The sequence below is a fragment of the Hippocampus guttulatus genome, chromosome 11 (assembly GCF_054856545.1).
Source record: "Hippocampus guttulatus isolate MCC_2025c chromosome 11, RoL_Hgut_1.0, whole genome shotgun sequence".
Taxonomy (NCBI): domain Eukaryota; kingdom Metazoa; phylum Chordata; class Actinopteri; order Syngnathiformes; family Syngnathidae; genus Hippocampus; species Hippocampus guttulatus.
Genome location: NC_141271.1, coordinates 10405674 through 10549852, shown reverse-complemented (window position 1 = coordinate 10549852; position 144179 = coordinate 10405674). Strand labels below are relative to the sequence as shown.

The 144179-nt window shown below is 40.6% G+C and overlaps 5 protein-coding genes across 6 annotated transcripts; 1 reads left to right on the top strand and 4 right to left on the bottom strand.

Moving 5' to 3' along the window:
• Window positions 1–83714: 83714 nt before the first annotated feature.
• On the bottom strand, window positions 83715–91411 carry gmppaa (GDP-mannose pyrophosphorylase Aa). 2 transcript variants are annotated; one of them, XM_086122983.1, is made up of 13 exons: window positions 91290–91411; window positions 90636–90733; window positions 90447–90550; window positions 89163–89355; window positions 88953–89012; window positions 88732–88862; window positions 88558–88572; window positions 86620–86754; window positions 86367–86464; window positions 86241–86287; window positions 86041–86133; window positions 84827–84995; window positions 83715–84710 (listed from the first exon to the last, which is right to left on the bottom strand). In XM_086122983.1, the coding sequence occupies exons 1-13, from the start codon at window positions 91327–91329 to the stop codon at window positions 84610–84612; spliced, it is 1284 nt and encodes a 427-aa protein (XP_085979109.1). In that variant the 5' UTR covers window positions 91330–91411; the 3' UTR covers window positions 83715–84609. The 2 variants fall into 2 exon arrangements, with proteins under 2 accessions (XP_085979109.1, XP_085979110.1); XM_086122984.1 differs by lacking the exon at window positions 88558–88572.
• A 556-nt stretch (window positions 91412–91967) lies between these two features.
• Window positions 91968–98431, bottom strand: pnkd (PNKD metallo-beta-lactamase domain containing). The gene is made up of 9 exons (XM_086122985.1): window positions 98277–98431; window positions 97709–97824; window positions 97267–97379; window positions 96737–96795; window positions 96087–96179; window positions 95580–95743; window positions 94755–94841; window positions 94401–94516; window positions 91968–93752 (listed from the first exon to the last, which is right to left on the bottom strand). Exons 1-9 carry the CDS (start codon window positions 98429–98431, stop codon window positions 93579–93581), a joined length of 1077 nt encoding a protein of 358 aa, XP_085979111.1. The 3' UTR covers window positions 91968–93578.
• A 2277-nt stretch (window positions 98432–100708) lies between these two features.
• On the top strand, window positions 100709–104002 carry LOC147198029 (protein lifeguard 3). Its single transcript, XM_086122986.1, has 11 exons — window positions 100709–100969; window positions 101050–101117; window positions 101190–101254; window positions 101345–101398; window positions 101852–101902; window positions 101982–102021; window positions 102135–102172; window positions 102268–102355; window positions 102690–102785; window positions 102912–102965; window positions 103575–104002. Exons 1-11 carry the CDS (start codon window positions 100720–100722, stop codon window positions 103722–103724), a joined length of 954 nt encoding a protein of 317 aa, XP_085979112.1. The 5' UTR covers window positions 100709–100719; the 3' UTR covers window positions 103725–104002.
• dars1 (aspartyl-tRNA synthetase 1) lies at window positions 103999–126644 on the bottom strand. Its single transcript, XM_086122981.1, has 18 exons — window positions 126522–126644; window positions 123005–123116; window positions 120981–121010; window positions 120622–120679; window positions 119268–119360; window positions 117217–117319; window positions 114540–114642; window positions 113364–113444; window positions 111732–111791; window positions 108700–108811; window positions 107606–107740; window positions 106447–106594; window positions 105882–106028; window positions 105724–105766; window positions 105531–105611; window positions 105320–105431; window positions 104781–104852; window positions 103999–104537 (listed from the first exon to the last, which is right to left on the bottom strand). Exons 1-18 carry the CDS (start codon window positions 126542–126544, stop codon window positions 104446–104448), a joined length of 1605 nt encoding a protein of 534 aa, XP_085979107.1. The 5' UTR covers window positions 126545–126644; the 3' UTR covers window positions 103999–104445.
• A 4139-nt stretch (window positions 126645–130783) lies between these two features.
• On the bottom strand, window positions 130784–132767 carry LOC147198027 (C-X-C chemokine receptor type 4-like). The gene is made up of 2 exons (XM_086124399.1): window positions 132660–132767; window positions 130784–132352 (listed from the first exon to the last, which is right to left on the bottom strand). Exon 2 carries the CDS (start codon window positions 132344–132346, stop codon window positions 131225–131227), a length of 1122 nt encoding a protein of 373 aa, XP_085980525.1. The 5' UTR covers window positions 132347–132352; window positions 132660–132767; the 3' UTR covers window positions 130784–131224.
• Window positions 132768–144179: the final 11412 nt, after the last annotated feature.

Here is a 144179-nt window from a genome sequence, read left to right as displayed (position 1 = left end):
TGTATCTTTGTATGATAAGTGTGTTAACGCCTACATCTTTGAATGATGTCTGTTACTGAATTTCCAAATCGCACATTCCTTTGAAAAGTACATCTTTGCATAGGAGCTGTGTGGTCTTTCATCTTCAAATGAGAGCTGTGTTAAATCATGTGAAAGGAATTGTCTTTTGATGAGACTTGCGGGATGCCAGCTTTTTCAAACAAGGTGTCTCTTTGCGAGTTGCGTTAACCTCCTTGAAAAGGTCTGTGAGATGTGTGAAAACAATGGAAATGTGTTCACACATTTGGAGAAGAAGACTTCTGCTTGGCTATGAATGTGACGATAAGGATCAAGTCAAGTCAAGTCAAGTCAACAGTATTTATAGAGCACTTTCAAACAGCCATCGCTGCATACAAAGTGCTGTACATGGAGCAATTTAACATGCACAGACAAATCGGTAATAAAGGCGGTAGAAACCACCAAACAGTAAAACCAAGAACAAATCTAAGTCATGCTGAGTCGAATGCCAAAGAATACAAGTGAGTTTTGAGGAGGGTTTTGAAGATGGGCAGCGAGGAGGCTTGCCGAATGTTCAGTGGGAGGTCATTCCAGAGAGAGGGACCAGCAACAGAAAAGGCTCGATCCCCTCTGAGCCTCAGTTTAGTTCTTGGTACTTCTAATAAGGTCTGGTCCACAGACCTGAGGCGCCGGGCAGGTGTGTAGGGGTGGATGAGCTCAGAGAGGTAAGGTGGCGCGAGATTATTCAGAGATTTGAAAACAAATAAAAGGATCTTGAAAATAACTCTAAAATGAATGGGGAGCCAGTGAAGGGATGCCAGAGTAGGAGTTATGTGCTCCCTCTTACGAGTACCAGTCAGGAGGCGAGCAGCGGCATTCTGGACCAGCTGAAGGCGCTTAATGGAGGACTGGCTGACTCCAAAGTAAAGGGCATTGCAGTAATCGAGCCGGGATGTGACAAAGGCATGAATTACTGTCTCAAAGTGTTCATGTGAGAGGAGAGGTTTTATTTTGGCCAGCTGTCTAAGGTGAAAGAAGCTGGATTTAACAACGGCACCAATTTGCCGATCGAGTTTGAAATCACTGTCCAGTTTAAGGCCCAAGTTTGAGACTGTTGACTTAAGATAAGGAGACAGGGGGCCCAAGTCTACAGGGATGGAATGTACAAGGGCCACTGGGACCAAACAATATCACCTCTGTCTTCTTTTCATTGAATCTCAAGAAATTTTGTGCCATCCAGGTTTTGATTTCTTCCAGACAGGATAGGAGTGGCCTTAATGAGAAGGTGTCTTTCTTGCTCAGTGGGACATAGATCCGGCAGTCATCTGCATAGCAGTGGAAGGGAATACCATGTTTCCTTAAGATGGAACCCAATGGGAGCAGATACAGCGAGAACAGCAGAGGCCTCAGAATTGAGCCCTGTGGAACACCACATGACAGGGGGAGCAACTCAGAGCAGCCAAGGCTGACACAGAAGGTTCTGTCAGCTAAATAGGACCTAAACCACTCAAGAGCAAGTCAATCCGACTTTCAATAATTGAGCCAAAGTGACGGAGAATAACTCCCATTTAGTCAAATGTTGCCTCCAGCACATATTTTTTTTGAGGAATGTTTCATCATTATCTATAATTTATACACTAATAATATAGAGATAGTGGTCTCCAAGTGCCCACTTAACTTCAAATGCTTAGACTACATTGAGACTCTAGCGTGTGATCCTCTTCCAATTTAAAATAAATCTTCATCCCCTACCAAGTTCACATTTCTGTGGAGGAAGGAAACGGGAGCATTTAACCCTTTGAATTGGAGAGCCGGTCAGGGGCTATTTTAGTCCCTGGGGTAAGCAAGATTTGACGCCACGATTGAAGTTGTCAGTGAGAATTCCCACAGAGGTGCAGCCCACCCTTTTTCAGATCTGTGAAATTACCAACATCAGGTCTAACCTGCCTCTGCACAGATTTACAGCATGCACTGCCCTCTGAATTATTATTATTATTTTCAGGTTTCAAGAAATATGTTTTAGTAATTGTTGATTTTTTTTTTCAAAATTAGTTGAGACCCGGAAGAATTGGTTAAGTGAAATGGGTTAGGTGTTTTGGCAATTGTGAAAAACTGCAGTCTTACTCTGCCTCTGTCTCACTGATTGTCTCAAGTCATAGTAAAACTTCAACAACCAGGACTCCCCAAATTGGCTGATGTTCATGTCCTCACATCCTGAGCCACAAATGTGGTCAGTTTTGAGTTGCTGCATTTCTGTTGAGATACCTGTGCTTTAATACAGTTTCACTTTTGCTATCCGTGTTTAGAATAATGCTCCACGAGTGCATCACAGTGCAAAATGTGTTTTAGTGGGTGATAATCTGATGGCTAGTTGTGTCTAACTTGGTGAAAAGTAGTTAAGGTGATTGGCTGATTGAGTGAAGACTGGATGCATGGATGAATGGACAATTTGGTTGGTTGGCAACTGCACTTCTGCTTTCCAAGTCCAACTTTCCCAAAGTTATTGAGAACAAAAAGGTATCTGCAATCCAGTTCAGGATAATCCAACCCCTAAAAAGGCTTCTGTTCAGAAGTGTGTGCGTGAGATGGATTACTCTTAACTCTAAAAAGTACATAAAGTACATAACCATTGGGGGAGAACCAACATGGGGTAAACATTAGGGAAAAAAAATCCAAGTTAAACTGAGGATAGCAATAATGCTACATTACGCACTGGGCCTACTTACACATCATCCATGTATAAATCAGTGCAGGAATAAAACTCTGATTAGAAAGCAGCATGTTTTACAGCATATCTTTTAAATATTGCATGCTGAAAAGTAGCCGGTCTCGAATGTCCTTTGGGAATCTCAGCACAATACAAAGTTGTTTACCCTGATCTAGATTTGCTTAAAAGAGTCAACATATTGCTGTGCTCTTACTTAAAGCTCCCTCAGGGCATTATTACAAATACGAACATGGCGGACCTTTGAAAGAGCATTAACTTTATTAAGCTAAGGCATCAAAGAGTTGGCCTCGGCCTCGGGTTGTTTCTACTTTAGATTTCTGCTTTTGATATGAAGGCATGTCTACTCAGAGAAGAAATGAATAAGCACGGCACTGATTGCATGGGGAGGGGTCATAACACGCTTTTGATATCAATGGGGCTAATAAGCGTAATTTAGACTGGTTACAGCACAAAGTCATCTATCTTATTGAACCACGCTTGAGTAGGAATGTAGTGACTAGTGAATGACAGACAGGCAGAGGGAGAGACAGGCAGGCAGAAGTGCAAACTGCATTGGAACAGAACGTCTGAGCTGCATGGCTTCAAAATGACGTTGTGTGCTCTGCCACTCTTGACATTTCCCTGCAGCTTTAGCGTGAACATTGCAGGCATAAATAATGCAACATCATATTTTTCCAATCTGTTAACTGTTAATCCAGATGAACGTGATCGCTGTACTGAGAAGCATAACTAATTCAAATAAGAGCTTCGATGCTGATAAGTCGCTTTTTTTTTATTTTTATGACGAGTAAAGTAGCTGCAGGGGCTTTGGTTCCAGGTTACATCCAAGAACATGATCATAACCTAGTGATTTATATTCATGATTTGAAATAAATAACCGTATTTTCCGGACTTTAAGTCGCTCCTGAGAATAAGTCGCACCAGCCATAAAATGCATAACAAAAAACAAAAAAACATACTGTTGGGGGAAGAGTGGCCTCCTCTTCCCCGCGTGCTCGTTGAATTTCGGACGAGGAGATTGTTGGTATACCAAATAAAGGCTGGAGGCGATGAACAGTTCCTTCGAAGTGTTTACTTTATTTTTCTGCAGTTTACGAATCGATTCGGGCTCCTGAGGGGTCCAGATTTGAATCAGGAAGCGTAAAAGAAACACATTCATGAGATTATATAGAGACAATATGATAATGAGAGGCGGGGAGGTACCCCTCTCATGCAAATCCCACAAACAAAGAAAGTACCATGTCATCTGACCCGGTGTGGCTGGAAGAAGTTGGGAATGGTGAGGTGAGTCCAGACCACCACTACCCACCATTTGGTGTGATGGCAGGAACACAGATACTTGAGATAACAGTTCCTCTTTTGATGTTAAACATGTCCTGTGGAGGGGGGCCCTAAAAGTGGTGGGGGTCGAGGGGCACTAAAGGTGATTGTAAAAACAGTGAGCAGGAAATACCTTCAACGGCATTCTACATTGTTTCTTTCCAGTGTCTGAACAAACACAACTAACAGAGAGGAATAACACCGTAACCATCAAACCTAACTAAGAAGAGAGGAAAAATACAAGAGTATTCCATTTCTAGGAGATGATTGTTACAAGGACGCCAAGCTACGCTGTGGGCATGGGAAGGTTATACAGCATGACTAAATATGAGCAGAATACAGACTTCAATACATAAATCACACTGGAGTATAAGTCACATTTTGGGGGGAAATGTACGTGATAAAATCCAACCCCAAGAACAGACATGTCATCTTGAAAGGCAATTTAAAAAAAAAATAGAAAACAACACTCTAAATAAGTGTACAAAATGCTAACGTTACATGACACATAAATGACAAACTGAGAATGTGCCTGGTATGTTCAAGTAACATTAAAAGTTATTAAGATAATTATAGCATATAGAACATGCTAACAAGTTCACCACCCAATCAATGTCACACCAAATCACTAAATCCAATGGAATCTTCATCCTCTGTGTCACTTTAAAGCAACTCCACCAACTCCGGAGGTAGAAGATGCAGCGCTTCCTCTTCTACGTCGCTTACATCAGACTCATCGTGGTTTTATCAACACAGGTCTAGAGCGACCTCTTGCGGTTTTATGTGAAGACAACATGTGAAATGATATAATAATGTGTGAATAATTTCACCCATAAATCGCTCCAGAGTATAAGTCGCACCCCCGGCCAAACTACAAAAAAGCTGCGACTTATAGTCCGGAAAATACAGTAATAATTCCCCGGTTGAATACGTTTTCATTGAGCATGATATGGGCACTAATTGACATACTAGGCCACTGGAATGCCATACCGACTTTACATGCTTATTAGCACCGCCTCATCATGATGTTTTTTTTTTTCTCAACATCCCCATCAGTTACCAAATATAGTTCCTTGCTTGTTTCGAGTGCCATGGCTTCGACATGAACACATCAGACAAGAGCAGGAAGAGAATAAAACTCTGCTGTTTGGCCGGTGAACATGTTTGACATATGTATAGATCATCTTTTGTTCTCCAAATACATATGGTTGGGAGTAGTTTATCCTGTAAAGGTCTTCATCTTTTTTTTTTTTTTTTTTTTTTTGACGGACTGCAGCGCTAATAAGCTACACACTATATAGAATTGTGTGCAACCTTTTATGGTGGTTTGTGGCTTCACCCCCATTTAGCCGTCTCTGTGCCCATTTATTACTCAGGTACCTCCTGCTGTGTTGGATAATTACAATCAATTAGCCAGAGAATTGAGAGTGGATTCTAATGACGATTTCCCCCGTTGCTCTGTGTCTTCCTGCTGTAACACTGTTCTCCAACTGTGTTCATGCTGTGAGTCCATCAAATGCACACAAGCTTGACCTTCGCGGAGAGTCGTGATGGGTCTGTCTCACCTGGACTGGCCTAGATCGTAGTATTGGAAAAAAGTCAGCCCGGAACAGCAGTGGGCAGCAGAAGGGATGTCACGACAGCCCATCTGCCTCTCCAGACCGCTTTCATTGCAGTCCTCAGCGGGACAGAAATTTAGGGAGGAGAGAAGTGCCACAAGCTCTGAAGGTGGTGCTTTCCATGTACCTGGAATCCAAGGGACTGTGAGGTCACATTCAAGACTGTGACCCAATATGAAAAGAAACTGTGCAAAGAGAAGCAGAGTCCTTGGATATGCTTTTGTGTGTGTATGTGTGTGTGTGTGTGTGTGTGTGTATGTATACATACTGATCTCAAGACCTGCGTGAAATATTCTGGCTTTATGAAGGTAATAATGTTCAGTATTTATTGACATTGTCAGAGGTATTTATTTAGCAATGTTTCACATTGTGGCTTTAGTTGTTAGTTTGCAGCGAGTGATAGGCAGAATAGTGGAATAGTGTTTCGCATATCCGCCTCCAAGTTCTGAGAAGCTCAGCTCAGGTCCTCCTGTGTGGCGTTAGCATCTTCTCTGTATGCTCATGCGTTTTCTCTGTGTACTCTGGTAATGCGAGCTGGGTTCGGCTCCAGCTCACCCATGAGAATAATCAGTAGGTCATTTGAAATGGGGTACAACTGCACTGCATCAAAAGAAAATTGCTTTATCGTCTTATTTGGTTATCTCAATTAGTTACATGAGAGAGTCAAACGTATTTGTTGTTATTCAAATGTGCAGTTTGGTGATTCGGAGTAGCCCAAAAAAGGAGTGCCATAGTGCGCTCGAGGCGCTCCAACTGGGGAAACGGTGCGCCCAGAGCATCAGACAGGACAGGGAGAAACAGTTCAAACATGAGCTGCTGATTAGATGATAACATGGGCTCCACTCGGAAATTCACGGCAGGGGAACACAAACTTAGAGAGTGATGTTCAGACGAATTTCCAAATTCCCCTCAAAAAAAGCTATTTTAGTGAACCTGCTACGATCGCAACTTGGCGCTGGCTGTCTGCTGGGAAAAAAATAATGGGAAGATTGTCGAACAGCTTGGAGAAATTCATCACATAATTTCTGTCGGACCAATAATAGGTCTGAGACACACTGCTTCCTCTTTGAAGAAGAGTACTGTTTTTAAAATTTTACATTTAAATTCAACATTGTGTTCCAACTAGCTGATGTCTGTGGTCTTGTCAATTATTGGTAAAACGGCAGACTTGAGGGCCCTTAGATGAGAACAAAGGCACAGACAGCCAGTAAATGACTTGAGTCTTTAAATCTGCATTTATGTGGAAAACTGTGTAGGAAGTACAATCACCAACTAATTCCATTTAATTTCTATTTCAGATGTAAAACAAGAGGTTAACATCATATCACTTAACCATCTTCACGGTTCAGTGGTGCCAAGTGACAAGGCTAATGAAAGCCAGTCTGCCTCTCTAATACTACCTGGCTGGTCATTTTTATTTTTTTTTTCTTAGACAAGGCACTCTTAAAAATCCAATTTCCTGTGCGCTTGGTTTCTATTCTATGTCGAGTCACTTGTCATGTCTTTTGTCAAAGAGATTATTATTCCGTTTTCTTGCTTCTCTCTGAATCTATCTTTTACAACAGGTACAATCCTGCTTGAGCTGTCCTTATGTGTCAGTGGAAAGTGTTAAGCGGTAGAAAAGCATTTTGGAGTTTTGAAATGAGTTCCAGCTCTGGGGTTTAGACCATTTTCAATCCAATCAAATATTTTGGGAATCAAGCAAATAACAAAGGTCTACTTCCCCCGAAAAATACATCTCACTCTTTCATTGTTTTCATGTTCTTCTTTGTGTTGAATGCACACTCTATTTCAGCCATGTGTGATGAAAAACAAACAAAAAAAAAAACGATGAGCAGGGTTCCTTCTCAAATGTATCTCACCTATCTCTTTTAATTTGTTTTTGTCTAAGAAAACAAACAAACAAATCTTGAGGCGACATTACTCTGCGAGGCCCCCGCAAAGTGAGGAAAAGGTGCAGTTTTAGTTCGTGTGTGCAAGAAGGTTAATAGATTTGCTCTTCCGCAATTTTCAACACACTTTAGATCGGTTAACAAATTGGAAAAAAAAAAAAAAAGAATACAGTTGTACCGTGTACTTATCATTTTTTATAGTTTCAGTGAAAATAGGAAAATGACCATATTTGGAGCATGTCCATCTTCTGAATATACACAACCGTGATTTCCCCATTGTAGAACCAAATGAGCACCAAACCATGCGAGTAACACAACAGACAGATGTTGCATTTCCTCCTGCCAGCGTTAGCATACAACCAAGTTGCAACATTTGTTTGAGTGTTAAAGAAACTAGCGTGATTCAGGACCAAATGGGTGATGGAAAATGGATTGATGATGATGTAAAATTATTTGTGGAGTCTTATTTTGAATATAGTAATATCCGTGTATGACCACCTGTGAATAACCTATCATGTGCCTTTCTATGATCTATTACTACAGTATATTGAAGGGAAATGAGAAGTTGTTGAATGCATCAGTACAACAACACCGGTGATTTATTCACACTGCGTTGCCCCTCTTAACTTTGCTTAGCAAAATTCTAAATCTCAAGTGCTCCCTCATGATCTTTGGAGATTGACACATGACCAAAAAGACCCAAATTCGTGTGTGTGTGTATCACTTTCAACATCGTCAATAGCTACCATGTTGACTTTTTGGTACTCACTGTGCTACAACCAACACAACTTCACAATGTGAAAAATATATTTTCACTCGTGTTCACGTCAGAACATAGACAGATTCTCCAAGATGACCTTTTCCGACCTAGTTTTTGTGGGAAGCTACAGTTTTAAAGTCAAACTCTTCATGCAAGATAAGCACTCGCGCGTTTTAATCCCCTCTCTGCTGACTGGGACATCTTGTTAAATAACTGCTGTTCACCTCCTTTCTTTGTAAAGGGGATTTCCTTATATGAGCGCATATCCCCAAGACCTCAGATCCACCCGTATTGTATAGGTCCATTGTGTCAGAGCTTGAAGCTTAAACTCAAAACAGCCTTCAAAGTCCAAGGCAGCATATTCGTAATTGCAGCATGGACCAATCTGTATCCTTATTTGGAAGCCCCCCCCCCCCCCATGCCGTATGTCCTTTTTCCATGTCATGTTTACTACGACACCCATTTTGGTTTATTCTCAAAGCTAATTAACCTGTACCTCTTTGAATTTAAATTGAATCAGTGTTTCCAAGACAACAAGTAATGAAAGTACCATGCTGCGGATTCGTCATTTTAAGCAATTTATTTTTTTACAAATTAAAAAAAAAAAAATCTATGAAAAAATGTAGAAAGCACACTCTGACATAGGCGAGACGGGGTGGATGCTACGTGGGTGGATTCCTGTAATGAACCTCATTATCCTTACCTTGCTTTTCTCACCTGTTTTCAAAGGAAGTTAGAATGAGCCCTGTTAAAATGCATGGGCCAAAGTTTGGACTGCAATACACATGAGGCAGTACGTCTAAACCAGTGGTTCTTAGCCAGGGTTCGGTGAATCGGTCTCAGGGGTTCGACGGAGCCTCCGCCATGAAGGTTAAGACACACCCAACTCAAGATGTCAATTAGTTATGACACACCCGCTTGGCCATCGCTGGTTGCAGATGATCACATTACATTGCTTGTCCATTCATTCATTCATTCATCTTCCGTACCGCTTGATCCTCACTAGGGTCGCGGGGGGTGCTGGAGCCTATCCCAGCTGTCACCTGGGCAGTAGGCAGGGGACACCCTGAATCGGTTGCCAGCCAATCGCAGGGCACACAGAGACGAACAACCATCCGCGCTCACACTCACACCTAGGGACAATTTAGAGTGTTCAAACAGCCTGCCACGCATGTTTTTGGAATGTGGGAGGAAACCGGAGCACCCGGGGAAAACCCACGCAGGCCCGGGGAGAACATGCAAACTCCACACAGGGAGGCCGGAGCTGGAATTGAACCCGGTACCTCTGCACTGTGAAGCCGACGTGCTAACCACTGGACTACCGGGCCGCCCATTGCTTGTCCAATCAGTGCTAAATTTCACTCAGTCGTCACCGTGTGACTGTCGTGATCGTACGTCATAAAATAAAATTTAAAAAACTGTACTTATGCCATGTCATTTTATATATATATTTTCTGTTTTTAATAAATGTTTTTTTTTTAATGTCTTGAATTTGTAAAAAAAGAAATCACATTTTTATTTTTCACTCATGAAGGGTTCGGTGAACGTGCATATGGACTCGGTACCTCCAACAAGGTTAAGAACCACTCGTCTAAAAAAAGCTTCTTTTTTTTCCCAATGTTTTGTCAAGATCACACGCGTTTCTGCGTATGACCGCTTAGGTGCTGCTGACTTTTAGGTGACACTTTGGTGTTGTCCCTCGGGCAAGAAATCTCCAGTGATATTCAGTATCAATGTGTTCCACTAACGTTGAAGATGCTGACAGCTAGCACGCATTACTTCATAAAATGTGTTTTAGAAGCCCTTTTCCGCTCAAAATAATCCCACGAAATATTCCCTTCCCTGCACAGTCTAATGATAGTTTGTATCTCGTACCAGAGCTTTGAATCATGCCTTTTATTTAAAGGATTTTTTTTTTTAATGGTGATGCAGATGTGTCGTTCTCCTGACTGCCATGCCAGTGGTGTGGTTCAGTTCACTCACTGATGGTGTGAATGTGAAAGGTCGGTTGTCTCCACGTGCGATTTAATCGGCTGGCGACGGGTGTAAGAATGTTATACTGTACTGAGAAACCTTTATTTGGGGGAACGTGCGAATTCTCGGAATTTTGATATTTGCCAATTAAGAATGATTAAGACATTTTGAATTTACTGGAGTTAAAATCCTGCAGATTTGTACTTTTTTTAACATCTCATTCACATGGGGGTGGGGAGGACATTTTGTCGTGTGGAAAATGAAACCTCACCTCGAGAGGATTTTTGGAATCTTTGTTATGCGGAATGATTTGAATTGGTAAAACTGTGAAAGTAGTTGAATGCTGAAGAACTATTCAGCATTCATACAATTCATGGAAAAAAAACCAAAAAACCTATTCAACATTGTTATTCTGTTTTTCAATGAAGAATTAAATAATCCTCCATTACAGCATTTATTTGTCATGACCTCCCATATGGATTACCCCCCAAACATTGCACAGAATCTTCCTACATTGTCCATGTGGACTATGAGAATGAATTATAAGTGTGTGGATATTTAATACCATTCTGAAAATAAATGAGATGCTTTCAGTAGTGCCCACAGCACATCTTTTTCTTTTTTTCCCTGGGAATGTAATGAGAATGTGTGATGAATAGCAATTAACATTTAAAAGAGGCGCGCACCTCAATGGTAATGGCTATGATGCCTCGCCTCTGTATGACTTGGCACATTGCAAATATTTAACAAGGTCCTCAATGGATGAATGCAAAGTGGCTGATAGAATTTCATATTGGGAGGGAAGCGGGAGCTGCATCTGAATTTGCTCGTCGGTTATGTCTTAATAATGGAGGCAGCTATGCAAGCTGACAAGCAAAGACAGAAATGTTTAGGCATCGTGTGTACAAACAAAACAGAACATTTCTTCACCTCCCCCCCACCCAAAAAAAAACCCCCCACATAGGTATTCAGAAGGAAAAAAAAACGACATCCAAAAGATAAATGAGTACACCTGGTATTTTGTCTTGTGTGCATTTTCAAAAGACATTAGCGATGAAGGCCTAACGTTCGGTTACTTTTCTCTGAGATATTTTTTTTCAGGCTTCGTCAAAGCAGGAGGCCCTACTTTGTAAATCTGGACCACTCGCATCTGTCTACTTTGACAGAAGCATTTCCAGGCGAGCTCGTTCCCACGTCAGCCGCGGCTCTTTGATGTCAACAGGGAGGATTACTTCAGCAAAACGCAAAGTTCTTGGAAGAGGGCGAAAAAAAGAGTTGCGGCCCGCTGTCCTTCATTGCTTCTTTGTCAAGGACATTTGCTCTTCCCGACTACCCAATCAATCAGGGCCCTGCCGGGTGAGGGAGCCTCCTTGTCCCTGTCACAACACGAGATTGGACTGGCTGCATTGCTAACACACTGTCAAGATCCACCTGACAAAAAGGACTCAAAAAAAAAGGAGCTATGCCCGCGAAAAAAGTACTTTCTTGACAGCGGCTTACCCAGCCAGACACATCCTGTAAATTCAGAATGAATTCAGAGATGGGCTTCTAACTACATTATACATGTTGGAGGATAAATGTGGAAAACGTGCAAAGTCAGAGCACGATGTAGTACTGAATTGTTCAGGTAGCCTTAAACTGTTTTTACTCTTCCAGTTTTCCTGATTTTGGGGGCCCGACTGAAACAGCGCCGAGTGATGAGAAGAACTTTTATGCCTTCGTTCACATTAGCGACACAATTGTAACAAAGTTAGCTCACTAGCTACACCTACACCCGGAAAATACTTCTTCCCATCAGATAGTCCACCGATGTGTGCGCTTTAGAGCGCCTCATTATTGGCTGTGAGTTCACTCATGTCACGGGAGAAAGATGGTCAACCGATCGAGAAAACAAGCTTGATGTGACAGTCAGCATGTGGGCAGGGGCTTCACACTAGCATGGCGACTTTAGAGTGCCTCATTGTCAGGGTAATATATTCCAGGCACCAGAGGCTTTAAGCAAATATATTTTCACATCTTAAACACGAATAGACTCCGGATGAAGTAGCATTCATTTTTTCCAGGTCGCAGTTGTGGCATTTGAATGGCAAAAGCGATAAAGTTAGACAGCTCACCTCGATAGACCTGCGCTGGCTATAAAAACAGAGCCCCATGTCTTTCGCATTTGATTTGATTGGCGCTATAACAATACGTGGACAGCAACTCCACTCAACTTCATTTATAGAGCACTTTAAAAAAATACAACCACAGCTGAAATGAAAGAGCTATACATAAAGGAAATACAAATGTTACAAAGACAAGATGTTCCCTCAACTGAAAAATACAAAAACATCATTTTTCAACTGCAGAACAAGTTGGTGACAAAGAGACAATCTCCCAGTGCCTCAAGTTGAGCGATTGAGCGAAATCTTTTTAAGTTTTGCATTTTTTTTCACAACAAAGAAATAAGACTTTGTCCCTTGCTTTGCCCCAAATCCCTCCTGGCCCCCCAACTTAAAGATACATGTAAAAAAAAAAAAATGCAAACTGTTTTGGAGCAAGTAACTTGCTTGCTTGTATCGTTTGCTCACTACAATTGTTGCCCATGAATGTCAATAATTTCTATTTTAAAGTTATTCTGAATAAAATGACTTTTTCAGCCCCCAAAAAGATGTTTATTTGAGATTTTTTCCCCCCCACCGGGGGCCAGCTAACATGAATGATTTTGTCAGTGCTATAACATCACATGTTGAAAGAAAAATGTTCTCTCTAATTTTTTTGCAATTTTAAAATGCTAAAATTAGGTAATATAGCATTGAAGGGGTCCGAGCTGCTCCATCAACACAACTCAAGAGGGTGATGCAGGTTTGCCTGAGCAATGAATGGCACTGACACTATTGCCCTAATTACAAGCCATCTCAGCGAATCTGAAGCTTATCAAAGTTGTTTCGATGAAATGATTCCAAATTGTGCCTTTCTATTGGGATTTGGTCAGCTGTTATGCTCATTTTGCAAAGGTTTTCAGGGGGTGTTGGGGGTGGGGGACCTTTTTCTGAAGCTACCGAGGGTAATGGATGCCTATTACAAATTACATTTTCAATTAGGCACATATTATTTTAAATCATTCCAAATGCACGGCATAAAAATAGTGACAGTGGATGTGAATGTCTGCATCTTACAGATTTGAATGACCTCTGGCTGTAATGTGATGGAGGACAGCCCTTTGGGAAACGATGTGTTTTCCCAAAAAGTGTATGCGCCGCGTGGAACAAGAAGGAACAGTAACAAAGTGAGAGTGGGTGCTTTTAGTGCTATTTCTGTCCTTGGTGAATCCAGGTGAGTGATGTGAAGCTGGTGCTTGTCTGCTCGACTTAGCCTCAGGCCCCATTTTCTACTTTTCGAGTTGTTTTTTTTCTTTTTGAATTGTGAAATAGGTCCTTCTGTCAGAAGCAAAAGATGATTATCCATTAGAAATTATAAAGAATCATTTTTGTCCAAAATCACCAGCGTTTGGAAAATGTCCTTAAAAAAATACGAAATGTGCTCTGGTGTATGGTAAGTGCTGCGAGACAGAGATAATCTGAAGTTTCGTGTCGTGGGTACTCATTTTTCCCCTAATGCCGATTGCATTTGCTCAATTCCGGTGCTTGCAATTTCTTTGCTGACAAAAGGTGTGTGAGTCATAAGCTCACGTTCAAGGAAAGATTTCACAAAAGAGCACCATGTTTTTAAAAGCAAAGCTGAAATGAGAGAAAAATTTCTATTTTTGTCCAGTAGGACATGTTATCCAAGAACATGACCGGTTTCCGGATAACCTTTAGGACTCTTGCAAATAACTGAAAATCCTCTTTCAGTCGGGGAGAGATGTAGGAAGGTGCATGTCCCCGTGGATGCCGACATCTTCGCGACGATGACCAAGACAGAAAAGATCAGGCATAAAAATGAGCCGCCTACAGGAACAATATTCCCTCCCGGGTTGTAATAAAATGGCTTGGATCATCGCCGTGATCTATTTGCCTTTGACAATGTGTAAAGACGCTTCCCGCGCAATCCCGTCTCCATCTGTCAGCGTGCGGGTGGACATTTGTTTTACGTTTGTTCACCGGTCTGTGTGGGTGATTGTTGAGTTTGCAGAGGTGTCATTGAATAAAACAGACAAACATTTCAGCGGGGAGCCGCCCTGACTGTAAAGCAGCCTGTGAAACCACTTGTATCGATTTTCTTGTCGCAGGCATACAAACAGGATAGCGGGGTGAAGTACCATCTTTATCTCGACTTTTCATCACTTGTGTGACTGATAGGAGCTAATAGGTTTGTCCTCGGCACGCATGGCCCCCGATGGGCAATACGCCGCCTTGTGCCCGCACCCTGACAACCCGGCTTTCTACCCAGTTACAGTATTTGACAAATGAATTGATGCTTATCTTGCTCAACAATACGTTGGCTTCAATGAAAGCAATTCACGGGGACATTGTGGTATTTATAAATGTCAACTATCGTAGAAGCTATGGCCGACCACAGCGGGTACTTTGTAATTAAAGGTCAGCATTTGTGCTCAAATTGTGGTTTTCTTTCAACTTATTCCATTTTCTTTGGAGGTCACCTAGGAGACCAACCAAAACAATTGAGTATACCCAGGCTAAAACTTCCTTATCACAGCAAGACTGTGCGCATAGGTGTGCAAGAAAGGCTAATTTTAGGGTTTGCAATTCTGCTGAAGATCTCACACTGTTCACCAAGAAGACAAATTCTAGGCTTGGGCTCTTGCTTAAAAGCACCAACAGAGTAGATGAAGAGAAAGCATCCTTCACGACCGATGAGACTCGTGTTCACACTCCGCTAACATGGCCTACGAGAGAGAGAGAGAGGTTGCCTCAAGTAGTCAACAGAGACGAGCGTGGTAACTTGGCAGTGATACGCTGTTCAGAAAATGATCACTTGGGAGGAGCAGCGGTATCACATCCGCTCTCTTTGGGCATGTGCCTTGTTGTACAGCCACAAAGCACGTGGGGCAGTACGGTGAGCCGAGCGGTCTGCAAAATTGTCACACAGGCGAGATGGTTCGATGCTGGGCTTTGGGATACCTGTGTGGAGTTTGCATGGTCTTTCTCCAGATGTCCTAAAAATGACGAAATTGCATTTTTTTTTTTTTTTTTGCCTGTCCCCGCTTCATAAAGTTACCATGAAATGTAACAGACTGTGATACTCCTTATCTGACTTGTACGTTCATTTTACGTAAAAAAGAAAAAAAATATTGAGTCTGAATTCTTTACTCTCGGGGTTTTAACTCAGTCCTTGTTACCCTAATGTAAAGGTGTCAAAGTCAAGGCTTGGGGGCTAGATGTGGTTCACCCCATCATTTGATGTGGCCGCAAAAGCAAATCATCAGAGGCGGGCATTCCGTCAGTCACTGTTCTAAAAGGTCATTTGTTTATTTTACGATACAATTTATTTTAAGATACAGTTTTATGTTGAATCACTGCAATTTGCTTCGTGTAAACTGCTATTTGCACAAATGCTAATTGGCTATATATTTCATGCATTAGCTGCTGAGAATTGAATCCTCCAACTTTCATTCTTGAGGTGTTTCAGTATCATAAAACAACATATAAAGTCCATTTTGAGAATTACACAAAGTTTATGATCACACTTTGAGTTTAAAAATTACTGTCATGATCTTTTTTGTCAACTTTTATTCTGATTACATTTAGTTTTGTTTTCATGCTCTGTCATGTTTCCCCCATCTTTTTTTTCCCCTGCCATGTCGACGGTGTCTTGTCCAAATGTACGTCATTGTCTGGTGAGATTTTCTTTAGTTGTCTGTTTTCTTCCGGTCTTTGCTGGGTCATTGTTGATGTTGCTGTCATGTGTTGTTTTTAGTTACGTGAAGCAAGTCATGTTGTCTTTCCTGTAGTTTGGGGTTTATTCCCTGGCATTTTTTATTTCTTTGAACCTTGCTTTTTCTTTCTGACTTTCTTCATTGATTATTTTAGAATTCCATGTGCCTCGCTTGTTTTATTGTGAATACTTCTTTTTTTTTTGGAGTTTTTGTTGTTTATATTCTGCTGCTTCTCTGCATTTGGGTCCACTTTCTATCATCATCATGACCATGGAAGTTAGAACAAGCAAACGACACAGACTTGGTGGAAGTCCCATAAACGCCCATTTCTTTTCAAAACCACTTCTCCTCACTTGGGTCGTGGGTGAGCTGCAGACTATCCCAGTTGACTTGGGGAAGAGGCAGCCTACAACCTACACTGAGCGACAGCCAGTCGCATTCTTTATAAATAATCCAGCACAATGTAATGACATCATTTAACATTTGCATTCAGTTTGAGTTTCCATCCCAACATCCCAAATGTCTGAATGCTAACATCAATTGACTGATGCAACGTCATGACAGGGGGCGAAGTGCAGGATTGTTATGTCTAAACGCAACCTCAGTGTACCATTTGTTTCATGGTCTTAAATAAAAATAAAAATAAAAAAATTAATGTGACCACATACTGCAAAGCATGTCTCGTCTCTTTACTTGCATTTATCGATTGCTACTAACTTCTGAGTTTCTATCTCATGATATCGTGCGCCACTGTTCAACTGACCAACGCAAAGTCATGCGAGTCCCACGTGGTTAATTTGCAGGTTTGTGATGCCCACAGAATAAACACAGCCTCGGTTTGGTGTTGGCTACATGATTTTAAATGTTGGCAAAACAATTGGGAACACTTGTTACAAAGATGAAAAAAACAAACAAACAAACAAACAAAAGGAGAAAGAAGCTTTATCATCTATTACAAAGCAAGGCGATGTTCGAGACACCTTTAAAACATCACATCTGGTGTTCCGCTGCTTTCCACGGTGTGGCTTGCCTTAGGGCAGGGCAACTGTCCTTGTTTGTATGCTTTGTTTTGAAAAAAGGCATCTAGGGAGGTGTCGGGGGAGGGCAACAAACTAAAACAGCCCCTGCAAAGAGAGCCTTGAAATTATGGAACTTGCATGACAATGATGGGTTTGTTATTATTTTGAGCCAAAAGACTGTGATTAATCATAATATTCATGAGGTTCCAGACAGAGAGAGAGAGCGAAGGAGTGACCTTGACTCTCAATGTGCATATGCAAGCCCTGGAGTCAAGGAATATCAAAGGGGACACAGTCCTGGAGATGTGGGACCAAGACATCACCCACATCCGTGACAGACCTCTGGGCCAAAGCAACACTTGCAAAGCCTCTAACGTAATCGCGGGGAAATATATGAAGACTTTTAAGTTCAGTGAGTGCAGAGAATTAAAAGTGAATCCACAAATATTAAATGCTTGCAACAGCCCTATTGTTTTTTTTGTCCCTGGTCTGTAAAGTCAATTTACTGTTTTTAAGTTTTCCATCATAAGATCTTCCAATTATATAGGTCGGATGTGTTCAAATCAAATCTTTTTTTTTTTTGGTAGTTCAGTACAATCATACCAATATTTTAAGATGAGCATGCATAAAAGTACTGCAGGGAATGAGTCCGGTTTCCTTTTTATTTGTGCAAGTCTTGCTTGAAATCAATGTGAGCAATCAATATTTCAGAGAACTGCTAATTTATGTAATCAGGAAGTGTGTCTACCTACCGTGTTTGGTTACAAAGAAGCAGATAAAATCCCGTCAAGTTTTGGGGGTTTTGTGTTCATTATATTCAAGGGTTTGAAAGTGTTATCTGCAATGATTTATTGCATGTTACAATGAATGATAAATTACCACCTTGTACATTTGCACAATCGATGAGTGAAGGGCTACAATTCCAAATCTTAATACAGTAGTTAAAAGAAGGTGTGTTTTGATCCAGATGCTGAATTGGTGAAATTATTGGAACGCAACTTCACATACATGTTGCTCACATTCATTTTATTTCGTTACCATCGTGTCAATGTGATAACAATGTTTTGACACAGAGCACTTTTCACATTTCTGTCTTACTAGCGAAAGAACAATTTGACTTTTGTCACAATAACACACTTTTGGGAAGGGTTATTTATTTCGGCTGTCTCATTTCTTCTATACTGACTCTCATTTCTGTCAATTTATAGCACTCCAATGGAGGCACCTGATGACCAGATAGACCAGCTCAGCCTTTCTGGACGTTCACGTTCTGCAGTGCCAGCATTCGCTGTCAGGGACATTTAAGAGGGAGTTTGCATTATTTATGAGGTTACCTTTTGAAATCTGTTCTTTAATTATGTTCCAAATTTCCATCGAGAATTAATGGCGTGGAGCCGAAAACACCTTGCAACATGTGTTTCGCGGCATACAAGAGTGGCCTGTATTACCCGAGTGATCATATTAACCTCCCCCGTGCTCCAACTCTCGTTAGAGATAAACACGTTTTAAGCAATTGTGGAGGTTTAAAGTGCCGCGGTTTCCTTGGTTACGTTGTCATCCAAGCACACGACACGCGGACCCTGCCTTAACCCCCACCCTTACCACCATCTCGCAACCTAACCTAAAAATGGCTGATTACGTTAGGAGGCTTGGATAGATCAATTCCAGGCAGCCTTAGGTTACACTAAAAGAAAGGCAAGAGCGAAATTGCCATTGTTTGTTTGTGAACACAATATTACTCACAGTCAGACGATTTCTCCGGGGGAAAATGCTGTACATGGCTTGACATTTGAGTTTTTGATGAAATGTAGTCATTATATTATGCCGGGGGTTTTTTTCATGTATGAGGTGCAAGATGAGTTTCAATAGTAGTTTGTGATGAACAACAAACTACGATTATAAGTGTCCTTTAAATTAAGCTCTTTCTAGTCCTCAAATATGGAGCATTATCTTTTTTTTTTGTCTGATCACGGAATCTCACCCCTATCTTTTAACGTCTTCATTCTTTAGCTGCCAGTGGAGACGTTTAAAGGCATCATTTAGCACTTAAGTGGCTGTGACAATGCTGCGGTGTATCACTGCCAAGTGAGCGACGCGAGCTTAGTCTGCAACATTCAGCTCAGTTGACACAAAAACAGCATGAGTGAATAGACAGCGTTTCAAAATGAGCCATATGCTTTCTTTGTCTTGAAACAAAATCACATCTCAAGGAAGAAAACACGAGTAAGAGTGCTTTTTTTTTTCTTTTTCTACCGGTGACATCGAGTTTAATCACCAGAAACAATGGCGTTGCCAATAAACTGGTCCTTCATCGAAGTAAAAATTATGTTTTTCAATACAGAACCATGTATAATAGAATCATTCAATCCCCAAAGCTTATAAACACGTATAAAGAAAAACTGTCTACATGACCTCACCGAGAGGGACAATATATATATATATATATATATATATATATATACATATACTTGTATATTGGAATTGACCACCTAAACCGCACAGACCCAAACGTTTGAGTAAACCTTTTTTTGTGTTGTCCTGATAAACGGAAATAAAGGAAAATTCACTCCATCAGTAAGATACCTTTCCATAGAACACACAGTCTAAAGCAGTGGTTCCTAACCTGGGGTCGATCGAACCCGAGGGGTTCGGTGAATCAGTCTCCGAGGTTTGACGGTGCCTCTGCCATGGAGGTTAAGACACACCCAACTCAAGATGTTGCTTGTTCATTTGGTGCACAATTAAAAAAATTATACTTCAAACTAATTGTGTTTACTTTTTTTCCCATTTTTAATAAGTGTTTTTTTTAATGTCTTGAATTTGTAAAAAAAAAAAGAAAGAATATTTTTATTTTTCACTAATGAAGGGTTCGTTGAAGGTGCATATGAACTGGTTGGGTTCGGTACCTCGAACACGGTTAAGAAGCACTGGTCTAAAGGTGCAACCTGTTCATGCGATTTGCTCTGTGTAGTATCAATTCAGAAGATAACATGCTATATTTGATATATTGTGATTGTGTTAATATTACCTAAGACATTAAAAATGAACTTTCAATGTATTTTAGTTCAAGTGAGAAATGGAAAAAGGATTTTCAACCAAGAGCCAAAAAGCCCAAACTGCCCTTAGAGTGCATCTAATTTCTTCCATTGTGGTCCTTGAATTTATGATGGTCTTATTCTGCTCACACAATCCACATGCAATTCAAATGCAACTTATATGCAAATCCCGAATTAAATAAATTCATGGGAAAGACGGCACCGGGTATCATCCAGTTGTTACGATCCCGTATACTGTATGTACCAGTGGTCAAAATGTGACCTCGTGCACGTACTGTTGAATACTTTGGGGAAAATAAATGCGCTTCCATTCTGTAATTAATTCTTATGGTGCTGCTTTTAAGCCACATAATTGTGGCGCTGGAGTGCCATGCCAATAATATAGACCCCTCTCGGACAAAATCATGGGGGCTGAACAGCTGATCACACGAAGGTGAAGGCGAATCCCTTCTGAGGCTGGATGGCGTGACTGTCCTTTGAGGGGAATGCGTAAGCAGCGAGAAATGTGAGGAAGACACAAAAATAAGAGCGAAACCTCCAGGAAAATGGAGGCGAGCGGCACAGAGAGATGGATTTAGGAGATCTAAAATAATAGTGACATTGTCTCTAGACAGCACTCATTATTTCTCCATTCAGCGCTGAGGGGACATGGGCTGAAATACAATACATTTGACAGCAGGAGCAGAGATGAGGCAGTGGCTTTCCACTGCCATACAGAATCAGCGTAATATTAAAGCTCCTGTCGCCACAAATCCCACCATGCCGGCTCCGACAACTTATTTGCGGAGGACTGATATATATGTATCGTTTGCTTAATGGTGAGGGGTGTGTGTGGGGGGGGGGGGGATCAATTTTATTTGATGCAACAGTCCAGATCTTATAATGAGCGACAAACATTCATCCGACCAATCAATGACTCAGGATTTTCAGATTGAGCTTGCCTTGAGAACAGCTGACACATAGTGAAATGTAGAAAAATGGTATGAAAGAAGCAGCATAAAAAGAAGAAAAAAACAGCATTGCAAACAAAACTTCAAACCAATAACAGTTTAATAACATACCCCATTACGAATAAGGTGCCTTTCTGGGGTAGCAAGGTAAGCACAAGGCTGATACTGCCTCTAATTGGTTAGTTTGGCTTGGGTTTGGGGGTTTGTTGAGAAATCAGAAAGGCACAATAGGTCCAGAGACAGCTGATTCTTTTCACAGATCATATTTCTCATAAACTACACCGTGAAGTCATGATAACAGTTTCATTCATTCATTTTCCGATCCACTTTATCCTCACAAGGGTTGCGAGGGGTGCTGGAGCCTATCCCAGCTGTCTTCGGGCAGTAGGCGGAAGACACCCTGAAGTGGTTGCCAACCAATCGCAGAGCACACAGAGACGAACAACCATCCGCTCACACTCATACCTAGGGACAATTTAGGGTGTTCAATCAGCTTGCCACGCATGTTTTTGGAATGTGGGAGGAAACCGTAATACCTGGAGAAAACCCACGCAGGCAGAGAACATGCAAACTCCACAGAGGGAGGCCGGAGCTGGAATTGAACCCGGTATCTCTGCACTGTGAGGTCAACGCGTTAACCACTGGACATCCGGGCCACGCTGATAACATTTTATTTTTTACAATTGATAGGAGAAAGTGTTTTTTGTTGCTCTCTTGAAGAGACATTATAATGGACACAACAAAGGAGACAGCAACAGGACTGGAGGTTGAGGTCACATCAAGCAGACAAAATGTGTTTTGGTTTCTAATGTACAGCTTCTATAAACATTTCTGAAGAAGAGATGAGAGGTCATACTCATGGACACGCTCCATTATGGTCTTCTGAGCCCATCAGATACATGGTCCAGTACCTTACGTAGAAAATAACTTTCAAGTGTATTCATTTATCTTCTTCCGTTTATGAAGATAAATGAAGGTTTGAAACCAAAACACATTCTGTCTGCTTGATATATATATATATATATATATATATATATATATATATACGTTTGTATTTTGTATTTTACTAACGCATCATTGAAATTTCCACTCTTAGCCTATGTAGGACATCGAGACAGTGTAACATCAAATATTTTAAACCAGGGGTGCCCAACTCATTTTTGTCCCGGGCCACTTTGGAGTTACGTCTTCCCTCAGAGGGCCGACAGAAACCGAATAAACGGTTCATCATCACATTGTATTATAACTTGTAAACACACACACACACACACAAAATGGATGGCTTACCAGTTTTGAAATCAGTCAACTATTCGATTGTTGTTTGTTCAATTATTGTTCAATTGAGTGTAAACAGGGTCGGGTGACAAAATTAATGGAAAATCTCAACATTATTATTATACAACAAAATTTGGCATTTAGGTACAGATTTGAGCAAGAATCATGGAAGTTGACACCCATGATTTGCTTTGGTGGGCCACATAAAATGACATGAAGGGCCAAATCTGGCCTCCGGGCCTTGAGTTTGACACCTGTGTTTTAAACTATGACATCGTTAAATCACAACATCATGAAATCAACAGTCATCAACCAAAAGCATCAACTGCATGGCTACAAACACAGCAATCCATGCACATCCATGACATTCATATTTTGTAATCATTCCGGTTAAGAGTGCGTTTTCCTTATTTAACAAATGTTCTCAAAGCAGCTTTAATCAGACGCTGGTTCGAGATTTGGATTGATAAATAGCATACAGAGTATTAAAATGTTCAAAGTAATTCATTGTTCAAAGACTTTTTCTAATCTATTAATCAGCGAGTGATTTTCCCTGAGGAGTCATGCTATCAAGGAAACATGAAAAGGATAAGGGAGGGTGGCATTCTGTGAGGACGTGAATGTATAAGTAAAACAAATCTGTCGGCTTGAAATGAGGGCTTGTATTTAATCAACTAAATGACTGTGAGAGTTGCCCTTTAAAATCCCAGCTGTCCCAGAGCAAGTGGTTGGCTGTTAATATTTGATACATACATGTGTAGTGCCACCAATCAGTCTGTTATCCAAATTAGTTTGAATTAATTCAATCGGCGGTCGAAAAGCCACCCGATTAACGAGAAGTGCTGACATCGGAAAAAATCAGGGTACAGTTGTTGTTTTTTGCGTTTAAACCATGCATACTTTTCTCCTGAAATGCAAATGAAAGGGGAAATTCATTATGTGCGTTTTGTTTTTTGTTTTTTTAACTAATTTGGCACGGACATTATAGATGCTCATGAAACTTTTTCACCCTGCCTCTGTCATGGAAAGCATCTCGTCAGGCCGAATGTTAAGCTGCTATTTCAAGCTGGCGTCAAGGTGGCAGCGCGTCATAAATATGTATGTACCTGAGGAAAGCAATAAGACATCATCATCACAGAGATCACCGTGCTGTCAGTCCCCTCGGCTAGGCCCATTAATAAACACTGACAATCGCAGCCCTTGACCTGCCCCTGCCACCCTAAAGGGGCGACAGAGCAAAGCATGTGCTATTCCCCCGTGCTCCTAAACACACAGTTTAGAGGGGGTTCAGCTTGCAAAGCGTTTACATTTTAATGAAAGGGCCGAAGACCTCAAATGTATTCTTATATAACGCTCTAAAATATTTACTGATGCATGCCATAGAGAGGAATCAAGCAGCCCGAAATAATGCTTTTGCCATGGTGCCAGAACTGAACATCAAAGGACGCATCTTATGGACCGTTTCATTTTCAAGTCAAGTACAACTTTATTGTCAAATGTGCTGTATGAAATTTCTTCCCTCTCAAGACAACATACAACAAAAGGAGCCGCTGTGGGTGCTCACGCCGCCATCAAAAGAAAAGTTAACATAAAATGAAAATATATATAAAATTTTGATTGTTTGTGGACATATACTTGGAGAATTTGAGTCTCTTGAGTGTCTGGCAACCCTTCAACAATGAAATTAAACAGCCACGTCAAATCTTTTGTCATCTACCAATTTTATAAAATGGCGGAAGTGGAGGTTGAGCAACCTCAGATTTTTTTTTCTTTTGTAGACCACCACTGAAGTGATGAAAGTTAAGTTGAATACTTGTGTTAGGTGGATTTATGCAAGTGTTTGTTCGGAGCAGACTCTTGGGAGTCAATGAAGGTGCCTAATTTCTGTTTGGATGAGTGAGTCAGGGGGTGGGGCCAATGGAAGGAGGCAGAGGATTGCGAGCATGTCTGCGGGCCTGACATTGAGAGAAATGTCGATGGATGTTTTCTTTGTCGACCAACTGTTCATTTTTGCAATAAAGTAGATATTGATCGACCACTGCAGTACATTTTGTGCGGAATTTGCGACTGACCAAGGTTATTATATTTACATAACGAACATTGGAAAAACATTTTTGCTTTTTAAAAAAAAAATTAAAAACTGAAACTACATCTTACATTTACAAAATTAACTATACTTATCGCACAAAATAAAAGGACTGATTTGTTGCGGTCCTTTAGGGTATGTAAAGGAGCCTCAGTTGCTGATTTTTGCTCTGCATGGCAGGGCTTGGTCAACTTGTCACTAAAATGTTGACATGGAGCATTTTTATTCACTGATGTCGTACGCCACACTGCCACAGTAATTGACAAGTGCAATTCAGGAGCGTGCTGATTAAATCAAGCTTCAAGGAGTGAAAATCTGCTCTGTTTAAGGTTAGGAGGGGAGACGGGGTGTTAATGGTGGAATTAGCGAACGGTTCACTCAAGCGTCATTCATTTACAATCCGGACGTGGTGGGATAAACAGCTGCTCCGGAGGGAGTCTCAGAGTTCTCCAAAACTTTTCAATAACAGCGTTTGATGTTGATCGTCACTTAAAAAAAAAGTTGCAGGAGAAGTGTGAAAAGTATCTTAATATAATTATAACACTGTTAAATTAGCAACACTGAATAGTTTTGCTTCACCAACCACTTTAGCTCTAGTTCCTGTCGTCATGGTAGGAAAATACTGTTGTTCTCGGCTTGAGAGAGAACCACCACAATGGAATCATTTCAACTCGAGTATGACAAGTGGAAATTACTTCTGCTGTAATTCTTTTAACCGTTGCCTATTTTGACCAAAGACATGTTGGTTGGTTTGTTTGTTTATTGAACATAAAACATACACAGTAATAATTTGACAGAAAATAAGGTAAATAAAATATTAAAAAAGAAAGAAATCAGTCTTCATTCAACACAGTTATTATGTTCAAGGGAGTAGGAAGAAGTAAAAAACGGATCTAGTCCTACCCCGTTATGTGTTCATATCTAATAAATCATTTTTATATCAATCAGAATGTCATACCTTTTAAAAGATACCGGGGAACCCATTTTAAGTCGTGGGGAGAAGTGCATGTCATGTTTAAGTGTACACTATAATTGACTGCAAGCAACATAGAGAAAAATGACACATTTTGTGTCACACAGAATGTAATAATACGTAATAATTCGTAGAGACAATTTGACGTCCCACTGGGGAAAGCCGTAGCTGCACAATAGCCCGTGCCAAAAATGACTTTGACTCCCCTGATCTACAGTATTTCTCGTCAATATTCTGATTAAGAAGAGGAAGAGTATTGGTTTGTTGTGTCTTCGTCAAGCCTCAAGAGATTTCAATACAAAGGCAAAATGTCAAGAATTTAATACAGAAGCCAAAAAAAAAAAAAAAAAAAAGCCTTCTTGGATAGACGGAGAGGCTTTTGCCTTCGGGTGGCAGAAGCAATGATGAGTGAACGTGAGGCGTGTCACACCAGGGCTGTTCTCCTCTACCTGTCTGAGCGGATTAACCTTTGTTTATCTGAGTCTCCACCTAGAGCTTCTACAGCCAGCCAGCCGCGCGGCTCAGAGAGCGCCAGCAGCAGCATCAGTACGCCCTCCGCAGCCGACCTCCAACCCTTTGTCCTCTGCCTGCAAATCACCACTATTATCGCCATTGAGTTGTAATACATTTTCGTAGCACCGCAATACAGGGTCAACAAAAGAAAATTGTTGGACACCTATGTTGTGATAAAAGGCTTGGACTGTTGTTCTGAGCAACTATGTCAAAACTGAAACATGAGAATGCAACAATCTCAATCTGAGGGAGTACATCTGATGAACAGCGGCAATGGATTACCGCTGATCGTCGACATTACGATTGATACTGTGGGGGGTACACACATGGATGCAGTGTAAACCCACTACATCAGATTGTTTGCACCCCGCTATACGTTTGTTTTAAAGCCACTTTTTTTTCTTCATAAAACAGTGATGAGATGGTTTAGGGTTAGTTAAGTCTAAAAATAACCCAACACAGATTTTTGTCCATTTTTATTTAATAGCCCTCTACAATATTGTACTTTATGAATACATATAGTAAGAATAGAATAACATATATTAAACAGGGAAACATCAAATATAATACTTTTAGAAATTAATTTTGGAAAATTAATTGAACACCTCGGAGCGCTACCGGTCATAATGAAGTGAGATCGATATCATGATGAGACAGATCTGATCAGCTGGATTGGAAGGTATATTTTTAAAAAACGGATGCAAAATCTGTGATTTGGTGTAATGTCATCATTTGTCGATCGATCAATAACGTCATAAATCGGATCCGCAAAATAAGGTGTCACAGCTAATACAATATAGGTCAGTCCAGGGACGTTCTGTGATTTCTCAGCATATATAGTCAAAAATCCAATATTTGAAAATTATTTTGGTCGGATTTGAAGGTGGGAAATGGGAACTCCATTTTCCATGTATAGATTGCATTAATGGGAGAATTCAGTGAGCATCAATTATACCCCAATTTTGGCTATTCATGAACCTGGTCGATCCTAATCCCTCCTCGAATAGCTGGGGCCAACTGTACGGTAAATAAAAACATTGTTTCAAAAGATTGGGCCATCTTCTGATTCGATCTGTAATCGGGTCTAAAATGCTCATCGTGTAAAGCTTAATTATGACATATTGTGAGACTAACAACAAGAACTAACACAAACGAGTAACTTTGACATTGAATATGCGGGCTTAAAGATTAGCATGGAACAGAAATGACATTTCACTGGGCATGAGCATGTCTTCATTCGGCCCTCTCTGCTATTTAGCTGTGATTTATGGTTTCATAAGTGTAATTGCTGGGGGGGAAGTGGCTCCATTGCATGATTCAACCGAGTTTCCAAGGCATCGACTGCATCACCTGCTGTGCGGCTTGGATCTCGACGTCGGAGCTTACAGGCTTTGCCGCTTATCGCTACCGCGGTGAAGGAAAAACAGAGTCAGAATTAACTTGAACTGAGGGCATGGCACACAAGAGTTATTCTTTTCTTTATGCAATTAATCAAATTTGAACCCCCGAGACGCTTGCAATTCTTTATGACAAATGGAAGTCATTAAGAAGATTACTGGATGAGCTTTAATGGAGGTGTAGGGATAAAGGAGCCAGCTACCTGTCGGGTGTTGACATTTGGGTAGAGATTTTGATTATTTAATTGAACATTTGGAATGAAGTTTTATAAACTGCCAGGAACTCACTTGCTCCCCTTCTTGAACAGGGGTTTAGTTTCCATTTGAAATGCATCAGCAAGTGTGAGAATACCTGGAATAGAAGGACAACTCGCCATTCACAATTAGACATTCAGTTTTTAATATGCGGATGGAGTATTTGTTTTATGATATAAATGAAGCGAAGCCATTGTTCAGTACCACGTGTCAGTTTTATTTTTCATTATATGGAACAATCCTTTCAATTTTCTCTCTCACACACACATCATGACCCAACGATGATTTATGATTTACAGTCGGTAACGTTTCACTTGCCAACTGTCTGGCAGGTCACCAACATCATTTCTACTTAGCTTTTGAGAACGTGACCAATTGTAAAATCTTGTACAGCGCAATGTTTTAACAAGAAAGGAAGAACACCTATTTGTCATGATTTGTAGGGCTGACCTTTAAAAAACTTGAGTTGTCATTTGGTTTTCCATTAATTGAGGTTTTAATCTCTCACCCCACATGTGAGAAATAAAATCTCAAAACCAACCGTCTTGCGAATGACAAAGAGCTACTTGTAAATGAGACGCCCTTCAGTGCAGTTGAGCTCTACAATTGTAAAACGATTGCAAGAACAGGCATCTGCTGCATGGCTAAAATCCCGACAATTAAAACCTGTTTTTCAGCACCATCAAATTATACTGAGAAAGTAAACAAAATAGCCAGCAGGGCTTTAATAGCTATAAAAAAACAAGAACAACAACAATCATTTGTACCCACTCCATTTCACAGAATAAATGCTTTGTTTGGTGTAAAGAAAAGGATTGTGCACTATGATTATATCCACTGTATCAATCAAATTGTATCGTCAAATTCATCCACAGACTGGCTGGGATCTAGTCTAAAACATAGCGATGTTTAACGTCGTAATCGTTTTCGGTTTTTTTTTTGGTTGTTTTTTAATCTGAGCAACCTGACATATGACATTGGACAAATAAATACCAGGTGCATTTTTATGCTTATATAGTGTATGGTGTACTTTGAGATTGAAACGGTTCAGGAATGATCCAGAACAGAATTGAACTCTCAAAGCATGGACTCAGAAGGGTTCAAACTAAAAAAGCTTATTTATACAGGTACAAAAATACACACGTCCAACAAAGTACAACAAATGACACCGGTTACAACCCCCCCCACCACCCAAAAAAAAACAAAAACAAAACAAAACAGGAAAATGAGTCACAGTCACACCAAAACTACTTACAAAAGGCAAGGATAATATAAACACAAATATAGCTTGTTGGGAAAAGTCAAACCGCGAAGCTAAGCTTCAACTACAACAACACTGACTACAAAAAGGCACAAACTAAGAGAGAAAATGCGTGAATAAGAGAGAACATCTAGAAAATTCAACACTTGAGACAGTCATGAGCAAGATGAGGACGAATCCGACAACTGGTTGTTGGCATGGCAGGCCTTTTATACACAGCTAATTGAAATGCGCAACAGGTGCGTTGCTGGAGGGAGCCGCCCACCACTCCAGCTGAAACAGAGGTCAAGACAGAGAAAACCAAAAGAGAACACCAGGCACATAACAATCGTTCCACCAAACATCGTGGGCCTCCTTCCCCAAATTAGATGAGTATTAACATAATATTAGAAGGAAAAAAATAGAAGAAGCTAGGCTAACTGTGAGCTGTTGGGGAGAGTGTCGCCTTTCTCTTCTTCTGCGTGTTCGTTAATTTCAAATCACAGAACATGTAGCTTGGCCGAATTTAATTATGACCTCACTCATTAGGATTTGCCATGATAAATCAAATAGGTTTCACATTTTAAAAAAATGTCAGCCAAGACAGTTTTTCAGTCATATCAGGGAAGTTAAATAATTCTTTGTGCACCCTAAATCACAAGATAATCACCCAGGATAATCTTTTGGAGAGATCCGATAATCTTTGCTGACTTGCCTTTGCTCTGTGTGTGCTCATAACACAGGCGTGCGTGCCCGCCGACTGCTAATCCTGTCGATATTATGCGCAATCATGGTTTTGATACGTTACATGGCGTACATCAGGGTTGAGAATTTCAGTTAGATGAGTCAAGTTTGCTGTCTTTTCAAAGGGAATGTGCACATTGCTGGCATCCACCTAACGCACGATAACAGCCAACTCCAGCCTTTCCCAAATATTTCAAGACATTCACCCCGCTTCAAAATCCAGACAGAGCTGTCCTAATCACAGGCACACCACTTTGGAAATCTCTGGGGTCGCACGTCAGTCATCACACGAACAACCAGTGATTATCCTCATACCAATTTCTGTGTCCAGGAGAACAAACTAGATGAAATCGGCTCGCTATTCGAGGTCAAGAAGTTTAAAAGTTCAATAAAAAGAAAGCCCATTAAGATTGTTTCCAAACACATTTTGACTTTCAACTCACAATTACCCTTGTGAGTTTATGTAGAGGATGTATTCTTTTTAACTTTGTTTTGGCCATTGGCTCTCTTTAGTACAGTCAGATTATAACCAGCTTTGTCATACTGGCCTCTCGGGGTCACTACTATACGGGTGCGAGGGGACAGGTAATACATAAAGAGTCCGAATATGTTTATTGGGTTGATCTAAGACAGATTTAGACAGCTGTGGGGAGGCTGCTAAAGTTGTGTAGTAAATATACCACGGTGACGGTTTCATCACAACCCGCTGCATAAAACCCCAGAGCCAAACGGATATAATGTCTTTGCATGATGCTGATCAAATCGGATAGCCCCTTGGCTGTACTTGCTGAAAACACATACTCTTCTTGTGTTCTGGGGAGAAAGGAATTTTCCTCTGGTTACTATGCAGTCCTTTGAAACTGGGATGATGTGCATTATATATATGTGTGTGTGCGTGTGTGTATATATATATATACACACACACACATATATATATTATGTGTGTATATATATATATATATATATATACACACACACACACACATACACAGAGCAGAAGCAAGTCAAAGTCAAGTTTGACATTTTTGCATAAATATAAAACTATTTCAGCCTTTTAATATACCAGCACTTTGCATTACCTCTTAAAAGATTTGTAATTTAAAAGTTGGTCCGGTGACGATAAAAGCGTTTCTATCCCAAATTGGTTCTAAGATTGTACACAACAGTCCTGATGCAAGCAAATTAAATGCAAATATTAAAGCGCTGATAAATACAGTGCAATTTCTTATTCGTACATACAAATACAGCTGTATGCTTTCAGAAAATGTCACTTCGAAAACTGGGGAAAGAACCACAAATAGGCAACTGTTTGTATGACTCGTGCAGTATACCTGCAGAGATAGATCTGTCTCCAATATTCTGTCTTTGCAAAGATAATAATGTTGAGTTTTGATGGGCATCATCAGAAAGGTTTCACCAATATTTTGGTTACTTCAATTTGTTACATGATAAGGAAGTAAATGTATGCAGAACAGCCTTGATTGTGCTGGAGTGAAGTGTGCGATCATGAACATATTCAATTATAACCTCTCGAACATTGTTGATCAAAACGGAATAATAATATCGGTGTAATGTGGAAATAATATACCATATTTTCTGCACTATGAGGCGCACCTAAAGGCATTTCATTTTCTCAAACGTCGACAGTGGGCCTTAAAATAATAAATTATAATACATATATTATTAATAAAATAACATATGGATCAATATTCACATTTTTGGGACGTAGTATTTTAAATGTGCTGTAAAGCGCTTTGTTACGACAGCAGTTGTGAAAGCAAAAAAAATAAAGCTGCATTATATTGTATTGTACTGTATTCCCTTTAGCATAGCTCCATATAGTGGCTGGATAACGCAACCACAGCCACTATTATAGCTTCTATTCTATGCGCCTTATAATGGGGTGCACCCTATATATGACAAGAGTTTTAAAATAGGCCATTCATTGAAGGCGCCTTATAGTGACGTGACTTATAATGCGAAAAATACGGTACATGATACAGCACCGCTTTTGTATATGAAGTAAATTAAGCAAGTGGTCGTAGGGTGGCTTGTCAGTGTCTCATTTGCCCAAACTCTAAGCTGTTGCGATACTTTCATCAATTTTACACAAAGTAGGTGACCAAGAGGAATGCCTTGAGAGTGGGGCGGCTGTTTGTGCAGAATAAATTTAAATTTCTTCAGGCTTTAGAATTGGGTATTTCAACAGTAATTCATGATCTGGCCTATCTGCAAAGATATCGGGATGAGATGATTAATGGAAAACATGGGAGGTAACAAGATGGCCTTATATATTGTTCTTTTATTTTTATTGTTTGGTTTTAAACTATTGTCTTCATCAGTGGAGCAGCGCTCATAATTTGGTTGTATGCATGGCATAGAATGACAATAAAGGCTTTTGATTTGATTTGAACAACAACACAATTATTGCAACTGCTCATGACTATGTCAGAACATGCATCGTTGATCACGACGAGATCAGTGAAATTAAAGTTAGTCGACTGACATAAGCAAATTGTTACCAATTTGACACGCTCATCCATCAGTGGCAGAGTCCTCGCTGTCAGGAAGCGTTCAATCTGCTCTGCTGAGCTGTGCTGAATGGAATACAAACATCTTATTTAGTGTGGGTATTCTCACTTCTCGGGTGAGCAGCAGAGAAACAATTCCACACCGCTCACAAAAAGTCCGGGATACTGTATTTGTTTTGTTTTGTTTGTATGTTTTGGTTTTTTTGGATGAAATTTCAGGAGGAACTTAAACTTTTGAATGCATGTCCAACTGTTCACTGATATTTTCTTAGGCCGCCACACAGTAAGCAACGCAGTTGAACTCGCCTGAACCGTCCCACAGTGTGCAAGGTTTGGCATCTAATTGTCACGAGTGGACGAACACCAACCATCAGTTTGGCTACAGTTTAAAATCTGAAATGCTGATGCACGGCATCACAACATTATAGATAACAGCCAGTCAAAAATTTACAAGAGCTTTCACACAGACACACAAAAAAGTATATTATTATATATACACCATGCAGTTCAGAAGTGTCAAAGGTGTCAAAGTCATTTTAGTTGCATAAATAACATTTATTTTAAAAAGCGGGATTGGCACCCAAAAAAAAAAAAATGCTTGCAATATCTAAATGTTTTTTTGAAGTGAAGACAATATGCAATTTTGGTACCGTGGCAAGAAACATTTAATTGATTTGATACAGATAATTTGCTTTTACGGGACACATTAAATGATGTGACGCGCCGGATCTGGACCTTGGGCCTTGAGTTTGACACCTGCAGTATAGTATAACAGAAACAGGGTGATTGATCATTGCCATCATCGTTTCCTCTCATTGTGGCAATTTGTTCATTTCTTGACAATCATGCCATGTTTTTGTGCTTCAATAAACACTCATATAGTAAAGCGTATGTTTTTCGGACTACAAAACGCATCGGATTATAAGGCACGATATAAATGAACTGGTCTATTTTCATGCATAAGGTACACCGGGTTATAAGGCCCATTATGTTTTAGAATGTTAGATGTTAGGTGTTAAATAATTTATTTGATAGGGCAGCAGCAACTTACTTTATCTTTGTCATATATCAGCAGGGCATGAATTTCCTGACTCGAGCAAAGTGCCGACGAGTCTCGCATAATCCATTTCCCATGATTCTTCAACACAAAAGTAGGAAGTCGTTTGAAAACATGTCACCTGCTTGCAAATGGATGTGGATGAGAATGAGAAGTCAAATGTGAGTGTGAAAGTAAACATGATGGAATTGGAATCAAAGCTGACAATTATTGATTTACTCCATATGAAAGTAGCGCTGTGACATTACGACGTATGACGTTCATCTTGTCTGATGGACAGCTCCGATGATGGCTGAAGCGACACCTGAAATTGTCAGCAAGGTAAAAGTTTTGCTCTTCACCAAAAAAACCAAAAACTTAATGTAACCATACTAAAGTATTTTGATAGATTTTTAAACGAGGTTCGATATCAGGAAGCACAACCAGTCAAGTTTTGAGAAATTTCAAGGATTTGAAGTGTGCCTTATAGTCAGAAAAATACGGTATTCTATGCGGAGCCTCAAACCCCAATCCGGGGGTCACAGTTTTTCCGTCGCAGTTTGGCGTGGCTACATTTGTTTACCTACAATGAAGCCATCACTAACTACAGATGAGTCAAACAGATGAACCCCTACGCTGAGTGACAACAAGGGTGATTGATTGATGTCTTGGCAACCATGAGACAATATTCTCCTTTACAAGGCACTTTACCATCAATAGGTTGAAGCTTCTGTTATCGATATGGTTTACAAATTACTGCGCTAAGAGTATCACAGAAAAATCTATCTCTGCCTTGAAACCTTTCAAACAGTTTCTATAAAGCTTTTCAGGGTCATAAAAGGGGGGGGGGGTGAAACTACCCCAACGGACTCTAGCCTAGACTAGTCTGAATATAAAGCTTGAATGTAACAACAAGGTGTGAAATGACATGCAAATAAGAAAGTGCTTTGAGATAAATGTGTGTGTGTGTGTGTGGGAGGGTTCTGAAGATAGGTTGTGTTTGTGGTATGGAGACTCATTTATCACCCAGACGAGGAAGTGCACAGCTCCAAATAAACAATAGTAATCAAATAATTCACTCACAACTCTTATATCCTAATTAGCCGCGTTTGCGTTGGCAATGATCATTTTCAATTTCACGCCATTTTAACTTGAAGTTAATTAAAACAAGGTTGGTCATTAGCACGGTTCCACACCCTTCCTTACCCGCTGCACCTGCATGATAATGGGATGCAAATACAGCAGGAGGAAAAGGGAGACTGAAGTGCTTTCACATTTTCTTGAGTAGAGTCTCCAAAAGACAAGACAATAAAAGACAAAAAAATTAAAATAAATAATTAGCACCACTACTCAGAAAACAAAGTTTGTGTTATTATGATTCAACATTTTCCGGAAACATGTTTCCCGGAATGTTGCAGGTAATGCAAGTTTCTTCTTCTTCTAATCTGAAGAAATATGTTCATCTGCACTGGACGATAAAAATACCGGGCAGCATTCCTCATATAATAACGTTGTGGGCATGACAGGCACAGGCACAAACAGTTGCTTATCAACATTTGAAATGAAAGGCGCGTCGCCGGGCAACGTTTGTCCCATGAAAAATAAGCCAATTAAAAAAGCTTTGACAAATGACCGCTCAGGGGGGCATCGGAATAAATAAGCAGAATAGCGCATGATAATCAGGTGCATTGAGAAAGAAAAAGGCAAAAGACCATGTTGAGGAAACGTGTACTGTACGGCAGCTGAAGAGTAAAAATGAGAATTTGAACGTGAACGCTGAGAAATACTGATTGAGCTCAAAGACATGGATTGAGGATTATAATCAGCAGTTAACTTTGATCAATACTCTTGATGAACTGAGGTGATTACCATTACTATCTATTTAAGTGAGGAGAAAAGTAATTCCTCTGGTTGAGGGTGGCGTTTAATTGTTGTAGGGTGATGATGTCATCGGTGAGGCGTCGAATTGGCGGTTACACACAGCATTCAACAAACAAGATGTACAGGTATTTAGATTCACCTAAAACGTACGGTAACTTGCACTTCATTCTTTTTATGAAGGTAGGCCTCTCATACGAGAAATTACTCGTTGCATCTGTGAAAGGAGTTTGAAGAAAAAACTCCAAACAATATTTTGATTTGCAGTCTCACTTCCAGCCATCTCGTCCCGCGTCCTAGACGCATAATTTTCCCGCGGGACGCACAGTTCTAAATAATGTGCGTTTTTGGGATGCAAGGAAATTTCTCAGTCAAAACAGAAAAAAAAACTACGGTAAATCTTTTTTTCCAGCAACGATCGCAGTTTGACCATAACCGCCATTGTTGTTTTGATCTCGCGTTAAGTAATCTCGCGTGACGAAATTTCCATTCTCGAGCAGACGATTGCCAAGTTGTGTAACGTTAAAACAAGTGTTGCGAAAGTTTATTGCGGAGATATCACAGAGGAAGCAGCTAAAGTTGGATAGTTTTTTGCGATGATAAGTTGACTTTGAGAAAGCCTTGAATCATTGGAAGCAGAGTAAAGAGAGGAGAATTTATGAACTCATGGGATGAAATAAGAACCTATTTCTCAGCAAATCTTGTATGGCTGAATTATTAAAATTTTTGCAGCATTTGCTTATAAGAAATAAACCTATCATCAATGTATATTGTTGTTGTTTGTGTTATTATCATATGCAATTGAATAAGTAGACCATTTCATTCGAAATTTGGGACTCTCTAAATGCATAATGGGACACATACTTCAGCGAGTCCCTGGGACTCACAGGGCTCAAACTGTAAAATTATCACTGCACTTCACTAAACCACGCCTCTCACTAACGTGCACTGTATACAACATGCACTATAAACAAGCTAATTATTTTCCCCGGATGGGTGGAGAGTGCCCCACGAATGATTGACACCTTGACTCCTGTCACTGATTTATTTTACTCTCCACGATAAGTTTTAGTCTGACATTGTTAAATTAAATTTGCAAATTGAATGTGCAATCAAAATGAGACTCGTTTATCTATTTTCTTTCAATGGGGTGGAGTCACTACATATCCATCCATCCATTTTCCGAACCACTTTATCCTCACAAGGGTCATGGGGGGTGCTGGAGCCTTCCCAGCAATCTTCGGGCAGTAGGCGGGGGACACCCTGAACCGGTTGGCAGCCAATCGCAGGGCACACAGAGACGAACAAACATCCACGCTCACACTCACACCTAAGGACAATTAAGAGTGTTCAATCAGCCTGACATGCATGTTTTTGGAATGTGGGAGGAAACTGGAGTACCCGGAGAAAACCCACGCAGGCCCGGGGAAAACATGCAAACTCCACATAGGAAGACCGGAGTCGGGATCGAACCCACGACCTCTGCACTGTGAGGTCTACACGCTAACCACAGGAACACCGGCCTGCCCGTCACTATATATGGTGGGTTTATTGATCCTAATCCAATTCCATATGAACTCGCCCCAATGAGCTGCCATCTCTTCCAATAAAACATCTTGCATTTGCACCACGAGAAAGAGAACAATAACTTAAGGCACAAAGTTCCAATTAGCACGGATGCGCAATGATACTACAGGTTAAAAATGTCTTAACACAAATGTTTTCTTGTTTGCGGCTCTGCTAAGCATTAAAGGTTGTGTTCATGTTTTTCCCAGCACAGTCATATATTTCGTCCAGAGGTGGAAAACATGCATAGTGTCCTCAATTAAGCGAGAGGAGAAACCCTACTTCCCTCTGAGGCAAATCTTGTGCTCAATGGACAGGGTGGGAGGCACGGGGTGCGGGGGGCTCTGGTGTTTCACAGAGCACGCTCCCTGATTGATGTTTTTATAAGTAAGACCTTGCCCTGTGTTCCCCCTGGGCCGTGCCTACGCTTCCTGGTATCAATCACGTATCATTTCCATTCTTGCACCATTGCCTGACAGAAATACTGTAAAGGTGATCTATGCGTGTGTGTGTTAAGTAATTATTAAGTGTCCAGCTACACTAATAAATCACTCACATCATACCAACACCCCTCCTTATTACCTTTTTTGCTTCCCTCCATTTTCGACTTCCATCTTGACACTTTCTCTCCTGTGCCCAGTAAACAACATCAGGGCTGCAATGCTGATACAAGGGTAAGGTCCTATTCACTTTGGCTCGAGCGCAGTTGGCTTTCTCCGGACTTTTAATTGCCACGGAAACGGCCTAAGTGAGGGAGGGCATGGCGGTCGAACATGTTAGGAGGCTTTGGACGGCTGTGGTGTTAATGAGATGGCTGCTATCAATCAAGGGCGCTGAGAGATGACTGTAAACAAGGCTCATGTGTGGTGACAGGCGGGATCTCGGTTGTATTCCACTCCCGCCTATTTGACTCGTGTAAACATGAGTCAAACAGCTCGATGAAGGGTTGGGGCGTTGTCGGGACCCGTGTCATTTAACCTGATCGGCGCGATGCCTCTCCGGCATCAGTTCCAGGATAGACACGTATAAGCATGTCGTTGTACTGTTTACATGTTTCATGTTTAGTCTTAGTAGAGGCTTCGGAGTGCCAACCAGTGAGCATCAGCAGAGACTGATCTCCCTCCTGTCACATAGAGTGAATGTGTCAATGTACCAGGTTTTACGTAACACGTTTCTTACCTTCTAATCAAAACCAACACATGATTATCATTAGAAGGCTGCTTTTTGTTTGCTTCATTTACTGTTTGATTAAATTTTATAGGTAGGATTTAGTCAAGTCAAGTCAACAGTATTTATAGAGCACTTTCAAACAGCCATCGCTGCATACAAAGTGCTGTACATGGAGCAATTTAACATGCACAATAAACAGTAAGACAAATCGGTAATAAAGGCGGTAGAAAGCACCAAACAGTAAAACCAAGAACAAATCTAAGTCATGCTGAGTCGAATGCCAAACAATACAAGTGAGTTTTGAGGAGGGTTTTGAAGATGGGCAGCGAGGAGGCTTGCCGAATGTTCAGTGGGAGGTCATTCCAGAGAGAGGGACCAGCAACAGAAAAGGCTCGATCCCCTCTGAGCCTCAGTTTAGTTCTTGGTACTTCTAATAATGTCTGGTGCACAGACCTGAGGCGCCGGGCAGGTGTGTAGGGGCGGATGAGCTCAGAGAGGTAAGGTGGCGCGAGATTATTCAGAGATTTGAAAACAAATAAGAGGATCTTGAAAATAACTAAAATGAATGGGGAGCCAGTGAAGGGATGCCAGAGTAGGAGTTATCAGAATCAGAATCATCTTTATTGGCCAAGTATGTAGAACACACAAGGAATTTGTCTCCGGTATAACACGCTGCATTAGTATCATCGTAAACAACAAATCATTGAACCATTTTAGAGTAACCAGTAGCAGTATTTGTAGTACAAGAAGAGTGACTACGTCAGTGACTGTTTAAGGAGTTAATGGCTAGAGGGAAGAAGCTGTTTAAGTGTCTACTGGATTTGATGCGCATGGATCTGTAGCGTCTGCCTGAGGGGAGTAGCTGGAAAAGGTGGTGGGCAGGGTGCGGGGGATCCCGGAGGATTTTCCGTGCCCTTGTCTTGATTCTTGCAGTGTGCAAGTCCTCAAGAGTGGGTAGGGCGGTGCCAACGATTTTTCCGCCGTCCTAACTGTCCGTTGAAGTCGGATTTTGTCCTTTTTTGTGGCGGCCCCAAACCAAACCGTGATGGAAGAACACAGGATTGATTCGATGACTGCCGTGTAGAACTGTCGTAGCACCTCCTGTGGCAGACCATGCTTCCTCAGCAGCCTCAGGAAGTACATCCTCTGCCGGGCCCTTTTCAGGATGGAGATGGTGTTGACTTCCCACTTCATGTCCTGGGAGACTGTGATTCCCAGGAACTTGAAGGTCTCGACGGTTGACACAGGGCAGTTGGATAGTGTGAGGGGCAACTGTGGAGAAGAATGTTTCCTGAAGTCCACGATCATCTCTACAGTCTTGAGCGTGTTCAGCCCGCGGTTGTGTCGGCTGCACCAGAGCTCCAGCTGCTCCACTTGTTGGCGGTACGCAGACTCGTCGCCGTCTTTGATGAGACCGATGACCGTGGTGTCGTCTGCGAACTTTATGAGTTTGACAGCTGGATCTGTTGAGGTGCAATCGTTTGTGTAGAGAGAGAAGAGCAGTGGAGAGAGGACACATCCCTGTGGGGCTCCAGTGCTGGTGGTGCGTATTGATGATGTTGTTGCTCCCAGTCTCACCTGTTGTGTCCGTCCCGTCAGGAAGCTGAGGATCCACTGGCAGATCGTAGGGGACACACCGAGGTGGAGAAGTTTGGGGGTGAGGAGTTCCGGGATGATGGTGTTGAACGCAGAGCTGAAATCCACAAACAGAATCCTTGCATAGGTCCCTGTGCTGTCGAGGTGCTCGAGGATGTAGTGCAGACCTATGTTGACTGCGTCTTCCACAGACCTGTTTGCCCGGTAGGCAAACTGGAGAGGGTCCAGCAGGGGTCCGGTGACGTTCTTTAGGTGGTTCAGCACAAGGCGTTCAAAGGACTTCATGACCACAGATGTCAGGGCGACAGGCCTATAGTCGTTCAGTTCCGATGTTGCCGATTTCTTGGGAACTGGGATGATGGTAGACTGTTTGAAGCAGGATGGGACCTCACACAGCTCCAGAGATCTGTTGAAGATTTGTGTGAAGACCGGAGCCAGCTGGTCAGCGCAGACTTTCAGGCAGGAGGGGGACACTTTGTCGGGCCCCGCAGCTTTCTTGATCTTCTGCTGCTTGAAGAGCCGTCTCACGTCCTGTTCGTGGATCTGTAGTGGAGAAAAAGAGGGTGGAGGGGTAGATAGAGTAGTTTCTGGTAGAGGTGGGTGTGTGTGGGAAATGGGGGTGTCCTTTTCAAATCGGCAGAAAAACATGTTTAGTTCATTAGCAAGACCCTTATTGTTCACTGTTTGGGGGGATGGCATTCTATAGTTAGTGATTGCTTTCAGGCCATTCCATACAGATGCAGAGTCATTAGCAGAGAACTGGTTTTTCAGCCTCTCTGCATAGCTTCTCTTAGCGATGTTAATTTCCTTTGTCAATTGGTTTCGGGCGTGTTTGTACAGTGCCCGATCTCCACTTCTAAATGCGGCCTCTTTCTCTTTCCTGAGTTGCCTGAGTTTGGGAGTAAACCATGGCTTGTTATTGTTGAAGGAGCGGAAGGACTTCGTTGGTACACACATGTCCTCACAGAAACTGATGTATGATGTTACAGTGTCTGTGTATTCATCCAGTGTGCCCGTTGATGTTTCAAAGACGCCCCAATCAGTGCAGTCTAAGCATTCTTGTAGAGCTAGCTTTGCTTCATCTGTCCATTTTTTCACAGTCTTAACAACCGGTTTAGCACATTTGAGTTTCTGTCTGTATGTAGGTATTAAGTGGATTAAATTGTGGTCAGAAAGACCCAATGCTGCACGGGCGACCGATCGGTATGAATTTTTGATTGTTGTATAGCAGTGGTCTAGAATGTTGCCTTCTCTGGTGAAACAGTCGATGTGCTGCTTATTTCTGGGAAGTTCACGGTTAAGATGTGCTCTATTAAAATCGCCCAAAATTATCAGAGGTGACTCTGGGTATTTTAGTTCGAGTTTGTTTACTTGTTCGGCTAGCGTTTGTATCGCCGTGTTAGCGTTAGCTTGTGGCGCAATGTAAACACCGATTAGTAAAAAGGAGGTGAACTCACGTGGCGAGTAGAATGGCTTGCAGTTTAAAGACAGCGACTCCAGGTCCGGGCTGCAGTGTGCGTCGAGCTTCGTGACATCAGTGCACCATTCTTTGTTGATATAGAAGCAAATCCCGCCACCTTTCGATTTCCCTGATAGCTCCGTGTCGCGGTCGGCTCGGAGAAGGCGGAAGCCGGGTAGATGTAGCGCGGAATCCGGGTGGCGGTCACTGAGCCAGGTTTCAGTGAAGCAGAGCGCTGCAGAACGTGCAAAGGTTTTGTTGGTCTTTGTGAGGAGAAGAAGTTCATCCATCTTGTTTGGCAGAGATCGTAGATTAGCAAGATGGATCGATGGGAGCGGGGTTCGAAATCCGCGCTGCCGGAGCTTGACGAGCACGCCGGCTCTCTTCCCCCTCCTCCGGCGGCGTTTCCATGCTCCGTACAGCGCAGCCGCTCCGCTCGCGATTAGCTCCGAAAAACCTTGTGGGTTTTCGTGTGTTGGTGAAAAAAGACCGAGCGTAGACTCCCCAATGCGCAGCAACTTTTCCCTCGTGTAAGTAAGCCGCTCAGGGTCGCCAAAAACTAACGAAAATGACAAAAACAGGGATAATACTAGGGAGCGTGTGACCGAGGCTGCCATACCTGCCCGATGTGCTCCCTCTTACGAGTACCAGTCAAGAGGCTACTCAAGTTTTTTTTCTTTTTAAGCTATGAACTAGGTATGTGATAACACTTTTTTTTTCAAGCAAGACCAATGTCTCCGGAGAGAGCTGGGGGGTGGGGGGTGTTTAGATTTGGTCAATGTAAAGAATTAAGGAAGTTATGACTTTTCAATGGCTTCAAAAAGCAGGTTAAAATGTTGTCTTGTTTTTAATTCAAAACAACTTTGGTCCATTTTCAAAAAAAGAAGGAAACTGAGATCTTGAGGCGTCACAGTTTCCTCAACTTGTGCAGCGAATTATAAAGATGGTACGCCTCAAGTAAGTGTTTGATTTCACAAGCAGAGTAAACATAATTATAGTTCATCAATTACCGTAATGCTATTTATGAATTTTTCATTAATTATAATAATAATAATAATAATGATGCATTTTATTTAAAAGCGCCTTTCATGCCACCCAAGGACACTGTACAGACAATAAGAAAATACAATGTAAAAATTAGTAAACGAGATATTATATAAAAACAGGACATAAAATCATAAAATCATAAAAACATAGGAAATGGAAGAGCTATGTGTTGTAGGCAATCCTGAACAGGTGTGTTTTTAGACGGGACTTGAAAGTGGAAAGAGGTGTGCAGTTTTGGAGGTCCGGAGGTAGGTTGTTCCAGAGCTTTGGAGCAGCGTGACTGAAGGCTCTGGCTCCCATGGTGCTCAGTCGGGCAGGGGGCACTGACAGGCGGAGGGAGGACGAGGATCTGAGGGAGCGAGAGGGGATATGCACCTGGAGAAGGTCGGATAGGTAAGGAGGGGCCAGGTTGTGGATGGCCATATATGTATATAGAAGCAGTTTGTAATTGATGCGATGTTGAATAGGGAGCCAGTGAAGCTGTTGGAGAACGGGGGTGATGTGCTGCTGGGAAGATGTTTTTGTGATGATGCGAGCAGAGGCGTTTTGAACCAGCTGGATTTTATGAAGGGACTTTTGAGGTAGGCCGAAGAGGAGAGCGTTGCAGTAATCAAGGCGGGATGTGACAAGACTGTGGACAAGAATAGCAGTGGTGCGGGGGGTGAGGGAAGGGCGAAGTCTGGTAATATTGCGGAGGTGGAAATAAGCAGTGCGGGTGATGGTGTTGATATGTGAGTGGAAGGTGAGCATGCTATCCAGGATGACACCCAGACTCTTAACCTGGGGGGAGGGGGACACTAGGGAGCTGTCAATGTTGAAGGAAAAACTGTTTACTTTGGATAAAGTGGATTTGGTGCCAAGAAGGAGGACTTCAGTTTTATTAGTATTTAATTTAAGAAAGTTTGTTGTGAACCATGTTTTGAGTTCGGAGAGGCAAGAGGTGAGGGAGGGGGGTGGGAGTATGGAGTTTGGCTTGCAGGAGAGGTAGAGCTGGGTGTCATCAGCAAAGCAGTGAAAGTGGATATTAAATTTGCGGAGGATATGGCCAAGAGGCAGGAGGTAGATGATGAAGAGAAGGGGACCTAGGACAGATCCCTGTGGTACACCTGTGGTGACTGGGGAGGGCTTTGAGGTGAAGGATTTGAGCTGGACAAACTGAGTGCGGCCAGTGAGGTAGGAGTGGAACCAACTGAGGGGAGTGTGGGAGAGACCAATGGAGGAGAGTCTATTGAGGAGGATAGGGTGAGAGATTGTGTCAAAGGCAGCGCTCAAGTCTAAGAACGTCAGAAGTATCAGAAATAACCCAAAGGCGGCGAAGTTGTGCCGCCCCATGACGAGGGAGAAAGGCCGGTGCGGTGACAGCCGGTAAGTTTAAGCTACCGGCGTTAGCCCGTGGACTAAGTTACGATTTGGGGTTTGATTGATCGGGTGAAGCTATGATTTGTTACATCAATCACAGTCCAAACAGTCCAAAAACAGAAGGGCAAAAGAAAAATCAGAAGAAATATCTGAAAAGTTTTGGAAAAGTTTGGAGTGAGAAGCGGCGACATACACGCCAGCGTCCTCTCACCCCGGAAGTCAATCCCGATTAGATGCAATGAAGTTGACACGCCATCGCTGACGGTGGACTGCTCTGCTATGTCAAGATTATGTGATGTGTAGATGTTAACATTAAAGGCAATAGTGCTGTTATTGTCTAGCTCACCGACGTGTGTCAGTATGTTTGTGTGTGTACGTCTGTGTGTGTGTGCATGTGTGTACGGAGAGAGAGCATCTTGGATATCTGATTATTTGGGGGGGGGGGGGGTTGGCAAACAAATGCCAGGTTGAGGTAAGAGTCAACCTACATGCCAATGATTAAAATCTATATCCTTTAATGATGTACAGTAAATAGTTAGAGCAATGAATCTGTTTATATCTTGGATATATAACATACTGTACATCGTTTGGTTAACTGCCTTTTGGTTGATGGTACAGAGAGAGTGAGACAGAGAGCAGGGAGAGGACTTTAAATACTTGACTCCATGACCACAAGTCCCACATACAGCCCCCTGTCATCCCTGGGGGTTGTAACACCCATAGACCTGCCTGTAGCACCCTTAAACCTCTGATCCTGGAATCGTCCCTGAGTTAAGGTAAAGGCTAACCGAAGACTCCAAAGGTCTCCATTGGGGGAAATGTCAATGAAGGGCTTTGTCTATATGTGTCCTGCAATTGGTAACAAGTCCAAGGTAATAGTATCGTATTTTCCGGACTACAAGTCACCGTTTTTTTCATAGTTTGGCTGGGGGTGCGACTTATACTCGCACACGATGAGTCTGATGTAAGCGACGTAGAAGAGGAAGCGCTGCCATCTTCTACCTCCGGAGGTGGTGGAGTTGCTTTAAAGTGACACAGAGGATGAAAATTTCATTGGATTTTGTGATTTGGAGTGACATTGATGGTTTGGTGAACTTGTTAGCATTTTCTTTATGCTATGGTTATCTGAATAACTCTTAATATGTTACTTGAACATACCAGGCACATTTTCTCAGTTTGTTGTTTATGTGTCATGTAACATTCACATATCGTACACTTATTCAGCGTGGTGTTTTCTATTTTATTTTTATTTTAAATTGTCTTTCAAGATGGCATATATGTTTTTGGTGTTGGATTTTATCAAATAAATTTCCCTCAAAAATGCAACTTATCTGGTTTAGAGTGGGACCAGATAAGTCGCACTGTCCTACAGTGCGACTTATATGTTTTTTTCCTTCTTAATTATGCATTTTTTGGCTGGTGCGATTTATAATCCGGAGCGACATATAATCCGAAAAAGACAGTAGTCATCATAATAGAAATCAGAATGCCGTGCTTAGACTCATGGGGATGCATGGAGCATATTCTTGTAAAGAACATTTGGGGATTGACGTCCCCTTTAAATTCAACTGCCCTTCCAGTTTCAGCTTCTTTCCTGTCTACTTGGCATTTTTGCTGAAGCTATTTGTGTGATAACGCCTCTCGTTTTGGGAAAATTTTAACACCACCTTTGAAATGCAATGATATGAAAAGGTACATCAGCAACGAGCTAAAAAAAAAAAAATGGCAAGTGACTCATGGATAACCCCAAAGAGGTTAAGTGCCACGAAACACGGGTCCTCTGAAGTTTCATGTTGAATAAATGTTGAAGCACTCTCCTTGGCTAAAGGTGCCGGATTCATCACTCCGGCTGTAACACGTGACGATCTTTAGCCACGGTTGGCTGGGACTTGCCTCAGATGTCTTCTTCCTTGCACTCCGTCAAGGTTGTGGTCAAGATAGAGAAAGGGCTCCTGTGACAGCGACTGTGTTCTCTTTGTATCAGAGTTGGCACATCTACTGACAACACACAGGTCGAAGACTCCTCAGAGGAAATCCCACTCCGCTCACTTCTGCTTTCATCACGTTAATCAGTGGCAAATTACTCTCCCTGCTTCCCTGTGCTCACACAGGAAGGACTAGGACATGCAGCTAATAGAGGTCTGTTAGTCAGTCAATAGAAGTCCTATAGTTGCATCAAGGTTGCTCCCAACTTCCTTGAACAAGTAGGGAGTGGAGCAAAACAAGAAAAAAAATGAGAACAAAGAAAATCCCAAAGAATCCCCATCCGTAGGGGGAGCTTTGGCACGGGTTTTATTGTGCATTTTCTACCAGGGTTTCGCAGATTTTGCGGCTTTGTCCATATTTTTGGGCGGAGAGTCATAAATGTTAAACCTGTGCAATATTTATGATTGATCGCCAATCCTTAGGTGAGCTCGGCTGTGTCACAGACTCTGTGTTTGAGACACAAATGGTCACAGTAAAAGTGGCAGAGTAACTTTTACAGAGTCACACTTGTTTTCCTCCAATTGAGTTGCATTTAAACTTTTTGGAGTACGATTGCCTTCCCTGGCCACTAGAGTGGGAGTAAATCTTCAGAATGGATCAACATCTCTTAACTCAGAGGACATGAGGCCCCGCCCTCTATTCTCATCAGTGTAAAATGTGGGCGTGAGTAATTTATGAGCTGGACAAGAGCTGGGTCGACTATTTGGAGGCGCTGCTATGAAGATTTCTTCAAGGGACACACCGAAGGTTTCACAGAAGGCAGTGCAGCGGTTTCACTTCTTAAATAGACTTTTATATCATTGTAACTAACATTGGACAGAGCAATATTGTATCAGAAGTTGCCCATTGCAGGCTGGTCTTTCTGGGAGAGAGATTGTCCCATCTGCCGCCCCTTCTCAAGGTTTCTCATTTTCCCCCCCAGATGTTTTTTGTTTGTTTGTTTTTCCTTGACCTCCTGGGGGTTAAGGCCAGGGGATGTCATTAACATTTGTCAACTGTGTGCATGTGAGACTGTGATTAAGGGCTGTATAAATAAATGTGACTTGACTTGACTCATGTTCCTATCAAATAAAAGTTGATTTGATTTTGTCTGAGGGACGGCTATTCCACTACCTTGAGTGATAGTTCGTCTGAATATTTTGCCCTCTTCTAAGAGTAAACTTTACTCTGTTTAGAGTGGGACCAAATATAGTCTTTTTCAGAGCATAATTTTCCTCGATTAGAGTAAAATGTACTCGAGACAATTTACTGTTGAGTCAATTACAAACAAACAAAGGGAAGAGAAACGGACTCTTTCTTCCTTTGTATTTACTCTGCAGTCTGGATTTCCTGTTGGCAACATATTGCCTCTGACAGGCCAATCCCATCTGATTTGGGGGAGACTCACAATTGCTGATGGAGATACTGCACACACTAAGAACACACGCCGATATTTTTGTAACGTGTAGGCTCTCTCAGAAAGTAAAAATATAAATGAAATCGATCAAACCCTAGTGAGGATAAGCAGTATAGAATAAGGATGCATGGTGCTTGCTGGTTAAGATGGTAAAGACTGGGAGGTGTCCCACTTCAGATCTTCAGACAATCTTGCACAACACAGCCGCATGCAAAAGTTGTCACTTTGCAAGTTGTCACTCACAATGCACAATACTTCGAAACATGGCATCACACTAAGCATTGAACTGAGTTGAAAATCCCAGAAAAGGAAATTGTGACTTCCCGACGTGCGACAGTGTTCATATGCGAGCTTTAGATCTCAGCGTGCGTCCAGCTCTGAGCCCCGCTGCCACGCTGACAGCTAACTGCCACATGGTACAAGAGTCGCACGCTTTGAACAACCCACTCTCCGACTTGCTAAAGTTTCTTTCTTTGCTTACAAACAAACAGCGCTGCCGCCGGTCTCACCATTTTCCTCCTTTGTCAGCTGATTTGAAAATATTGCTCAAATGTCTTCAATTACCCTTTCAGTCACAGATTTATTTATTTTTTTTCCTACCAGAGATCTCGGAACTGTTTTGATAATTTTTATCTCTATGCATTAATTTTCATCTTCTACTGCTTAAGGTTATCAGGGAAACTCGCTTAGCTACATTTTACCCCATTGTAAAAGGTACCAAACCTATGCTGAGCGGTCTCACACTTTCAAATCTTTCTCTTGATTTGTTGACAGTAAATTGTCTTTTTCCTCCTGATTAGGGTGCACCATTTGAAAGGGTTCATGGCAAGCCAAACAGATAACAAAACAAAACGCATACACCAGAAAGCAACAGCATGAACGTCTGCATGGCTGATCGAGCAAAAGTTTAAATGACAGTGCCAGTGCTGATTAGCAGAGAAGTACATTAGGTGCGCGGGCTGACAAGCAACAGGAAAGAACTGGAAAATATGTTAAGGCAAACGGGCACGTGCAGAGTCGGGAAAAAGTGAAACATACAGGAAACTGAAGGGAGGCGAGAACAGCGGGAAATGATGTGGGCTGATGGAACGAGTGTAACCTTTCATGATGAGTGCAGGCTATGATGCCAGTAAGAAAGTGACTCATTTTAATGGGTTTTCCTTTTTTTGTTGTACTCTGTGGAATGGAAAAATACTGCTGCATTTTATTTTTGGGTGATGTCTTGCTAATATATATGGGTTTGAATCAAGATTACCACACAATACATCAAATTACCGTATTACTGAAAAGATTGGTCACTTGTATCCCAAGACACCTCTGTAAAGTCACCACAAAGACTCGATTCGAAAAGAAAAGCATTTTTTTTCAACAAATAACTATTAAGATACAGTCGAAACTCATTACAACGTACCTTGAGGGGCATAGCGAATCTGTACGTTATAACGGTAGTTCGTTGTAACCATTTCCAATAAAATGGCCGCCAACTACGATGTATAACACAGGACGAATATTTATGGATATAAAAACATGAAAATGTAATACAGTATAAACACGGCAATTCCATATACAGTATAAAGAAAAAAAGTAATTTATTAGACATGAAACAAACAATTATAGCCTTCCTACTTCATCTCTGAAAACCTTCAGTCAGCAAATGAAAAGTGCCTTCGCCAGTTTAGGATATGCCGCGTCCAGATGCCGTTTACGTTCGTCTTCCAATCTCTTAGCCTCAAACTCTGCCGTGATTTTGTTGACATTATGGATGATTGTCAAAATTGTTGACTTTGCCAATTCGTAGTCTCGGCTGAGTTTGGTCAAAAGTAAGAGATAATTTCAGCTTTCACAGACGGCGAGATTTGCGTCCATTCACCAGACATGTTCTGAGACCACGTGCACCGTGCTTCCGGAAGTACAACAATGTACAAGTTAGTCTGTAGTGTTGCTAAGCAACAGAGGGGAATCCCGCGCTGTAAATTTTGTTCAGGTTGCGGCAGCAATTAGCTTCCTGCGGTTCGTTGTAGCGAAGGCCTTTTCACTGTGGCGAGAAATGTGGTCCTTATCATAAAGTTTAAGCTATAATGGTATTCGTTGTAAGCGAGACCGGCAAATGGAAAATGAATTTCGTGAAATTGGGACTTTGAAATGCGAACGTTATAAGGGTGGAAACGTTGGAAACGAGGTATGTTGAAAAGAGATTCGACTGTACTGTACATCTTGACATTTTTAATCGAAATAAATAAACAGATAAATAGACAACCACATTTCTGAGTGACTCAAACTTTACCTAAAATTTTGAATAGTTATGTATATGGAATAATTATTGTGTGTGTGGGCTCTGCAATTAAAAAAACAGCAGTACATTATCTACACTTTTACTCACACGACCCTTTGGTTATTATTTTGATTGCATCTCATCATATTTCTGTAATAGTAGTGATCAAACACTTTCACAGGAATTGCGGTACGCACATTTATGATTAATGTGACCTATTTACGATACTATCGGCAGTGAAGAGTAGGCTCACACAAAGATGTTAACAAGTATCACCCTTTACACAAAAAGCTTACCGGTCGATACAGTGCAGAAATCACATCGATATGAGGCTCAAATAGCTCGACTAACAACAATGGATAAATGATTGAACTGGAAATCAAATTGCATATCACTGCTTTGAAATCTATTAAAATTATAAATGTACTCGTGCTAATAAATACAGTGGACCCAACATGCCACATTCTTGACTATGCTTCTCTCCCCTTTCACATTTTTAATCACTAAAACGACGTTTGGTGAATATTTCTTGTGAAGTGGCTTCAAAACGCTTTCCTTGTTGCAGTTGATTTATTACTCATTTTATTTGTTTTGGTCTCATTTGTTGTGTTTAACTTTGCATGTCGGAATGAAGAATTCTTGCCTGGTTCAAGGCAAAATGGCCACTTGTACTACTCTGACTAATGCAACATCGCAAGTTACAATGATATATTAGGGCAATTGCAGCAAACAAAATGGAGGATTCGGTACTATTGCAACACATGAAGAGCTTGTGATTAATGGGGGGGGGGGGGGGAAATAAAGTAACGCAAATGTCAGTCATAAATAAGATGATCATAGACCACTAATAACCTTTTGTTCTCTAAGCTGAGTTCAACCTTTGAGGTTCCACTGTATGTAGTGTACTGTACCTATGAAAGCGTATTTTTGGTCTATATTTGTGTGAGTGTATGGTAAACAGAAGGGATGATGGTTTTTTTTTTGTTATTTTATTCTTTGGTCAAGCTTTTCTGGTCATCATATGCATGCGGAATGTCCATTTTTCTCAACGATATTTGTGATTTGGGACCTGTATTAGAGACCTCCATTTCATCTGTCAAATAAGTTGGCAGATGTACTGTATATGCGTGGATATTTTCAGGCACAAAAGAGGGTGAATTCCTTTTTTTTTTCCTGAGGGTAGCAAAATCACCTTTTAAACTCGACTCAGAGTGACCGCACTCATGCAGCTGCAACTGCACCAACTGCGCTTTTTTAAACACTGCGGTTCTTTCCACGTCAGACCCTGTGTGATCATTGTGTGTACTATTACAGTCTGCCACCTAAGCAGTGTATCCTCACAAGGGTCGCAGGGCGTGCTGGAGCCTATCCCAACTGTCTGCGGGTAGTAGGCGGGGGACACCCTGAACTGGTTGCCGGCCGACCGCAGGGCACACAGAGACAAACAACCATTCGCGCTCACACTCACACCTCGGGGCAATTTTGAATGCTCAGTCAGCCTGCCTGGCATGTTTTTGGCATGTGGGTGGGAATCGGAGTATCCGGAGAAAACCCACGCAGGAACGGGTAGAACATGCAAACTCCACACAGGGAGGCCGGAGCTGGAATAAATAAAATGCCCATATGTGGATTGATGAAGAATAAAGATTTTTAGAACAAAGATGAACTTGATTAAAATTGGACATAGGAGATTTCCACCTACAGTAACAATATTTGATATTGTAAGCCGCTGCGACATTCGGCTCACTTTGAACATTAACACTGCACTTTAAATATAAGAACATTTTTTTTAAAACTGTAATGTTCATCTTAAAAATAAATATTTTTTAAAAGCGATTTAAGAAAATATATTGTACCCGTATAAATGTATGAAAACAGATTAAATGCAAATATTGCACTGAAAAATTAAATACAACTGAACTGCCCTTAACAACTGTGCTATGTGGGACGACAGCACTGGTCGTCGGCTAATTCTAGACTGAGATTCAAAGCCAAACCTCAAACCCACTAGATCTGACCCTCTCCCCATCTTGGGGGGGAATCATAAAAGTTAATTAGTTTTGATGCAGAATTATTTTGTAACCCATTCGCCATCCCCAGTTGAGCTCGGTACTCCAGCCTGTCCAGGAGCCGAGTGAGTAACTCAAAGTTGCTGACGTATCTGGATGAGAGTCTGTCTGCCCTTCTTGTCGCCATAGCAGCAATAATGATGGCAGCAGCGCCGAATATGGTGCTCACCCGCCATTCAGACAGCCATCCATAAAATCCCAGCTCGTGTCTTTCGGCGTGAATTAGTGTCCATCCTCTTGAATTACACAGGTGACCTGTGTCTTATCTGCAATTATCAAAACACGACGAGCACAGTCTCTTATAAACAACACAATGTAATGGGCCTGTCATGGGATAGGAGTGGAATCCAATAGCAGATTATCAGCCACTCTGTGCCACTGCTGCAACGGTCATGTTGACAAGATCAGAAAAAGTCCACGTATCCGCTCTCCTGACATATTTACACCGGTACTCATAGCATGTTTCAACTCACACTCAACTCGATCTCACACCCCATATATTTTGTCCTGTACAGTATACACTTCCTTATTTAAAACTGTCACGGTGAAAACTGTTAGACTTTATATTTGTACAGCACAAAACACCCTTTTTTTTTTTAAATGTACCTTGCTGCGCCCACATACAGGGGTCGACAAAAAAACACCAAAACTTGGTTAAGTCCGCTTGTCGCACCAGACTGGCACGAGGCATAAAAATTGAGTCCTTCATCTTTAAATCTATCTGCAAGCGCATCACAATAAATTACATTCTTATCGAAAAGCTCTTTTGTTTCAAAAATTGAAAAGTGACACTCGCATACGACAGATTCATTGAACAACCGGCAAAATTATTTTCGTAAGGCCAAATCCTACATCAAGAAAAATCTGATCTTATTTCTTATCTACAAGTATAACATACTAAACGGAACATATGAGCGTTTAAATTAGAACAAGTGGAAATTCTTCAATGATTATTTTTTTTAATTAAAAAAAACATCAACATTACTATTGTAAATTGTATATTTCAAATTTCTGTGCATTTATTCATTTATTAAGAAACTAAGAGTGAAATATTTCACTCAATGTGTCGTGAATCGACATAAGAGAGTCCCTTCTTCAGTTTCACCAAAACTGCAGCACTGGCTTTGAATGTTTAAGTGGTCCTGAAGTTGCTTCCCACACACTTAAACATGAATCAATAGTGAATGTATTGTGTGTTTTTCTAGTTCGAATACAAAGAAAGAGGAAGGTCGAATGTTTTAAGAATAGCCTGTATTCTTTATCAGTTTAACATTCAGAGCAGGCTTCAGCACAGCGATGAGAAGGGCTCGAAAGTTTTGTTTGCCTTAAAGAATGAGGCGGATTCACCATTCGTATGATAGATATTTAATAATATAACTGTTGAGATTGCTCTATAATAATTAGAGACAGGATGGTTCGGTAGCTTTAATAATATTTTTGAAATCAATGTATCACGGTTATAAATGAAGCTTGCAGCCGGGCGGACAATAAGTCATGCAAACCTCATTAGTCTTTCCCTTTGCGAGTGTGCGTCCGCAGTCGTTATTGCGATTAACTACAATACAGATTGTGCGATTACAGCTAATTAAATTCAAGTTCACTGTGGTCATTGAAATTGATTTGGAAGTACGGAGCATACCTTTCTCGAACATCTTGGTATGCCAGACATGAACCTTAATTCCGTGACAAAAGTAAATTTGAGATAAACTGATGTGTAGCCACAGAGTTGCGTTTGGTAATTTTGAGGCCCTGCTCAGGTTGTTTGCTCAGTCAGCTCGGAGAGACTCCATGAACAGGATAATTGATAGAGAGCATGGATTGATGGATGGAGAGACTTCAGTCAAAACGGACACGAAAAAGACATTTGTGTCTATCCTGCACGTAAGATATATATTTGAATTCACAGAGCAATCTTTAACATCACAATTTATTTTCTTTTCCCAGATAGAGACTTGGCAACAAAATGATACCTGAGTGGTGGAATAATTTTCAAACAATCGATAGAAAAACGTGTAAATAATTCCACTCACCACTTTGTATTTGGAAGTACTATGAAGGCCATTTATGAGACTCAAAGCTTTACTTCAGCTGGAGATAACACCTTGAGTGGCTCACAGCCTGTGATCCGCTGCATACTACATCATGTGACAACATGCTAAGGCATATATACAATAGAATGGGCTCACTGGTGCTTACATACAGGAGAGTACATGATGTAATGACTGACATCTTTTCAATTTCTGCTTCTGCTCATTCTGACACAAGCAGATCTTGTCCTTGGGAATTTTGTTTTAGGATTCCCACTGTTGTATGCCTTGTCAGAGTATGTGAGATGTGGAACTATCACACTGACCTACATCTGGTGCACATTCTATTTGTCAATGTCTGCTGTGACAGAGCATACGCTATGTGTCTGTTTCCCTGAGAGGGTTTAAGGTTCTTAAATAATGTGTTTTCCGCACTATAAGGTGCACCTAAAAGCATTCAATTTTCTCACAAGCCGACAGTACACCATATAATCCGATGCACCTTATATATGGATCAATATTCGGAATTCTTGGACGGAGTATTTTAAATGTTGTGTAAATCGTTTTGTTACAGCTGCAGCGGTTCTGAAAGCACTACATAAATAAAGCCGTAGTGTAGGGTATTGTGGCTCCATCTAGTGGATGCATAATGCAACCACAGCCACTATTGTTGCTTTTATTCTATGTGCCTTATAATGCAGTGTGCCCTATGTGTGTATATATATATATATATATATATATATATGAAAGCAAATTTTAAATAGGTCATTAATTGTAGGTGCGCCTTATACTCCAAAGCGCCTTATAGTGCAGAAAATACGGTAAATAACATCAAAAATAACTCTTCCGTTTCATCTATTTCTTATGTTGAGTAATTTATGAACTATTTGTTCATTTTGGGGGTTGTTTACCATCTTTAAAATGTTGTTTGACATGCAAACAAAAAACTGCATACTAAAACTGAATTAATGGAAATTAAGATGAGAACAACAATTGACATCATCATCATGATCATAATCTCTCTCTCTCTCTCTGTGTTTCAATTCAGTATGTCTTTCTTTCTTTGGACGGCTTCTCTTAGATTCTTCATGACTGTGTTGGAAAGCAGTCCTTAGCCACCACAGCAGATCATGCCCTATATGGTGAGTCAGCCATTTTGCGGTGCTGTTCAAACATACAGGGAGCATAGGTTATCCCTGACATAGTGTCATCAATGTACGTATCCCACAACACATCTTGAAAGATGGCCTACCTTTATTTTTACTTTAAAGTAACACATCACAATACGGATGGGCATGAAGGAACTGGTCTGCAATGGTCTGCAATGATTCTGTAAAGTACACTTTGCAACACGTTTATTGTTTTATTTGTTCAATCGACAAATTTGTTTATTGACACCACGTTTCCTCATCACCGACTAGCTTGACAGTTAGCAAACGCAGTATGAGTTGAAATGCTATGTAGACAATATTTCCATTCAGGTCACTTTATAAATACTGTACATCACATTGTAATTGTGTGCACCACGTGAAGTCTCTCGTCATAAGTAGGAGGGCACTGTTCATACTGGAAGCTAAGATTCTTGGGACTTGGGAATTTTTCAAAACCCAAGCACGAAAGGTGGAAGTTGTGTATTTATGAGTTCAGACAATAAACCAATAAAATGAATACAATTGACCAAATAAATGCCTTATAAAGGATTAAAGCTATTTAAAATTATTAGCGTGGTTATTATATGATATAGGTCATAGGTGTGAAATTCAGGTCCTGGAGGGCCGCCGTCCTCTGCATGTTTTCCAAGTTTCCCTGTTGCAACACACCTGATTCAAATGATCAGATCATCAGCAAGCTCTGCAGAAGCCTGACATAGAACCTGTTCATTTGAATCAGGTGTGTTGCAACAGGGAGACTTGGAAAACATGCAGGGCAGCAGCCCTCCAGGACCTGAGTTTGACACCTATGATATAGGTGGATATCGAATTTTACATGTATTCGATGAGAAAACTTTCCAGATGCTCAGGGGCACATGGAAGAACCATAAAGACAGCAACAAAAGCCTGCCACCTCCTTCTCATGCTGGTCACCACCGTCGGACTTGGATGGATTTCAGTGTTATGACAACACATAACCCGGTAAGGTGTGAGCACTAAAACAAACCGTTAAACATTTATACCGTATGTCGAGATATTGGCGACCTGATGTTTTTCCCACGTTTGACTGGCATTGTTGTTAAATGGTAAATATCCGTGTGCACTGAGACTCTCATATTGACAGGCGTAAAGGAATGCCTCATATGACTGAGGAGCAGACAAAGGCTGCTATTGAACAAGGTAGGATGAAAACAGGCTGGAAAGCATCACCGTCTGACTACTAAACACCGCCTTCCATTTTTTATGTCTGTCCGTTTCTCTGATCAGAAGCTTACACACACACACACAAACACTCAAATACAAAAGCGGAGCTAAACACACACGGTGCGCGCAGGCGGGGGTTGCAGATGGGCCATGTCACACAGCCTTGCCCTACAAACAAGCTCAGGAGGGCATGATGATGCCAAAACAGCTCATTAAACACAATTAGCCTGTCATTTCCTCTAAGTGAGCACTTTCTCGATGCCTCTGGTTTGCAACAAAAAAGCATCAGGGTCAGGCCCAAAGACAGGGAAATGAAGAAGGGCCACTCACCAATCCGATGACGCTCATGGGAATGGCACAGAGGACAAAGTGTTGCCTAAAAAAAGCACTATAATTACAGCCGGGAAAGAGCAAAGCAAATTGCAGAAGCTTTTTTTTTTTTTTTTACAGCTTTTGGCATCGTAACCGTAAGATTGTATTTGCAGTTCATGATGTATGGTAAATTATTTGTCAAAAGCCAGGCGATGCATAGGTGAGATCTTTACATTAAGAACGTTATCAGCCTTTTGATTTTTAGAACTTGGAAAGAATGAACTGAAGACCACCACCAAGAAAGAAAAAGATGTTTTCTTTTCAGTACAATCTGGGCTGTTCCCTGAGTTATTTGTAATAATATTAATAATCATCATCATCAAAATGCAGAACTGCAATGCATCATCTTTTTTGTAGTTTACACATACTGTATTACACACACACACACACATATTTTGTGTTTTTGAGAAAAGGTATCGAATATCGAAAAATAAAAGGTATTGAGACCTTGCCACTCTTTGGTTTAATGTTGATGCCACCATGACCTAAAGTATAAAATGGCAGCAATCAGTATTTCTTGTCCCAGCCGACTGCTTGATAAATCGCTTAGATTCCACAGAGCTGGACCACAAACCAAATAGACTCAATAGATGATTAATATGACTCAAGGTTTGGATAAAGGGCAGCTTGGTCAAGGTATGCACAAGTATGAAACAATTAATATGGGATACCTGAGCTCACCTCTGTAATTTCAGTTCCCATGGTTACTAGCTTTGCGGGAGACATTGAAGCATGACAAATGCATTGAATGATGAGGCGCGGCTATATGGAAACTAACCTCTAAAGGCAAAATGCATCGTTTTAACCTTTGTCACAGTTATCTAACGGCCAGTTTCATGTATATATGTTAAAATATTTTGTGAACAAACCCACGTTTTCTTACTCCTCTTACAGAATAGTGTATGCTTTACTCGAGATGACCAACCCAGCACACTCCAGACAAGGGGAATGGCTAATCATTTAGGGGTCAGGCGAACCCAGTCCTTGAGCCCTCCCGCAGGTTGGATTTGATTTTGATTAAAGGTGAATATGTCATTTTGGCCACTTGTGCTGCTTTTAAAATGATCTGACAGCATATGTTTTTTGTTTTTTTTACCATTTTTTTTCTCACGGTAACACTGAAGGACAATTTAGAGTCTGCTATAAGCTCAACATGTATGCACTGGGAGAACATAGAAACTCCATACGGAACGCAGACCTACCTGTAAGGCATACGTGACAACCACTGGATCACCGTGCTTCCCTGGGATTAAACAACATATTTATAATAAGGTCAGAATGACATCCATTTTTCATAAACGTTTCACAACAGTGCATTTTCCTGTTAGAAGTACTTCAAAAATAAAAACAAATGGGCTGTCTGACATGAACCTTTTCATGCACCCTGTATCCTGATAACACGATACGCTGTCCACTGTCGTAACTGCTGTCCCTCAAAGGGTTAAAATGATCTGCAAACACAAGTCACCAGACACTTACTCAAGATTGACATAAGCACTGATGATCCCCCGCCTTTTGAAGATGAAGACTCTGTGATACACAGCCATCTGAGCGAGAGGGCTTTTAATTAAAGACCTGAACGCCGGTTTTATCGATAAAGTCTTTCCAGTTAATGCACTGGCACTTGATACCACGGATGTGGATTGGGGGAGTTATTTACACCACAGTAACAGAGTAAATCTGCTTTGATGCTTCATGAGCTCGAACCAAATGAAAGGTTGTCGTGAATATTTCTCACCCATCCACCCGTCTTTTGTCGAGGAAGATGTCTTTCGTAGTACGTCCAAGTTAACACAGTCTAAAAACGTGTCTCGCCAAAAATGAATTTTGAATGCCGTAATTTTCGCACATCTAGCTACAATATTGGTGACGTGAAATTTTACCAAAAAAAAGAATAGGAATATAAAAATAATGGTATCATGATGTTTGCTTATTTAAGAGAAAGCGCATCATTAAAATGTCTTGGACAAATATATTTCGCTATTCACTTGAATTCATCCAAAAAGCCCACTACAGTATAAAGATTACACTTTGGCATGAATGGAAGGATTCATATTTTCACATATACTGTATCTCCAACTTGCACCTAATACTGTAAACAGAATTGTAAAAACATTGAACTGTAATACAGTGGACAGCGATTCAAAAGCAGTTTTCATCTGAGAAAGTTGCAGATCAGTCACTGCGAATGCCACTGTGTCACCCTATACATTTTTATCTTGACACAGTCAAAGCAGAGTCTGTGATGCAGCTTTTGAAATGGATCTCATTAGATGGTCTGAGTGGTCATTATCTTGGTTCATCATATGGGCCCACCAGCCCAAGTTAATATGAGTAGAAATTCGACATTATAGGACTGTCATCAAAAAGGGATTTTCTTGCTTTCATGTCTTGTTCCAATCGCGGCCACGAAAATACGTCCAAGTTGATGTTCTTCTCAAATTGTGTCTCTTTTAGAAGGGAGAAAAAGGGCATCTGTATATAACTATTGTCCGTCTCGTCTGAATTCCAATCACTCTCAAGAGCCAGGTGAACCCAAATGGGGAGGCAGTCTTTGATTCTTCAGTACGCTGTTTTTATGCATATTTCTTGGTTTATTCATATATCCAATATGACTGTCAGACCCTGAAGGCTGAAGCCGCTGCTGAAAGGATTAGGTTCAAAGGCAAGTGGGAAAATTACTCACAGACTCAAGTCTTTAGCCATGCAGCGGTCCTTCTCAAAGCAGCGAAACTTCAACATGCCTCACGGGTGGTGCGCTGAACGCTTGACCAGCCTGTTCCACCTCCAACTGGCCAAAGCATTAAAGTTCTCCTTCGATGAAAGTGTCTCAAAGTTTGGTCTTATTCATACAATTCATTTCATAGAGTTATTCACCCTCATTTGGTACTTGTCAGACCTCCATCAACACCAAAGGTGATGTCAAGTCAATAATTTTCTTTACAATAATATGCTCTATGCGCCCTCACTAGTCAAAATACCGTATTCTGATTAATATTGTGTTTGTGAAATATGAATTAAGCAGAAAACGCCACCTGTTGTGGACGGAAAATGACATCACTGTGCCTTAAGGTTCAGCTAATGAGCCTTGGGTTTGGCCATGTGACGTTCGCAATGATTGAACTGAGCAAAATAACACAAGAGAGAACGATGTCAAAGGTAATATTAAAAAAATTGACGCCATTTGTTAGCTCACAGTAAGAGCAAAAGAATCATGATTTATTTGATTGTTTCGTGATGAGTTGTTTCATTTCACCAATACTAATTGCAGCAAGCAGGGCAGAGTTAGCCGCTAGCATGGCAAGCTAACTAGCCAAAGCTTCAGCATCAATATCAAAATCAAATTAAAATTTCAACAGTTTGACTTTCACAGTGGGACGATTAGCCCGCAACCAGTCAAGTCTCTTCACGCTACAACGTCATTTAGTGGGCACTTTAAGACAAGCAAAAGTTCAAAAAGTAATTCAGAAATTAAAAATGAAGCCAAAGGAAGAGATGCATTAGCCCAGTGTCCGTTCCTGTTTGTATACCGAGTGTGTCATTTATGTGTGTTGAATGTGTCATTTAATCACTCGAGCGCACCTGGAGGCTTGTAGAGACATGTCTCAATTTCAGCAAGCCACACTATTATTAGATAACCACTGACTCTTAATGTAGGCTGAATTCATGGTTTCAATTGTGAGGCACAGTGATATGAAAACTTTAAAAGTTCTATTGCTGTTGTATTATATATCATCTGTCTAGTCCAATCAAATTGCTTGATTTGAACTAACTGTTGTATAATTAAATTCAAAGAATATGGGAATTGCCTTTATACGAAACTAGTATTGGTGTACTGCGACGTAGGATTTATCATGCCTTATTATGATGGACATGCTTTTAAATTGTATTTTTATTTTTATCGTCCTTTCTAATGACATGATTGTTTTTGCTGTTGTCCTACACGGTAAAGTCAATATCCCCCAAAATAAAAATGAGTGACACTGAATGAGCGTAACGCCGTTGATGACCTGTAATTGTTTTTCCTGTCTGACTGATGTAAAATCAGGTGGTTTAAGTACCGGTAGCCTGAAGAAGACAAATTATCAGTAATATAAAAGCATTGCTTTGATTGGCTCGACTTTCCAAGGCTGGTGATAGTGTGATGAGGTTTTTTTTTTAAACTTTGAAATTCTGTACAGTATTTATGGCCTTCTATTATTTTACCATACATGCCGGTGTTTTTTTCTTTTTTTTTTTTCTTCTTTAAACTAACTGACCTTTCATACCAATTGTAAGTGGCTTTGTGAAATAAAGTAGCTATGCGTCTCTTCACGGGGAATACACTTGAAAATATGAGTGGGAATAGGGCAGACTCTTTGTCAGGCCTTGGGGACGTTTTTGATAAGCAAACAAATGAATAAATAAAAGAATAATCAATAGTTATGGACTTTTAACAAGAAGGTTGTAAAAAGCAGCACAAAAGGATGCTTTGTTTTGTTGAACGATAATCAAAAAGCTCTTTCTTCATTCCATCACAGAAACAAGGAGTCACTTTAAAACAGTGCAAGGTTTATGCAAAGAAAGTTGAAAAAGAACCCATTAAAAGCACTCATGTGTCTGTCAGAGGAATTCCTAATGAAACCTTGCACAAGTCTTGATAAAGAGACGTGATATAGTTTCACAAATTGACAATTAAGTTTCATTTCTGTCAGAGAAGGCGCAATAAGTCTGAGAGGATCTTTAAATGCAGTTGACTTGAACGCACCGAAGCAAAGCTACATTTGTGGAGTAATTGTTTCCTCCAGAAACAATTAACAGTAGTGTGCCAAATACACGCACTTACAATATTTGCACGTTTGTGTGTGTGTGTGTGCGCGCGTGCGCGCGCGCCTGTTGCTCCAAATATGACAGCCAAGGGAATAAAACGAAGCAATATAAATTGCTCTACAGAATCTTGAGGGAAATTACACTTTGACACATTCAGTTTCTCTTAAAATCAAATGAATCTATGAAAATAGATGCACTGTTGTATTACAGCAACTACAACGCGGGTACTCAGTTTCAAGACAGGTTCCACTCCCACAATGACAACGAAACCCGAATTTGTACGGTGCATCTGAAAAGACTCTTTTGGTGATATGAAAACGCAAGATGGGGCTAAATAATTTCCAGCCTTTTTCGAGGAATAATGTGATTTATAACCTGTTTATATAATTTATAATATATAAACAGGTGATATATAATTTATAACCTGTTTGAACCCAATTAGATTTTTCAGAAAGGGGAGGTACAAAAAAATAAAAATAAAGAATAAAATAACATGATTGCAGAATTGTGCACAACCCCACAGTGTTCAAATTTAAAAAAAAAATCACATTTACATTCGGATGATCCTCAAATAAATTTTTACTAATCTAGGAGCCTTTTTCTGATTTTATTTTATTTTTTTGTGCTCACACTGACTGCTACTTCCAAACTGTTCATAATTCCTCCCACCTTGTCTAATGCCCCCAAGGTTATTTTATTACACCACACAAAAACTATTTTGAGAAAACATCTTGAGCACTGTTTGCATCAAACATACCTTTTGGAATCATGTCCAAAAAGGTCAACCTTTGTTTCATGAGACCATTAATACATTTTCCAAGTTTGGGAAATTTTGTAAGACCAAAGTGATATAAGGAGCGTCCATAACTCAATTTCTATCAGTCACACAAATTAATACACGCACACACAAATATTTGCAATATGTTTAATAAAATTCAGTCGACATACATCATACATTGAAGGAATATTATGTATTTTTAGTAAATTACTGCGAGGTGAAATGTTTCAAGATGATAATAGGACAGTGGCACTAGTAGTGAAGAAAAATGTAGCTAGATTTGTATTTATTTATTTTTTTAATGTTCTGAGTGTTTTGTAATGCATCCGGAGTTAAAGGTCGTTGGCACCTTTGCACGCTATCGGCAAAAATGGAAGGAACATATTGTGTTCAACTGCAAGAGGTTCACTCATTTGTAGTTATCTCGATATTAACACCTTGCACTGCAACCAAGACTATCACCTTCATAATTAGATCCTCAGTCGGATTCCCAAATTGTCATTTTCGTATTGCCATCTTCTCAATTTTGATGAGTCTTGTCAAAGTATCGTCGATCGCCTCAGGTACGAACATAGTCTCTCCCATCCCAAGCTGCCTATGATGTTTCACATCATGCATCACAATCGAGATCTGACTGCCATATCCAATTGACACCGGTGGTAATTAAATCACATGAGTGAATGAACACGGGTGGGCTGAGAGAATGTCAGAGAGGTATAATGAGGTGATGGTTGAGCTGGAACCCACCACCAGAGACCAACCAGCCGAACGCCAGCGAGCGTGAGGGAGCCGGCAACCCCACTTGCCACGTTAGAAACACCCAGCAGCAAGCCCACTGGACACGTCACAAACTAGCATACAACTGGCTAGCAACGAGACCCGACAAAATGCCACCCAAACAGAAGCAAGACACAAAGCAGGATGAGGATTTCCTGACCCTCACTCAAGTAAACGAATTACTCCAGCAACAAAAAGAGCTTTTTACGGCGCTCTTGCAACAACAACAGGAAAACTTCAAAGGATTTGTCAAGATGATAATAGACTCAACAAACTCACGACTTGACACTTTTACCAGGGAAGTCCAAGAAATAAAAACCAGCATCAACTTTACCCAAAAAGAGGTAGACGACATTAAAAAAAATCTAATCTGTCAAACTGGCCATTCCAAAGACATGCAAACAGAATTCTACAAAATATGTGACGGCATGCTTGTATTAACAGACAAGATGGACTACTTGGAAGGACAGTCAAGAAGAAACAACTTGGTAATTGATGGAATTGAGGAAAAACCGGGAGAAACGTGGACTGAAACAGAGGAAAAAGTTCAAAAAATCCTCAAGGAGAAGCTGCTGATACAGGGGCAAATTGAGGTGGAGAGAGCTCACCGCACAGGAAGACAAGAACCTGGAAGACCTCGTCCGAGGCCAGTTGTGGTGAAATTTCTCAAATACAAGGACAGATCAAGGATCCTACAAAAAGCAAAATACTTAAAAGGCTCCAACATCTACATCAACGAAGACTTTACAGATGCCGTACGACAAAAAAGAAAAGAGCTCCTCCCAAAATTAAAAGCTGCACGTGACAGAGGGGAAACTGCCTACTTAAGACATGACAAACTTATCGTCCACCCCCGCACCAGTACTCCAACACAACAGGCTCGAGTTCAACACCATCAAGCAGCATACTGAGAATTATTCACCACCCGAAGATAAAAACTCTGACCCTACTGAAGCAGGAAATTCACATACCAAAAACATGGACTTCGAACCCTTTGATGACCCTTCCAACCCTTTGATGACTTCCAACCCTACTGACCACAAGACATTTGACCCTGAGAACAACTTGGACCCGGACAATAACTTTTTCAAGACCGACCGACCGCGAGGGAGCCAGCGACGACCGACCGTGAGGGGGCCAGTGATGACCGCGAGGAAGCCAGCGACGACTGCAGGGAAGCCAGCGACCGCGAGGAAGCCGGGAGACAACCAGCCAGCGACCACCGCGAGGGAGCCAGAGACGACCGAGAGGAAACCAGCGACGACAGCAGGGGAGCCAGTGACCGCGAGGGAGCCGGGAGACAGCGAGCCTGAGGGAGCCGGGAGACAACCAGCCAGCGCGCGTGAGAGAGCCAGGAGGCAGCCAGCCAGCGAGCGTGAGGGAGTCGGCGACGACCGCAAGGGAGCCAGCGACCACGAGGGACCCAGGAGACGTCCAGCCAGCAACCGCGAGGGAGCCAGTGATGACGGCGAGAGAGCGAGCGACGACAGCGAGAGAACCAACGACGACCGCGAGGGAGCCAGCGACGACCGCGTGGGAGCGGGAAATTCACATCCCAAAAACATGGACTTCCAACCCTTTGAAGATATTGACTATAAGCCATTCGATCCCGAGAACAATTTGGACCCAGACAACAACTTCTTCCAGAACAAACAAAGGGTAACAAACTCTGACTATTACCTGGATGAACAATTCAACACTAATATAAAATTGGAAAATGCACTTTCAGTAATACACTTAAACAGTAGAAGTCTCTATAAAAACTTCACAAAAATCAAAGAATACCTGACTAAATTCAATAAATTCAAAATAATTGCCATATCAGAAACTTGGCTTGATGAAGATAAAACAACTGAAATGGAAATAGAAGGTTATGAAATGTTTGCAACTAATAGGGAAAACAAAAAAGGAGGGGGGGTTGCAATATATGTAGACAAAGCACTTAAATGCAGTAAAATCGAGAGATTGACAAACACAATAGAAAACCTAATGGAATGTCTAACCATTGAAATACATAATAAAAAGGCATCAAATATCATCATAAGTTGCATCTATAGGACACCAGGATCATGTATTGACACATTCAATAAAAAACTAACAGATATGCTCAGTTACAACAACGATAAGAAAACACGAATAATATGTGGTGACTTTAACATTGACTTATTAAACCCAAATGGACACAAAAAAACAACCGACTTCATAAATACTATGTACAGCAACAGCTTTTTCCCAGTAATCCTGAAACCTAGCAGAATAACAGTTGACACGGCCACATTAATAGATAACATATTTATAAATAAGATTGACCATAAAATGGAAAGTGGACTTCTCATTAATGACATAAGTGACCACCTACCTGTTTTTGCAGTTTTTCATAATTATTTTGATAGAAAAGCTAAGTCAACAACTCGCATAACAGAAATAAGACTAAGAACCCAACGCTCCACCGACGCCTTTAAGCAAGACCTAGAAAAACAAAACTGGACCGAGGTCTATTCAAACGAAGACCCAAATACAGCGTTTGAAGTATTTCAGTCTACCATAATCTCCTTATATGATAAACATTTTCCATTAACTAAAGTCTCCAAAAAGTATAAAGACCCAAGTAAGCCATGGATAACGAAAGGCATAGAAAACGCATGTAAAAAGAAAAACAATTTATATAAATTGTTTTTAAAATTGAGAACTGAAGAAGCAGAAAAAAAATATAAGACCTATAAAAATAAACTAGTAAATATTATAAGAACCAGTAAAAGAGATCATTATCATGCACTATTAGAGCAGAATAAAAGTAACACACAAGAAATATGGAAGATACTTAACCAAGTAATCAGAAATAGTCCTAAAAAAATGGATTATCCAGAGTATTTTATCAAAGGCAAAAATACTATTTTGGAAAAAACTGCAGAAATAGCAACTGAATTTAATGAGTATTTTGTCAACATCGGCAGTAACCTAGCAAAACAAATTCCTGATCCAACAAACTTGTTTGAAATAGATAGATATGTAGAAAAAAACTCCTCCACGATGTTCCTTACTGCTGTAAAACAAGAAGAAGTATCAAATATTATAAAAACTTTTAAAAATAAAAAGTCAACTGATTGCTTTAATATTGACATGACAATAATAAAGCAGATTATAGAATATGTAGTGCGACCTTTCACGCACATATGCAACCTGTCATTCAAAGCTGGTATCTTTCCATCAAAAATGAAAATTGCTAAAGTTATTCCAATCTATAAAAGTGGAGAAAGACATCGGTTTACAAATTATAGACCAATATCACTACTACCACAATTTTCAAAAATATTAGAAAAACTATTTTCTCGCAGACTTGATAGCTTTATACAAAAGCATGCGCTGTTAAGTGAGAATCAATATGGCTTCAGGGAAAAGCGGACCACCTCAATGGCAGTTATGGAGTTTGTGGAAGCAATAGCCACTAATATAGACAACAAAGAATTTACTGTTGGGGTTTTCCTAGATCTAAAAAAAGCTTTTGACACAATAGATCACAGTATATTATTGAAAAAACTAGAAAGATATGGCATTAGAGGTGTAGCTTATAAATGGATAAAAAGTTATTTAGAAAACAGATATCAGTACGTGCAACTCAACAATAAAAAAACTAATCAACTAAAAATCACTCACGGAGTTCCTCAGGGGTCAGTGCTTGGTCCAAAACTATTCATCTTATATATAAATGATATCTGCAAGGTCTCAAAACAATTTAAATGTGTCCTATTTGCTGATGATACAACTTTCTACTGTTCTGGAATAAATCTGAAACAGCTCCTGACAACCATAGAAAACGAATTAAACAAATTAAAAAACTGGTTCGACAGAAATAAATTGTCACTTAACCTGAAAAAATCGAAGTTAATTGTTTTTGGCACAAGACCAATCAAACACCAAGCTAAAATTATGGTAAACTCAATTGAGATAGAAAGAGCGTATGAAACCAAGTTTCTCGGATTAGTAATAGACTCAAAACTATGTTGGAAGCCACATATCGATAACGTAAAAAGAAAAATAGCCAAAACCGTAGGGATCCTCTACAAAACCAAGGAAGTGCTAAATAAGAGATCTTTGTACACATTGTACACTTCATTATTATTACCATATATGACCTACTGTGTGGAAATATGGGGAAATGCCTGCAAAACAAACACACTCCCTATTCTCAACCTACAAAAAAAAGCAATTCGAATTATTAATAGATCAAAATATACGGAACCCACAAATCCACTATTTATCAAATTAAATACGATGAAATTTTATGACCTGGTTGACTTTAAAATCGCCCAATTAATGTACAAAGCACACAATAACCTGCTCTGCCAAAACATTCAGAAGTTTTTCGAAATTCGAGAAAGCAGCTATGATTTAAGAGGTACCAACTTATTCAAAAAACTCAAAACAAGAACAAACATCAAGCAAAGAAGTGTATCTATCAAAGGTGTTAATCTGTGGAATAATCTCGAAACGGACCTGAAAATGAGTAAATCGCTTGCTGAGTTAAAAAACAAATTCAAAAAAATAGTACAAACAACCTACATCAATCAGAGTTAAAATGATAAATTCAAAACATTAAATATAATGATAAATCAGAACTAAGTTGATAAATAGACAAAGGTATATAAATATCCATTATGAATTTAAGAGAAAATTGACACAAGAGTGTCAGGGTGTGGAAGTATATAATCCCGATACAAACCAAAAGTTGTAAAAATATCACGGTTAAGGGTAAAGTATGAGCCTTAATGGAGACTTCTTTCTTCTTACTTTTCTGATTGATATAAAAATGATTTATTAGATACAATCACATAACGGGGTAGGACTAGATAAGTTTTTTACTTCTTCCTACTCCCTTGAACATAATAACTGTGTTGAATGAAGATTGATTTCTTTCTTTTTACTTTTTTTATCTACCTTATTTTCTGTCAAATTATTACTGTATATATGTTTTATGTTCAATAAACAAACAAACAAACAAACAAACAACAAACTTTGTCTGCCACCGCCATTAGGTGCGCCATCACTCCGGCTGTCCATCTGGCTGCCATGCCAACAGGGAGATCTTTGGTGTGTCCGTAAGCAGATTTCCCAAATAGACAAGTCCCTCGGTTGAGGGTACGACAAGTACACTTCTCCTGTCATCTGTATCGACTCTTTCCAGTGATGAACACAGGCAAGCGTGGTGGCTTGGCCAGCTTGAGGACATTGTGGAACTTGGCCATTGTTTGTGGTTTGTCACACAAACATGAATCAGATGTGAATATATTCCTCTTCTTTACGGACATCTTGCAGCATTCTTCCCTGACCCACTGATAATCCTAAGTGGTACTGCCAGTCAGTGATCCTGACATCCTTTGAGGTTGCCTCCATTGCTCAGGAAAATTCTCAAGAGATGAGCCACTTCTGGACAGTAGAGTGCTCATTTGCCGGAGAGGTCATGGAGGTTGTCTCAATGCACTCGGTCATTATCCTACATGTTTGAACTGGATATATACGGTACTGTAAACTATGAGCATGGGATGAGCTAGTCCTCATCGAGCAGCCATAATCAATGGCGGAAAATCACAAGTCCAGAGCTGATGTACGCATTAAGCTCTCCACTTTTAAATTCAAAACAGCAGTATCTTGATTTTCGTACCGGGGCAAGCCTACTTTATCGTGTTTGGGAATTATACAGACCGCGCTGCGCCTGGCTGGGTGTTCCGGCAGACTGAGGGCATTTTCTATTACACGGCCCTAGAGCAACCTGACAATTTGGTGACAGAACATAGACTAGACTTTAGACCAGGTGAAAGCAGCGATTTGGTAGATTTGATCCAGGCGCAGGCAGACAGATTCTGCACTCCGCTAATATGTGTGTCAATTCATTAAATGCAGGATTGTGATTATGATTATGATGATTATTATTACTTTTGTCATCATCTATGATATATTTTTGTCAAGCGCACCAACCTAACTGCGGTATAACCGGTGTCTATTTGTGTGCTGGGGGGTCACACACAAATGCACGATCAGGGGTGCAAGGTGGTTTCAAAGTGCCCACTTCACAGCGGCCAATTTTACATCATTCATAAATAGAGATCTATTTGCCGTTCCTTATGAAAGTAATTCGCGTGCCGATTCCAGCGAGCGACTCTGTTACTTTTCTGCCATGTAGCCCGCAACTGCGCAAAAATGAAAGGAGCTGCTTCGATTGGCCAGGAATCAAGTCAGCTGTGTTCACAACAGCACAAAAGCTCATTTCCGACTATAATCCTCCATGAAAATAACTAAAGAATTGAAACTCCACTCATGCACTCACTTAGACTGCACTTGGTGCGAAACTTGCGCTAGGTACAAAAACCAAGCAATCTTGAGATCTTAATTCTTGCTTGTGGGGTGTGTGCCTTGCAATGGAGAGTATGGTCTGAAGTTACTTCACGGTACTCCATATTTGGTAATTAGGCTGCTTTCCTGTCACTCGCACGGTGCTTTCCTCTGAATGTTTCTTCCACACAAACATTCGCATCGTTGACATGGAAATACTAACAATGATGAACAAGTTTTTCAGAAGAGAGTATCTGCGAGAAACAAGATAACGGTTTCATTTTTGTATTCCAATGTATGACTTGTGTAATCATATCAAGCCATCAGTCGCTATGACCCGCAGCTATAACATGGCCGGTGGTACAATGCCGTGACGGATGATAATCATTTATTATGCTTATTATAGCTGCATTGTGTGAATATTAAAAGTCACATGGCAACAATAGTTGTTCATTTAACAGCAATGATGATATTTTTTTTTTAATCTCACTCATTCTGAGTTCCCGCATAATGCTCCAAAATTAGTTTGAGCTTGTAGAGCAGAAGCAGCTGTGGTTTTACCATTTATCATTCTAAATGAATAGAAGGAAAAACATTGTATTTAGTTTTTATATTGACTTTCTGAAAATTGGAAGACCTATAGCTAATTAATATGCCAATGACTGTTTAGTCATAAAACGATGGATTAGATGAAGTTTATTCCTCTCCAGCTTCTATACAGTTCCTGGAAAATAACTTTTATACACAGCACGGACCAGGAAAGCCGAATTGTATCTGTCATATCGGGTCTAGAAGGCTGTGCGCTTATTTTATAGTCCGGCATTTCCCTGGGCAGTGGTACTCTACAATAGTACTTTTTAATCATTGTCTTAGATGATCCAACCTTTGCTTATTTAAATAACCGAACCTAACAATTTTCATATCAGATCACTTGAAGAGTTCAATTGCAAAAAAGCGGACAGCCTGCTTTCTGTAGTTACTTTGGATTTTGATTGAGAAAGGCTTTTACTTTTCAACGTTGATGTTTTGTCTGCTTCTGAGTCCTAATTTCTCTCCTCACGTGACAGTTTTTACATGATGAGTTTCATGGGGGGTTTTTTTCTTTTCCTGGTGTGGCACCAATACGCTTCTGTCACTTTATTATTATTATTTTTTTAAAATAATTTTGCAAAGGATGCTGAAAAATGTTCAAAGCGAACTGTTGTTTTAGTACCTAAAGGAGTTACACCGAGTTGTCAATTCAGAAAACCAATTCTCCAATGACCTTACACAACAGATGCACTGTATATAATTCATCAACTTGTCCCCATCCGATACTTGGCTCACTGTCTGAGAACATACAAAGAAAACCAACGTTTGCATTTGAAAAGAATTTTGCCTTGGGCTGTACCTTGGGGTATTTTGTCTGCCATATATCTTTTCGTCTATTGTTGATTTCTTGTTAATAGCATCTTGCCAATATTCATCGTGAACTAACGAGAAGATGTGACTGCCACACAGGACGTTGACAAACTCTCATGGGTTATTCATATGCTCGCCACGGAAGTCTCGCTATCCAATACTGAACAATAGCTTACAGTCATCCCAATAGTATCGTCAGCTTCTGTTAGAAAACACAATTTTCCTCAAGCTTTTCTTTTCGCCGAAACATGCATCTGTTTATTCTACAGGAACGGAATTGACTCAAGTCAGTGACGGGCGCAGAGTCTTTCTTTGTTCTGTTCAAACAAATCAAGATTGGCATCAAGTAATTATACTGTGTTCACAAAATTGATTTGGGGGAGGGGGGGGGGGGGGGGGGGGGGGGTTAGCAATGAGGAAGTATCCCTAAAATTTTCTTAAATGTCCAAACAATTGGAAATGGATGCTCAACTCAATTGGCGAACTGAGAACACATTAGTCGTCATGGATTTTAAAGTTCCAAATCCACCGGAGCATTCACTGCAACTGTCTGACTGATAGTCCCCTGAAGAGGGCTCATGGGAGAAAAAGAGGCGGTTCAAGTGAGCAAAATTATCCGTGAAGCCTCCACTTAATCAAATGAGTATTGCCGACAGTAGGTAAATGCAATATTTAAGCGGTGTTTCACAATTGCATTGACCCAAATGGATTGGGTTGTGTTAGATACTTTCCAGGATGATAACTTGATTTTACGCACACATTTCATTGCTTTCCAAACAATCCTCACGGCTGATCAAACACTATTTTCCTGCTTTGGATCTCACCATTAGGGGAGCTAAAATGTAGTGAATCAGCCAAGCACCCCATAAATTGCAAGGTTTTATTTGTGAATAGTTAAAAAGCAGGTTAGCAGGAGAATGGAATCCAAGGTGGAACATCCACAAGGTTTGTCCAGCAGGCTAAACTCATGCTCTGCCAAACTGGCAGTATGAAATCCTGCAGCAGGACAACAGATGGAAGTCTGGGCAGGAGGAAAAAGGAAACCAGATAAATAGTTTAAAAACTGGAGCCGAATGAAATAAAGTGCGGCCCAGACAATGCATTTTGGAAGGGTGCAGGGTTCTGACGGTCGGCAGGCGATTGGATGGCATGAACATGTGTGAAGGCTTGGAAAAAAAAAAAAGTGGTGTACACTCGTTTGACACTTGGCTTTAACACTTGGGGAACATATGTTGTATTTTCCGCACTATAAAGCACACCTAAAAGCATTCAATTTTCTCAAAAGCCGACAGTACGCCTTAATATTCGATGTGGCTTATATCTGGTGTTGCAGTCTCTTTATATTACCCATTGAGTTGTTGTTTTGTAATGCCATTTGTATTTATATGCTTCATGTCTGCGTTTGTGACCAGTTCTAACGGGTTGCCAAGAAATAGACTCTGTATTTTTATGGACTTAATGTCGTGCTTCATGCTACATCCTGAAGGAGCTACATCTGGATCACTATTCAAATTTCTTGGATGTGGTATTTTAAATGTTCTGTGGAGCACTTTTTTACAGCTGCAGCGGTTGTGAAGGCTCTATATCAGGGGTGTCAAACTCATTTCATATTGTGGGCCGCATACGGCCTCGGTCGATGTCAAGTGGGCCAGACCATTAAAATTATACCATACTCTGCTATAAATAACCAAAATATGTATTTCCTTTGTTTTGATATAGCGACGCACAAGTACATGAGGAAAATGTTGAAATGTACCTACATTTCATTTACCTAACATTTCATAAAACACCTTAGATTTCCTTCGACAAATGTGCAATTTAATTTTATCATTCACATATATGCAGTGCAACTGATCCCACTGATTGTACAAAGGCACAAAACTTGAACAATTAGTATTTAAAAATATAGTCATGCATTTTAAGATTAAACAAGATTTATAAAGAAAGGATTTTTTTAAACCATTTACACATGTGCATATGAAATCTAAATGTAACCCCCACCTACACTTTACAAACGAAAGAGAAAACAATGACTAGCGGTTAATACATGAATTGCATCTTAATAAAAATATTCATTTTGTGTCTTTTATGCTTTTTTTTTCATTTTTAAATTATCCCGTGGGCCTGATCGAACCCCCCGGGGGGCCGGTTCCGGCCCGCGGGCCGTATGTTTGACACCACTGCTCTATATAGATAAAGCTGTATTGTATTATATTCCCTTTAACATAGCTCCATCTAGTGGATGCAGAGTGCAACCACAGCCACTATTGTGGCTTCACTTTGATGCACCTTACAATGCAGTAGCCCGAAATATATGAAAACAGCTTTAAAATAGGCCATTCATGGAAGGTGCACCTTATAATCCGAAGCTCCTTATAGTACGGAAAATACGGTGTGCTTGTTGGAGATTTATTGCCTTTTTCTTTTAAATGTGGTATTTTATTGCATGTAAGAATACATTTTGGTGCTTTGTTACACATTAAAAAATAGATTTGATAATATTACCTTTTGATCCCCATCAAATTCACTAATACCAACTAATACTTGTACCAACATATGCAAAAGAGTGTGTTATTCACATACACACTGCAGTGCAATCTCTCTCTCTCTCTCTCTCTCTCTCTCTCTCTCTCGTTAAACAGGTACAAGCCACAAGCACTCGAGGCTATATTAAACACGTGGTTTAACTTTAGATGAGTTTTAGGTGCAGTGTGTGGGTACTTATCTATATAAGTCAGACTGAAGCAGAACATAATTGCACCAAATCTGTGAACGGTCATACGAATGACACGACTGAACACGACAAAACTGCTACCATACAACCGAGCTATTGTGGGAATCCTGTCAAAAAAGAGACAAAAGACGCAACAGATGGAGCAGAATGTGATACAAGGCAAGATTAATTGAGTGTTCACATATGCTTCCAGTTCCACTACCGATGACTTCCATGTTCTGAAGGTCTATTACACGCTTTCAGGTTTAGTTGCCAAAACAGTCTCTACCATGTGTGGCACGTGTTATTCACAAGCCGTTCCTTTTTTTTCCTCCGTAAATTTTAGCCTCCTTCACTTGTATACGGATCTTCATAATCCGATGTTGTTGACACGGTTCTTGAAAATCAAATCATCACTCGTCTCCAATGCTAAGTGATCGGAGCAGTTGTGGTCAAAAGCAGATAGAGATGTTTCAGAGGCCATTCCTGGCAGTGAGTAGGTACTTGTATATGTGGCGTTGGTTGTTGAGCCTCTCAGTTTGAAGAGCAAACACGGGAGAAGACAAAACAAAAAAACATGGTTCTAGACAGAATCTTTTCTACTCTTCCTAAGCTGCACGTTGCTCAGCAACCACTTCATCTTCATGTACTTTGTCAATTAAAACCCACCTCATCAACTATTCAGTGGTAGAATATCCTAAAAACTACAAATAGTTTCATACGGGCGTCCCTACCTGCAGCTCAAGCTCAGTAGACAACATCTTTCATGTAACATTCTTTTAAATAACACTCCTTAGGCTACTCGGCGTTCAGCAACCACTTTGTTTTCAGTGAAATTGAAACTCATCTAATGAACTATTCAGTGGTATAATGTTCTACATTGAATCTATTTCTTGCATCACTGAAGCCGGTAATGGCTCCCAGAGCATTGTGGTGCGCCGCACTTTCGCCTCAACCGCTTAGACATCGCTACCCTCATAATAGTGCTGCGCACACAGATCAATGTTTCAAGGGCTTGCAGCATTCAGTAAAGCATTCTACTCACATTTCTCAGGCTTATTTGTTTTGAAAAGAACTGTTTCAAACACTGATTACAACAATTCTAAAGCAAGAGATTACAAACGATAAAGAGGTGTCCTTTGAAAGGTACTATGATGATACATTGTATACCAATGATGGTACTGTAAGACCATGCAAATAACAGTCTGAGTTAACAAAAACATGATTCAGACTAAAGGAAAATCATGTCATCCTATGAGAATCCATTAATTGAGATAACATTCACCTCTTAAATTGTTATAACTGCATTCGAAGTTGTGCTTCTAAATGTTAAGACAAGGATGATATACAATTGCGATCCATCCAGATCAGGCGAGATGTGCAATGGGAGTTGGTTGCTGATATTTTATATCTGGGACTTTTCCTGTTGTACATAAATAGTGGGGAGTCCCTGTGTCATTAGTGCCTCCAGGTGGAACAACAGTTGTTAGATATTGGAGTCACCTGTAGTGAAGTGTAACAAAAACAAGTTTGCAGTTTCATATTAAGCCAAATGAGTTAAATGTGCCAGAAAGTGGTGGAAGCACAGCACCAAAGATGAGAAATGTGAAATTGGCGTGTTTCTGACATGGCAATTGTTTGAGAGAATCCTCTTGAGGTTTCCTACGATTTCTCTTCTTGTTATTCTAAAAATCTTCACATGCGATATAATAGTGTCTACTGTAGTGTCTTCTGGGTGATATTAACTCTGTGTGTGTGTATGAGAGAGATCATACCTGTCAACTTGTACGTTTTCCCCGTATTTTATACGTTTTTTAAAAAAAAATCATTTCAAATCATGTATGGCGTATTACAACTTTTTTACGGGGGAAAAAAACAATTGTGAACCAATCTCTCAAAGACCATTTTGGCTCAAATCCAGATCGTCTCACCTGCTGGAAGTCAACGACAACGCTGTCGTCGATCGCTACTATTGACACGGCAAACCAGCAAAAGGAATCCTCAATCGTTTTTTTTTTTTACATCGCTGCGTACGGTCGGATTGATAAAGCATGATGTGCGCATGCGCGGTAAGTTGTTTTACGGGCTTTTGTTGCTTAGTAAGGGGAATCGTAATCATTTTTAAGGGCAGCTATTAGCCGAGGTTGACAGGTATGGAGAGATTGAGAGAGAGAGAGAGAGAGAGAGAGAGAGAGATTTTCTCTTGTATTCATCATTAAGGAAACACTTGATACAATAACACTATAACACTGAAGTGTATGGAAGTTGGCTCAACCAAATAAACAAACCACAAGAACGAGGAGTGTTGAGCAGCAGTTGGGACAGATGACATGAGTGCAGGGTGTACGACGGCTGGAGAGTGCTTGTGAAAGAGACCCCAGGCAGGTAGGCCCGTCGGCTGCCGAGCACGACAGCAGAGCACCTCATGCGAATAGCCTGGGTACTTATGAGTCATGAAGTGGGGGGGACCTGAGGCAGATAGCCTGGGGGCACAGCTTAGAGAGGGGCCACACCGGCACAAAAGGAAGAATATGTCTGGAGGATGACAATAGTTGTGAGCAATGAGGAAGAAGATGGCCGCTGGGCTGAAGGAACAGACTCAACCTAAAATGACCGACAATGTCTGGAAAACAAAAAAGAAATGGCATCCATGTGAATCTCTGGAGACCCGTGCAAACAAATGACCACTAAGGAAAGCAATAAACAACTGCAACCACTTGGAAGGCAAAGAAAACATAAATAACAGGAGGGCGGGATGGTAGCTAGAGTATGTTTAGTAGAATTAGCGGATTCTTTTCAGAATAGACTTTCACTCAGGGATACAGTAAATGTGGGGGGAGGGGCGGTAGACTGTACACGGTACTCAACACAACCTTGCTCCTCTATTTGTGTCTGGCAACGTGGGGAGCATCAAGCCGCCTCCTGATCGACTGTCATTTCCATTCCATTTCACGTCACAAGTTCCTGGAGTTCGTGGCTCAGCCCAACATTGGCATTGACCAAACATAAGGGGTTGCCATCGTAAATATCAAACAGGCTCGAACATTTACGATCGTCGGCCCGAGGAGGAAAAATCTCTCTATAAACCCCAGAAAGCAGGATGTTATATCGCTCAGGATCATCTTTTCGAGACATGTGAGAATAAAACCTTTTCTGACCTTGATCAGAAGGGGAGAAAGGGGAGATTATTCTTACGAGTGTATTTCACAAGACAGAAGCGAGCAGCCCAAAGTTCTGAAGACTGCTCTGCATCATTATTTCATCACCTTTTTGGTTCTTCCTCAAAATATTCAATATGGAGAAGTAATTATAAGCAAACAGCCTAAGATGCGCAAAGCAGTTTTGTACGACCGTTGGCGGAGATACTCGTCATAAACATGTTTTAATCGCGGTTTACACATTTTTAACAGGAGAACGCAGAGAATATACTGTAGGTGAAAAAAATAATCAACTCAGTCTGTTGTGGGAAGGTTAAAATCAGGTGGCTTATCATTTTGCCATGTATTCTGAAAATGTTTAATATTAATTAAAGGTTTTAATGACATTGTGAGCTTTGTGGAAATGTTTTCTTTTTCTTGCTACAATATAAGCTTCGTGGAACATCTCGCTATCTCGCCATGAGGCCAACGTTTGGCAAAATCAGCATTATCAACTATTCCGGACCATTCAGTGAAACGGTTTTAATTTTATTTCCACTTGTCTTCACACAATGTCAACACTGGATTGTAGTTAGTTATAATCTCGGCCTATTTGCCTTGTCGTTGCTACTGGCATCCAAAGATTCATTATGCTTTGTTATCTTTTTAGTCTTCATCTTAGTACATGTAACGACACTGGAACGTTCTGAACACAGCCAATATTAACTCATGAGCAAAGGCAAGATAAATTAGTCCACTCTTTGTTTCAAGGCCAACATATCCTCCCAATCTCAACTAACAACACGGCCGACAACCAAAGACCATTTGCATAATCGAAAAAAATCTATTGTTTATTTATGTTGATGCGATATGGGTCTTCCCTTCCGTGTTGTTGTTGTTTATGTGCATTTCGGCCTGGTTAGCATGTCCCTGAAAAAACAAAAAAAAAAACAAACAAAAGCTGTGAAAAAATAGATTGCCGGTCCTGAAGCTGTTTCATGATAGTGTTGTGTGAAGTGTGTCTTTTCCTTATAAAATACTTCACTGTCAAAAATGTTTCCCCTGAAAATAGCTGCAGTGACAGTTATACACTCCATCAAACGCAAATGACAACTGAAAACAGCTGAAAGGATTGAAACTGGTGTTTTCATAGAAAAACGTGGTACTATTTCCCGCAAAGATCTCGAATCAGAAAGTTGGGTGCAGTATAAATGTACAATTTTGGCAGTCCTTCTAGTGGGGATGCAAATGGAAGGATACGAGACTGATGCTGTGCTGCAGATGCTTTACGGAGTGCCATGAAGTCATGCAGATGTAACTCTGCTTTGCTTGAACATTGGATATTATGTACTGTGGTCCAAAGAAGGTCACACAAAGAGCAACAGGACATGACTGAATTCAAAGAACAGCCATAGTGCCCTCTATTGGATAGAAAAAACATAAAGAGAAAGGTGAAAAAAAAAGAGTAGTTAGGTAGATTACATTCATAAAAATAAAATTACATTTTACTTGTACTAGCACTTACTCTTCAAATTTTAATTGAGTTTTCAGTGATTAGTCGCCTCTACCACCTTGTACTTCCTAATGAGCCTCATTCTCTTGGGGGTGAAATATTAGCTCTATCATGTTTTTTTTTTTTACCATCATTAAAAACTCAAAAGTGTGCAGTCAAGTAAAAAAGAATTTAGCTACACTGCATTAAGCAGTAACGTAAGCTAATCAAGCACCATGAAAATCTATCATATTTTTCTCTTGAATGGACACTTCAGAACCGTCACGTTTGATCATGCAAAAATGTCCAAAATAACACCTGGCAGATTCATCCAGCCATCTTTGACATTGTGTATCCTCATTAGCAGGTGGAGTAGGGTGGCCTGAGCAAAATGTCTTCAACAAAAAATACAAACAGGAGGACACTGGAATAAAAACTGAAGTACTGTATACAAAGTCCGGAAAACCATAGGAAACCAAAGTAACAAAAACCTATGCCAGAAACAAAACATGACAGGGGCACACAGACACACACAATGATCCGACCAAGACTGGCAGACCTCAGGGAACTAAATACAAGCAAAGTGACGAGACAACAAGAAACACCTGGACAAGACACAAAGGGTTGAGGGAGCCGATTGGTTAAACACAAGGGACCCGGATAACGAGAACAGGTGTGGACAAAAAAGGCACGAGGGAACAAAACCAAATGTAACCTAGACAAAAACATAATCCATTGTGTATGAAATGCACTGTAAATCAGTGATTCTAGTAGTGCCTAGGTACTGTTAAATGTCTAAAATGTGAAACATTTTTATTATTAAGCCCCTGAATAATACTCCCCCTGATGTGGTTTAAAAAAACAAACAAAAAAACCCTTGTGATCTTTAAAAAAAAAAAAAAAAAAGAAAAAGACATTTCCAACTGACCCCAAACTTTTGAACAGTAGTGCATACTTTTCGAAAGTTACACTGGTGGGCGATAATATGCAAAGCACACAAGTCATTCCGAGGCCGGGAAGCTTCACAGGTTGATGGGGTGGAACACACCATACATAAATGTGCTTTGACAAGACATCTACTTGTATATACAGTGGAAAGTTCGATTACATTCCAGGGGATGTCTGCCAAACATGTGCCAACACAGCAGTAGCAAGAGCACCAGACACACTGTGCTCCATATGCTCCGACTTCAACAAACTAAAGAGGCACAGCTAGGATCGTTCTCTAAATAGAAACCATGTACATAAGCACATATTGCCATTCTCTATTACTGTGTGACAGGTAAGCATTGTCAACTGCCATGCATATTGGTTCTGTTGACTAACCACTTTTGATTTTGATGATAAGAGTGATCTAGTTGTGCATGTCAAAATTAATATTGCACGAGGTTCCTCCTGGATCGTGGACTACCCTCCGGTGGGAAGCAAGAAGCTTTCCAGCTGGCTTCACTGGCCTTTCTGCTTGAAACATGAATAGGGGGTTATGAAACACTCTTTAAATCCCGAGTGACTGAAGACATCTTAAGTATGTTCGTATTCATTTATTTCACTGTGTATAACTGTTGTACGAGCCATTGGGAAAAAGAATGGTTTGGACCTCCAGCTTTGTCATTTTTAAATGAGGAATTTGCAATTTCCAATCATCTATTTGCAATGTTTGGGCATCCTCTGTCATTTACTCTTTGCTCCTGACTTGCACCACTCTGCAGTTACAGACGGTGTGGAAACATGCTTAATAACTCATTTATTTACCAGTTCCCCATTTTCAGCTACCTAGCTTTCCAATATATTGATTATTGAGATTTGTGAGACTGTGTCACAATTATGGCAAAATAGCACACACTTATTTTAGCACCAGCAACCTGTAGGCTACAATATTCATAATTTCACACGTTTTCTTTTTGTGTCTACTGTGTGAGCAAGCCTTTGCCAAAAGAGGCTTTTGCAAACGTGCTCATGCCCTTGCACCGGTCCACTTGAAATGGGTTCTCTTGTTTTCATCCGATGCTTGTGCTAAATCCCTTGTTCGAAGCACTGACCAAAGAGGGACACGGCATAAAGCGGCCCAAAACTGTAATGAAAATTCACTCTGCTGAGAAGTGGAACTAAGGCCGTTTTCGCAGCGATGATTCGGATTGGGTTTAGCTCGTCGGTCTTCAACAGTGTGAAAAACACAATTTCAAAAAAACGCACAAGTCCTATCAAAGTTGTCAGCTTGCAAACACAACAGCACATATCTGCCACTTAGGAGTAAGAAGTGTTTTATCTTGTATAAGTTGCAGTAAATTTAACATTCATTTAACCTTGCACAGTGAAATCAAAGATGGGGTTCTACTCTTCGTGTTTCAAGATAATTGCTGAAAATATGTGCAAAGACAAAACCATATCATACTTAATTTTAGAGATATAGCATTAAAGTTTTTGGGGGGGGATATTTGGTTTGTTTTGACCATTTCAATTTCCCTGATTTTGTGGGGGATGGCTAAAACGGCTCCCAGCGAAGCATTTGGGCGTCCGACATGAGTCGCTCCTTCCCCACTACTGTACATACAAACATGCATTTGCCACTACAACGTGCAGTTAGCTAGCTATGCTAGCAACCCAAAAATGCATCTTTTTGGGTTGCTAATTCACAGAACAGCTCGGTTTCATTATTTAAATTCCCAAGCAACGAAGTGAGCGGCTCTCGCTGGTGTTAAAAGCCCTACAATGACTCAGTGGAATATATTCCAGTCACCAGAGGCTTTAGGCAGTTGTTTTTACTGCTCAAACGTGTAGGCCAGTGTAGGTTCAAGAACGTGACTAGGGGAAGTAGCATCCGTTTTAAAACAGGGCGTATTTTCATTCACTTGGCAGATAAGGCCAAAACGTTTGATGAGATGGCAGCTTTATTTTTCACCTTTTTGAAGCCTCGTCATATACATTTGCCTTTTAAAAAAAAAAAATCTAATTTGTCAGGGTTTTTCACAACATTCTTTAGAAGATGCACATAGTATTTCAAATTACAGTGGAGAATTGCACCGCATCATATCAAAGAGCATATAAGCGTTACTGCATCACGTTTACTTCTGCAAACACTAAATGTACCAGATGCCTGACGCAGTCAATCAAAAACGATCTTAAGGCAAAAGTTTTGATTCAGCTCTTACATTGCATCTCATTAAAATGTGCAGACTGATTCCTGCAAATAACACAACAGTCCTGATAACATGCCACCGTGTTTGGAGCATAAATGCAACTTACCGGTAACTGAACAGAGTTTTGAGACAAATTCATCTTTGGTACGCTAATCACTTCGGGGGAATTTCCACGTTGAATTTGTCAGAAACGCAACGTTTGAAAGCCACAAAAACACCTGCTTCACACCTGTTAGGGGAGTGAGGGAACTGGCACTCTTTAATGTTTCACAGTGCAGTTTAGCAAAACATTAGCATTCACTGGCGATGCCCGACAGCCAAATGCTATTTTTCCTCACCATGTGAGCCGGAGATGTCAGTTCCTATTTGACAGCTCATTTGTCAGCCCTTTAGGCTTTCTGTTAGGCATCTTCCTCTCACTTGACGCTCATGCAGACCCTCCACCTGCCTTCTCAGGTGGAAACATCCCTGGACCATCGCCGATAGTCCAACAGGCCTCTCGTGTCAGACCTACGCACGCTCATGTATACGTGCAAACAAACTGAGAAAGAAACAACTTCCCTTATGACTGGAGCTGTTTTCTTTCTTTTGATTCCTTTCATTCTGATTTGCCACTGGGATTGCAGCCAATTATTCTTATCACGTAACAGATGTGCTTGGTGCAAAGTGCATTTGCGATTATGCTATAAACAGGCGATAAGAAAAAACAATAATGACTAATCCACTATTAATTTGCTGCCTTTGTTAATCTTAATGTTAGATGTTCCCCACTGGTAAACGGTTTTGTACATTCTCCGCTTATTTGAAGCTAGTACAGTAGAAAATAAACATTATGCTGATCTCCTTCCCGTGGGTCTTGTTCTGACAACTTTCCGTCTCCTTCCCTGAGTGCCTGAGGCGAAGTGCTTGTTTGAGAGAAGTTGTTTATGGATTGCAAAAGTGGACCTTTGAAGTGAATTCAGCAGGTATTTTATTCCTATCAGCCATGTGCCGCGTTTGATATGCAAACATAATCGCATAAGCCACAGATTTGAGAAATACTTCAACTACTTTGAAGTCTAACAAGCGTTACTTTTTGTAGTCAACGTGGTCTTTTACAAAAGGTTGACTTGTTTTTGGTGGGGATGGTCAGAACTGATTATTAATTCAACCCTAATGATTTTCTGCATTTGAATATACGCTTCGGTACAGTAGGTAGGATCAAACTTTCAGTACATACCGATAAATGATTACATGTTTAACGTTATGTTAGAGCCTTAGACATCTCAATCGTGAGAATAATGGATACAATTTACATTTGAGGAGTATTTCTGGGTTATAAGTGAGGACCGATTGTCTAAATCAACAAACAACACACACTACAAATTGATTTCAACAGTATTGCTGTTAATGTATTGAACATTACTGAATGGAACATTCAAGACTTAGTGATGTGCAGCCTCCATTCTAATTCAGTTTTGTCCCCCCACCCATTGTTATTAAAATGCATACTTAATTATTGGTTTGAACACTACAATTGCTGCCATGCGATTCACTGGAGATGACTCCAGGGTGTGCCCCCCCTCTTTCCCCAAGGTCAGCCGGTATAGACTCAAGCTCACCCGCAACCCGAATGAGGACAAGCGTGACACAAAAAAATGGATGGATGTAACAGTTGCACATAAGGAAGCTGAGCGCTCACTGATTCCCCTTTGAGACACTTTTACCTGCGAGGTTCTTAAGTGCAGTGCTTCCGAATTATTTTACTGACATAATTGTGTTTGACAGGTTGTGCTTTCCTGATATTACTGTGAGCACTTCCATTGTCAAGCTGGAAAACAACATTAATGTCTGTCGGAAAAAAAATACAGGCACAATATACAATAAACATCATAACAGTCTTGGTTTTTTTTTCCTCTTTAGTAAAAGGGAAAAACATTAAAAGGAATCATAATGAATTTGTCTGGGGGAGGTGACTGATTTCCATACATTCATCGTCAATACCGCTTAAGACTCACTAGAGTGTCCAAGGCCACATATGTGGTGTTTCATGAGGATGGTAATGTCATTAACAATGCATGTGCAGGATGCAGCAGCAGCAGTCAGTCATCCATCCATCCATCCATTCACTTTCTATAGAGTCCAAGGGGGAACTGGAGCAAGGGCAGTGGAACCAGTGGGTCACCGTGGGTATAGTATGTGTTTAGACACCTCTTATTGATCGCACTGGCAAGTGCCTAATTGAGTGTATGTTGCTTAACAGTAACATTTTTACAGGTAACAACCCATCAAAGCAATGTGCGTTTAATTTTTGCCGCTTTTGCTGCGAGTGTGCAGAATTCCACAAGTTGTTCTGCCACATCTGAGCTGGAACCAAGCCTATAGCAGACTTTGGGTAAGCGGCGATATACACCCAGGACTGGTCGCCATGCCCACATCAACAAATGGCCACACATACTCTCACATTCACACTTATAGACAATCTCGAGTCTGCAATGAACCTAGAATGCAAAATATGCATGTGGCGGAAGCCGAAGTGAAAACTCGGGCAAGTACGGGAAGAGCATGCAAACGCCACACAATCTCAGATCCCATATCGATATTACAGAGATTCTAGTGTATAGTTTTGCTCTGCTGGTTGGCTATTAAAAAGCTCAAGATGACAAACAGAAGATGTCCCATTATTGGTTGGAAATTGCTGGTTTGAAAGGCAAATAATGCAATTGCATTTTTCGCATTACTAAATCATCAATGTGACTTTGAAATGATGGTGGTTTGGATCATAGTGAGTGGTATTTTTACAGTTTTAAAGTAGTCAATTACAAACGTTTTGGAAGAGCTTCAATGACTTGCATTGCTTTGCTATTCTTGGTAGGGCTCGGTGTGAGTGCGCTTACGATACATAAATTAATAATGGCTTGTGAGCGACAATCGGGAGAGGGAGGGTGGACTCATACGGTCAGCTGGTATAGGCTCCAGCTTGCCCGTGGCCCTCATGAGGAAGTGCTATCGAAAAAGGATGGATGCTGCAAATGCACATAAGGTAGTGCAGCCCTCAGTGATTCCCGCCTTTAAGACACTTCCACCTGCAAGGTTCTGAAGTGTGGCGCTTCGGAATTATTTTACTGACTAGATTGTGTTTGACAGGTTGTCCTTCCTTGAAATTACTGTGACTACCGGTATTTTCATTTTCAAGAAGAAAAACAAATTTCGTGTCCAAGGGAGGGGCGCCGGGGTTGACACTCAGAACAAAAACAGGACATATAAAAAGTCTGTCAACTTCGTTTGGGCCAAGTGAAAAACATAAAATAGCAGTCACCTTGTGCACTCATTTGTTTTTAACCTTGGCTGTCCAGAGTAGCACAGTTAAGGCATGAAGACGATGTTACTAACAGCGTCAGTGCAAGTTACACAACTCAAAGAAACACTATTTGTTGGAAAACCCGAATCACTTTAATGTGCTGCCGTTTTAACAGAATCGACTTGGACGGACTAAGGCAAACGAATTGGCAAGTAAAACTGACGACAGCTCCAATATATCGATTTCTATTTCTCAATCACCTCGCAATTATTGAAATTAAAGTGCAGAAGTGATCACGGTGGCTGAAGAGTTAATTAAAGAACAGTAAATGCTATTATGGCGTACGCGTCGATGGGTACAGTTCCTCCAGTGATTGCAAATGCTCAATTTAACCACGTGCTGTTGATTTTTGACAGTCTTTGCCTCCTGCTATGCACACACAGAAAAAAAAAAAAAAAAAAAAAAAACCACAATGCTACTTGATTGCAATTTCAATATCTTAGTCGCTGATTTATTTTGTCAGTTTTCACTGACACTTAATGCGCTAAAATCTTTTAATCAAAGCGCGGCACAAATAATCACCTCCAATTTTTACCCACAGTCACTAGTCAGTAATTTTTATTTACTTACAATTACTGTTCTTGCGGCGGACTGTATATTTTGTCCTTGGGGAAACATGATGTGCTCATCTATAAAACTCTTTTTACATCATATTAACATCCACCAAATATATTACTCTTGCGCTGACGGTAATTGAAGAGTTTGCTAAAGTTAATAACGTTGGCCCCTGACAGCACTTTTCAAGGTGAATCAACGTTTGTGATTGCTCTTTCTTTAATACCGCTGACACCCAGTAATGCATAAAGCCTTGAGGACAAACACATAAAAATCTATCTTTCAAAACAGCTTAATGAATGTCCCGTATCTTCATTCCTGACATGTTATATACAGTTACTCAGAGGTGCGTGTAGTGTGTGTCCCTCACCACTGACACAGAGAGGAAACGCAGCGTGAGGAAGATTAGCTAGAGAATAATTTGGTTCTTGAAGCTGCGGTTGAGGTCTTTGTGTGGCAGGACAATGGAGTTGAGGATTATCACCTCTCTGGGAATGGACACATTACAACCTGCGGGTGAATATGAAAAGATGTGTGGTATTATAACGACAAGCAAGTGACAAGAAGGGGAAAAAAAATGAAGTGGAACAACAAAACGAACAACGCAAACATGAAGGAAATCTTACCAAGAATAGTGATGGATGGTGTGAGTTTGCCTTCTCTGAAGAGGGTCTCACTGTCAATCTTTGCGTACGGGTCGTTGGGGTTTGGGTCGCTGGGAGTTCCTTCGACACGCGCCCATTTACCGATCGTGCTATCCCATCCTACAATGCTGTGGAGGACACAGCATTGGTCCTGGAGGGAAAATATCGATTCAAACATAAATAATTCAATGGCAAACCATTTTGTAGGCAAAACAGAATACAATCCATGAATTATAGCTAGGGGACATTTGATCAGCCTGAACAATGACATAATCATTGGACAAACTACTGTACTAACAATATTCTATCCATAAATTTTTTTGGAATCATAACTGTAAGGCAGATGTGCTGCCCTTTATTGTAATATATATTGGAAGAGAAATATGCTTCAACTGCAGTACGTTTATTCTCAGACGGGCCCATCAGGACTGCAGAGTTTCAATTGGACTTGTGTTTGTTTTGCTTGTGCACAGTCTCCTTTCCTGTGCTCGTGTAATTACTTCTACCCGGTCTCGTCCGCAGAGCTCTGTCGTGTCTTCTGCCAACTGTGTCTCATCTTTGTCATTAGTCTCTATAGCTCCCCTGTTTCCTTGCATTCTCATTTACGATAAAGTGTTGCGCTCGACTGTACTTGTTCATTCTGACGTGTTGTTTTTGTCTTTGCTCTCGGGCCATTCAGCAATTTTGTTCTTGGGTAAAGAGGGAACACACTGTGTGGCTTGCCTGCCATGAGCTGCTTGCTTGCGTTTGTGTTCTCCACACTTATGACCGATGATTTGCTTTGTGTGCCAAGTCGGTTATATAACGATGACAAAACACTGCAAAGGTTGTTCAAACCGGTTGTGAAATCATGACAGTCAAACAGGGTTTGAGATCCAAGAGCTTTGGGGAATCTTTTTAAGTGTGTGTGTGTCCAAGTCACATTTGCAAATCAGGGACTGCGTAAATCATCGAGGAGCTTTGCTGTTTTGAAAGGTTTCACATGCAGTCAACATTTTAAAACAAAATCCCAAACTACAGAGAGCTGCAAAAACGGCTAAAGATATGTCATTTGCATCGGGCTGGTAATACATGCAACAATAGTCTCTGGTCAGTATAACTCAACTGGAAAGTGATCACATGAAGCGCTCTCTCTTAAGCCTGCAATAGAGCAGCCATGCTCTTCAACGGTATCAAACTGACTTGGAAGGACTTACCTGTAGAGTTGCGCCATGGAGGATAATGGATTCCCGAACTCGAACCCCGGCACCAATAGTAACACCAGTACCAATGGTGACATTAGGACCCAACTGCATGGCGAGAATTGATGACATTGCAATTATCGCTTTCGTTTTAATCCGTCCTCAACATGAGGTGCTTGTGCATTCATGAAATAATCATGTTGAATTATGCTCACCACAGCCGTGGGGTCAATGTTGGCAGTAGGGTGGATATAGACATTACCTAGAGAACAAGCGATTTGAAAGACTTTACGTCGGCGCAATGTTTGAAGCCAATGATACAACGGAGCAATGAGCCGTACCACTTATTTTAGGACCCCCTTCTTTATTTGAGGCCAGTCTTTCCGGATGGGATTTGTTATACTGATTGAGGTATAATCGACTTGCATAAATTGCAGACCTTTGGAAGAAAAGAAAAATCTGAATCATATTAAACACACTTTACCAGTTCGACTCTAAAGTGGTTGGTATATGCTTGATAAAAAAAAATAAAAGTAAATATTACAAACTGACAAGCGTTTGGGTAGACGAAGATTAAGTTCATGTTTGACTCACCCCGCCGACTTTATCTGGCTCCAGAATCGGAGTGTTTTGTAAACGTAGAGTTTGCCCTGTCCAGCCAGGGCGGTGAAAATGTCCTGCTCCAACCTGATGGCTTCTGCTCTGTGCCAGCCGTTGTTTGTTTCCTCTCTGCCAGAGACAAAAACTTGACTGTAGTCCTTCGATTACAGGACACAAGTGCTTGTGCACTCGTACCGCATGATGGAGTCTCCGGGATGAAACAATACCCACACAAACTAAGTAAGAATCGATTTCGATGAGTTGATGCAGAGCGTTTGTCAGCCATTCAACTAAACTCTGCAACGTTTAGTTTTGTTTTTTAAATCTAGTTAGGATCTGTTTTTTGGATCAACAAAACAATTACAGTTGGCTGAAAAAACGATGCATTTTGGGGACAAACGCACAGAATATCCATCCATCTTTTTTCCTGTAGTGCTTGTCCTCATTATGAGAGGGCCGCAGCCTATCACCGCTAGCTGCAGCCAATCACTCACTGTACTTGCTTCCTGCTACATATGCAGGACAGTATATCACTTTGTTGAGGGTACTATGAAAATCCTAAAATATTTTGATTGACAGAATATTTTTTTAAAAGAGTTCTTCAGTCTAAATTTGATTTTTTATCTATGCGGCCACTTGGATGATCACCTGAAAAGCCCCCCAAAAATTCATCAAACACTCTCCAAACCAGCGCTCAGAATTGAATGCAAGCGCGATTAGAGTTAAAACGCATCACTTGTCAGCTCGGGGTTCAAACCAAAGCCGATCCTACATTTGATCAAAACCTTAAGTGGATGGCTCTCCATACTAATCAGTATCTCTCTAAAAGTGTATTGTGAGAGCCGAGAGATGAAACAGAGTGTTAAATATTGATGAAAAGAACATGTTTAAGGATTCCATCCATAATGGGAGATTTACCAAAGGAGGCGATATGGTTGGAGGCAATGTCATCCCTGTGAGATGTTGCCCTGCATCTACTTTCATTCCTTCCGAGTTCTATGATCAGAAATTGTGCTGATTCAGTGGTAATTTGTATGTAGGTGGATTGTAGCCTGGTTAAGTATGCAGTACAGCTTCGCTTTTGTCTGGCAAGCCTCAAGACTTTGGGGCACAACATCGAGCACACAAAACACAAACAAAATACAAAGTACAACCTCCAAACTCACCCGAAAAATATCCCATGTATTTTCCCCATCTATGAGGGACCAGAGTACAGTTTTTTTTTTTGCACTTCATTCAAAACAAATATTTACTTTATCAAGTTCAAGAATCAAGTAATAGTTTGACCATGTGCAGGATGTCGCCACAAAAATATTTGCCAACTTCACAGTGCAGCAGTACAAAGTGCAGAAAGGGAAAAAAAATATAACTAATGACAATCACCGCATGCTTACAAGTGAGCTGCTGAATTGTTCCATGGATCACATCCACAGGACAATCTACGAGACTTGTTTCCAGTCTTAAGCTGGGTGCACACTTTAGTCTTGGGATCAAATTTGAGCATTCACCCCTTCTCAGCAAAGCGAGCCAGGTTCCGTTTTTGGATGTCTTTCCAACATTATCCTGAGCGATTATAATTTAATTTCCCCATTGCGGGACAAATAAAGGATATCTTAATTATCCTGCATTTGTGTTGAGGGTTGCATTAAATGTCTGCTGGCTGTCAAGACCAAGCCAAAGGAAAAACGTTTTGAGAGGCTTAAAACTGTTTGTGGAACACCCAAAACAATCTATTTTTGCCTGTTTTTGTGATGACTTGAGCATAATGTTTCACTGAAACTCTTGACTCAAAAAAAAAAAGGACAGCGAAAGAAGAGCATGAACAGCAATCACAAAGCATCCTATGCAAGCACACACACTGTTGCCAGGTAATTCACAGCAACCTATTTGTACTCTACAACCACACAGTGCAGTTGACAGGTACCCACTTACCCATCATATGGAAAACTGATGATTGTGTGGGCAAACACAAAATCATAGTGGGGGGAAAGAAGGGAAAAGAGACAAATGAAGACAACCAAAATCATAAAGCAAACAAATAGACGCACACGCACGCGTGTGCACACACAAACCCACGAATCCCAGACAGGCGGTTCCACAACTCACAGCAGCATGTCTTGTTGATTTTTCTGGAAGACTGTTCCAATATGCTGGAAGATCTCGGGATTAAAGAGGTAGATGCCACAGTTGATGATGTCACTCACAAATGTGCTCGGTTTTTCCACATAATGCAATACCTAATGAGTAAACAAACCTGTTAAGGTTGGGATCGGAAACAGTGATGGGTGGATGAGTATGTATGGAAATGAGTCCGGGAGGTCATCTACCTCATTTGTTTCCTCATTTTCAACTATACAGCCGTAATTCAGGGATTGTTTCCTGTTTGCCTGAGGAAGGAAATAGCAGAATATATCAATGTGAAATCTTTCTGAATAACCAAATAATAACACAAGGTCTCCAATTCGAGAACATTACATAAAAGTGGAGACAAAAATGTTTAATAAATGACAAAAAAACTGCCAATCATGGAAACTCACGGTTGTTCCGAGTATAACAAAGCTGTTTGGTTCTCCGTGTTCTTTCTGGAAGCTGAGCATCTCTGTCAGTGGAAAGGCGGTGCACACATCAGCATTAAGAACAAAGAAAGCCTGGGGGCCACCAGCGATGATTTGATCTCTGAAGTGATAGATGCCCCCTCCAGTACCCAGGGCTGCATATTCTTGCAAATACCTGCAGTGCACAAGAAAAACCGAGCTGTGATTAGTATGCCAGTTTGGAAAGGCTGAATGAGGAGGTGGCCTGGCCGAGTGCTTCAGGCGAGGAATGGCTCATCCATTGTGCTGTGCACGCATGCGTTCCAATCCCATCCTTGTCGGAGTTCCTTGTTTGATGTTTAATTTGCATATTCACACCAGTGCTGGTGTGCATTTTTTCAGGTCACTGTTCTTCATAAACACCACAAACAATGTAATGAGGTAGCATTAGTACCGTAACAGGTACGAGCCATTGCATGCTCTCGGCAAAAACTTTTGGCTTGAACACCAGAAGGTAGGAGAATTAAAACACATCCACAAGGTGCTCTTGACCAGGCCTCAATCTAAAATGCATGCTGTTAATGAGAACATTTATGATTTTTTTTTTCATTTATTAAAAAGGTTTGCGGCCAAATTCTGTTGAATTGTCAGGCAGCCTGGGGGGGTTCTGCTTTTTGTTTTGCTGTAATTTAAAATGTGAATCGCAGGTGAACGGCAATGCAGTGTCGCACATGTAGCAGCCAATCAAAAATGCCATATTGCATCACATGGACTTTCACAACAAAAACACATTTACAGGAGTGTATCGGGATTAAGCCAGCCACCGAGCGGACCCAATTCAGGATATTAGTTGTATACTGTATATCGTGTTTACAATAATACTCGATGATAGTCATTATTTCTTACGCAACTGTAGCTAAAAGGAAAAGTGTGGAGAGTCTCCAAACTACACGAGTGCAGCCACTGATTGGTTATGCGTGCGAGGGTCCATTGCCTGATATGCATTTGAGAGTCGTGGAGTCAATTTGTTTTGGCAATTGTAGAGTTCAGTTGTGTTTAGCCAAGTTGCTTGGTGCGCAGTGGAACTTAGTGGTTTACAGTTTAGGTGTCACCAACCAAGTATACCTCATGTCAGTCCTGCTTATTTTCTTTTCATGAAGTCTTCTTTTTAGTGTGTATCATCTCCAAGCCGTGCCACAAACTGTTCAATATTATAGGTTGCGTTTTGAGTCATTAAATTAATTTAACAAGGGCTAAATCAGTGTTGTGGTTTAAATTTCTGTTTACCTGATGGAAATTTTGAATTCCTGTTGAGCATTTGAAAGAAATCTTGTCAGCTCTTCATTAGGCTGGTAAAACCCAATGAGCAGGATCTCCTTCATATTTGATAGCTTTTGGGAAAAACACAAAAATAAATTGACAAACAGAAGACTTCCACCAATCGGAATGCTGCCATAAGCTTGGCAATGCCGTCACCTTGGCACATGCTTCGATGTGATGCTGCAGCATGGGCACACCAGCTATTGGAAACAAGGGTTTGGGAACTTCAAATGACAGTGGCCTAAACCTCGTACCTGCAAAGGAACATAGCACACAGAATTAAACACATATTGAGAAATGTGTGCCTCTTAATGGCTTGCATATGAATAGTAGGATCGCTGGAGTGGCTCTTTTTATATTATCTTATTATATTCTGTGCGGCTGTTTTCATTTGTGGGTTTTGTTTTTTGTTTTGGTTTCTTTGTTGTTATTTTTTTGTTTGTTTGTTTTTGCAGTTGGTCATCGTCGTAACCCGTATATTTTGATGACTGTACAGCATTGTGAGCATTTTAATATAATACCGCTTTAAATGATAGAAAAGTAAGCAAACTAACAGGTGTCGTGTATTTCTGATAGCAAGTAAGGTATTCTTTACACAAACTAAGACCAGCGATGTTATGTTCCCGTAGTCGACTAGTCATCAGATTATTATTTCGTTACATTTTAAATGTTATAGTTGCTCGTGTTCCGCCACGTCAGCTAAATATAACCTTACTAATACAGCATTGAGTTTTAGCATTAGCATTCTAACAGCCCATAAGTGACAAACCGCTGACAGACTCTAGCGACAAGACAAGACGTTATTCTCACCTTTCTGAGGCCCTCCTATTAAAATTACCGCCTTCAGCATTTTGAACAACAAGCTGTGATTTGATTCTGCACTTGACAAGTGTCGAACATACACACTGCAGCTACTCCAGTGGTCTACTTCCGCATACAAATGTGACGTAATCTATGTGAAAACCGGGAGAGGATTGTGGATTGGAGTGCATTGCTGTGCAAATAACTCTACATGTACTGTATTTGAAATCGTTATTACCGGATGGGTATCAAGATGCTTTAAATGAGTCTTAATACTGTCGGCCAAAATTGTACTTTTAAAATGTTATTGGGCCACATTTTCTTAATTTGCAGTTTTATAATGATTTACTTTCAACTTGGTTCCAAAGCCAAGAGAATAACCACTACCCTACCATCAACTAATTCTATCATTTATGTATTCACTTGCATTCAAAAATATCACATTTAAATGGATGCGTGGAAAATACTAGATTGCCCCAATGCTCATTCTAGTGAGGTTGCACAGCAATACAACATCCCAATTGTGGTCCTATACCATTGCCATTTGACAGTGTGGTGCTGTGATGTGTGAATGTTTATCTTTGCAGAATATCTCCTATTTGTTATATGTGTTGAGTGTCGCGGAAGAAGTGGAAAACAAGTCAACTGTCAGGCTAGAAAGCCCACAAATGCTTGCCTTTGACACAGTTCCAGTGGAAAAGTTTACTTGAATATTTCCTCATTAAAACATAACCTAAAGTCAAACTGTTTCCCGTGCGGTTGTGTTCTGAACTCAAACATATGCAAATCAGATGTGCAACAGCATCAAACAACCAGAATAACATTTTAGTCAACAGTCACCAGGGGACATTCTTTGGTTTTTAACTTCTACGGCAAAAACTCGAATCTTTTCATATCTCCCAGGTTTGTTCTTTCTCATCCCCACAGATACAGGCTGCATTACATTATCTTTATCAAAGAGTCAACTGAAATGCTTCATGTGCAAGAAAATTTCAACGGTCGTATTACACAGAGCCATTTGTGTCACAGTAAAAAGAACCATCAAATACACAATGTGTCTCAATATGTACAAAGGTTCTTCCAAAAATAACGTAATGTTGTTTTATGAAAGCGTTCTTTTTTACACTGCAAGTCGAATGCAAACGTCAGTCACATCACATTTAAGATGGCATCTCATTATCCTCTCACAGTGCAACATTAGTCCCATCCATTTCAAAACAATATGTACCGTACCATATAAACTTAAGTCACGAACGTCTAGTAAAGTGAACTACGGTTACTACATTTCAGGTAGCTCTCACTACACAGAACAATGCGTGTGAAGCGCTCAGGCTCACTGATCGTTTATCTTTTTTTTTCTTTTTTTTTTTGCTTCATGAGAGAAATATTGGCAATAAAAGGAAGCTTTTGAATATTTTCTCATTAAATGAATGCACTCATCTACATTTCTCTTGAAAACAAACTCAGCACATAAAAGACATGCGTAAAGACAAAAAAAAGGGGAAAAACATGCACTTGAGCAAAACACTTTTGCATTTGAACATTCCTGTGGAAAATATTTTGAAAAACTAATATGCGTTCACTAATACTAAAGCCACACTAAACCGAAATGTACCTAATATGGTCTAACAAAAGCTTAGGGATAATACAAAGATACAGTATTTATTATTTGTTGTATAACTAACAAAGGTTGTGCAGGAAACAATACAGTGCAATTGAAATTTTCCATGTCAACCCTTTTCGAGAGGGTAATCCGGTTGTACCTGCGATGTATATACACTCTGTGTGCAAATTGACACAACTAAATGTCATCAAACAGTATGATCACAATATGCCGATCACAATGTCACAATTCCTAGTGATATTAAATAATGACATTGTGACGAGATGGCGATGCAAGTTGTGGGAAAGTACAGTAATGTTCGGCTTGACTGCGTTTTAACGCAAACCTCAGCAACAGGGATGGCAATGGCTAGTGATGAAAAAAGCAGAAAGAGGCGTGGCTTGGACGGGGCGACCAATCACAACAAGTAAGACATCATACACGTCCAATCGCAGGGCTGTTTACAATCGGAAGATGGAAAGACTGATCGGGAGAGCTCGTGAAAACTCGACGATAAGGTACCTGACCCCCCCTAAAATTTTCTCAATGGATTTAGACGATTCACAAAAATGATCAATTTAAGAAATAAAACGGCGGATTTCCGCGTATCCGCGGAAAATTGCCATCCCTGCAGCAACCACACGATAAGATGGCTTTTATCCACTGCTCCATTGTCTGACATCAGCTCTTATTTATCATCTTCGGCTGAACTGGTCTTTGCGTTTGCGCAGCTCCTCCAGCACGCGAGCCCGAAACTGAGTCCAGTCCTCGTCGTCCAACTGCTGGAGTCCCAGCGCCAGATGGAGCTCTGTACAGTGGCTGCGTAGGAAAGGATTGTATGCCTTCTCATCTCCAATAGTGGAAGGACACTGAAAAGCAAGGAGAGGATTTCAGGGTTTTTTTTCTCAGCTGGTGCCTTGCCATGTCTCTCTCTGCACTATCACTTAATATGTGCTGTGTGTGGCTGGTTACATGTGGGGATGGTTGGGGTGTGTTTTTGTTGTTATATCCATCATCTGTTTTTATCTCAGCGAATCACTTTATGTTGATTTTTTTAATGTATTAAAAGTGCTACATAAATATGTGATTTGATTCAAGAGCATTTCAATTGATGGAATTGAGCACTGCTTGAAGTGCTTCAGTGCAATTTAAAATGTCAAGTGTTTTTGAGCAATATTATCATTTTGGCACGGCTCATATTCAAGTGAGCCCTTAAGATGCTTGGTGCACCGATGTTTTTAGGCTTTGTCTTGTTTTATGGTGCACTCAAAGGTCTCATCAGCCTTCAAAATGATCATAATTTTAAAAAAGAATATACATACATAATGACAGTAGTTGGAGAGCAAAGTATTTTTGAGGTGGTGCTGTGTATAGAACATTCTGTGCAAATTTCTATTTTGCAATGAGAACGTGTGACGCCAACCAGCCCTGACACACTGGTAGGTGAGAAGGCCTTCCTTCCGGGATCTACAAAATCTTTGGACAGTATGACGAGGACAGCGATGTATCATTCTCACCGTGCACCGCTTCTGGCCTCGCTGCTGCAGCACCCACTGATATTTATTTTCCATGGCTGCATTGCGTGGCTCCACCTCAGCAGCGAACAGCAGATTGTCCATGGCATACTCGTGACCTGAGGGTCACCCAGCATACACGCATTCACGTGGCCCGAAGAAAAACAACATTAGCTACCAGCATAATAACACTTAAGTGCACACTCCGCATTGAAACTGACATTAATTGCGGAATAATTGCAGCTAAGCCATGACAACTAATTGCGTTCGTGCGCATCCGTAGAACATTAAAAATGACATTGACGTGTTTGCGTGTGTGTGTGTGTGTGTGTGTGTGCATGTCAGCAAGCTTCCTACCAGGCCAAAGAAGAGTATCATCATTTAGGGAGCCAACAGTGTCGAGCGATGACAGCATTGTTGTGGCACTGCCCTCAAATATCCTCCCTTCAAACAACAAAAAATGTACTTGACACAAGTAGCTTGTTTTTGTTTTGATTACATTGATCTGCAGAGGGTCGGTCTTGTAGGCTGTGGCAAAGAGGAAGACCTCATTGGGGAGGACAGGGACAGTCAACGAGGCGAAAAAGTTAGCAGTCCTTTATATCGGCCACTTTCTCACATTTATTTGTTTTGTTTTTTTAAATACCGTATTTAGGGTTGAAACAGTTTATTAGATAAGTGAAATCACTGGATTGCAAAAAAAAGTCAAAGTAAAATGTCTGCCTTGAAGATTTGAAGTGATATTTTTTAAATGTATGATTCATTTTATTTAGAACATGCTGTGAACATCCCCTGACCATTTTTTTTTGAGGGGCGGAGGGATTACAATATCTTCTCATTAGCAGTGGTTGTCAATATTTACTTAACTAACATCGATACTTTGTGTAGACGATCCTTGACTTGCTGTTGTGGTCTGTTGGCAGTAGACATATTGCACTATATCTTCTTTTTCAAGTATGAAATGATCTCAAACTTTGAACATTCGCTGTCTTTTTGCACTCTTTCCATCTGGCTCACTGCCATCATGCCAACTTATTTCTACATGAAGTGATGCGTGAGTCTGAGTAACTGCTGTATTAGTTCATATAGAAAAACAACCCCTGAAAAGCTTTGAGACAGGTAGCTCGCTTTGACCTCTTTTTGCAATCAAATTATTTAATCAATCATATCAAGCCTATTTACCACATCCTGAGAGGAACACCAGGTCACCAGAGAAAAGACTTGATGGAGCCCCTAGTGGCCGGCCATCCAGCAGGTAAATCATGTGGCCCACTGTGTGTCCTGGCGTAAAGAGGGCCTTGAAGTGCAAACACCCTAGCGTTACCGAGTCCTTGTGTGACAGAGGACTAAAAAGACAAAACCACCATTACACAAGCAATCAGTGACATTAGATCCTCCTTGGCCCTTTGGATAAGGGAACGTAAATAAATGTTATTATTCAGCACATCAACTGGGAAGCAGATACCGCTAGCATAGAAAAGCCAAAAATGATAGATTTACTCAGAGGGGGGAAAATAGATGACATTGTCTACCTTGTCAACAAACACAGTTACGACATGCACTCAAGTGCAGTTTATCAGAGCATAATAACTCACAGTGAAGTCAGTTGTTATGTGGTGTGTGCCTACACAGAGGTCTACGTGCGTGCACTATGCTCATGTGTGCTATATTGAGCAAGCTGGAACTTACTGTGTCAGGCCAGGAATGTTATCAGCCACATTTCCATAAACTCGACATGATCTATGAAGCCTTTTCAGCAATTTGTTCCCTCCACTGTGATCCCTGCAGATAACACAGACAGTGGCAACCGGATGTTGTGATTTGACTTGACAATTCCCTTTAACTCATCCAGTTGATTTTGCGGAAAGCAAACCAATTTGGTCAAACTTGATATATTTGAAGCTTACTGAGGGTGGGAAACTTATAAAACCTGACAGTTTACAGTGTACACTTCATGGGCATGTACAGTACATTAAACAAAATTCTGAATTAATCATTTATAAGATAAGAAAACCTTTATTAGTCTCGCAATGGAGAAATTCCCGATTCACAGCAGCAAAGTTATGAAAGGAAGAAGCAGAACAACAAAATACAGGAGCTGCTGGAAAGGCAGCCACTCACGCGGCGCCATTTTGAAGTCAAAATTAAAAAAATAACACAACACATAGGACACAGACAGTCGTGCAATCTTCACCACTTTTCTGCATACACTTTGTTCTCTTTAGTGGTGGGAGATAGAATTATTTTGGTCGGCGCCTTTTGAATTTTTTGTAGTGCATACTTTTTGTCCATGTTTGTTGTTGAGAGAATAAAATGCTAAAAATAACAATAAAACTCACCAATGCTTGTGTGTACAGAGGATGGCTTCCAGCATCACTCCCTCCTCCTCGAGCACTGCCTAAAAGGATGAGAAAGCTGTTATAACCTCCAGTGGCTCGCAAATTATTTGGTAATTGATCTATATAAATATAAATTATATTTCATTTTCTACAGTGCTTGTCATTCAGGTCACGGATGAGCTTGAGCAGTGGGCTTGGGTGAGATGCTGGTAACCATTAAAAACTCTGGTTGCCAGCCAATCACAGGTCATATTTAATCAATTCAATTCATGCATGAATGTTTTCAAAATGTGGAAACAAGCCAAGAACTCATGGGCGCACGGGGAAAGATGCAAACTCGACAGAGTTAAGGCCGGAGACAAGATTCAAACCCCATGAACTGTGAGGCAGATATGCAACAATTATTTCAAGAACAAAGACCATGACAGAAGAACTCATAAGTCCATGCGCTAGGAATTAGGTGTGGCAAGCATTATATTTGAAATGTTAAGTAATGTGATGCTTCTTTCTGCACAGCAGTGTGTTCACACCTGAACAGTTTGAGGGTCTGCCGGGTCTACAACCGCCGCAACGCCAGAGGTGGTGTCAATTATGATATAGCTGTAGTTGTCTGACAGCACAGAGATGGGAATGATTTTCATACCTGTAGGAGTGCAAAGGACAAAACATACACTTGTAACAGACTTAATCATGTATTATTGGACAGATCTAGCCAATCATTTCCTTTAACACATATCCGCATTTGGGTCATGGTGAGCTGGAGCGTACCGCAGCTGACTTTGGGCGACAGGCAGGATGTATTCATACATAAAACCATTCACACACGCAGTCGCACACCAATTTAGAGTCTTCAAATCACACAAACACAGTGAGAGCACCCAAATTTCATGCCAGAGCCAAAAAGCAACCCATGAAGCAGCTGCCCTTTGACAGATGTCACCTAAATGAAACATGTAGACATCCAGGCCGTACCACTAAATTGCACAGGCAGAACTGTAGAGTGTCCAGTCGGGTAGCGTTCTCGGGCTTTCCTCATCTGCCGCTTGTAAAACATGTAGCCAAGACTGGTCTTGGTGTACAGTGTGTACCTAATAAAAAGAAAAATAATATATATATATTTTAAAACGTATTACTGTATAGGTAAAAGGCAAATAATGAAACACGGACAAATCAAAACATTGGTCAATATCTGAAACCATGATGATCTGTATTCCTCCTTGTGTCTGTTATTAGGATTATAATAAGTTCCTAGTAATATTAGTAACGTAAATAATTCAATTCCTTTTACGGACGGTGCATACAGAACTGACAAGCAAACTGCATGACGGGTGGCTAAACTTTAAAATGAATACAACATTAACATAGAGTGGCTTAGTTGCTCTAACTAGCTGCTGCGACCAATTTTAAATTATACATTTATATTTGTAGTATTGTTAAATGGCCTTGGAGCTAACGCTAGAAGATGCTGCTTCGCTAAAGCGAATGAACCACCAACAACACAGGATACGACAGTACATTTTTGTCGTTAGAACAAACTTACGCTATTCTGAATAATGGCTTCTCTGTGCGAGCCATTATTTTGCTAAATATTTTCCTCCAAAGTAGCAGTCCGGTGCGTCTGAAGCGAACAAATAAACATAGCGAGACGAAAGATGCAATGACAGCGACCGGGATAACCCAATCAGGAAGCGCCATCACGTCTGAGCCAGGAAGAACGTGATGACGTCAGAGCAACGTGGCGAACGTAAACATACTGAATTTAAAAAAATATATTTTTAACACGTCTTAGTGCTTGAAACCTTAATTAAAGAAAAATATTTACAGAAACACTATTACTTTTCATATTTTCCCTGATGATTGTCTTCATTAGATTTGGAGCAGAGTCGTTGAGCCAAGTGTTTATTTCCTTGCGTTATGTTCCTCACTCCTATCAGTATTAGATTAAAGTTAGAATCCTATGGTTGACAGTAACACATCAAAATTTTAAATGAATTCACCTCTGTAAACAATACATGCTAGGGTCTCCAATCTTGCAAGAACTGCTTGAGGTCCTCGTCAGCATTCACACAGGTCTGTTCCTGAGAGAATCTATATTATGCTTTTATTTATTAGATTAGGTTAGGTTCGAAATTTACCTCGACATCATTGTTTTTTTCTTTAAAAAGATTAAGAATGTAACTGGAGCATTCGGCATATGACACAGTGTTGACTAGACTCGTGTAAGTTACAAAACGCATATCGTATGACACTGAGGAGTGGGTTGAGCACTAAAGAGAGGGACAGAGCAGAAGGAGCAGGTATGGAACCTCATATTTGATGTTATGCTTTATTTTAGTTTAGGAGGCTTTTGCTCTGCGTGTACCAATCCATCATGTATTTATGTTTCTTATATGCATTTGCATACTTGTGCAGGTAACACAAATGTGAAATTTGAAAGATGGTCAATCTTTGCTCTATGGCTGCTTTTAAACTGCAGTTTTACAAAAAAAGAGCCCGACTCATGAATGTGACTGATGACGATAACAGTTTGTTACCATCCGTTTGAAGTCCCTATATAGTGAAAATCTGTCTTGCAAATCTGACGTACCACAGAGAAAAGTGTAGCTCACATCCCTGCCAAATTTAAAACAGCAGGTAATGGATCCAAAATGAGGCTTCAAATTTGTGAAAAATCACACTATTCTCTCCACTCTCAAATGCTTCTGGTGTCCACTAAATGCAATGAAACCTCATGCCGCTCAAATGCGAACCGTGAATCAAATACCATTTCTCGGCCCTGGAAAAATGACTGCTATGTTGTTGGGGATGTTAAATATATCGACACATGAATTTGTTTGAGCTGCAAAAGCATCCAATGTCTCAAATGCAGTCATGCCAGCACGAGGCCGCAGCCTACGCGCTGTCTGTTTAGTCAACTTCTTTTCCTCTCCTTTTGCGATGCTCGCTGTTGCTGGAATATATTTCACAGGGTTGTTGCGGGGCTTTTCCACGCATCCCTCCACACATGGCGGACAACCAGGTGCTGTAAAGCGGCCTTGCCAACCGGACACCCAAGTCCACATGATGACATTCAAATTTGACCGGCAACAAACAATTCCGCCTTCTGTCTGGGGTGTGTGCACTCAGAACGGACGAGGAAGCGCTGTACAGCAGCCACTCCAGCCAACTATCTGAGGGGAAAAGGCATTTTCAAGGTGTAGGCATGGCTAGCTGAGTAACTGCACATCATAAATGCGCTGAATAAACAGTGATGCGAACAAAAGTGCACAAGTTCTTCGATAGTGGGAGATGGGTGAAACCATGAAACCACTACTACATACCGTATTGGCCCGAATATAAGATCGCCCTGATTATAAGACGACCCCCTCTTTTTCAAGACTCAAGTTTGAAAAAAGACTTGTTGAACACCAAATTAATTTTTACACTGAAAATAATTACAGTACATCGGAAACAAATGATTATAACAATATATTTGAGAGAAAAAGCATGTTATTTTGCCTCATTCAAATCTAAAGTGCAATCACATTCGTAAATGAATTGCTTCTGGTTTTTGAAATGTAAATTACATCATTACTTCTCCTCAGCTGCCGATTAACCTGGCCAATCTTCACGTTTCTCCATTTTCTGTTATGTCTTCTAATATTTTCTTCTCTTTTCCTTCTTACCGCTATTTTTTACTTTTCTTCTTCGTGCTACCGCTATTTTTATTTTTATTCTTCGTGGCAGGGGTTCACTTTGGCCTGGGGAGTCAAATTCAGCATTCACTTCATTGATATCTGGCGCCATCTAGCGTCGTGAATGGGTATAATGTCTAGACCCGGAATATAAGACGACCCCCATTTTTTCAGTCTTATTTCAATGCAAAAAACACCGTCTTATATTCGGGCCAATAAGGTAGTTGATTCTTTTTTACATGTCCAGCAATTATGCTTAAACATGTATAAACAAATTTCTGAATTTACTTTACAGGCTTAGGTCCAAGCATGACATCTAAAATAGATAATCCTCCACCCTATGAAGATGCACTGCACCATCCCAAGTACGATCCCACCCAGCTGCAGCAAGGTTCAGCTGACCCGCTGCCTCCATCCTACAGTCCTGGCCCGGACATGTACGCTGGCCCACCTAGCTACTGGGGCACGGCCGGCATGTGGGCAGCGCCTGGCATCTCTCCATCTGCGATGGCCACCACAATACCCACTTTGTCCGCCGGGATGCCTGCAACCAACCCAAGTTAGGAGGAAATGTTACCGTGTCGTGCACCACACTTATTTCCGCATGCTAATACATGTTCTCTTCTCCTAATTTTGCAGGAGAAATGGAGGGCTTTCTGAGCACACAGTGGGAGAGTACATCTGTTCGACACACTTTTATCAGAAAGGTAAAGGTGCTCATATGTGCACTATAGATTATTATATCTCAAATCTGACCATTTGGTGTGCTTGTTTGGCAGGTGTACTTAATTTTAGCAGCTCAACTCACTGTCACCTTTTCAGTTGTGGCAGTCTTTACGTTTGTGTAAGTGTCGACGTGATACATGCCAAATAGCCCGGGTGAGGGCATGCACTGCGTACGTTCTGAGTGGTCTCTATATCTGCTCTTCTATAGTGAACCAGTCAAGATGTTTGTTATCAAGTATCCTGGAATCTATTGGGCATCCTTGTGAGTTCCAAAATAGTTACATTATCAGAGATTCTAACAATAGACATTCGCGTTTATGAATGAGAATTGATGCAAATGAGTCCGAGTGGAGCTCACTATTTGACAGAAATGCTGTTGATTCATCCTCAACGAGCATTTAATTGTTCTGCCAGTGGTAGCAGTATGGATATTTGTTTAGTACATAAAATGAGTTAACATACTCATGTATTGCGACACGTTTGGGAACCACTGTTCGAGGGAAAACAACATTAAATTGTTCACTCCAACAAAGCATTGAAACAGAAGCTCAGAACGTTCAGGGGATTTCCCATGCTGCTATATTATTTTTAAAAAATGCAATGAATTGATCTCACACATAGTTAACATAAATGAATGTTGTGAAATCGCCTTCCTTTAATGTACCAGGGTGTTCTGCAAAATAACAATTTCAGTGGGGTTTTTTTCTCTTCATAGAGTGGTTTACTTTATGGTTTACTGCATTCTCATCTGTTGCAAAGAGCCAAGGTACCCTGCCCCTGAAAAATCAAGAACTGGTAAATGAGTTTGGATGTACACATGCATTTATGACAATGTCTGTGTCTAGGAGGCGCTTTCCATGGAATCTGGTGCTGCTGGCAGTATTTGTAAGTTCTAGCGATTATACATTAGAAGCCATGTTTTTGTCAAGCAGAGCCTTATGGCAAAACAATTTTTTTTTCAAATTTATGACATAATATTTATGAATTTTCTTCTGCAGACTGTTGCACTGTCTTACATGTCTGGAACAATTTCAAGGTTTGCCTATGACTATATATAGATATATTTTTTAACTACACCGTCATTGTGATGTATGTTTTGCTGTTAACCAAAATATGTATCTTTTTTCCCAGCTATTATGAAACAAAAGCGGTCTTTCTTGCAATGGGAATAACAGCGTTAGTTTGTGTCACTGTCACAGTCTTCTGCTTTCAAACCAAGGTAGATGCAAGTAAAAAGAATGTCTGTGTGTGGCCCAGCAGCCTGTGGTTTGTCACACAAAGTCTTTGTTGGCAGTGTAAAACAACTCCTTTGTCTCACATTACAACTGTGAAGCGTGTTGCATTTAAATATTGATGAGATTTTGGGGAACGGTCTCTTGTATCTTTCTGCCTGATACAAGAGAGATGAAAAACAAAAGTCACATTCTTTGTTCTGCTGAGCTCCTTATCCACTCCTTCGAAAGGTTTCTGCCTCATTACAATACAAATTTAAATGCACCTTCAAGCCGTGCCGTTCACTTTTATGCTGCCATTCGAAATGCTTCTATTCACAGGTTGACTTCACTTCCTGTGGGGGATTTCTCTGTATTGCCGCCATTCTACTCGTCATCATCGGGACTGTGACAGCCATCGTGCTCTCGTTCCACTACGTAAGGGCTTCTTTTATGATGGATTCTGTCTACTCATGTTTCTCGGAGAAGAAAGCAGTCGCTCAGAGGGGTGCATCCGTGTGACCAATTAAGCATTCAGAGGCCTTTCTTTGTGTCGCTGAACAGGTACCATGGCTTCATATGCTCTATGCTGCCATTGGCGCAATCATTTACACCTTGGTAAGCTCGAGATTCACTCTGTTCAGTCGGCAAACTGCTGAAATCCCTGTAAAGTGAAAATAAATATCTTCTAAATTTGATACACCACAGAGAAGAGTTTTGTCAGTCATGAATGAATTAAAATTTATTATTTTTTAAAAATTGTATTCAAAATGAGGCTTTGAAATCCTGACAATTCAATCCATACTCACTGTTCTCTGACACTGTTCACCTGTCCACTACCACTGCATACTAGTCCTGGAAAAATGGATGTTATTTCATCAGCATCATACTTATACAGTATGTCTTACATGTGACGCCACAAATAAGTATCTGCTTAAAGCCTTCAGTGGCTGGAATGTAATTTATCCCATTTATCTTGAGGTTTTTCCATGCCGTGACAACAAGGCGCTCTTACGCCCGCACGAAACCTTCCATCCATCCACTAGCTGTCAAGTTGCAAAACAGAGAAACACATTTCTGATTTCACTTTACAGGGTGTTCAGTCTGTGTTCTAGGCTGAGACCAAGTGAAAACAAATATTTCAGCAGTGAAAAATGTTCAGACATCCTCTCCTAAGGCAACATAACTTTTTTGGGTGACTAAACTTGTATTTTTTTTTTCTGTTAGTTTTTAGTATACAACACGCAGCTTCTCATCGGAAACCGGGAGTTGGCGTTAAGCCCAGAAGAGTACGTTTACGGAGCACTGTCACTCTACATTGATATTGTTCACATTTTCCTCTTCATGCTCCAAATCAGTGGTTCAGCTACTGAATAAGCTCTTGGAGAGAGCACAACATGTCCCCTCGGAGCTTGGACTAACATTATCCTGCGTTACCTAACTATTGTAAAGTATGCACTGTAAGTATTTCAATGTTGCACTTGCTGTTTTGCCGCCAACACTTGAGCACTTTGCATTATTCCTGTCATGTATGAAGAAAGGCTGCTGACCTTTGAAAAAACCGAAACATCCATTCGGTATGTTGCTGATAATGTATCTTCCCCAAGTTAGTGCGGGGAAATCATAAGAGAAACAAAAGAATCCAGTGATATATGCTTTGAAAAATATTTTTATTCGCCATGATTTGTTCTTTTGCTTTGGATTAAAAAAAAACTCGTCTAGTTACAGGCATATTGTAGGAGACCACAATGGTTAGTTGGAGGTAGTTAGGATTTCTGTATGGTAACTACTGGTAGTTATCTCTCTCTTATGAAGATATCCTGACCAGTTGACTAGTGCATCTTTCCAATCTAACTCGAGTGCACGTCTCCTCTCTCTTAGCTGTTGTTTGTTGTTAAGACATCTGTTCACAACAATCAATAAATGTCCCTCTTGTTGCACTGACTCCAATCTCTCAGAGTAAAACTTAATCCCAGTATCAAGCTAGTGTCTTTAAGAGGGGCACTAACCCATTAAATCAACATTGTGAATTAATAATTTCCCATCACCGTTATGTGAGTTCTTAATAGTCTGGTGTTAAAAAGTTGGCTTGACCGTTTCAAGGTGTCAGCCGTTTGGGGTCACGGGGGAACATGGAGGTCTGGCGCACGTTGTGGAGCCCCAGGTACAGCATGCAGACTCTCTCCAGGCCTGCAAGCAACAATAATAAAGTTACAACAACACAACAATGCATTCAGATATATTTTTGTTCTCCAGAAAAGAAATTCAGGTGTTCCAGCGGCGCACAGCAGATGTTGAAAAAAATACCAACTAATACAAATGATCAGAATAAAAAATGTACACAACGAAACTGTTACGCAGAAATAAACATTAATTTTGAGGTATGAAAATGGATGTAATGTATCGCAAATTCATGTGTACAGTATTCCGTACCAATGCCTCCACCGCCATGTGGGGGGGCACCAAAGCGGAAGGAATCGATGTATGCCTTGATCTTCTCCAGATCTGTGAGAAAAAAAAAATCGAAGGTCACACATGACTGTTTTCCATCTTTCATCCACATTCACAAAGCGTGGCTCCAATGATTCACAATAATTTGTGCATTGTTTTGTTCCCCGCTGTCCCCTGCAGAGGGAGACAAACCTCATGAGCACCTCACATCACGAAACATTGCATGCTGTGGCTCAGGCGTGGGAAACATTGGTGCTCAAAGATTTCAAAAACAGACAGATGGACCACGTAATTTGCAGACGAGGTGACCAATTATTGGATAAAAACCAAGCTTTTTTAAAATTACATTTTTTATTTCATTATGCTCATTACATAATGAGATTAATTCATACAAAATAAAGACATTCATTTTAGTTAGTCCATTTTAGAAAGAAAAAAAAAATCAAAGTGAATACTACAGAGGTCTGGATCATGCAATTGCTCGGTGGGGGTGGGCCATACTGTGATGCCCTAATTCTTACCAATCTGGTGATACGTGGCCCGTTCGGTCAGCAGCTGAGCGTCGTGGATTCTCTGAGCTCCGGACAAGATTTCCTCTCCACGCATGAACATGTCATAGGAGTTGGAATTTTTCTGGGATTAAAAACATAAGAAAAAAAAAGGATAAGCAGGCACATTACTCACAGTGAAGCAGGGAACAGTAGTTGTGTTTTGAGTTCATGAGACACTTACGGGGTTGTTGGGATCAGGCATGGTGTAGAAAGGTCTCACAGCCAGCGGATATTTGTCCAGAACATAGAAATCGGTATCATACTAGTGGGTGGGGAAAATATATTAACATATTGACGAGATGGGATGTTGTGTAGCCTGTCTGAAGTTACTCTGGGTGACAGGTAGGACACCCAGTGAACACATTTGAACCTACCTTTTCCTTGACAAGGCGGCCGAGTAGTTTTTCATTCGGCGTGCTACAAAAATGTAAATTTATCAGTGACTCATTCATTCCAACCTATGGAAATATATTTTGTACAGCTTCCCGGGTTCAAACATTTTAGCTTTCATCTAAATGTGATCATTTCTGACCTTAGGTCTTCCTCATCGCCCATTTCCACCCCGGCCTCACGCAGCATCGCCAAACCCTCTTTGTACTCCAGTCTCAGAGTGGGCTCCAGAAACTTGAAAGGCTCGCTGGGGAACTGCTTGTTTACAGTCTGGATCTCAGTCTGGAAGCTGATGCAAATAGACTTACGTTACTGCGACCCAGTAATTGCTCAGCCCCGCTTCATGCTGACTAAGCAGATCTAGTTGAGTGGGTAATTTTGTTTATTTACTGCCGAATGCCACCACTAGGAGGCACTGAAACCACATGGAACATCAGCGCATTGACCGTTTAGCAGCTTTCCACACAAGCTGACAAAAGCCAGACAGCCCATAACATCTGAACTGGCAAAATAGTTCTGTCAGAAAATAAAATATCAAGTTTTTCCATACAAGGAGCTTGTCAAGATCGATCTTGTGTCATAGAAGCAAAATATTGTGACATGCATCTCCTCACCATTCATTGTGATCAGACAACACAAGAGGTTTGACTGAGGCCTCAATTCATTTGAAAATTCAAATGACCAATCAGTTAGGTAGTAACACTTACTTGTCTCTCAGCCCTTTAAAGATCTGGACCATGGTGTCGGTGATGGAGTCAATGACCTCATGGTAATGGTAATTGAAAGCCATCTCAATATCCAGACCCACAAACTCAGTGAGATGACGATGAGTGTTGGAGTCCTCTGCTCTGAAGACTAATAAGCACAACAACTTTAATCAAATGGTTAAAATATCCCTTCAAAACTTCCAGCTGCTGTGTGTTAAAATACTCTATTAAAAGGAAGGGAGAAAAAAAAAACCACCATAAAAAGTCTGCTACTGTTAATTAGCTTGGCTTAAAAATATATTTTCAGAAGGAGGCTACTGTTTTCTATTAGGGATTCAATTCGTATGTGATTGTGAAGCACTACAACGTTTTTCATTTTGACTGGCAGGTACCCTTTATGATGACTGACACAACTGCAACCACAACGTACTAATAATTAGCTGCCAACCATAATTAGCCACTAATTGCTGCTGGCCATCAGGAAAATGGCTACTAATGTATGCAATTCACATAGGTGTGAGGCTATTAAAAAGCTGCATCAATAAACGCCTCACAGCAACACCAACAATATTTTTCCGAAAGGACTGTCTCTCTCTCAAAGTCAGATGCAAACACTGTTAACTGGACTTCCAACTGGGGCTGCAAATCAGGCAAGGCAGATGGGCATGAAAGGTACAACTTTGACACATTTAAGCCTGCTTCTGTAGACTACTTTAGTCCAGAATCTACAAAGCTGAAACCATCTGACCCCTGAATAATAACTCAAACAGGCATTACATCTGCTCCTCTGCGACCTAGACCTATGCTATGTTTACATAAAAATCCGTCCTCAGTGGACGGCGCTACAGAAGTCGGCTGCCAGAGTGCTGATCCCAAATGGTCCCGCTGTAACTACGGCAACCGCGGTACTGTGTACTCAAGCCTTAGATACAGTGATGACCTTAAGTCCTTTGATTTCTCTTGTGAAATGAGAAGAAAAAAAGAAAAAAAACCAAGGCTGGCTCATCCTGGTGGTGTTATATTAATCTCTCGAATGGTTCATAACATCAAGTCGAGAATAACCGAAGGACATGCCTACTTGTATAAACTGACTTTACAGAACCGGACTGCATTGTTGTGTCAGTTAATATTGTATGGGCAATGAGACTTTTTTTTCTACCTGGACCCACACAGAAGACCTTGTCAAAGTCAGCACAGATGCACATCTGTTTATACAGCTGGGGAGACTGGGCCAGGTAGGCGCTGGTCTTAAAGTAAGACACAGTGAAGACGTTGGCTCCACCCTCACTGGCAGCTGGAGTTGGAATAAAGAAGGTTTGGATTAAATTTGAGCAAACACAAAATCTGTCTTAAATTGTTTCTGAAAAGTACCCCACAAAGCAGTAAGTCAGACATAACGTCTGTTGTTTCATTTGACGCAGATGTTTTTTATCTAATATTTGCACGCCTACAAAAGTAGCGTGAGGGCCCATGTAATGTCGTAAACAACTGTTACGCGTCAAGGGTGTTGGCAAACAGGAAGGTGTGGTTTTGTGCGGATTTACAGTTGCCGCTCTAATAAAGAGCGCCACGTTTGAATGGCGAGGCACGGAGCAAAGTCATTTTCATTGGCTCTTGAAGCAAGCAAGAAGTGAAAGTGTTGCGTAATAGCACACTGTGTTGCGTAACAAAACCTGGCATGTTCAATTCGTTATTGTGAGTTTGGGACTTTAGATCTTGAAACAATATCCACTTTGGTCCTGAACAAATGCATTGTAATTTAAACCACAGCTAATGTCAGAACTATGATATCCTTATAAGTAACAGTGACTATAATAAGACGTTGAAACAGTTCCAAATGTGTGCTGAAAACAGAATACTCAGCAATCCACAATTCTTGATGTTAACAGCCAAGACATCCACTTGGCAGGGTAATTCTTTTTAAATAAGTAGGAGGACTCCGAGAAGAATGTTGAAGCCCCTGTCCAATTAATGCCATGATGTCAAAATGTTGATTCATGCGGGCATACTATCTCATTCAGTAAAACAGGTTGATCCGCTTCTTAAGGCTCTGCCATCAAGTAGAGGCAAAGCAATTGTGCCGCTCATAGTTGAAAACTAACTTTACAGTTTTCAATAAGGCAATGACTTACATTTCACATGCGGATAGTGATATAGAAAGTGTATTGCTCGTAAAACCTCTCTCTGATTTCCCAGGAGATCAAAGAACCACTATGTATGAGTGTGTGTGTGTGTGTGTGGGTGTGTGTGTACCTGATATGATTTTAGGTGTCTGAATCTCCACAAAGCCCTTTTTAGTGAGGGTATCTCTGAAAAGTTGGCACACTCCTGACTGCAGACGAAATATCGCCTGGCTGGTGGTTGTCTTTGAGAGAGACACAAGCAAACATGACGACAATGTAATCACTTAGCAATGCAAAAACTGAAACCAAAGCATGGGGTAAAAGGAGCGGGTAAAATAAATACATAAATGACTACATTGGGACACAAATAACGGTAATGTGGAAACCCCCCTCCCGCCAAACCGCGACAGTTTGATATAGCAAGTCAAAACGTAACTGAACACTGCCCCACAACTCCAGGTTTACATCCACGAACCAACAACTTGTCCTGCTTTCAAATCCAGATATTAAACAGGCTCATGAATGACAGACCTCGCCCTTTTAGTGGTCTGCCGTTCTTTTATTTGAAACGATTTTTTTTTCCTTTCTTACCCTCATCCTCTGTCGGTATTTCTGACTGACGGGTGACAGAATGAAAAGGTGATTGTTTTTTATTATTTATTACACTGTTACTTGTGCAGTTTCTCTTTAATCACATTTCTTGGGACAAATGTATTTTGGATGAAGGGACAGGTATATTCATGAATAAAAGCGATCAATATCACATCCTGACTAACACTTGACAGGAGCATAAAAGACCTTGTAGTCCATACACACTTCATCCTGTTGGATGTTCATGTTGAAATCACTGACTGAAGAACGATTTGAGTTGTTATATTTGGGCAAAGTGCTACCTAGCATCAGCCAGAAAAAGTACAAACGAATCATTTTGACACACTTTTTAAGGGGGACAAACATAAAGCTAACACATCAAAATTTGCTCTGTATGTGTATGGTGTAACCTGCTTAACCTATATGAACTGAACTTGAACTTACAGAAACATTCAGCTACCGTGAACTAGTTCTTAAACAGAAGCAAACAACCCAGAAGCTGTCCCGAGCGGGACTGTCGGAAAAAGTCACTTCCTGTCAGAAGTACACCTCAAATGAGTGGGTGTTCGGGTTGTGACCAAAGAGCGTCAGTTCTGAGTTTCACTACAGTTCAGAGCTGCACAAAATAAACTTGACGCAGATGGAACTGTCTGTGCTGTGGTGGCAATGTACCACAGACAAGTTTCATGTTGTGAAAAACGTTTGTCTGGACGCTCACACCCTTTCACTCTTTTTAGTCACTCATCTAGCCGTTATTTCAAACAGAATAAATGAATTCTGGGATGTTACATGACCTGGTCTCTGCCGCATTAGTGTAATGAATTATATATGATGATAAGGCTGTGCGATTTAAGCTCAATGCAAAAATAATAAACAAGATTCAATATTATGGGAGCAAAACACTATTTATGCAGAGAGGTTGGGAGATTTCTTACATAATGTCAACATGAATGGACGTAAGAATGACTATAGACTCCGTCTACAGAACAACAGCTTCGCCCAACTAATTTGCACAATCTAAATTAAATCAAGTAAACCTTTTCCACTGTGGTCGAAAAGAAAGCACATTGTGTCTAAGGAGAGTCTTTAGCAAATGTTTTATGGTCTCCTTTTGCAGAGTGTGTCTGCAACTACTTTATAGCTTCACTGGACCCTGACGTGTCCATGGACTTAAAGTGCAGAGCGTTACAGGAACAGGTGTTCTTATGAGACACGGTACTTGAGGCTGTGGCGTGAACGCCTTCCTGCACCGTGTGCGTGTAGAAGGCATGAATCAAAAACCTTTCAAGTCTTTGTAGCTGTAGTTGTTCAAGATTCCACCCACACAGATGTGTAGCATCAGCACATTAAATAACAAATTATTAATTGGAGCGCTGGGTGATTTAATGCACGCATCTTCACTTTAAAGCAGCGATACCCCCGAACCTCTACTTTGTTGTGAACTACATTTGATTCAATTTTTCACTGTCTTTTAATCGGGGAGGCAAAGTGAAAAGACCTTCATGGAAGGAAACTCAATCAAAATAGAGGTTTACAATGATGGCAATGAAAGCGATATTTGAACAGCGTTGCCATGGTTACCTTGGAAAGTAACTTCGTAACTTCATGCATTGCTTTTTAAAGTAACTTAGATGTTTTACAACTGATGATTTGATTTAAAAAAGTAACTGCGGCGAATGACATATTATTGTAGGTTGCATTCAGCAGGTATCGACAACCCTGCTTAATATGAAAATGGCACCCGATTTTGCTGCCTTTCTCAATCGGAAGGGTTTTTTTTTTTGTTTTGTTTTTTAATGTTTAAGAGTAACATTTGCTTTTATTCAATATTAAGAAAAGGCACTATTTTTTGACTGAGCATAATTGTTTAAGAAAACGTATTTTCTGGATTTCACTGAACAAATCCATTTATTAAAAATGTAAATACTGTAATGACGGTGTTTCTAGACCTAATGTATATTTTTTAATAAAAGCGGTCTAATTTTTACCTGACATATGGACAGAATAATATTTAATGGCAAAACATAACATTTCTAATGGACATTGATTATAAATATAATAATTGACTTTGTGGAACTCCCGCACTCACATTCTGGTGGGACTTTCTCGTGAAGCTTGACTACACATGTGGTGCTAATCACGATTTTTCTGTACAGTGTTTTTGAAGCTCGATAACACGTTGACAACCGAACAGGGTGCAACAAACCCAAATGTTCCTTTTTTTTTAGCTGGCAGAAACTCAAAGTGAAAAAGCAAATATTACTGGAAAGTCTACACATTTTGGAATAACGCTTTATCGGCATTCACTGATTTTGGAAACTACCACTAACCAAATAGATCATGTTAACCATCCATATTAAATAAGGTCAACTCCATTAAGCAAGTTGACAAAGCGTTGATATCACAGATAATGCAATCGTTTGCAGAGCTGAACATGTTGCCGTTTTTCTTTTAAAAAAAATTAAAAATGAATAATAAAATGTCAAAAGAGATGAGACGTGACTTTGACAGAAAACCTCAGACTGATTGATTATCTCTCTTTATTGGAGTTGAAGAGAGGCAACAACTTACCCTGAGATCAATCACTCTGTTGTCCAGTCTGGTGTCCTGGTTGACAGTAGCTCTGCCCTCCTGTGGGAAGACAAAAAAAAAAGCCATTTTATTTGATTAAATAATCAAACAGTTCTGCTTCTCCATTGTCATTTTACCAGCTGGCGGAAATGTATGATTATTTTTAGAAAAAGGAATACTGGTCATGAAAATCATATCCTTTTAAATATCAGTCGGAGACAAAAGCAATCCACCTTAGATTTTTATTTTTTTTAAACTCCGCATTAGTTTGCAAAGAATGGTAATACATTTGTTCCATATGGCAGACAAATGGAACAAAAGACACCTGGAAATCTGGTAGCAAAAGAACATAAATGAAAGAGTAAATTTTTCATCACAGGAGGAACCACAGCTTCCAGGGTCATGCATGTCGAGCTTCCTCAGACGACCCGCTGGGCTTTGCGCTAATAGCCTGTGTAGCCACATCCTGCTCCCAACAGCCCAGCACAGGGGGACAAAGGGTTAGACAGGCGGTCAGACAGACTGTTCAGGCCTCGGTCTCCCAGGACAGCATTTGTGCCATTCAAGCATGCAACGGGCATCAGATATCCCAGCAGAAAACACCTGCGATGCTGCTACAGCTGCAGACACCCGGCCTGGTGGCCAAACAAAAATGAGCCATCGGCTGCCAAAAGGTGTTTTTCATTTTTATGGTGTCAAAGTATGATAAAAGTGAATATAGCAAAGCACAGGATTGTAGCAAATACAATGTGTTATTCAGATTAAATAGCCAATTCATAGTCAATTAAAAACAAAGGTCCAGAACCATTCAACTGCAGATGAATTTCTAAATAGATCGATTTCTTTTTATGAAGGCAACCAACAGAGCTTTGACTTTTTCCACTTTAGATTATAAATTGTCAGCAATACTGCATTTCAAGAAAAAAAAAAAAAAAGAAGAGCAGAGATAATTTATTCTTTGCAAATATCATCCCAGAATGTTGGCTTGATCTGATGTTTAACTTTAAACAATTCGCAAAAGTATCCGGAAATGTAAACCTTGCAAAGCTGCAGTTAAGATCATGGCTGAAACTCCAAATGCTGTTGCTCTGGCATCATTTCCGCCAGCATCACAGAGACTTCAACACATATAAAGTAAATGGAGATACTTTGTTTTGGCCAATTAAGAACTATTGATGGACAGCCACATCAATAAAACGCATTCTATGATCAACTATTTGCATTTTGAATGCTACCATCAACCACAGAAATGCGCACTGAACACACCTATGGTTATTGTGCAAGTGTAAAAGCATCTAACGATTCAACATTAGCGCACACAACACCCTAATTATGATTCTCTGTGCCCTGCAAGGCTACACTTCCTTTTGAAATCACATATTCTGAATGGAAAAGGGAGCATAAAACCTTCATGAACAGAGTAAGACAAATTCAGGTTTAAATGTTTCAACCTCAGATCAACTCACTTCTGATAATGAATACAAAAAAATAATTAAATAAAAATCATATCCGAAATATGTGAAATTCCCCATCTTTGTTAGTCATACTGTACTGGATATAGCCCGGAAAGCACACTCAAACAACAAGGTGGTTTATCCAGTGTTCCGATTGACATTCCCTACTCATCCTCACCTCATCCCCCTCTCCTTCAGGCCTAACAGCATCTTCCAACTGGAGGGGGAGGCGGGCCTCAGCCTGGCTGATGACGAAAATCTGGGAGGAGGAAAAAGTATATATACAGTATATATAAAATCTTTCACTTGCAAGTTCATTTAAGAGCAAAAAAATTCCTGCACAGTGCAGGCACTCAGTGCAACTTTTTAATTAGTTGTCACCATGAATAGTTAGTTTTTGTTGTGGTTGTTTTTGGTGGATTTGGAATGACACGTAGGACAACATAGTACCTCAATAATATTAAAACTTGTGAGTTTATTTTTGTGAAAAAAATGCACAAAATGGGCTTAATGTTGATTTTCGGTTCAGCAGTTTTGTGCCATCGCACAGGAATTTTTTTATGCATGAAAGCACTCTGCACGGGTTGGAAGAGAAATCATAGTATGGGGGTTATTTTGTTGTTTCCTTCAAAATAGGACTGTAACTAACAATAATTTGAATAATCAATTAATCTGTTGATTATTTGGGAGATTCATCGGGTTTAACAGACATGTTTTCATTTCCATCCCTTCATATAAAAACAAAAACAGGACAGTATTTCAAACTGAAAATGCACAAACAAATGAAATATCCTTCAGTTGCTGGTTTGGCCCGTAACATGTCAGACATTACTCAAAAATGTTGAGCATTGTTTTCCAAATGAGAAGCAGATGCTTGCAAATGTTTTACTTTGACACAACAGAATGATAGTCACTCTGCTTTCATGGAGGACCACAAAAATCGGAGAATATTTAATGTTGAGAGACTAAAATTCCAATACTAAGGATTTGGACCAACAAACAGGGTCTCTAAAACAATAAATGCTCTTCCAATAAATGGCAGAAGGTACAGTTATCTCTGACCATTGACACAACAGAAAAGGCACAGCCTTCCTGCATGTCCTTCAGCTTTGTGTTCAATTAAACGGACCCAGATTTTACACTGAATTATCAATTTGTGAGTTAAATGAGATAATATCATCACTATTTCAAGGTTTTAGAATTGGTGAGTTTTGTTTGCTTGTATGCTAGGCGATTTTTCGAATGTTGCCTCACTAAGGTTGGGGAACACTGCCTTCTCACATTTTTAGCATCACACTGTTAAACTCCAGCAATATGTACCGCAGGTAGACAACAATAGCTTGACAGAGTCTACCCTCTCAATGTGAAGCTCCACATCCTGCTGGGAACAGCTCTCGATCTTCTGGTCCACTTTCCTCACTGATGCCTCCACGTCAACAATACTCTCCTTGCTGATGCTGGTGTGGGAAAGTGGGATAATAAAGAATAAATAACAGGGCACAAAGAAAGAAATTGAGTATAATCTGCGTGGGTGAATCTCTGCATGATAGCATTTTTTTTTGCACTAAAGTGGAACTTTGGTTTGACATGTAATGTGCCACAGAGTGTTATGGCTTTTTCAAGTGACTGCGGGGGCTGACACCAGTGTTGGAAAATAAAAATGTGTCTGCTTACATTAGGCACCAATTAAAGGGTTGCAGCAGAGCAAAAGAGTGTTTTACTCTTTCCATTTTCCAACATCATACTCATGCAAGCGAGGAAAAAAAAAACATGATACAAAAAAAAAACACCATCCAAAATTGATTTCTATCTTTATGCTCATTATTTCTTCAAGCTTTTAGAAAATATATGCGTATGGCATCTTATGGAATACTGCTGAACCGTGACCGCTCGGTTCCAAAGCCGAAAATCTTACAGATGAGCTGCTGCCGTTCCACTAATATTGCTGCAATGATGTCTGTTCATGCACGTTTCTTGGACAAATGTACTTTGCTGACCAAACCAAAATTATTTTCAGGAGACCTGTTAGAATCGTAGTCAAAATAAAAAGTAAATCAGGAGAACTATGATGAAAGACCGATCCAGCTACTGCTACAGCTACAGCTATTGGAATCCAAACGAAATGGGGTCAAAAATGAGATCACAAATTTCTGTTACTGATTGGAATCCAATTGAAAAAGGTTAAAAGGTACCTCGGTTGACTCATACAATGCGTAATCATCATAATCCGGCTAGAGCAGTAGGCGGTTTCGATGACATTTCCAAAACAAAGTGGCGTCTATCCAGGAACCTCCAGCTTTGTCATGATGAGCAGCACAGCAGGTTAAGCAGTTCAAAACCAGGCGTGATGCATTTTAATCCTTCACTTCTCTTTGTTCCATAAAGTTAATAAGGGACGGAACGCTGAGGCGCAAGCACCCCTACTGGTCCCAGAACAGCTGCTACCCATAGCCCCTAGACGCCGAGTGGACGAGTTAGTTAAATAAATACCACATTAATGACTTCCGCTTCAGGGCCCAGAGGCTGACAAAAATTCAGGACACATGAGCTAAACGGTGATTTTAAAACAAGCCAGAAAATCGGAAAGACCTCAGATTACATGTGCATATTTTTCCCAAGGACCTTTCAATAGCATTTCACCACGCCCGACGTGCTGAAATGGAAATGCCGCTGCAGAGCCTGACGATCATCTAATTAAACTGTGGAAGTGAGAGGAGGATGACATTCAATCTACAGAATGAAGATTAGCCAGTAATATTGCCACTGCCCTGAACAGTGACAGGATTTACTTGTAATCCAGAGATTTATGTTGTCAGTCATCAAAATCAAATTTTGTGACGCAACGGGATTGATCGTAGCACCTGTTTTTTGAGATTTGGCTATGTGAAACGCTTAACATTTTGACCCAATTGATCAAGGTAGGCGTGTAACCAAAACCGATGTGAACCGGAAAATCGTTTTTTGTTGTAAAAGGTATGAGTGCATTGAATCGAACAAATCGTTCCACTTTGAAATATATGAAGATGTGGATCGAACCATCTGTTATTGCAGAGAGGAAATGGCACATTTAAGGTGAAGCTGAATCACAAAATGATTGCATGGACAGTTTATGTAAGTGAGAGGAACTAAAGCAAGGTGAAGGAATCCTGAAATGTCGTGCTTCAGCTAAAAAAGGTCAAAACTGATATACTTAGACTTAAGTTAACCGAAATATGCTCAACAAGCCTCATAAGATGCCTTTAGGATATGTTTTAGTCTTTTAAAACTCAAGCAATGCTCATCACTTAACTCATTCACTCCCAAAGACGTGTTTAAACGTCTTTCCAGACTTGGTCCAGAATTGGCTGGTACTGAATGAGTTAAAGGGGAAGTCAGTGAAGAAAAAATATTTGGAATGATACAGTATGTTGTGTACGCCACCCACTAGCCCAAACACGGCATTCTGATTAATATTGTGTTAGTGGAATACAAATGAAGCATTAAAATCTAATCGTTTTTATTTATCTCAGGGGCGGGCGGCCATTTTGCCACTTGCATGTCGACTGAAAAGAGTTGCTCAGGGCTCAGGTAACTATCAATCACGGCTCACCTGTTTGCTGGGTTTCAATTATTTTTAATTTAACAACTTCAACAATGTGTGGTCACTGGAATTTTTCAGCACAATATATTCAATGAGTGTGTGGGTGGTGTTTGTTTTAAAGCAGTTCATGAATTTCTCATGTAAACATAAGACAAATGATCGGGCGACCCTCGGTAACTGCTCACAAGATGAATGATGCTTGGCTCTCAAAGGATTTTGTCTCCTAAGTACCACTTTGCTGTATCTTCCATCTCAACAGGAACCACTCTATTAAAAAGCTGCCCTATCCTACACTGTTAACAGCTTTTGTGGTCAAGTGAAAAATGATTGATTTCCTCGGCCCACGCCTCTCTCAGAATGTGTGAAAATGAATCGGCGGACAATTAGTACCCAGGATTTTCCCACCATTGTTTCTGGCTTCTCCAACAGGAAACACAGTCTCCGTACTCACTTTGCTGCAAACTTGACCATCTGCTTGCTGGCACGATCTCCCACTGCGACCAGTGCCTGCACGTTGAACTGCTGTTGGCGCAGCACCAAAAAACACTGCTTCCCTACAGACAAAAAAGTGATGATGCCAGAACGCAAAGATTAACGGCCGTTGTAAAGGTGCTCTGTTCATCCAGACAATGCAGGCTTGGTCAGTCAAAAGGTGATGTATGACTTTAGGAGTGACACGGTGCCCAATTGAATCTTTTTTTGTCATCTCCAGGTGAAGTTGTGAATGGTACATTCTCTTTGAAGGCGAGCGAGAGAAGAATGGGTGATTGCTACCTTCCGAACAAACGCACACCTATTAGGAGAGCAAACATTTTGGCAAGCAACCTCCTGGGGAAGAAGACAGCCAGACCACCCAGGCACTTTGATGTTCGCTGCCTGTGACCAGGAGGTGGGCGTTTGTGATAACAGCAATGTCATAATCCCGCCAACACCAAATCACCTCCTCCTAGACTGAATCAGGATGTTATTGTGTTCGCACGGACATCCTAACAATGACGAGAACGATAGAGGACATGAGCGTTGGGAAGAGACCCTTGACTCTGGAAGCTATCTTGAAAGGAAATGACTAAAAGGTCATCATTTCAATCTCATTTTTGGCACCGTGCACTGTAATAGCCTGTCAAGTCCGAGTGCTGATTGGATGCCACCCTAGTTCTATTCTGAAACGGCGAAAACATAAGTCAAAAGTGCCTCACAACGTGCCAACAAAAGCAGCGTGTAGAACAAATAGGGAAGATTGTGCAGCGGTTCAAACGAGGCCATTCAGGAAGCACACAGCTCTGTGAAGGCTTCTTTCAGCATTCGGTCGACTATACTTTCACAATCAGATGTTGCCATCTTGATCAGATAGCTGTCAAACATACAGGCAACTGAAATATTTACATTCTGTTCCCGTGGGTTTGGGAAGAAATTCAGGATTTGGACACAACTTTACCTTCTTGTTTTACCAATTAAGACCTTACACAACGACAACAAACTAAAAACTGACTTCATGTGATTTAAGCCTGGAGTAAATCCATTTTAACACTTAGTGTATACTGCATTTTATCCAACGTGAGAACTTGTTCACTCATGTGTTATAAGCTACGTGAGCTGCAAAGAAACCTTGTGAATACAAAAATCCGATCAGGTTGAAACGTGGTTTGAGTACGGTATGTTTAATATTTGTTTTTTTCCCACTGTATAGCTTGTTTTCCATTTCTGTTTTTATGGTGACACCGAATTCCCTGAAAGGCACCTACGAATAGTTATTCTTTTGTTAATGTTTCATTAACTTTCAAAAGACTTTCTGTATAATTGCAAACCTAAAGTTGGACTACAATTACTGCTACATGTCACTTAAAAACGGTGCAACGATTATCTGCACAACCGTCATAGTTTTAACTGCACCACAGATCACTTTATCTCTGCTCGATGACTCTGCACATGGTCGCAGAGCTGTCAGTGGGTGGTACTACGGCACAATGGTACCACCTTAAATTACGGAAAGTCTTCCGAGACTTATATGTCATGTCCTTGTTTATAGTAGTTGCTTGTTATTGATGATACTTGTGTAGCCTGTACTCGCGGAGACAAATTCCTTGTGTGTTGACCAATAAAGATGATTTTGATTCTGACTTCAAAAGATGTATTTTATGCAAAGAATTATTTGATGGTTACCTCAATTTATTGAATCCTGGATTTAATTGGATGGTTGTGTCAAAGACTACTAGAATACCATTTGCACCTCCCAAAATAATAAACTCACATGCTCATTGACAAGTGTAGTAATAACTGTTTGCTTCAGACAATGAGTGTTTCTTCAGTTGAAGTAATTGATGGACATAGGGGAGTAAAGAAGCACTTTATCTATTCATCCTGAAGGACTGGCCTAAGGGGTACACGTGGAAATGCTAATGGCTTTTTGGGATTAGCAGATGTCATCTAACTTTGACATTCTTTTTTTCTCTCACCAAGAAAAATTTGGGTTAGGGGGTGTAGGGAGGTGAAAGATGATCTCACCTTTGGCCCTGCTGGTGTGAACCCGGGCACGCAACCAGATCAACTCATCAGCCCTCGCAGGAGAAAGGTCTTTGACCAGCACCAAAGATCTGTCTGTAAACACACACAAGTTGACCTGCTTCACAAAGGGCATTTAGGAATCAATTTTCCCTCCTTAGGGTGCAGAATCCCACACCCAACCTCAGTCTGACCTTGGATATTTTCAAAAGACAGGGGAAAAAATTGACTAAGCATGCTTGAGCTTGTGCAGACAAATAATAACAATTTGAAATTACAGTGGTGCCAAGTGACTGTTCTTCTGAGGGATTTTTTTTTTTTTACAAATTGGCCTCACGTGTGTCACTTAGAGGCATGTTTCGTCCTTATTATCAGCACACAGCAGACAGAGAGGAAGCATCAGAAAAAGCGGGGCTGCCACTTTGGCTGAGAACTCTGCGTCAACCCACATGAAAGCTTTCCGCCCTCAGCCCCCTCCACATCCCCATCCCCATGGATGCAGCATGCAGGTGAGAAAGGACCCACTTTGTTTCAAGCCACTGGAGCTGAAAAGGTATCCATACGGTTGTACCTGGACAGGTCCGACTGCTTGCATCAGTTTATTATCAGCGCAAGCACTCGAGTCGCATGGCAAGCTCAGAACAAAACATCTGCCTTGATAGTAATCAATTTCACAAGCATTATTCATCACTAACACAACAAGAAGTCTGCGACATGAGACATTCTTTATATGTCATAACATCATTGATCATTTTGAGGGGCCCACAGCTCCATGGCCAAACCTGAGAAAGAAAAACGGCCTCTTATAAAGCTCAAAAATTACCTTGAGTTACATTTTTTGCAAACATCTTCACAGAAATAAATAGAATGAAATCCACTGACAAGAATAGACATGAAGCTGATTTCGTTGTCATGATTGTGCAAACATGAAATTCAGTTCCTACATGTAAGTTTCTGGGGGTTAACGGGTGCCTTGCTCTCGGTTACTGGGCAGTGAGGGCCATAATACTAGTCAGAGTTATTAAACACAGGCCATATTTTTAATCACACGTCCACAGCATTCTCTCTTTATGCATGTCTAAAGGGTATCAATGATTACTCCCCTGCTGTTCAATTTTGTAAAGTATTTGAAAATATGCAGGGTATAAAAATGTAAATATGTATTGAAAAGGAGGAATTTTACACCAAACAAATCAGAGTAATTTGCAACACCCCCCCCCCCCCCCTCAAGAACGACAACAAAAACAAAATTTGTCAAACCCAATTCCCAAATTCTTCGTTCGGATGAAGAAAAAGATATGGTCATCACTATCATGTATGTATTTAAATGAGGGGTAGAAACAGCTTGTAAACTAACCCATTTTCTCTTGGGACTGGACCATTGCCGCCACACCATAACGGTCCTTTGCAAAGTCCTGAAAATTCAAAGAACAAAATATGCGCGTCAATCTTTCACTTTCATTTTACAAGCGTCGGCGCGGCTGTACTGAAAGCAAGATAACAGATGACTTTTAACTCATTCAGTACCAGCCAATTCTAGACCAAGTCTGAAAAGACATTTAAAAACGTCTTTGGGAGTGAATGAGTTAATCGGCAGATTCTGAGAACTGACAGCTAGCGTGTCAATGCAGGCTTTTACACAAGAGCCGTTGCTAAGGTGTGAATCAACAGGTGAGTCAGTCAATCGAAAGCAAAGTAAATCGCATGGAGACTTACATCTTCCTCATCAGTTTTCTGATCACCAGCCTGAAAAACAAAAAGGGTGCGTTTGATTATATTAAGCCCGGCACACACAAGGCACCATCCGCACTCAGTATTTCGCCATCTGCACCTCCTGTATGCTAGCACAGCTACCACTGCTCAAGTCAATAGACCAAAATGACTCTGCACACTTTGTAGAAAGAGATTTTTTTTTTTTTTATAGCCGATTATTCTCGAGAATTTTCAGCAGGATATCCAAATACCAAAATATTCGATAGCTGCAGCCCTGGAGAACATCCAGCGTGGGGTGGTGTGCCCACAAAACATGTCACAAAGTGAAACTTGAAATTGAAACCTTTGATCGAGGAAATCGGAATACAACTGATTATTTGTGGCTCTGGCTGGAAGCCATTCCTGAGATATCTGGAATGCGCAGCTCTCTTTCATATTACGCCTACAAATCACAGACAACGAGGAATGGCAGTTGAAGCTACGATATTGCTTTGTAATGGAAACAGCAAAAGTGGACAGATATTCTCCACATCTGCACCGACTTGAGGGCAAATGAGCCTCAGCGTGTGCGTTGAAACTGAGTCATGGTTGGGCTGCACTTCCATTTCTGATGCAAATGGTTACTGGTATATGGAGCTGCCTGGTGTAGTTAACGGAATGAGAATCACCAAACCTTTATTTGAAAATCCAATCACATGACTGATGACAACAAATGAATATAATGCACGGCTAAAGCGGCGATTGCTGCTTGGGTGACAGGTTTCAGCAGAAAAGAAAGCAAGAAAGCTTTCAGCCCTCGCCACCACAGCCATGCAGCATTAATGGCTGGGATTCTATGTCTGGATTCAATGTATAAATCTAAATCGATGTCAATGTCAAGTTAGAGCTATTTTAACTTCCCCGTTGATTTACTGTAAGTGAGGGGAACCTGAGTATTACTAGACTGGTAGCCGTCTGCAAATATTTCCCTGTAAAAGGAAAATTAAAATGTCATGTAAATTTGACACACCACAAAGAAGTGCTGTTAATCCTGCCAAATTTGAATGAAAAAAAATATGAAAATGAGGCTTCAAAACCATAGGGGAAAAAAACAAGCTCCTGTCGACACTGATGTGTCAACCGTCAAACAAATATCAGCACTTTCACCTTAAAAGGGATGCTACTTCGCATATCATCTTGCTTATGCCAACACATCCCTTACAGCAGGGCTGTCAAACTCATTTTTGTTGTGGGAAATTACCATTTCCCTTGGAGCGCCGTTATAACTGAAACTAGATAAAAAAAGTCAAGAATAAAGTTTTATTCAACTATTGTAATGATTGGTTTGGTCACAAGAAAATGCCTACAATATGTCACAGATTTATTACATGTGAAAATTTGAAATGTTGGTACGGATTTTAGCAAGCATCATGGAAGTTGTCATCTTTGATTTGCTTTCGCGGGCCACTTGAAATGATGCAGCGGGCCACATCTGGCCTACGGGCCTTGAGTTTGACACCTGTGCCTTACAGGTTTGAGCCAGCAGAGCCGGAATCTAGTTGGGAGCCAGAACACATTACCTTACTTGAGAATTAACCCTGCCCAAAGCGTTTATACATCACTATTTTGCTGACGTCACACTTGGACTGACTGGATTACATTAAATAATATTTTTATCCACGTTTGGAAGAACTGATTCATTCTAGTAAATGTTTAAGTGTGTTGACATTTTGTTGGCAATTGAAGTACAATTAGACGGGATTGGGATAAGAGTTTATTGTCCAGGGTTTTCTGAGTGTTGTGTGTTGGGGAGCCAACGTGTCGTGCTCTCAGCGTAGAGGAAAATAACACTTTGTTTGGTCAGACGTAAACAAAGCTAAAATGGCAGGAATACATGAACAATGGAGAGTGTTGCCCTCGAGCCCCTTGCTGAATAACAACCTTGCTGGAACCACAATGCCCATCAAGAACGCACAAAACGGTTTTACCAGCTGTGAGAGGAGGCAACGGATGTGAGACACACCAGCAAAAAAAAAAAAAACACTGACCAACTTGGCTTGTTTCTCAGCCTTTTTTGCAGCTTTCTCCGCTTCCTTCTGCTGTTTCTTCTGGGCTTTCTTTGACTGGGCCTGAGGGTCCTCCTCTGCCACCGCCGCCGCCCTGGGACAGGAAGACATACACAACATAAACACTGAAGTCGACTTCCACCTTCTATTTCTCCTGGAGGCCAGGGGAAGTTGTTCACCGCCATCGTCACGTCCCGCTTGTAAACTTTAAATCCCCTTGTTATTGACCCCCAAAAAAGCAGCTGAAGTCAGTGATGAAAGATGTTCACTCAAAGATTTTGGTTGAATGATGGAGAATAGATACAGACCGGTTAGTCTCAAGCACTGTGCCACAGTTCATTATTGTGTGAGATTGAAAAACGACTGAGCTTTTAATAAAGAGTCTATGAGTTGGTCAATTTTTAGGGGCAAAGTCAACCAAAGAAAGATTTGGTCAGCCTTTGAGGTAACTTCAATGATACAGCAACGGTATCAAATGCCAGTTCAAGATTAGGGAACAGTTGGCAGTTGCTTGTACAGAAAGTGAAAATGTGTTTTACGGCATTGATGTTAAGATGCAATAAACTACATAATCACACATCTTATCTCATACAGACACTGAACTTTGCACTTCTCTAAATGAGTTTGCATTAACTTTGACCAAAAGAGTTACGCGTGCAGGTGCATGAATAACTGCTGTTTGGCTTTCCCAGTCCAGGTGTCCTGACCTAAAGGAAGGGAGTTGTTTAGTCACAGGAAATAACAAGGACCAAAGTAAGACGATGTACAGCAATAAAGCTTTAAAAATAAACTATATTCAGAATAACATTGCCTTTTATAACTGGTCCAAAAAAGGTCAGGGACTACAGTAATCCCTCATTTATCACGGTTAATGGGGACCAAAACCAGCCGCGATAAATGAAAATCAGTGAAGTAGCCACCAATAAACATATTATATATATACATATATATTTTTTTTTTAAGTCCGCAAAAAGTAAAAACACCTAGGGACAATTTAGAGTGTTCAATCAGCCTGCCATGCATGTTTTTGGAATGTGGGAGGAAACCGGAGTACCCGGAGAAAACCCAAGCAGGCCCGGGGAGAACATGCAAACTCCACACAGGGAGGATGGAGCCGGGATCAAACCCAAGCACTCTGCATTGTGAGGTTGACTTGCAAACCACTAGACTACCAGGCCGCATCAAACAGAATTAAAAATAAATAAATAAATAAATAAAAACATGCACTCATTCAAAGGCTTAGTCGGAGCGATGGGCCCGTCGACCACTGTCCGACTATACACTGCATCTGCTGGTGTGAGGCATTTTCAACTTTAAAGTCTCCTTTATCTTTTCAACTGATTTCGATGATATTCACAAGTTGAAGGAAATATCCATTTCTCCTGATTTGAAGCCAGTTTACGCGCGGTGGGTGTGGCACAAGTCTTGATGGGAGAATACTCGATGGAATGCAAGTCAAAGTGTGTAAAAAGGAACTTGTGCGTGAACGGGAGAAGATGGACCCTGCTGAGTTGGTCAACTGGTTTGGGGAGTCACTCAGAAATCAAAATGATGCACATTATGAAACTAGATGGAAAAACAAAGGGTGCTCACAATTATTGATTGTAAATGACGAGAAAACTTTGTGGCTTGGTTAAACAGGATGAACCACCTCATTTTTATGGCAGCAATTACTGTGTTGCACGGCTATTCGCCAACCTCGTATCAGCTGAAGGCTCAAAACTGATGAAAGGTTGTTCCACAAACAGAACATTACATTGAGTCAACTTGGCAACAGGAAACAGTTGTGCACAAGTGTCAAGATAACGTTTATCATACACTTCTGATGTTGCAGAAAATCTGATCCCATAAATGGGATAATAAATGGATGAAAGATTAAACAATCACATATTAACTAACTGGTGCATGTCAGGTGAGTCCAATATTGATTGACTGATATTGACTGATATGAGCCCCCCCTCCCAAAAAAAAGTATCAAAATTATATGAGCCGACATCCAAAAATCTCAGATTTTAGCACTCATATGGAATTACAATACAATTATTCGTAGGGTTATTTCTCAGGGTCCTTTAGTTTTTATTTATTTTATTCAAGTGCAATGTATTCTCATGTTTGAGGCTAAATTTTTGCAACTATTTTCTCATGCCTACTGTTTCTGATTATTGTTCTTTGTGGAATAGTATCACGTGATCAAGTTTCTCCTAACATTTCATACAAAAAAATGAATAAAAGCAAATATATCATTCTTGCTGATATTGTGTTGGATTGCATTGGATTTATTAATGTGATTTTTAATGTGAAAATGTGTGACAGAATTTATCACAGTTAACTGGCAAAGCTTCACTGCTAAACTATATACAGAGTCCAATAATGAATTGATTCAAATTGATTACATGAAAACTCTTAAATCACGTTGATGGGGGTCAAGTGTAGACCACCCAAAAAATACAAAAAACTATGCACTTTAAGATAAATGAAGACTCTAAATTGCCCGATGGTGTCAATGTGAGTGTGAATAATTGTTTGCCAATGTGGTATAAGTGTTGAGAGTGTACTCAGGCTCTTGCCCAAAGTCATCTGGAATGGGCTCCGGCTGACCCTGAGCAGGATAAGCAGTACACAATGTGTAAACAAATACTTGGTAATGCATTGTTAAACCTCTTCAAAGCAAAACGGCCCACTTAACTAACATGCATGACAAATGAGCAAAGAGTAAACTAAGTGCTTGAAAATATCTGAGGATTGTTGATGATCAAGTACATACAGGTACGGCTTCGCAAACCAGCTATGAAAACAGAACACAGCAAACGACATGTCCTTCCTTTTAAATAATCTAAACAGATATTTGCCAAAATTTGCAACAACAAAGACTGTGTTTTTCCTGGGAACAATTTTGTGAGCAATGCATCAAACAATGCCAACATAAATTAAGTGTTAGAGTTGGTTTGTTGGCTTTATTTCATTGGTTTTAAATTTGGGTTTATAACGTTTACTCAATCAACAGAATAAGCGGGTGATGCATGTGACTTACACACACATTCTTGATATTAGCTCAAACATAAAACAAGAATATGTTGTCAAAAACAACGAAATTCTTGGGCCCACATGACTAAACATGACAATAATCCCTTGCTTCTGGCAATAAAGAGGTGAAACGCTGTAAACCATACAACAGTGTTTGGCTGATAACAATCAGCAATCAGACAATATCTAAGTTTGAAATACAGTACTATTCACACTAGTGACTTCTCAACCAAGTATGAGAATAAGTTTAAAAAGTAGAACAGTTAGTTAAACATCTCATGTTAATTCATTATAACAGTATTACACGCAATGTCACCAAGAGACATCGTAGAAACACTTTTCCTGTCTTCCACTGACAGATGATGCAATCCAATGCCACCTCGCTAACGCTCCATTAGTACCTTCCTATAGCAACGTTTCAAGTCAGTATTTGTGCAGAACTTAAAATATGAAAACTTAAAGACAAATTTCTTACCCCTGAACGCCCTCTTTAATCATGATCAGTTATTTTCGTGGAGAACGTAGTGAATTGCAGAAGATAGAGAAAGGCGTGCACCAAACAGCTGTTACAGCATGCTCGGGAACCGGAAAAGGGGACTTATTTTGAGGGGACACCAAATACCTAGGGTTTTTTTAACCCGAGTAGAAACAAATACATAGGAGAGTTCCGTTCTTATGTTCGGAAATCGGTTTTGAAAACATAAACATCACACATGAATAAGAATAAGAATAAGCATATAAATCAAGCTTTGATTGCATCAGGGTGCAAACTAAATTTTGTTTTAGTTTAAAAGCATGTGACTGTGTATTTAAAATAAGCAAACATGATTTTAAATACTGCAGAATATTAAAATTAATCAAGTGTTGCAGCAAGACAAAGTAAAACACATGGGGTGGGGGGTGGTCTTTCAGTTGCTTTTTGCCACTTCCACTGAAGATCATTAATTAATTATGACGTATTGTTGTTGCCAAGAGTAGTTTTTCGTATGTCAGGTCATGTTGACTTTGTTGCAGAAACTGCAGATGTATTGCATGTATTGAAAGAAAAAAAAATCTTTCCAAGTTCTTGCAAAAGCACTAGCATTATTTTGAATAGGAAGCACACAGTGACTCAAAATGTCTTCTCGTGGGGGGTGCACCGTGGGTTTGAAAACCAGACTAAAATGGCTTTCACAATGAATAATTATTCTACTTGTTTATTAAAACACCCAGTTGAAATTTACTGTTAAAAATAATCAGAAAACAAAGAAAATTACATGTGTATTTAAATCAACCACATAGTTTGGCATTACGTAAGCCTGATTAGCTTAATGCTAACAGACAAAATGATCACAGACAGGCAAACAAATTGCATCCGTGTTATAGCCCACTGAGCAACAGATATTTGAACACAAATGGTGGAACAAAACATGTAGACAGAATAATATAAAAACACTCACAGGCACATATTCTTTTTCCTCCTGCAAATAATGACTAATATTGCTACAGCTTAATGAGGACTTCAGGTTATATTCGAACAAAGGTTGTTTGTCATGATTCGGTTTAGGGACCAACGGGTGGCACTGTAGGGCTCCCTCGGCAGCTGCACACCTGTTGGTCATAACTAATTAAGGCTTTAAAAGGACTCCCAGCCCGAACACTCAGTGTCGGGTCATTCTTGCTCTTGCTACTGTCATGTGTGTTTGCTTATTGCTACTGTCATGTGTGTTGCTGTTTGCTCTTAGTTTCTGTCATGTTTAGTTCATTATGTTTTAGCTTTAGTCATAGTTTTTGTTTGATACTTTGGACTTTGTTTGTTTTGGATTTAGTTTTCTTTGTTTTAAATACAATTCTTCAAATGCACTCTGCTCCTCCCTCCTGCCTGCTTTTTGGGGTCCACCACCACCTTGCTACATGACATTGTTTGTCTGTGTGTGCCCTGCGATTGACTGGCAAACAATTCAGGGTGTACCCGGCCTTCTGCCCTTCACCCCTAATTACAACGTCTTTTGTTGGTTTTTATTGAGGCAGGTTGGAGGAGATCAATATCAAATCATTTAAGTGGGGAAAAATGCTTTGAGACAGAAGTATTTTGTGTTATGAATGTGATCAAGGTGCAAGCTAAGCTTGTATCTCATGGTCATGCTGGAATTGCAGTCTAGTAACTGTATTGTATATGAATGTAACAATAAAATGCACTTCTGTCAGATTAGAGCTCTTTCGCTCACATGATTAGGTGATTTGAGCTATTATATCGCTGAGAACTTTTTAGCTCAAGAATAATATAAAATGGATGAAATATATATGAAATGACATGAGGTACAAACAACAGGTAGTAATCATAAAAAGAGCAACTATATGTGACCAAGTGAGCATGAAAGTGTTCTATTGACTATCCCCTTTCGCCTTCATCGAGTGCACTGAGGGTGTTCAGGTATCAAGAGAGCCTTGCAAGCTTGGCTATCAGTGTAAGTGATGGTGGTTTGAATACAGTGTCGGGGTGGGGGGGGGGCATCAAAGCATTTCTCAGACTGTTGGCCACATGAGATATTGATGCAGGAAGCAGTCCTCCTGCTGCTCGCTCTTCCAGCCAAACAATGTGACTATTAGTGAAGCAGGTCACTGCCTCAAGGGAACTGTTAGTATTTCTGTTCTATTCATCTCATGTTTGCAATGTTCCTTTGAAAAACCTACCCTCAGCCAGAATCACAATGTACATATTTTATTTGTGTGCATGAGTGAAGAAGATTTTAGCTCAGACCATAGATTCACACAGGTGGTGGAAAGTACTTTCCATCCATTTCAACAACTTTGGCCTCTAACCCATAGACTGAAGACCTTTCACCGCAACCACACGCAGACAAATTTATGTGGCTCCAACTGTTCAATTATGTATGAGAGAGGACCTATGTGACCCACGGGTTTATTCTTGAGTGGCCTGTGAAGACTTAAATTGTGTGCCCTTGAACAGGCAATTAGGGTCATTTGCATACATCCATCTATATAAATCTGCATGTATTGTATTGTATTTTGCCTTGATGTGAGAGCAAAAATTCAACATGCAAGCATTGTAACGGCAGTAACTCACACTTTGCTTTTTAATCTGGTATCATAATCCCAACACATAATGACAAATGCCATAGACAGGCTAACAAATCGGATTGAAAGTTGTGATGTCATGACCCTTCATGCAATGGATGTAGGCAGCCAATGTAACAATACACACAGGCAAATGTTCTTCATCCTCTCAGAAAAAACAACGAATGCTATTGCAGTTTACCAAACCACTGCAGTGGTGAAAGTCTTCGTTTGTGTTGTCATGACTGTAGTATATTGCCCTGCGGTTGGTAAATTGCACACTCCAAAAGGTGTCACAATTAATTCATCATGATGCAAAAACTGTTTCAATTTTTAACTTCCATTTAATTATGTTATCAAAATATGTTTTATAAAGTAAATATTATAGTGGGATTGTTTCCCTATTAAAAACAAATAACCACATTTTTTTGTTGAGATTTTTGGGGCTACTGCACTGAATAAAATGCATTTCCATTTATTTCAATGGGGAAGATGATTTAAAGGAAAGTTTGTATCTCAAGGCACCACTGTAGTTGAAGACCAGAATCGAAAATCAAACAAATCCATAAAACAAATAACATATTAAGACGAGATGGACTTTTAGCTTCCAAAGCACAACTTTTTTTTTCAGTTTGTCCTTCCTGAGGTCAGTCTACACTGGCATCGAGCCGACTGTGTGCGCCAGTACATTTCTCTGTATAATAATGTGATTCCCCAGTCAAATGTTGATGCATTTTGACAGGGAAAGAGGCAGATGAAAAGGCTTTGGATGAACACAGTGACGTGTTAACCTCAGATCTCTTCCTACACCGGCTGCAAGGCAGTCAAGGTCTTATGCTAATCCTGAGTCATTTGGGAACATTTCCAACTGAAGAACCACCTCTGGGTTTTATCCTGTGTATGAGAGACCACAAATATCCATTAAGCATTTGACTAGATGCAGGCACTTCACACCTTTTTACATGTAAAGAAATGGAAATGTACCTCTGTTGGTCGGTTGAAAGGAAGGCCGACGTTGCATTGCACAGCAGCCATTTGTCGGCATCTATTGTTGACAGCTTCCTTTAGTCTGTAACTTGTACATCACTCACCAGTCACCGGTTTCAGTAAAAAAAGAAAAAGTGTGTGTGTGTGTGTGGGGGGGGGGGGGGGGGGGTCAACGCGCAACAGAATTGATTACTTCTAATATATAGGGTGACTACTGAATAAAAAATGTGTCTGCCCGTTTGCATTCTCTCACTTTATAACCCATTTTGTGAAGACAATAGTTGAGGGCTTAACAAAACTGTTGAACACGGTTAAATGGTTCAACACTTGTATACAGGCCCAGTGTCAAGGGGGCCAAAATGAATGGGGTCAAAGAAGAAATGTGAAGACACTTTTTTTTCTCCTTTTCTTAAAGCGCCATGTGGGGTTTAATTATAAAGGAAGACTCTTAACGTTGGTAGGTAGGACTGCTGAAGATATAAGTGCACAGATGTTCTTGCAATTATAGGCTTCGCACAGCCCTCCTTCTGCTTTCCAGTTAGATCAGGTGGGGACATTTGTGTTGGGAGACCCCCTTGTCTCCGCCCACCAAAACACACACACACACACACACACAAACACTCTCGCACACACATCCCCCAACCCCTGGAGGCAACGAGAGCTGCTTGAGTGAAAACACACACCACACAATCATTATAAGAAGCATTGAATTTGTTTATTTTTAGGTAAAAAACAACATGCATTTACATTTAAAAAAAAGGTTTAAAAAGCAGCATGCAATTTGTCTCTGTTACAAAACTTCCAGTGCGAATGACAATAATAAATAAAAAAGCTTTAAGATAATCACACAACTTAAGTGCGAACACACAAAACTCTTCAAACTATTTACAGTTTCCAGAGGGAGCTACATCCCTCACAATAAAGGAATTTGCTCAACCTAATATGACAACCTCACAGTTTTTACAAAAACAAATCCTGACTGGAAAGCACAAGGAAACAATTTGCTTTCGGGAAACAAACCTTACAAGGCAAACATTTTTTTCATTGCTTTTTTTTTTTACAGCTGTACAAATTGTAGTATAATATTGAATTAAAGCTTAGATTCAAGTGTCACGTTTTAGAGGTTCGGTCGAGTTAACTTGACAAAACACTTGAAGACTCTGACTCAGTCGACACTGATGAAATCTGCCCGCGCTTTTTTGTCATGAGAGTTGCTTTCTGACTTGATCTGCTGTTCAGAGTCAACGCGCTCCTGGCGGACTTTTTGAATTTAACTCCCAGGAAAGCATACAGGATGGGGTTAAGGCAGCAGTGGAAATATGCTAAGGCTTCGGTGATGCAGATCCACTTCTCCACTGCTTGTTCCAGGACACAGGAAGCCGTGAACACGTCGAGCATTATGAGTGTGTCCAGAAAGAGGCCCAGGCAATATGGAAGCCAGCAGGAGAAGAAGCACAGGATGAGGATGACTGTAGTCTTCAAGGCTTTCTTCTTCAGCGCTTGACCCTTGGCGCCTTGGGACAGCTTGGCAATGATGATGCAATAGCAAATGAGAATGACCAGGCCGGGCAGCACGAAGCCCACGAGGATGTGTTGGAAGCGGAACACCGCCCTCCACGTCAGGTTGTTCTCCTCGGGGTAAATGCGCTGGCAGACGATCCTGGAGTCGGCCATCTCCATGCTTTCGTTGATCATTAAGAAGACGTTCGACGAGGCCGTGTCGTGCGTTCTCGCGAACACCAGGTCGGGTACAGTGAGGATAGTGGCGGGTAGCCACACGCCCACATAGATGATTTTGCTTGCCAAAAGCTTCCTTGTGGCTTGGCTGTTAGTGGCCCTCACTACAGCCAGGTATCTGTCCAGGCTGATAAAGGCCAGGATGAGCACGCTGCTGTACAGGTTGACAGTGTAGATCATGTGCACAAAAACACAAAGGAAACTTCCAAAGTACCAGTTTTTGGCTGCGTCTACAGCCCAGAAAGGCAGCGTGAAGACAAGCAGCAGGTCAGCCACAGAGAGATGCAGCCTGTACTTATCTGTCATTGTTTTGACCTTTTTCTGGTAGCCCATCACAATGACCACTAATCCGTTGCCAATGATGCCAAGAACAATTATAATCCCAAAAATAGCTGGCAGGAAAGCCTTTTTAAAGTCATCGCTGAGAGCTCGGTTGCACGGCTCCTGAAAGTCCAGGTCGAAGTCTCCAGACTCCTCTGAGAAGTTGTCAGAAATGTTGATGGAAAAGTAGACATCCATACCAACCTAAATGAGAAAAAGCAGGGTGAGGACACAGTCAGACATGTGTCAATTTCCTGCACCACGTGAAAGATACAAAAACAGCCACATTCTGAAATACTGTCTTGATAAACTTGACACTTTTCTCTTGGTTTAATAATGTACTCAAACAGACAACGGCAATGTCATTAGAAACAGCAAACAGTCAACCAGAATCTTATTAAAAACGTAGCGAATACAATTTGGCACAAATAATTATTTCTTGCAGAAAAACAATGACATTCTTCGTGAGATTAAAACAACAACAACAAACCAAAAAAAAAAAAAAACTCACCTCCGAGTTAAGAAACCAACTTAATCAAACGTCAGGCCAGCTACGTGTGTGCGCATCTGAACAGCGTGTTGTGAGTGGCTGCACCACGCGCCTCAATAAATGCTGTGCATGGGTGTCCCCCCCGTACTCCTCCCCCAAAAGAGGCGCCACCCACTATTCCAAAAACGAGTGGACTTTATAAATATTCCGCGCTCTGAAACTTCGGTCCCTTAATCCCGCCTCATTTATCAAACACAAATATGCGTACAGTACTTTGCCCGTTTTGAATGCAGCATTTCCCCCCCGCATTTCTTATCGTATCAGCACATATAGTACATCCTTCATACACTCGCACCAGAGGTTGCAAAATTACTCACACTCTGTACTTCAGTAGAGTGTAAAATAAAAGAGTTTGGTAAAAGTAGTCGTTTCTGCACAAAATTACTGCCTTGAAAATGTTGAAAGAGTAACAAGCCTATTTTGACATCGTAAATAGATACAAAGTGCAGCTTTAAAATTCAGGAAGTAAGAGTAAAAAGTCAGACATTTACATACTCATGTAAAGTATGGACAGGAGGTCATTTGGTTGATGTGGACTGATGCAACACTTTTGTCATTCCAGCGGATTTTATCTTTATTCCAGACCCTGTAAAGCAGTGGTGTCAAACATATGGCCCGCGGGCCGGAACTGCCAATTTGTGAAAATGTGCAAAGACTGAGAGTTATATGCAATACTGACTTATGGAGTTATGGTATAGTGTGAAACCTTTCTTCACCAATTCAGTTCTTCTAATGTTTTGGGCATGGCTAAAACATTGCTGAGTAACTCACTTCAGCACAGATATGAACAACCCCTTCCTCACTATTTAAAAACTTTGTGCGCCTTTCTTCGCATAACCTGTGCAATTGCAACGTGCAGTTAGTTAGCTGGCTATGCCCATACTCAGAAAATTCCATATTCCCTTCGGACAGTCCGCTGGTGTGACAGCTTTAGAGTGGGTCATTGTCTGCCATGAGTGTGTGAATATCCCAAAGAGAATGTGGAAGACACGCCTCATTTAATATACTCTACTTAGCGATCACATTTAATCATTCAAATTTGGCAGGATAATTCACAACACTCTTTTCTGTAGTGTATCAAATTTAGAAGAAATTTATTTCCACTTTCCACGCATAATTCTATGGTCAGTCGGAATTCTGGCGATGCAATTACATATGAAGTTTGTGTAGATAGGTGTGAATCTGTGCCAAGTGCACGATTGAAATATCGACAGTTAAAATGCTGATGGTTCAACTCAGGTAAACGAGCATTTGGAGCACAAGCTGTGGCAGGGTTTACTTTCTGGACCTAGATTCGACACCTCTGTCAGAAAGGTTGATTTGCATTTTGGCATCGATATTTGAGTTGACACGAGTGGGCAGGGCCGGAGTGGGACTCATTTTGAGCCCTGAAGTTTAAGGGCTCAGACCGGCCCACTTTAGTTTACGTTTTAATGAAGATACACACATTTACACACTAATGGCAATTGTAGGTGGCTCTCCAATCATACTTTGTTGACTGTGTTATTGCTTCTTTAACATATTGGTTTTGTACAGACAGGGTATAATATAGTTACAGTATTATTGTTTAGAGTCATGGAATTTAAAAAATATATATATTTGGTACAAAATGATTGGTGACACTAAAAGAAAGGCCAGTAGGATATATAATTTAATGAACAATACCAAATATATTCAAAGTACAAATGAAAAATTACAAGGTCGTCCGATTCAAGTGTTGTGACGGGACTAGACTTACTATTTTCAAAACTGAACTGTGGGTGAGAAGGAACAAATGAGCGAGCGAGGGTAGCAGTCCAAATAGATGGCTAACTGGCGGCTCACGGGCCTTACTCTGAGTGGTCTTTTGATTAATTTTGGTGGAAATATTGAAAAAAAAAGTATGGAAAAATACCCCAAAATTAAGGCAATATATTTGTACATTGCAGTATGGCCCAGCATGAATTCACCAGAAAAGGCAGATGACCCAATCCGGGCCTGCAGGTGGGTTTCAGCACATTCCTTTAAATTGGTCAATTTGAACTGGATGACACACATCACATCGGGAGAGCCAGTCGGCATCGAGAATGTAATTACTGTGTCTCACACGCAAGGCATCCTCTGCAGTTACTGCGGAGAAACACTGTAGCACAAAGTAACAATTGCGATATGTGGGCAACGGGATGTGTACGTACAATGCAACCAGCTTCCAAAGGCGGTACAGAGCCAAAAAGGAGCAGGATGAGAGAATGGTGAGTGAGTACGTTGGCGTATCTGCTAAGTGTAAGTACTTGTTTACAGCAGTTGAAATGTAAACCAAGATAGCGATAGCATTTACCATGAACGAACGTTATTTAGCACAAACCCCATCCAAGTGAGTGGCTCACGATGTTCATACGTTATTTTTTTTCTGACAGGGGAGAAGGAGGAGCGGCTCCTCTTCTCTGTTTTGTCGTACTGCAAATGAAGCAGTTGTAGCAGCAAACTCCTGCGACACATGAAGCAAGTCGTTGTTTCACCTTTGTTGTGAATGTAGCATAAGCATCCTTGGATCGCTTGTAAGGTGCCTCATAAATCTTTGTTATTATCATTATTATTATTATTACTATCCATCCATCCATCTTCCGAACCGCTTTATCCTCACTAGGGTCGCGGGGGGTGCTGGAGCCTATCCCAGCCGTCTTCGGGCAGTAGGCGGGGGACACCCTGAATCGGTTGCCAGCCAACCGCAGTATTATTATTAATATTATTATTGTTATTGCCATCATCATCATATCATCCTCACACATTCTGCCAGCCACCTCATTCCACACAAGCCTTTCCATTCAGATTCAGACATTCTCACAGCAAAATCCTTCGATAATAGACTTTAAAGTTCTGCTACTGGTCTATAAAACACTGAATGGTTTAGGTCTGGAATACATTATAAAATGTTTAAGGAATGTAAACCCAGTTCGGCTCTGAGGTCTGCAGACTCGGGTCATTTAGTGGAGCCCAGAGTTTGTAGCAAACATGGTGAGGCGGCATTTAGCTGTTGTGCTGCACACCGATGGAATAAGCTGCCAACAGAGGTAAAGTGTGAAAACTTTTCAATTCAGGTTAGGTTCAAACTGTGCCACTCCCTTCCCCCACCTATGATAGAAATCGTTGAATTTTATTAAGTGATCTTTTATTTTGTAGTATTTTGTGTAGCACAGTGAGTTACCTTGTGTATGTGTGATCTTTTACATATGCATCACATGTATGAAATATGCTGCCTTGCCAAATGTTTTGGATGTCACCTAAATTGGGAATCTCCTCCTGAGTGTTTAAGTGTTATGTCTCCACTCCAATGTGCTGAATAACCCCAGTGGATGTGCAAAGTACCTTACATGCTATAATGAGGGATTTCAATCAAACAGCCTTAGGGCATATGACTCCACTCTCTCTCTCTCTCTCTCTCTCTCTTGCAGCTTTGCCAATCCTCTCTGATTTCAGTTAAGTTAGTGATGACAGGTCCCGGCCACACCGAACCTGCCTCCCTCCTCAGAGAGCAGGCTGGCGGGTGTCTGAAACTTAATCTGCAGCAGGAGACATGCAAATGCTAAGCTGTGTCTTTGAAATATGAGACCGGTGATAGATTTTATACATTGATGTGTGTCATTGATTTCATTGCTTTCAAGCTGGTTTTAAAAGCATCTCTGCATGTTTTGAACGCCTTCAAATAGAATAATATGCAGCTAAAGGAAATTAAAATGACTAATATCGTATGTATACAGTCACACTTCACGTCTTAATAACCTCTTTAGGTTCGTGAACGATTATAATTCATGCTCCAATTACTATTTTAACAAAAAAGATCAGTTTACAGCTGTGAATTTCCAAACAACCGCAGCAAGGTGTTATGTAACTTCGAGAGCGGGCTGATATTTTCAAATAGGGAAGTTCACCCATTGCACACTATAATAGATGTTCCAGCCATCTGTCATGGGTTGTTGCAGAGGCTTGAACTGATGTGTTGTTTACTGTATTTGCATTTTTGTTGTCACCTTGAAGACAGAAATTACATTGTTTAACGTGAATATGTTGTTGTGCTTTCTCACTCAACTGGCAGACAAAAATTAATTCGGAGCTCAGTCTTCACAACTCTGATTCAGTAAGTCAATTATTATCATCTAATCATCAACAATCATCAGTCACACACATGCTGATTGACCCCAAGAAGAGCAGAAAGCACTTCAGAGGTTTATCAATGGAGTTTTAGAGTCATCCTTTGTGTTTGGCGGCCTCAGAGGGACTCCCGGAGAGAGAAACGGGGAGAATCTGCAGCTCGGAGGAAGGCCACTGTATTGCTATGTTGCTCTTATCAACACTATCCAGACGCAGGCATTTGCTGTGTTATCAGTCTGTAAGCACAACCCCTGGTTTTCATCTGTGAGCACTATTTCGTCTTTACTCTCACTCGACCACTCGATGAAACTGTTCTCTTTTTGTGAATTTTAGTTATTTAGAGTTATTTTTGTTTTGAACACAAGTCTTCAAATTCTCCTGTTTGTCTGCATGGAACTTCAACAAACCGCAAAAAGTCTACAATAAATGTGTTACCTTGATATACGAATTACCGGATTTACATATTTTTTAAGGTATGAGCAGTCACTTGAACATTTTTTTAAAAATCTTGGATTGCGCAAGAATGGTGGCAACGAACTTCACAACAAGCGGAACTTCACCCTTGCCTGGCTGGTATTGATATATCAGTACAGTAATTATAATCCAATAACATAACATACTTTACCGAGCTGTAGTTCTACGTGTTGTTTTTTTTGCAACATAAATAACTCCCAAAAATGCCACTGACACTCCTGAGTGACACACACACACACACACATATATATATATATATATATATATACAGTGTGTAATTTTTTGGGGGGGTGCGATGCGGGAGGGGGGGGGGTGTAATAATGCATTTTATGATGGACAGCCAAAGTGCACTTGTATCTGTGAAGACTGCTTGACTGAAAATAGACAATTTTAAAAAAAACAACTAAACTCCAAGCGTCTTTCTGGCTTGTGGATGCATCATTGTAGGTAGTTTGAAGATAAAGCTCTATCTTTCCAAATGTGCTTCTTTGTCATAAATGTTTTAAAAAATGTAAAAATAATTGAAATGGACAATACACCTAAAACTATGCAGTCTTTTCTGTAACGTTCACTGCTTCAGTGCTGATGCAGTACGTTATTTTAAATCACGTGTGAAACTCAAGGCCTCATTTTATGTGGCCCACGAAACTAAATGAAACGTGTCAACTTCCACGATGCTTGCTAAAATCTGTACCAGAATTTCGAATTCTCAAATGTAATGAATAACAGAGATATTGTCAGCATTTTCTTGTTACCAAACGCCTCATTTCAGTAACTTAAAAAATAGTGGAATGAACCGTTTTTCTTGACTTCTCAGAGTCATAGTCACAGTCATAATGGCCCTTCAAGGGAAACTGTGATTAAAAAGTGGCCTGTGACAAAAAATGGGTTTGACACCCATGCACCATCGACATTCTACAATCTACAATTATATGTAGCTCTTTGGTACAAACAAAAAGCATACTAGTTTCACCAGTTGAGGTGAATCATTTTCAGAAGACTTAAAATGTAAAAAGTCACACTTGAGGCTTCTAAATCAGTGAGCTGTGATCATAGATTGTGTACAGTATGAATTTAAAGGACAAGTTAATATTAGAGTCAGTAAAAATCCCGCTTCTATATTTTAAGTTTAGGTATTTACCAGCAGCATTATTGGTTTAACTCCCATTCCTCCAAAGAGAACTGATCTTTGAGTCATTATAAGAAGTATAATCACTCCAATCGATGCACCGCCATGGCTTCTGGATGTACTTGGAGCTTATTACCATGTACCATTTTGATTTAAGAGATTTCCCTCCTTAAAACAAACAAGATCCCTCCCTTTCAGCTCTGGCAGGAAAGCTGCTGTCTCCACTGTCGGCACGAGGATTGAGATTGCTATCGGCCTCGGCATACAAAAGATCTGTGAGCTACTTAGAATACAAATCACAAGAAGTGTGAACGATGGCGAAGGGGGCTCTTCGCCGTAGAATGGCTATTGAAATGAGATAGAAGAATGCTATTGAGATAAAGGAAAGAGAGCAGTGGTGTTCAGTCAACGGCAAGCCTCCAGCTGCAACTCATCCCTCCGCAGGATCATTTCCGCATAATGACACCTCTGCTTAAATGTCACCTTCACTTTTCATGGGTCTTGTAGAAAAATAACTGAAAGCCTTGGCTGTTAAAGTTGACTTCAGATGTTAACGATGCATGATCAGAACAAAAAAAAGAGACACGCTCCTGTCTTGACTCCATAAACGCATAACACTATTATTGTCAACGCTTTGAGATTTGTTGACACTTCTGCTCTCTGCAAGACTAAAAAACACTCAGAGATTTGTTTCTGTGTGCATCACAGATATTTTTCAAGAAAATTGCTGAAAACATGCACGGACTGAGAACTCAACTGTTGCGATCGAGCAACTGATTTCCACCATTTCCATTTGCCTGATTCTTGGGGCGTGGCTGAAGCTGGGTCTGGGCACGTACTCAGCCCAAGCATTAGTTGCCCCTCCCCCGCATATTGTGAGATGCTTAACTGATTTTCATTGTTCCTGTCATAGTGACCGCAACGTTCTATTCTATTGTATTCTATTAACATCAGTCGCTACCCAGCACACTTGTGATGTGCAGTTAGCTACCTATGAAAATGCTTACACCTCCGAAAATACATCTTTCCTTCGAATATTCCGTAGTCTCTTAGAGTGCCTTGTTGCTGGCAATGAGTGTATGCACGTCACAGACAGAAAGCAAAAGAGTGAGATTAATAAATAAAAGAGTACAAAGACATCGAAGCCAGCATTTGGAGAGGGGCTTTGAAGTAGCATGGCGGCATTAGAGCGCCTCATCGTCGTGTTGTGGAACAGCTCCATGACCTGGTGGGATAAATTGCAGCCACCAAAGGCTTTAAGCCAGGGGTGCCCAAACGTTTTGGATCGAAGATCTACTTTTCAATCAACTAACCTCTCGGGATGTACCCTTATCGGCGCGCGCGCACGGACGCACGCACGCACGCACACACACACACGCAAGCCATGATGAGAAACAGCCTAAAACTGAGGCATGCGACGCACTTTTGCAGCCTGTTAACTATCGTAGCTCACACGTACCGTTTTAAAGTGCTTCCCTGGGCCCTCCTAGATTCCTATTTCTTTGCCCGTGCCCTCGGCGAATTGTACACGAAGCAAACTCTGAATGAGAATAATGACGATAAAAGATAGAGTGCAACAGTTCTGATCACAAGCTGCAATTGCAGACTGCTGAGAGCTAACAACTTCCGGTGACGTAATCACGCACCGTAAATTCAAGATTTACCTGCTTTATTTTATTTTTTAAATATTTTTGGGCTGAAAATGAGACTGATAAGATGATTAGGGTGAGGTGTACATTAACACAAAAAAATATATTACGAACATGTACAAAGACACACAAATGGTTGTTTGTTTTTTTTTCTCCTCGACACTCCTCGGATCTACTTGGGACCTGTCTTAGATCTACCGGTAGATCAGGATCGACCTAATGGGCACCCCTGCTTTAAGCAGATGCATTTTCATGCCTGAAACGTTTCATTTTTTTTGTTACAATTTGTTACAATTTAGTTTTGTGGTGTACTGTGAGATGTTTCCATAAAATGGCGGCCTTGGGTCAATAAAGAAACACTGTTTTAGTTTGAGGTGGTTTTGTTCTTCCAATATGAGAATTTGGCCTCTGATGAAGAATGCGGTGTTTTTGTGTGACTTATTTTGATATGAATGTCTTGCATGCCTAGGTGCATGCAAAATGCACACTATTTCACTCTGGAATGCACGACTTCTCTATCTCGCTATTCATCTCCCAGTCAAGGTTCCATCAGGGTATTTTTGTGTGTTCCGACCGAACTCATTGGAAAGAAAGAACGTCCTTAATGTGCTTTTTGTCTTTGTTTATATTTATTCTCCCGCTCCCCAAACACATCACACACGTCAAAATAATGGCACAAAAATCTCTCAAACAAGGTGAAATTGAGTAAAACATACTTTCAGCCAAAATGAATGATTATCATTTCGCACAAAACATCCTCTTTGCATGTATGTAAGTTTGTGTTTGAAGAGAGCTCTGTCTTCAACAAGAGAACCTCTCCAAAAGCACACTTCCTATCTTCAGAAGTCACCCTTTTTAAACGTTCTACTTTTCACTATGGTTGCATGTGTTGTCGGCTCATTAAAACACTTTCCTTGACCTCAATCAAGGTCACAATACTCCACTAAAATCAAAATGTAGCGCAAGTGCTATGCAGAAGGAGCTGCAAATCCGTACTGAATACAAAATCTTTCTGTGGTTCCCTATTCCAGTATGAAATTTATTCATGCTTTCCTACATTTTGTGCCCACCATGTGTGGTGAATTTATTTCAGGATATCAATAGAAACACATAAACCAATATCTCACCATTTCAGTAGTGGTAGACTCACAGGATTTATTTAAATTTTCTTCTTTGTGGAATACTAACAAGTCAACTTTTTTGCACTATTGACAAAGTTGGTTAGTACAGATGTTGCCAGTTTTCATTACATTGCTCCATCCTTCTACTGCTGGTTCCGACATGGAGTCTGTACATATCAAGGGAACCGGGAAAAACATTTAAAAAGGCTGAAATATTTTGGCACTGCCCTTCAGCATTTAAGACAGAAATGACAATTTACAGGAGACAAGATGCAAAACAAGCCAAGACTAGTTGGGAAATACAACATGTTGCATAGGCAGCGTGGTTTTTATATGACTTCATGATAAATGCAACCGGGGTTCCCTTTCCTTTTTTGCCAACGTCTCCATTGTGGTTTTGCTTCACACACATTTTGCAAGACATTTATTTTCATTTTACAGCGGCTTAAATGAGTGACCTGCTCCTATTATTTATTTTAGTTTTCTCAACCAAACAAGGTTACATATGCCCCAAGAAGAATGCAGCTGTTAATCTCTTAACTCTAAATTCCAATACGGCCCTTCTGCCTCTTTTGTATGTGACTGAAGATCCCAACAAGTGCCCTTTCAGGCTCCCTGCAGGTGAAGGTTTCTCCATCTGGCCCAAAAGGGCATTGCAAGAGGCGCAAACTGAGGCACAGCTCGGTCCTGATCACCTCAGATAACAGAAACAATGGACCAGATGACAGCAGATAAGCTTTCCAGCGTCAGGTGACCAAGGAGAAAGGGCCAATCAACCAGCTGCCAACTGGACTATATCATTACCTCCCGTAGGAGAACACTTCAAGTGCTTTATGGACTTGCCAACCTTAAAGAGGAAAATAATTCTGCTTTCCAACCTCCAATTTAATGTTTTTCGCTGTTTTTGTATTCATGATGCTTGCTTTGTTTGAAAACATAAACAGTTGTCAACCAATTTCTAATGCACATTACGGCTGAGACAAAAATGTGTAAAGGAACATTACAAAATGCTGTTCACGACAGATTTACAACTGGGGTATTTTTCTGCATTCTCGATCATTTCCTGTTCTGTCCCTATGCTAATACGGAGCAATATATCAATCTCCATTTATTCAGTGGGTAAACCAAATCCCACAACAAGAATTTTTTTTTTCTCCATCAAATAATGTGTGCCAAAATTATTAGCACCCCTGATGTTAATAGTGTACAACTCTCTTTTGCCAACAACAAAAAACAAATACTGAATCTTCTCCTACAACGTTTCACAAGATGGGAGATTTAGAGCCATCATTAGCACTTTGTGTGTGAGTGTGTTGTGCTCACTCTACAGGCCTACAGGTATACAGTAATTACCTGCTCGGAGTCAGAGCAGGTGTGGCTGAATGAAGGCAACTGTCTCCTGTCATCATAAACTTGACATTTCCCATGATGCAAATCCAATCAATCATTAATCTTTAAAAACCATCATCTTCATTGTGGACAATCACTCTTTGGGCCATGAAGGCAAGGACAGTCAATGAAGAATACTCTCAGTCAGTTACCTGGAAAGTTTAGTGAAAGACCAATACAGGGAGAAAACCGAAAGATGGATATTCCAAATTGCATCTTTTGCCACTGCAATGTGGCTACCTGATAAGCCAACAGTTGGCCTAGCACAGGCATGTCCAGCTCTCCCGGCTGCTACACACCTGATTCAGATGATCAGCTCATCAGTCAGCTCTGAAGCAGCATTAGAACGTTCTTGATTATTTGAATCAGGTGTGCTGCTCTTGGGAGAGCTGGAAAACAGGCAGGACAGCGGCCCTTGAGGACCGACTTTGGACACCTCTGGCCTAGCATGTTCTGTTTCTCCTTCTTTCTATTTTACGGCAATCTGGATGCCCTGCGGCACCATGCTGCCTCTCACAGGTCAGTCTTGGTACTATGACCTACATCTGGTTTGCGAGAAACATGTGATTGTCTGTGGCGTTATCGTTAAGTATACGATGTGCCGGTTTGATCATTTTGAGTACAGTCCATTGTGCATTGTAAAGTAAACATTAAACACTCACGTAGCGTGTTTTTCCTCAAGTATTTGGTCGCTCAAATTTTAAAAATCAGTTTAAATGTCAAATTAGTGAGCACCCTGCTCTAGTTGTGTATCTGTAGGATGTTTCTCTCACTCTCTTACACACACACAAACAATGGGTGATTGATGGGTCAGGTGTGACATGTACACTTTTTTTTTTCCAATTGGAAGCAATGAGATTCCATTTTCAGGGAGAGGTGAGAGACCAGCCAGCATGGTGCGTGTAATCTTACAAAGAGGGGTAATCTTGTAAAACTGTCACAGTCAGGCTCATCACACACCCACTGTTAGAGTTGAGAGTGCGTTCACTTCCGCCGTCGTGTTTTTGAACCTGTCAGATTGGAGTCGTTTCTATAACATGAAGGTGGATAAATAAAGGCAGTGAACCCACTCGTTCAAGCTGATATGTTTAAAATGTCATCATCTGAATTGAGATACTTTGGACAGGTGTGAGGGAGTGAGGAAAGTAACACGTGTGTTTTCTATTTACCACCTGTTTTGTGTTGCTGAATTGTATAGCACTTCAGCCCCCCCCCCCCGCAAAAAAAATTAAACTGAACAGCACAGACACAGAATAGGGGGCACATTTCAAGCTTTGGAGGTGGGATGTCAGCTGTATTAGACTTTCTACAGATCACCACTTGATGATTGACAGCTGCGGTGTCTCCCACACACATTTACCTGTGGCCAGTCACCACAAAGAGATTATAGCTGTTACGATAAGATACGGTATGTAACTGTAGTAGCGACTTTAATTGCTGGACGGAAAGCCCCTCTGCTGCTTGTGCGTTCCTTGTGAGACTCAATACCAGTATTGATTTCCCTTGCGGTACAATACTGCAGATACAGTGCCTCAAATGACTGGAGTATCAACTGTATGAATGTTTAAAGTTTTGGAATTGATCTTAGTGG

Excerpts from the sequence above, each read along its gene's own strand:
- gmppaa (XM_086122983.1), bottom strand. The coding sequence starts at position 91,329 with ATGCTGAAGGCGGTAATTTTAATAGGAGGGCCTCAGAAAG. Across the intron at positions 90,734-91,289 it reads AATAGGAGGGCCTCAGAAAG|GTACGAGGTTTAGGCCACTG; the intron begins GTGAGAATAACG and ends GTTCCTTTGCAG. Across the intron at positions 90,551-90,635 it reads ACATCGAAGCATGTGCCAAG|CTATCAAATATGAAGGAGAT; the intron begins GTGACGGCATTG and ends TTTTCCCAAAAG.
- pnkd (XM_086122985.1), bottom strand. The coding sequence starts at position 98,431 with ATGGCGCTTCCTGATTGGGTTATCCCGGTCGCTGTCATTGCATCTTTC. Across the intron at positions 95,744-96,086 it reads AACATTCCTGGCCTGACACA|TCCTCTGTCACACAAGGACT; the intron begins GTAAGTTCCAGC and ends TTGTCTTTTTAG. Across the intron at positions 94,842-95,579 it reads GGTGTTCCTCTCAGGATGTG|GGAGGATATTTGAGGGCAGT; the intron begins GTAAATAGGCTT and ends TGTTGTTTGAAG.
- LOC147198029 (XM_086122986.1), top strand. The coding sequence starts at position 100,720 with ATGACATCTAAAATAGATAATCCTCCACCCTATGAAGATGCACTGCAC. Across the intron at positions 102,173-102,267 it reads ATGTCTGGAACAATTTCAAG|CTATTATGAAACAAAAGCGG; the intron begins GTTTGCCTATGA and ends CTTTTTTCCCAG. Across the intron at positions 102,966-103,574 it reads GCGCAATCATTTACACCTTG|TTTTTAGTATACAACACGCA; the intron begins GTAAGCTCGAGA and ends TTTTTCTGTTAG.
- dars1 (XM_086122981.1), bottom strand. The coding sequence starts at position 126,544 with ATGATTAAAGAGGGCGTTCAGGG. Across the intron at positions 106,029-106,446 it reads TTTAAAGGGCTGAGAGACAA|CTTCCAGACTGAGATCCAGA; the intron begins GTAAGTGTTACT and ends TATTTGCATCAG. Across the intron at positions 105,432-105,530 it reads TGCCTGATCCCAACAACCCC|AAAAATTCCAACTCCTATGA; the intron begins GTAAGTGTCTCA and ends TTTTAATCCCAG.
- LOC147198027 (XM_086124399.1), bottom strand. The coding sequence starts at position 132,346 with ATGGATGTCTACTTTTCCATCAACATTTCTGACAACTTCTCAGAGGAG.